The 144,179-nt window shown below is 36.2% G+C and overlaps 3 protein-coding genes across 3 annotated transcripts in view; 2 read left to right on the top strand and 1 right to left on the bottom strand.

The window, feature by feature from the left end:
- LOC120634407 overlaps window positions 1-6,074 on the top strand; it is a 17,189-nt gene extending 11,115 nt beyond the window's left edge. The window contains exon 4 of the mRNA XM_039904941.1: window positions 6,000-6,074. Within this exon, the coding sequence (XP_039760875.1) occupies window positions 6,000-6,031 (32 nt within the window). The 3' untranslated portion in view covers window positions 6,032-6,074. The remainder of the gene's footprint in view (window positions 1-5,999) is intronic.
- Window positions 6,075-23,704: 17,630 nt separating this feature from the next.
- On the top strand, window positions 23,705-138,174 carry LOC120634329 (neuropeptide F receptor). Its single transcript, XM_039904839.1, has 4 exons — window positions 23,705-24,048; window positions 128,797-129,006; window positions 130,905-131,138; window positions 137,200-138,174. Exons 1-4 carry the CDS (start codon window positions 24,028-24,030, stop codon window positions 137,881-137,883), a joined length of 1,149 nt encoding a protein of 382 aa, XP_039760773.1. The 5' UTR covers window positions 23,705-24,027; the 3' UTR covers window positions 137,884-138,174.
- A 2,215-nt stretch (window positions 138,175-140,389) lies between these two features.
- Window positions 140,390-143,573, bottom strand: LOC120634412. The gene is made up of 3 exons (XM_039904947.1): window positions 143,460-143,573; window positions 141,128-141,222; window positions 140,390-140,447 (listed from the first exon to the last, which is right to left on the bottom strand). The coding sequence occupies exons 1-3, from the start codon at window positions 143,570-143,572 to the stop codon at window positions 140,416-140,418; spliced, it is 240 nt and encodes a 79-aa protein (XP_039760881.1). The 5' UTR covers window position 143,573; the 3' UTR covers window positions 140,390-140,415.
- Window positions 143,574-144,179: the final 606 nt, after the last annotated feature.

Below are 144,179 nucleotides of genomic sequence, written 5' to 3'. Positions count from 1 at the left end.
ACTTAAGTACATTTTATACTTAAATACATTATTTATCTATTTACTTAAGTAAATTATTTACTTATGTACATTATATACTTAAGTACATTATATACTTTAATACATTATTTACCTATGTACACTATATACTTCAGTACATTATATACTTAAGTACATGATATATTTAAATACATTATATACTTAATAACATTATATACTAAATTACATTATATACTGAAATACATTATATACTTACTTGCATTTTTTACTGAATTACATGATATACATAAGTACATTATTTATTTCAGTACATTGTTTACTTAAATACATTATATACTTAAGCACATAAAATACTTAAATACATAATATACTTAAGTACATTATTTAATTAAATACATTATTTACTAATGTACATTATATACTTAAGTACGTGATATATTTAAATACATAATTTACTTATTTACGTTATATACTTTAATACATTATATACTTAAGTACATTATTTAATTAAATACATTATTAACTTATGTTCTTTATATACTTAAGAACATTAAATACTTAAATGCATTATATACTTAAGTACATTATATACTTAAATACATTATATACTTACATGCATTTTTTACTGAATTACATTATTTACTTTTGTACATTATATACTTAAATACATGATATACATAAGTACATTATTTACTTCAGTACATTATATACTTAAATACATTATTTACTTATTTACGTTATATACTTTAATACATTATATACTTAAGTACATTATATACTGAAATATATTATATACTTACTTACATTATTTACCTATTTACATTATATACTTTAATACATTATATACTTAAGAACATTATTTAATTAAATACATTTTTTACTTATGTACATAATATACTTAAGTACATTATATACTTAAGTACATTATTTTATTAAAAACATTATTTACTTATGTACATTATATACTTAAGTACATAATATACTGAAATACATTATATTCTTACTTACATTATTTACTGAAGTACATTATCTACTTAAATACATTTTATACATAATAACATTATTAACATAAGTACATTATATACTTAAGTATATTTTATACTTAAATGCATTATTTACCTATGTACATTATATACTTTAATACATTATATACTTAAGTACATTATATACTGAAATACATTATATACTTACTTACATTATATACTTAATTACATTATTTACTTAAATAAATTATATACTTAAGTACATTATATACTCAAATACATTATATACTTAAGTACATCATATACTTAAATACATTTTATACTTAAGTACATTATTTAATTAAATACCTTTTTTACTTATGTACATTATATACTTAAGTTCATTATATACTTAAATATATTATATACTTAAGTACATTATTTAATTAAATACATTATTTACTTACGTACATTATATACTTAAGTACATTATATACTTAAATACATTATGTAGTTAAGTACATTATATACTTAAATAAATTATAAACTTACATTATTTACTTAAGTACATTAATTTACTTATGTACTTTATATACTTTAGTACATTATATACTTAAGTACATTATATACTGAAATACATTATATACTTACTTACATTATTTACTGAAGTACATTATTTACTTAAATACATTATTTATATATTTACATAAGTACATTATTTAATTAAAACAATATTTACTTATGTACATTATAAACTTAAATACATTATATACTTAAGTACATTATTTACTTCAGTAAATTATTTACTTATATACAGTATATACTTAAGTACATTATCTACTTAAATACATTTTATACATAATAACATTATTAACATAAGTACATTTTATACTTAAATACATTATTTATCTATTTACTTAAGTATATTATTTACTTATGTACATTATATACTTTTATACATTATATACTTAAGAACATTATATACTTACTTACATTATATACTTAATTACATTATTAACTTATGTACATTATTTACTTAAATACATTATAAACTTAAGTACATTATATACTTAAATACTTTAAGTATAATGTACTTGAGTACATTATTTAATTAAATACATTATATACTTATGTACATTATACACTTAAGTACATTATATACTTAAATACATTATATACTTAAGTACATTATTTAATTTAATACATTATTTACTTATGTACATTATATACTTAAGTACATTATTTAATTTAATACATTATTTACTTATGTACATTACATACTTAAGTACATTATATACTTAAATACATTCTATACTTAAGTACATTATATACTTAAATACATTATTTACTTAAGTACATTATTTAATTAAATCCATTATTTACTTATGTACATTATATACTGAAATACATTATATACTTATGGACATAATATACTTAAGTACATTATATACTTAAATACATTCTTTACTTATGTACATTATATACTCAAGTACTTTATATACATAAATACATTGTTTGTCTATTTACTTAGGTATATTATGTACTTATGTACATTATATACTTAAGTACATTATATACTGAAATACATTATATACTTACTTGCATTTTTTACTGAATTACATTATTTACTTTTGTACATTATATACTTAAATACATTATATATCCGAATCCGGGACAAAACTCTTCACAGATAACAGCACGTCATTGCTGCCGTTTTATGCAATTTTCCTAGTGTATGCACACCCTGGTAAGAAACCCAGCGCACGCAACTGACTACGACAATACACACATCGCCATCTAGTCGCAAAGTAAGAGTAGCTTGTGTTATGGGTACTGTAATGCCTAGCGATCCTGGAATAGCTCATAGGCTTATTTTTTTTCCCGGAAAAGCCATCAGCCACAGCTCCTACAGGATAACATCGCTATTTTTTCCACATTTGTCGTTTTTCACATTTCAAAATCCGCGCAACGGAGTTTTAGATTGACGTGTTTTTTTTAGATAGGCATAGTTGAAGTCAAGCTTTTGAGTTTGTTTGGTTGACCGCGCTAATCTCAGAAAATGCTGTAACGATTTCGATTTTTTTTTTGTATTGGTAGGATCAATTAAGGCTATATAACATCACGCTACGACCAATGGCTACCATTATTAAAAAGTAAATCAAATAAAAGATATTGGCGTAATTATGGATAGTAAATTAAGTTTAATGCTACATATGGATAATATGATTAAAAAATCTCTGAAATTCTTGGGATTCATCATTAGAAATACATTACAAATACTTTAAAAAGTCTTCTACCAAGCTAGCACTATTTAATTCGATTGTACGAAGCAAACTTGAGTACTCTATTGCATGGAGCCAATCTTATCAAATACACATGAATAGGATACAGAGAGTCAAGACAAGGACATCATTTTAAAAAAGGTCAGTACCTACGCAGATCTACTGAATGTATACAAAACGTTGTCACTGTCTGATCGCAGGGACTTTAATGATCTCTCTTTCCTGAAAAGTAAACAGAAAAATAGACGGAGGGATCTATTGCCCAAATCTGATGAGCAGGGTGCGATTGGCTGTACCAAAGCTTAATGCAAGTTCGCATATTATGAATAAGCTAACGTTCAGACCTAGAATCGCTACATCAAATCTGGGCAGATCCGCTCAATTGTGTAGAATAGTTGTTACCTACAACAAATTGGTTCGAAGTGCTGGCTTGGATATTTTTCGACACTCCGCCCCGTGTTTCAAAAATTAAGTCAAAAAACTTTTAAAAGTACGGCAAAATTGTTAGTCATTTATTTATTTTTTAAGTTATTTTTTTTCTTGGTTATGTAAGTACCTATTTTAGGGTTTATTTTTTTTTCTCTATTTCATTTTAAATTTCTTTTGTTTAGCGGCTAAATATCACTAAAGTGGTATTTTGTGTTATGCTTGCTGAGTTAGCCTTTAAGTGGGGTGTACAGCATTATAAAACAATTGTTAAATGTGTCCATATATTAAGATAGGTTGGCTTCCTAATAAATAAATAATAATTTTTTATGAGAAATGTTGCAAAAACTGGAATAAATATCTTTTTTGAGAACGTGTGAACATACGACAACTTTTTGAAGTTGACTCATTCGCGTATGAAGTCGCGCGGGTCTGCTAGTTAATATATATAATTTCGTGTCATAAAATGTCAAGGACGGAACCTAGAACAACTTAAAGGGCACTGTTCGCGGGTGATCAGCGATTATATACGCGAAATTGCAGGAAACCGCCAGCCCGGATTTGCCGCCCACACACGTACAATCGGTCGATGTGATAAATCGCTATGCCTCGTTTACAAAAGGACGTTGCTAGTGCAAGTGGAATATCTCAGTTACACATTCAAATAGCTTGTACTTATTGCTTGCACCAGTAACTTGTAGAAGTAGCATTTAAATAAATAAAAAACAAATATAAGACGACAATACACAAATTGTGTGCGACTATTGCAAGTATCATATACATTTTTGTAAATTAAATTCGGAACCAACAGGATTTGAATCTGCGACTCTGGCAGTCGTTGTCTGAGCGCTCTTCCACTAAGCCGATGCCTAAATTAGTATATGCCTTCTTCATCAGTCTTATAGACACTGTATGACTTGAATGTGAATCAGAATGGTATAAAAGCTTAGTGGAAAAGCGCGCAGGTCGCGATTGCCACAGAGTCGCAGGTTCAAATCGTGACTTTACAGAAATTTTAAAATTTATAAAATATTTAGAATTTTATCTTTTGTTTGTTTGTTTTTTTTTTGCATGTGCAATAAAGAATCTATTAATAATGTCTCATTAAAGCGGTGAATCCAGTGTGTTTCAATTTTGATGACATATTATCGTCATATTAAAATAACTCAGCATAATGAGGCCTTCTAAATTCATACACCTATACAAATTACAATCCCTAGACTGCAGACATCATAAAGACAATAACGAACAATGTGCATTACATACTAAATCAGTTTGCGACATACACTAGAATATTATATAGTCTGTATTAACGTGAGCATTAGGATAGTATTGCGTAGATACCGCAAATAAACCAGTATACCGAAAAAATATTATTAACTGATTAAGGGTTTTTGTTATACCTGTAACATGTTAGCCCGCTACGATCTAAAACTGTCTTATCACTTACCTTCAGATAGATAGATATATAAAATCTTTATTGCACAAATTAATAGTGAAAACGAGAAATAACAAAAACAAAAAATATACATATATTAAATCGCAAAGGCGGTCTTATCGCTTTAAGCGATCTACTCCAGACAACCCTTAATGGTAGAATAAAGTTAGGGAAAACGGGATAGTGCAACAGGTTAATAATAACAGGTGATAAAATAAATAACATACACTTTTCAAACTAATCTATCTATCTTCTATATATATAAAAGAGAAAGTGTGTGGGTATGTTCCGTATAGGCTCCGAAACGGCTAGACCGAATTCAATGAAACTTTCAGGGAATCTCCGGATTGACCTGGCGAGTAATTCTGTAAAGTTTTGTGACGATCGAAGCACTCCTATTTTTGAACTGTCAAATACAGCTTTTATTTACTATGATGATATTCTATTGTTGGGTGTACATGGGTGTAGATAATGATCTTCACCCGCTCGAGAAGAGAATAGAAGAGAATGAATACGGAGAGAAATAAATGATTTAATATATTATGAGACTTAAATTAAAAATTTAATGACGTAAGTTTATTGCTTAAATAAAATAAAGCATAATCTAGCCCGGAGAAGCGGGCTGGGTACGCTAGTTATACATAAAACTAAATTAAATACCTATCAATATATATACATACAATCATACGTACGTAGATACAATGGGACATACATACACTATATCACATTAGATAAAGGGTTATTTATTAGGTGCTTCCTAGCGGCAGAAATAAGCATGGTTCGTCCCCGGACGAGCTCGGTTACAAAAAACTCTACTGCGACAAGAAACTGTTTGTAGTGACTCTACCAACGATCTGATCCTTATTATATAGTAAACAATATTGTTATACTCTTATTAATTTTCTTTCGCAGACTGGCGAGTGTACAAACGTGAGCGGTGCTGAGAAACGGGAAAGGTGTCTTCAATAAAATACAATTCTTACGATCATCGGGCTTTCGTTTGTTTATCTTTTAGTAAATAAGTTTTATAAGAAATATTTTTTTTTTATAATTTATATTTTACTATCTGCTTACCGCGTTCTTTGTCCGCGCTTAGTAAGGATTTTTACGAATCCTGTGGGAAGCATTTTATTCCAGAAAAAGGTATTATCTATTTTATGCTTGGGATAAAAAGTTTATCCCTACAAGTTACCAAAAATCAAGTTGATTGATTTATTATGAAAATTAAGCCTAATTCACTCGCACTCCGCAAAAAACAGAGGAGTCTGTGTGGTGTAATTTATAATTTTTTTCAATCCTTATACTCCACACCAAACAGATATTCGGCAATGTACGGCTCTACGCACGTTTCGCTCCGAAACTGGAGCATCCTCAGGAGATGTTGACTTTACAATGAATAATGGTATTTACTATTGACTATTATTTTATTTTTATAGACAATATACCTCAAACAAAAGGAAAGCTGAAGTGGCAATCGGCGGGGTACATAGTTTAGAGAACCGAGGAATGTTGGGGTATCAATGTGCTGAAAATGGCGCGCCTACACCGGTTAACCCAGCGCTGATCGACCCCCAACAAGGTGGACCAACAATATCAAACGGGCTGTTAGGGGCAAGCGGCCCAGGACCGTCGATTTTGAAATTTCCTACGAAACTCCTATGACCGGCAGTGGACTTCAACTCACGTGATGTTGTCAAAAGATTACTTTTAGACAACACTGAGAGGATACAAACACTAATCACAAAAATATAAACAATCTACACGTTAAAACTTGGTTATCGGCAAAGGATATTGATCAAATACAGTTTTAATTGGTATGTCAATCAATAGACGGGCTCTTAAATAAATTTATTACTTTATTAAGTAAGCAATGAGTCGGCTTGATTGATCTTCAATCAGAAAATAAACAACATTTTTTCTTTTAAATTGAAGCGTCTTTGACAAGTTAATAATCAAAAACATTTGATTTTTCTAACTAAAATCGTCTATGTTGTGTGATTCATCGATTTATTAGATCGCATTTTTACGACTGGAGACTAGCGTCCATTTTTTTATTCAATCTATCTTTAATCTGCAGATTTATTACTTAACAACGTTGTCATTGTCAAAATCCATAACAACTTGCCAACGATTAAAGATAGATTGAATATAGAAAACGGACGCTAGTCTCTGTTCGTTAAAATGCGATCCAATAATCGATGGACGTCGGGCAAAGTTTTCTTTAACGATAGGGCAGTGCATGTACAAGGTTGGGGCGAGGCTTTCTACTCAACCAGACTCTCTAGTCTGCAAAATTACTTATACTATTTCTTATTAATAAGATTTACTCGTGGGTATATGGACCCACGGACTTTTTTAAATCTACTGAAGAATAGTAATGTAAGAATATCGTCTGTCATAGTAGCACTTTTGTATTGTCACAAAGTAACATAATTAATGACACTCGAAGCGCAAAGAAGAAGCCAATGACACCTCATTTATCAAACTCGATCCACTAGGGGCGTTTCTACACTGGGAAATGTTTCAAGCCAATATTTGTGTTGATAGATCCACAAAAATATTGACTAAAAATATTATGCTTTCTTTCCTTCGATGTTTTAGGAAAAAAAATCAAAGAAGATTATTATCTTTCTGATTGATATTGAAACAAGATTTTTAGCGGAATCTGATTTGGATTTTTTATCTTATCGTAAATATTGTTTCAAATAGTGTCGTGGCTATATTGCCCATAAACAATCAAGATTAAATACCCAGAAAAACATATAACTCAACAATCTTTGAGGTAATCGGACTAAAAGATTTCATTAGATTCAGAGATAATAAATGTCTTGACATTAAAAACTATGTCACTGTTTTGTCTTTAATTAAGGTACATTTTAATGTTTGAAAAAGGTACCAATCTACCTGATACTCGTAGATAAAGCTGATATAATCACCATCGCTATCCAGACTATTAAAGTCCCGTTACTATGCGCAGGAGAGTGGGATAGTGTTCAGGCCCTTGACATAGCGGTAAACGAGTTACCAGGCTTAAAAAATAATTTTACCATGATATTTAATAGCCATCATCATTTCAACCTTAGTACGTGTTTTGCTCGGTATCATGGCGAGTGTATCTAGCGACTTCCACCTCATGGGGGGTAGACCAACGCTGCGCCTTCCAGTACGGGGGCGGCACTAATTGGGACGCCCCTAACGTTCATCGGTTCATTGAGCTATAAGCCCGGCCATAGCCATTTAAGCTACGAGATTCGTCGGTAACACTGGCACGAATCTCTTGATTTCTGAATAAAGATACTCCAAGCACAGCTCTGCTCACCCTGGCTGAGTGAAGTTTAAGCAAGACTTGTGATTGGTGGCACCAAATTGAACGCCACTAAGGGTAAGGACGCCTCTAAGCTGTTAAGGGGTATGGTTGTGATACCCCTAATTGGTTTCCACGCGACATCGCACCGGAACACTAAATCGCTTAGTGGCACGTCTTTGTCGTTAGGGTGGTAACTAGCCACGGCCAAAGATTTCCACCAAATTCAGAAATCATAAATTCCCGAATTGCCCCTGACCGGAATTGAATCCGGGACCTAATGCTTAAATTTACAGCGCTCACACGTTGCGCTAGGGAGGTCATCAAAAACAAAGAAACTTTAAAATGTATACTTATAACGGGGCTGTATTAAAATCGAAGTATCGAAGGTGCCTCGATTTTAATACAGCCCCGGTCATTCATACAATTGGACGGCAAATTGGCGTCGTAGAACCCAAGGCCGTGGGTTCGATTCCAACAACTGGACAATGTTTGCGTGATGAGCAGAATGTTTTTCAGTGTCTGGGTGTTTATATGTATATTATAAGTATTTATGTATATTATTCATAAAAATTTTCATCAGTCATCTCAGTACCCATATCACAAGCTACGCTTACTTTGGAGCTAGATGGCGAAGTGTGCGTTGTCGTAGTATATTATTTATTTATTTATTTAAACAATGGTTGTTGTAACAGATCGCTTGCAGCAATAAGGCTGCCTTTGCATACCTACATTTCTTTGTTATATTGCTATATCTGTATCTGGATGGAAGCAGGCGTTACTTTGCGGAACATTGATGATACACCATGAAAATCAAGCTTAATTTGATATACTCCGCGAAAAGATATGATAATAAAAAGCTCAAATTTGATATCTTTTCGCGGAGTATAGAAAATTAAGCTTGATTATCATGGTATATATTGTTTCATGATTTCCGGACAATAAAGAGTTTATTTGGCTTAAGACATTTTCCAAATACAAAAATTCGATTGCTATTGAACAAAAGGGTTAGGTTTCACTATAGAAACATTTCTTCGATGTCGAATTAAGCAAGGCCCCATAAATAATGGTTTTAATCTATGGTAGGACTTGAATCTGTTTTATCGATTGACTCGATAACGAACTGAGAGAACTAACAAGCGCGACCGAAGTTGGAGTTATGAGACCATCTCTTATATTGTACGACACAAATATAGAACCCTTTGTAATCTATACTTATAATAAAACTATAACGGATCAAATTCTGTATATCGAAGATATTTTTTTTTTTTTTTGGAGTGCACTCTCATCCCGATACTAAACCTAGAACTGTAATTTTGTTCATCCGTGTCTGTCTGCATCATGGCTGCGAATCACGCTGAAACCACTGAATGAATTCAAATAAAACTTTGCACTGCTCGAGTTCATACTTCAAGTCTCTTATGTCCTACGAGCGAGGACATAAGACACTTAGCTTAGGAAATTTAGCTCAGTTCCTTTTGGAGGGGGGATGAAAATGTTTGACGCCATCATGATCCGCAGCCTATTAACATACCAGTGCGGGGCACAGCCCTCGCCTCTTAAAGAAGAGACGGTTTTAGAGCATAGACCCACCACGCTGCTCCAATGCGTGACGGTGGGCTAATTTTACACTATAACTCAATCAAATGTTAACCGATTTAAATAATTATTTTTGAGCTGGATAGGTTATACTATCAGTTTAGTTTCGTCTAAATTTCGTTTAGACCCATGAAAGTCAGGAGAAAGAATAGAAAAATCAATTGTGGAAGTTACAATGTTGACAAAATCATTAGAATTATGATGTTTACTTCACTGTCATTGTACACTCATGTTTCAGATTTTAGACTTTGACAATTATTGAAAGTGAAAAGTGACAAGAAAAATATGGCGCGTAACGAAAAAATGTCACGCGTAACCGAAAAATGTTACACTAAATTTTTTTCCTACCCCGATAAAGAAGTTTCACTTCAATAATGGACATTATTAAAACAAAAAAGGGACAATTTTGAACAGTATTACATAGTTCTAAAATGTTCAACATTATTGAATATAAAAATGGACGCTATTACACTGTTCTAAAAGGCTCAACATTAAAATTAAACTTATCAACTATTCTCCGCCGATTTGTTACGAGCTCCTCAAACTAAATTCTATGTTACATATTTGTATTTATGCTCTCCTGTGAATACATTTAATAAATAACGTTTTAAATCAATACAAAGTGTGCTTTATTTTAAGTTTAAGTCAGGATTCCCTAAACAAGATAAAAGGTTCAAAAGTAACATCAATAAACTCAGTATATATTTATTTGAATTTCTGCAGACAGTACAATACAAAATATTCAATTTCGAAATACTTGAATTTATACTTAAGCCTCCAAAACGAATTTCGCAGTCTACGACAATATTGCTTTTTAAGTACCGACTTAAAAATTGGGGTGCTATAAGCTTGAAGATTTTGTCTGTTTGTATCAACATAACACCAAAAGGCGAAAACGATTTTAACAATTTTAACTTTACAATATTTAGCCTTTTTAGACTGAATCTGTTTTGCGGCAGCATGAAATTATTCGTAGACTTTTATTGTAATCCAAAGAACAAGATCAGAAATTATTAATACAAAAGAGCAAGTTGAATAAAGGTAGAAAATATTGGATAGAAGCAGGCGTTCTGTGTGGTGTAATTTATAATTTCTTCAATCCTTATACCCCACACTAAACAGATCTTCGGCGGAGTATAGCAAATTAAGCTTAATTTTGATAATAAAGGTAGAAAAAGTAGAATAAGTAGGTACAGAGTACAATTTGGTGGCCTTATAGCTACATAATAATAACTTCCCAACAACTAGCGAATGTGTAGGATTTTTTTTTGACCTAATTGTAATTTTTATTTTATTTTGGATAATATCATCATCATCACATCAACCGATAGACGTCCACTGCTGGACATAGGTCTTTTGTAGGGAGTTCCAAGTTCCACGATTCTGAGCCGCTTGGATCCAACGGCTACCTGCGACGCGCTTAATGTCGTCTGTCCACCTCGTTGGGGGTCGACCAACGCTGCGCTTACCAGTACGGGGCTGCCATTCCAGCACCTTGGGACCCCAACGTCCATCCTTTCTCCGAACTATGTGCCCGGCCCATTGCCACTTAAGCTTCGCGACTCGTTGAGCTATGTCGGTAACTTTGGTTCTTCTACGAATCTCCACATTTCTGATTCGATCGCGTAGAGATACTCCGAGCATAGCTCTCTCCATCGCCCGCTGAGTGACTCTAAGCCTTCTTATGAGGCCCACAGTTAACGACCATGTTTCAGAGCCATAGGTCATCACTGGCAACACGCACTGTTCGAAGACTTTCGTCTTCAGGCACTGAGGGATTTTTGACGAAAAGATGGCACGAAGTTTCCCGAACGCTGCCCATCCGAGTTGGATTCGGCGGTTCACCTCCTTCTCGAAATTGGACCTACCTAACTGGATCGTGTGTCCTAGGTATACGTATTCGTCAACAATTTCGAGTGCAGTGTTCTCAACGATTACTGGTTGAAGCGGAACATGAGCATTAGACATAATCTTCGTCTTGCTCATGTCCATTCGTAGGCCAACCTGTTGAGAAGCTCTGCTGAGGCCATTGAGCATCGTATTTAGGTCTCCCAGAGTCTCTGCCATTATAACTACATCGTCGGCAAACCGAAGTTGAGTGATGTACTCGCCGTTAATGTTGATGCCAAGTCCGTTCCAATCCAGAAGCTTAAAGACGTCCTCCAACGCAGCGGTAAATAGTTTCGGGGAGATAACATCTCCCTGTCGCACGCCTCGCTGCAATTGGATTGGTCTCGTAGTCTGATCCTGTATACGAACAGACATAGTGGCGTTTTTGTACAAACACTGCAACACTTGGATATACCGGTAGTCAATTCGGCATCTCTGCAGTGACCTAAACACAGCCCAAGTTTCCACCGAATCAAAGGCTTTTTCATAGTCCACAAACGCTAAGCAAAGTGGCCGGTTATACTCTTCAGTCTTCTGTATAACCTGCCGCAGCGTATGAATGTGGTCTATATGGTACTAAAGCCCTTACGGAAACCGGCTTGTTCGGGAGGCTGGAAGTCATCAAACCTACGAGCGAGACGATTCGTAATGACTCTCGAAAACAGCTTGTAGACATGACTCAGCAGCGAGATGGGTCTGTAATTCTTCAACAAGGTATTATCACCTTTTTTGAAGAACAGAACCACCACACTCCTGTGCCATGCCTCTGGCGTTGTGCCTTGGTGAATAACGGAATCAAACAATCGCTGAAGGACTTTCAGTATCGGTTTTCCACCTGCCTTCAGGAGTTCTGCCGTTATTCCGTCATCACCCGGCGCTTTGCCATTTTTAAGCTGCTTGAGAGCCACACTAATCTCGTATAGGCTGACGTCTGGGATATCTTCGGTATAGTGTCGAGTTAAGTTGGCTCTAGGATCCTTAGCCAAATCTTCAACAGGCGTCTGTACTGTGGTGTACAACTGTCCATAAAAGTTCTCAACCTCACCCAAGATCTCAGGTTTGGAAGAGACAAGACTACCATTATTGGTCTTCAGTCGCATCAACTGGCTCTGACCGATAGACAGATCTCTAGCGAACACTTTAGAGCCTCTGTTTTGCTCGATGGCATTTTTAATACGCTCTGTATTGAAGTGCCGCATATCACGAGTCTGTGATTTAGAGATCTGCCTATTAATCCGCCGGTAAGCGGACGCGTCTGCTGTAGACTGTAGTCTCATCTCTTGCCTCTCCGTCATAAGCTTGAGTGTATTGGTTGAGAACCTATTGGCCTGTGATTTAGAGATCTGCCTATTAATCCGCCGGTAAGCGGACGCGTCTGCTGTAGACTGTAGTCTCATCTCTTGCCTCTCCGTCATAAGCTTGAGTGTATTGGTTGAGAACCTATTGGCCTTGTTTCTACGGTGGGTCTTGTAGAATTTGGACCCGACTGTTTGGACAGTTTCCACCAGCCTGTTGTTCAAATCTTCCACAGTGTCGCAATCTGCTAGGCAACCGGACCGGTTCTGTAGTTCTAGTTGAAAGCTCTCGGGGTTTTGAATATGGGCACGAGTAGGCCGGAGTGTAGACTTCACCAGCCTGACTCTTTCAAGTTGAACGTTTATACTCAATGTGCCTCTTACCATACGGTGATCATTTCCGGTTTTAACCCTGTTGATCACAGAGACATCATTGAATACATGCCGTTTGGTCGACATGATGCAGTCGATCTCGTTTCTCGTGGAACCATCGGGGCTTATCCAGGTCCATTTCCTGTGTGGCCGCTTCTTGAAGAAGGAGTTCATCATATAGAGGCCCTCCTTCTCCATGAAGTCAACCAACATTTGACCCCTGTGGTTCCGTTGCCCATACCCAAATTGCCCCACCCTCAACTCTGAACCAGTTCGCTCGCCAAGCTTCGCGTTGAAATCCCCCATCACAATATTGTAGTAGGTGTTCGAGGCATGTATGGCTTTTGAAATGTCCTCATACAAAACCTCTACATCCTCGTCTGGGTGTGCCGAAGTCGGCGCGTATACCTGTATGACCTTCAACGAATATCGTTTGGTGATTCTGAGTATAAGGTATGCTACCCTGCTCGACACACTTTCGACTTTTACAACATTGTTGACGAGAGACTTGTGGACGATAAACCCGACACCACCCTGTGACTGTTGGTCACCCTCCCGGTAGTAAAACAAGTTGCCGGATTCCAAGATTATCGAGTCCTCCCCCTCTCGCCGGACTTCAGACAATCCTATAATATCCCAGCGCAACTTGCTCACCACTTCTTCCAGCTCAATCACCTTTCCATCGGTCCTCAACGTGCGTGCGTTGTACGTTGCCAGGTCAAGTCGTCGGGGTTGGCAGCGGAATCTCTGCCGGAGATTCTTAACACCCCTTGCCCCGCCGTTACCATAACCGCTGCCAGAGCCAGGAATAGCGGGGCCGCCGGGAACTAGGGGCTGTGGTTTTTTTCTCCTTCCCATTAAAGATATGCCCGATAATGACCACGCTGGGCAGGCGGGTTGGTCATCGCAGGGCTAGACTGATCGCCCCGGCGTCGCTGCTGCCACTTGGATAATATACAACATTATATTATAAATAAATTAAAGACAATGTTTTATTCTGACCATATCATTATCATATCAACCCATACCCGGTGGAAGGGCTCACGTAGTACACGACGCTGCCCCAGTGCGGATTGGTAGACTCTACACATCTTTGGAAAGATTATAAAGTACTCTCAGGCATGCATCTCCTCACCGTTGAAGCGTTGTGTTGCTTAAAACGCACATAACTTGTGTTACAGTAATTTTATTAAGTTGGTAAATATCAACCTTTTGATAACTATAAATTCATATTTGCCAGATATTTTTTTTAATTGATTAGGATTTTACAAATACCCCAATAATTATTAATTAATTCATAGATAGTTTTCAAGAAACAGCCAAAATTATGTCTGATTAATAAACAATGTTCATGACATTGAATTGGTGGGTATTTTAATATAAATACGGGTGCATTTTCGATATACTCCAGTCCTACAAGTACTCGAACGATGCAAAAATACCTCCCGGTGTCTTAGTCGTATATTCGTACTCCGCCCCCGAAAGTCAAAGTCACACTAAGTTTGTCACCCGACTATTGACAGGCCTGAGAAGGCGGCGTGCCGTGTAGCATGCGACTACCTGGAGGACTCTGCAGTGACCAGGCTATCGACGATGTGACCCGACATGCATTGATTGCCAATACCTTGGCGAAAGTGCGGTGAACCCACAAGTGAATCCCATACTCTCAATTATAGGTCTCTCGAGGAACATACAGAGTTTTTAGTGGGTGCAAGTCCCACATAGCTGATCAGTTTTCCCCTGGCGGAGTCGCATGCTTCAGGCATTTTCCCTGTATACAAAAAAAGGCTAACCCACTGGGCTATCACCACATCTAAGTTATAAGCTCAGTCTCTCACAAGTCACGCAGGAATCATAGATTTGTGTGGGATAAAAATTAGCCTAGGGTTTCTCTATTATCTATTTAATCTATCTCCATTCCAAATTTCAGTCATATCCGTCCAGCAGTTTCTACGTCAATCAGTGGCGGTACTACCATACAAGTCGAAAAGCCGGGCTTGCGTTACAATAAATATATCTTTTAAATTTTTCTCGACTATTCCGAAATGAAATTAACAAAATAATTAAAACTTGAAAGCAATGAGGATATAAATACAATGTTCTAACTTTTGCTTAATAATGTATATACTCTTTGTCTGCTTTACTGCAAGCACTACGTTACTCTGGCAGGTAGACTCTGTGGTAGCAACCAGCCAAACGGCGCGGCGCCGCGCCGAACTATCACTATCGCGCTCTTCGCGTGTCTTCGTAAGCGATCGGAGGCCTGCTTTGTCTCGCTCACACTCATTTGCTTATACGGGGCTTTTATTTTACTGCTCTCTCTCATAGAAATTTCAATGTATTTAGCAGAGACAATCTAGATTATTTAATAATTTAGTATGGAGATCAAATGCCAGATTGCGAGTTGAAGTTAGTGAAGATGACCAGCGAGCGAATTGAAACAACTTCACGCGTGTTATTATTTACGTTACAACTAGTTGACACTTGACAGATTCATTATTATTGATTAGTAACTAGTTAGGAGTTTATTATTGTTTTTTTGAGTTGAATAGTGCAATTTACTGGTTTGTTTTTTTTACAAATTATAGTAAATATTGTTAAATATGAGCTCAATTTGTGTGCAAATTGTTTCTGTGGCGAAATCAAAAAATAATTGGCGAACAACAGGTAATTTTTTGCATATTTTGTTTCTAATGAAAAGAATGGTTGGAACGCGGCTGGTTACGACATAAAGTACCAGGCATCATAAGAATTAAAGAGAGCATTACTTTTTAATTTTGGAAAACATTGCATAGAAACTTCTTTATCATAATTCGCGTGCTGACCCTAACCGTAGTGTTTTTCAAAGATTTGTTGATATTATTTGCCATTTAGCACAACAAGAATGGTGACTTAGATATCATGACGAGTTAAATTTGTCCTTTAGGTAACTGGGCTTGCTCAAATTCAAAACCCTAGGAACGCCACTGACGTCAATGGGTAACAAACGTCCATATATCCTCACAAACTTTCACGTTTATAATATTTTCTGGAATGTAGTGAAATAATTCAATTTTGCATTCATAAAAATTCATTCTTCGAATTTGCCAGCGAGTAGTTTCCATTATGGATATAAAAATCTTTCCACGTTCCTACTTGAAATATTTCGAGGCCGACATTATAATCAAATTCTCTAGACAATTGACAAATTGCTTTAGAAAATTAAATTAAATTGTACCTATAGAAGACAAGGGCTGAGATGTTATTCCGGTAATTAGTTTCATTCTTATACTTTAATGAATTTAACTACATACTTTATTGATGGGCTGAAAGATTTTCAATAGTTTTGGAATTGGTAATTGGTGTTGATTTTAAACTAAATTGGAAGATGTACATAAAAATATAACAAATTTTAAAAAGAAAGTGGACTGTAACAGTATTAATATTAGAAGTAAAAATAAACATGTAGTGCAGTTTACTAGGCTGCATAAAATTAGAAATTCATTTAAGGGTAATTGTATATCTTTTTATAACATATTACCAGATGAAATCCTTGAGATGTCTCTCAATAAGTTCAAAGTTTACATAAAACGTAAGCTTATAGAAAATTCTATTATAATATTAAGGATTACATGTATGATAATAAAGCTTGGGTATGAATTGCTCTAACTTCATAGCTCAACATTAACTAGACTGTGAGATGGTGATAACAAAAAAAAAACCTGGCTTAGTTTGTTGTGGGCTCTTCTTAGACCAGGGCGCGTTTGGAACCCTCCTAGCTTTAGTTTAAAGTTAACGAATACAGTTATCACCATCACTAACATTAGTGTAACATACTAATTGTATGGACACTTCATAAGTGCCTGTAATAAAGTCTACATGAATAAAATATTTTTGAATTTGAATTTGAATTTTATGGTAGTAATCAGTTTGAGCGTGCTAAGTGTACCTACGCTTAAACTATTCATCAAACTTTAGGAAATCAATGAGCCAGAAAAATGCCGTCTAGTTAATGATATTCGTTATTTTATTTCCAATATCCGAAAATATACGTAATTGAAAAGTTAAATAATCGCACTCACTCACTTGAAGCGGTGATAGCGCATTGGGTAGGAGCTCGTCTTAACTTTGCGGGGCCGAGTTCGAATCCCAGCACACCGCTAACTTTTCTAAGTTACGTGCGTTTTAAGTAATTAAAATATCACTTGCTTTAACGGTGAAGGAAAACATCGTGAGGTTACCTGCATGCCTGAGAGTTCTATATAATGTTCTCAAAGTTGTGTGGGCTCCACCGATCCGCACTGAGCCAGCGTGGTGGACTAAGGCCTCAAGCCCTTCTCATTGTGGAAGGGTTGATGTTATGATGATGATGAAAATGTTTTTTCACAAACTATTTCTAGAAACACTACCATAAGTTACTATCCTGGAGGATATTGACTTTAATATAATTAAAACTGAACTGTCAAGTGCACACTTTTGCATGGGGTGGTTTTTTTGAAAGCATAAGACTTTGTTTTTACACGCTTTTTATTAGCTTCACCTGTATGTTTGTATGTTTGTTTGTAACCGACTTCTTTGGGCGCGATTTTGACCCACTTTGAACAATCAGATTTGATTCAAACTTTGTAGACATATCGAGGATCGATGACAATACACTAATCTGAGAAGATTATTCCAATTTTCAATATAACAAATTAGATTTTTTAGTTTTTTCGAACTATTAATTACAATTACTACAGCGCCATCTAGACCCAAATGTAAAAAACCCTATACCCAAATGTAAAAAACCTATGGCGTTTCCAACAGATAGCGTTCGCGTACCTAACAAATACCACAGAAAACATTAAGCTACTAGATGGTAGAGGGCGTTAGCTGTTACTTTTTAATGGGCTGTTTTAAATAAGTTATCACGGAATTGATAGTAGATTAGATCAAATAACAGTTTAAAATAAACCAAACTAAAAAGTAGAAAATAAATAATAGTTTAAAAAAAACTAAAAAACACGCTTTTTATAGAAAACCGAACTAAAAAATAGAAAATAAATTCTAATAAATTTAAATTAAGAATAGTGTTAAAAATTTCAATAAATATAAATTAATAATAGTGTGAATAAAAAATATATTTTATTTAATAAGCGTGTTTTTTAGTTTTTTTTTTAATATTATTTATTTCATTAGCTTATGCTTCGGCTGTGATTGCGAGGTAATACTTTATATTCGTGAAAGAACTTCTCAATTTTCCGAGATAAATTAATGAGGCAGGTTGCGGGCTATATGCTTTCTAAATTTTAGCCTTATCGATTATTTCATTGTAGTGTGAAGGAGTAATAAACATTGTAACACACAGACGTACACAAATATAGAACTAATTGCAGATCAATAGCTTTTTTCCTCATTAAAAGGTTGATAAGAATGAGCTTAAATATCGCGTAGTAAATAAATAATAAATAAATATACTACGACAATATTCACATCGCCATTAAGCTCCCAAGTATTTTTTAACACAAGCCGCGCTGCGCTGGCTTGTCTTATAAAATGAATAATTTACATAAATATCTTAAGATACCTTTAGACACCGAGATACCGGAAAACACTCGTGTCCATCACACAAACATTTTCAAGTTGTGGGAATCGAACCCACAATCGACTCAGAAAGCAGGGTCGCTGCCCACTGCGCCAATCCGCCGTCAAAATCGGTAATAAGATGATGAAGTATAGATAAAATTGGAAGTTATGATTTTAATTACAGTTTATTTAAGGAGTATAAGTTTCATTACGCGTATGGTGCATTTTTTAATTATTTTTTTAAGGTACTGTGCTACTTTTAGTAGTTTCCTCACCTAGCACTAATCACAATATTATTAAAACGTCAGGATTAGGATGAGGTAGCCTTGACGTTAGCCAAAATAGGTTATATAATGTTTGGCTTTAAAATTATGAAGTGTTTGCAACTCGGATTATCGTCTGTGAATAATTTGCTACATATTTTTTTTACCGATAAAACAAATTTAGTGATTCCTTAGCCTGTTAATGTCACACTTCTGGACACAAGCCTCCTCTCCCATTGGAGGGAGGGAGGTGATCGAGCAAAGACCCACCACTCGGTTTCAATGTCGGTTCGAGGGCTTTAACTTCCAGCATGACATTTAAGTTATATTAAAAGGCTTAAGAAATATCACATGCTTCAATCGTTAAGGAAAAAGTCGTGAGGTAACCTGCATGCATGAGAGTTCTCAAAGTCGTGTGAAGTCTAGCTATCCGCATTGAACTAGCGTGGTATGTGCATGGAACTACGGCCTCAACCCTTGTCATTGTGGGAGGAGACCCGAGCCCGGTATTTGATGTTGATATGATGATGATGATTAGGCTTAACGTGCCTTCTGAAGCAAGGAAGTGGACCGTGCCAAATCCCTCCAGACTGGTATTGCAAGTTTCTTGAAAGGAATTTGGGAAACCCGGAGCTCGTGATCATACCAACGAAATATATTCGTGTTGTAATTATAGCTGGTTTTTGACGACCTCCCTGGCTCAACGGTGAGTGCTATGGATTTAAGTAGGAGGCCCCGGGTTCATTCCCGGCAGGGGCGATTTTGGAATTTATAATTTCATAATTTTCTATGGTCTGGTCTGGTGGAAGGCTTTGGCCGCTTTAACACCCTAACGACAAAGACGTGCCGCTAAGCAATTTAGTGTGCCGGTGCAGCGGTTCCGGTGAGTAGAAACCAATTAGGGGTATGACTACCAGGTTAGCCCGTCAATCTTAGGCTGCATCATCAAATACCTATAGCCAAGTGAGATTGCAATCAAGGGCTAATTTGTATTAGAATAATATATATATATATATATATATAACTAGGTAAGTATGAGTAAGTGGTAAGAAGTAAGCGGTGAGAACCTAGTGGTTTCGACTTCGGCAATCCTTTCAGAGTGAGTGAATGTCCGAGTTAGATTACCAGCACGCACACTAACTTGTGCGAATGATGTGTTTTTTTTTAAATATTTTGGCTTCAACGATGCAGGCCGAGATAAACATTCTTGAAGGAAAGACTTAGATAGATAGTTCTTGTTGAAATACGTTCTCCATATGTTCTCAAAGGCGTGCGAAGTCTATCAATCCGCTTGTTCAGCATGGTGGACTAAAGCGTAAACCCTGCTCATTCTGAGTAAACCCATGTCCTGCGGTGCACTGATAATGGGTTAAATATAATGAAGTGTAGATGTATAAAATAAAATAAAATCTGACAAGCAAAACTTCCTTAACAAAAATAAAACAAAAAATTCCTTAATAAACCAAAAAACATTCATATATGTCGAAGGTATGGTTCTTACGAATATCAATAAAACACTCTCTACTTTTGCTTATAAAACGACACCTTTTGTGAATAAATCGGTCTATTTCATAAATAAATAGGCACTTTCTATAAAAACCTGTATAGGGTGTAAGTATTTCCGAACAGCTGATGCTGAGTGTGTACTATGTAACATATCCCTTTCAGTATAACCACAGATTTATCATCCAAGCAACATAAGTAATAAGGTTGACCAATGTGATAAACATTCGTTACAAAAAAGTTTGTTCGTTTAAAAAAAAAAAGATAACGGTGCGTTAGCGTGTCCGCTAACGTACCATTATCTTTTTTTTTCACTTTGCTTGAGAGACATTCTTGAAGTCTCGTAGTTTCACATTAAATCTAGAGCTTGCACACGACTCTATGTCATCAATTGAACTAAATAGTATTCAGTACAGCGTCAGCAAACGCGCGAAACCTTTACGATCTTTATCAAATAGAGAAATAAACTAATAAAGTAAAAGTTCAGAAACTGAAAACCGACTAGATATCTACACCTGGGTTACGAAGAAGCTGATAACTGTATTAGCTGTAGGTGCTTATAAGAAGCTTTTGACCCTGATTAAATTAAATTTGAATTTAACAAAAAGGCGTATTCCAACACTACAATACAGTGTTTGCATTCTCACTGTTGTCGCAAACATGTGAATGAAAAAAAGGACAAGTTCTAAACTGGAAACTTATGAAACGTTCTAGACATTTTCGATTAAACTTTACCTGGAAATTCACTCAAAACTTGTGTCTAGGCAGAAATTGGAAGCAGTAGCTAAATGTACCATTCATTATCATTATTAAATAGATAAATATACAAATAAAGTAAACCTAGGCAACCTAAAGGCCGAAAATAAGTAGGTAAATATAGAAAGGAAATTCTTGACCTACCAATGCATACATTTAAAAAATGTGTAAAAATCATCTAGTACAGCGAGGAAGAATGGAAGCAGCCAGCCTCGCTCTCATCTCCCGCAAGATAGCAAAATGATTGTAAATGTTGATGTTGGAAAAGAGCAACTACTGAATTTCTTGCCGGCTCTTCTCGGTAGAATCTGCTTTCCGAACCGGTGTTAGAGTCACACAAACATACATACTTGACGTTTCAAAAGTGCTTATAAAGTAGGCCTACATGAAATAAATGAATTTGAATTTGAATGTTTTAAAACCTGATTTAGTAACACAGATCACATATTGAACAAAAAGGCGTAGTCTAATACTAGAATGCAGTGTTTGTATTCTCACTGATTGTCCCTGTCTAGCATTGCCTATGGCCACCATTGAGTATATAAACTTCGCAAAGTTGTCAACGGAAAAAAAGGACGTTCAGCTAAACTTCAAATTTATAGTACGTTCTAGATATTTTTCTATTAAATTTTATCAAGAACTTCACTTAAATCTTATGTCTGGGTAGTAATTGCAAGATGTAGCTAAATTTACCATGCTCGGTCACGAACGTCGGATTTACAGCAATTTCATAAATGCCACTATTAAATATTTCTATATTTTCTGTTGGGATTGAATACTTAAGAAATATTTTATATACTTGATATAAAACGAACGTTGGTTTTATATTACAAGTAAAGCCTAAAAGCGAAATACATAATTTTATTGCGATCACAGTTTATACATTAAAAATATCTAAATGATAATAGTAAGAACAGTGAGTTACTATGCAACAGTAACTTTCTGCCCTGCTAAGAAGAAAGAAAATTTATTAAGTTAATGGATTGATAAGTTACGGTTATGTAATGACGGTTTTTGCAGAAATAATAAATAATAATAAATATACTACGACAATACACACATCGCCACCTAGCCCCAAAGTAAGCGTAGCTTGTGTTATGGGTACTAAGGTCACTGAATTATATTATATTTTATGAATTATATAATACTTAGAAAATACATATAAACACACAGACACTGAAAAACACTTATGCTCATCACACAAACATTTTCCAGTTGTGGGAATCGAACCCACGGCCTTGGACTCAGAAAGCAGGGTCGCTGCCCACTGCGCCAGTCGGCCGTCAAAAAAAAAATGTTTCAATTATAATAAAAAATGGGTTAGTTAGTTTTTCCAAACCTTTCCGAAGGTGTCGTATCAGGCGACTAAGGGAATATAAAAGTGAACGCGCAGCAGCTTCCTTTGTGCTAATACTACCATCTACTGAGATCACCAACCCCAGCAGTGGATTGCTATACGCTATTGATGACTTACGGATCAGAGACATGGTCGCTAACTATGGGCCTCATAAGTAGGCTCAGAGTCACTCAGCGGGCAATGGAGAGAGCTATGTTAGGAGTATCTCTACGTGATCAAATCAGAAATAAGGAGATCCGTAGAAGAACTAGAGCTAGAAAGAGAACTAGAGCAATGGGCGGGGCACATAGCTCGGAGAACTGATGGACGTTGGGGTCTTAAGGTGCTGGAATGGCGACCCCGCACCGGTAAACGCAGCGTAGGTCGGCCCCCAACGAGATGGACAGATGACATCAGGCGAGTTGCTTGGAGCCGTTGGAGGCAAGCGGCCCAGGAACGTGCATTGTGGAACTTACTACAAAAGACCTATGTCCAGCAGTGGACGTCAATTGGTTGAGATGATGATGATTGATGAAGTAAGTTTTTATAACGGTTTGTCATCAACAGAACGCAATCACAGATTCAGTACCAAAAAACTAAATTTCTTTTCATCTACGAGGAGTTAATTTATCTGCATTCAAAATTTTAGCACTCTATTTAGTTTAAGACAAAACGGATGAAATCGTTGAAACAGAGCGATACTACACGCTTATATGTTCAGCGATATTCCTTCAGTCGAGTTTCAGACGTTACCGAGTAAACACGTCTACGCCCGAACGAAAGCTATTACGAAACTTAAACCGTACCGTACGCGTTTAATTCATAACGTGCACTGAATTTTTATTTTGAATTTAGAAAGATTATAAATATAAATTCGTATGCTCTGACTGTGCGGAAGTGTTTTTTTGTTGTTCACTTTTTTATAAAGTTTTTTTTCATAAAGTGATCAGACAAAATAGGTGATATAAGAAACATATACAATAATTATGGAAAGTGGTCGAAGAAGCCGATTTGTAGTGGTGAAAATATAAACTGGACGTTATGCTACTACCATATAAAGCGGATTGTAGCCATCCAAATGCCGTTTTATGATGATATGGTAAGTTTATTTTAATATACCTACTGCTAGATTTTTTTTTCATGCATAGTCATAAAATACCTTTTCCCATCGGGACTTTTCACTTAAAGAGGGATCAAGGAAAATTTAAGAAAATTCAATATGTGTTTTGCACTTCCTATTCTTATTCTTTATTTAAATCGGGTGATCCTGCGAGGTTCGGCAAGTAATCAAAGTTGCACATGAGCTGATAAAAATGTACATTCCGACTTCAGACAGGATTTTTTTGCCTGGTGAAAGGCTTTGGCCGTGGCTAGTTACCACTCTGCCAATAAAGACGTGCCGCCAACTATTAAACGTTTCAATATGTAGCTGTGTTGAAAGGCGAGTTCGTAACCCAGCACCCTCTAACTTTTCTACGTTATGTGCGTTTCAAGTAATTAAAATATAATTCGTGAGGAAACCTGCATGCCTGAGAGTTCTACATTATGTTCTCAAAGCGTGGTGGACAACGGTCTTAAACCCTTCTCATTGTGCGAGGAGACCCGTACCCTGTATTGGGCCGGCAATAGGCAGTGACGTGCACAGGGTTTTTGACTAGGGTATGCATAAAGAAGGTAGATGCCAGGAAATGGAAAAATCCTTTACATTTATGAGTTATACGCAAATTTTAGGGTAGGCAGAGCCTTTGTGCATATATGAAGTGCACGCCACTGGCAATGTGTTGATATGATGATGATGATTATAATTTTATTAACTATTATATTATTTATGTTATTCCAACCAACCATCTGCCGAAATTAAAGTTGTTGGTTAGTCGTACGTTTAATATTAGTTAGCATTTGTTTAATACGTAGCCCTTAAAGGAATATTCAGGTCAATGCTTTTTTTTTGTTGAGTTGACTACCCTTGATAATTAATTCACGCCCACTTATCCCAGAGATACTCAAAGGCCCTTAATTTTCATCCCCAGTCGGAAGTGACTCTCTGACCCTTCAAGAACACACATTTTCAGCGATCTCATAAAAGAAAGATTCGCAATCATAATTTTGAATCTGCACGATCCGCAATTTGAGAATGCAGCCTACGTAAGTTTTTATGTAAACTAACGCTAAACCCGCTAACTATGGGCCTCATAAGAAGGCTCAGAGTCACTCAGCGGGCGATGGAGAGAGCTATGCAAGGACTATCTCTACGTGATCAAATCAGAAATGAGGAGATCCGTAGAAGAACTTGAGTTACCGACATAGCTCAGCGAGTCGCGAAGCTGAAGTGGCAATGGGCAGGGCACATGGACCGATGGACGTTGGGGTCTTAAGGTGCTGGAATGGCGACCCCGCAACGGTAACCGCAGCGTAGGTCGGCCCCCAATGAGGTGGACGGATGACATCAGGCGACTCGCTGGGAGCCGCTGGAGGCAAGCGGCCCAGGACCGTGCATTGTGGAACTCACTACAAAAGACCTTGTCCAGCAGTGGACGTCGACATGATGATGATGATGAATGAACGCTAAACCGCGTTAACGTTACTCTGTAGTATATAATGAAAGTAGCTTTATTTTATGTTAGTTATAATAATATCTATACTTCGACAATACACATATCGCTATCTAGCCCCATAGTAAGCGTAGCTTGTGTTATTGGTACTAAGATGACTAATGAATATTTTTATAAATAGTATACATAAATACTTATAAAATACATAGAAGCACCCAGAGACTGAAAAACATTGTAGTTCATTACACAAAGATTTTCCAGTTGTGAGAATCGTAGCCACGGCCATGGAATTACAATGCAGGGTAGCTGCCTACTGCGCCAAAAAAATATATACTTTAATGGATTCAAAATGAAATTTTTGTTTACATACACGCAAGGACTATCAATATAACATTATAATATCTAAGAATACTAACAAATATAGCAATGATTGATGGGCAGAGTGGTAGTTGGAAAACCATCGCTTATGTAAAGAACAAAATTTCTCAGAGCATGCAAATTTAAATTCAAAAATGTTTTATTCATGTAGACCTTATTACAGGCACTTATGATGCGTTTGCTAAAAACATATAAAAAAATGGAAGGCCCAGGTATTCACTTATTCACTATAATACCCACAATGTTCAGGATGGCACTTAGATCTTTCATTAATTAACAGTATTATTGAAGGTAAATACCTAGTTTCTCATATTAAAGTATTAATTTTATAAAAGACATCATTAAAGCCCACCAACCTGCTTTAGAGCAGTGTTGTGGGTCTATACTCTATAAACCTGACTTCCCAAGGAGTGAAATAAAACAACTAGACTGACTCTAATACTGTATATTAGGCTTCTCTATAATTCATATTACTTATTACCTTCAAATGACTCTACTACCAGTTCGGAATGCTGTCTTCGGCAGAGAAGACCACTGGCAAGAAACTCTACCGTTGCTCTTTTATTCAATCAATTAAAACAAGACTTATAAACACAATTACAACATTATCATATGTTATAACGCTAGGCCCTTTGATACATGACATATAAGACAGGTCAAACATAACTACTATTATCACTAATAACATCAGGACTTTTGAAACAAATTGTTTGTATAGAGCAACGTATGCTACATAAGCTATCTGTATGAAATAATGCTAGGGCTCCATATATGATACCTGAATAACCCAAAGGATATAAGAGATATACTTATCTGATGCTACATCAGGTACAACCATAGTACCAACAACTTTTAACAACTTATCTCAACTCCATCACTAGTATATACGACTCTTGTTTTGCCACAACTATATTTTGTTAAGTATGTCGTTTCCATTATAAATCATCTATTCCCAATTTGTAACGTTCTATCCACAATACTTTACTTAATCTTCTATTCTCAATTCATTAATTTAAATCCGTCCTCACTTTTCTTTGCCGCCAATCTATCTTGTCAAACTCGCGTCTCCCGCCATAGATCCTATACTTTTATTTGACAGTTTACTAAAGTCCATTATTCTATTTTCAATACATTATCAATGAGTATACAAACTATTATTTGTTGATATATTTAATATAATCATCGGGTTTATCATAGATAAAGTGCTGTAATTCCCTATTTCCTAACACGTTCATAAATTTAACATGTTACACTAATGTTAGTGATGGTAATAGCTGCATTCGTTTACTAAAAACTCAAGCTAGGAGGGTTCCAAACGCGCCCTGGTCTAAGAAGAGCCCACAACAAACTTAGCCGGGTTTTTTTTTGTGATTACCATCTCACAGTCTAGTTAATGTTGAGCTATGAAGTTAGAGCAATTCATATCCAAGCTTTTTTATCATACATGTAATCCTAAATATTATGAATGAATGAATGAATGAATACACTTTTATTGTACACCACATAAACATATTATAGTAAAATTTTAAATAAAAATTTAAAAAAAAGTATACAATTTGGCGACCTTATCGCTACATAGCGATCTTTTCCAGGCAACCAAAGGCGTTAAACACAGCTCAAGAAGAGAGGTAGGTGGTGCATATAAATAAACATATATATGGGCATATATACCTATATATCCCTACTCCCCACTACTATTATGTCAATGTAAGTTTGTTTGTTACGTTTACGCTTTCACGCAAAGCTACTCAACCCATCCTCATGAAACTTTGTACACATATTCTTGGAAGTGTTAAAATTAATATAGGATACTTTTTATCCCGACATTAAGCTTAGTTCCTTTGGGAAAGGGGATGAAAGTGTTTGACGATAACTCCGACAAATTATCACCGATTCAAATAATTATTTTTGTACTATAATGTATGTTTTGTTTAATTTTGCCCAAACTTTGTGAAGATCTGATGGATGTGGTTGGAGATAGAGGACAAACTCCACAGTGGACAGTAGCAAACCCCTCATTTAAGGCTTAGCTTTACTGAATACTATAATTTTTTTTAGAACACATTTAAATTGAATGCCACATCAAAAAATAAAATCAAACGCAGACGAAGTCGCGGGCAACAGCTAGTATATAATATATACATATCATAAACTTACAATATAATTATAATATATATTATAATAGGAAAGGAGCGGTTCTTACCAAGTGAAAACCTGTATCCTCGGATCGTGTAGGTGTTAAGCCTCACGCGCCTGAAACTACAACGGCAACCGTGTCCTTCAGATCGGAACCGCAATGCTGCTTAGCGGCAGATATAATCATGGTGGTAGTAGCGGCCGATGAGCCTTATCACAAAATGCTTTGCCACAAGTAAAATTATATTTTTAAATTAGACGAAATCAATTTATATTAGACTCTTAGTTACTGAAATTAGCGCTGACAAGCATGTAATTTTTTATCTTCTTATGCAAAAGCTTAACTAATTTGAATTCATTATTGCACACACAAAAACAAATACAAAAAGAAACACAATAGATAAAATAAAAATAAAAACTAGTTTTGGTGTGCAAAGGCGGTCTTATCGGTAAAGCGATCTCTCCCAGACAACCTTTAGCGAAAGTAGTTCTAATAAGGAACGGGTTGGTGCGCCATTAAAAATGTATACCTACCTAAATAAAAATATTGTAAACCAAGCTACATGTTATAAACTCTAATACGCGTTTAATAATAATACTACATACTAAATTTCTTCATAGACATAGTCCCGGATAACACACACATATTTTTGTACATATTGGATTCGCATGGGATCCAACCTAATTTCAAGCTGAAAAACATGCCAACTGTTATGCCCGTAATTTTAAGCTACAAAACTTGGAAATTATTTTACGGTAGGTAATTGAAGTTAATTTTTATATTTGATGCACATAATATGCATGTTTTGCTTATTATTTATCATATCTTGTGCATCAATTAAAATAATTTGTACCGGTTTATTTGGAAGGTAATAATCGAAAATCACTATTTTTTATTATGAGTGCATTCAAAAAAAGAATCGCGCTAATCGGCCAAGAACCACCAGAGAAAAAAAGTTATCTCGCATTTGATTAAGGAACTCCAACGTGAAATTAGATGGGTTAAGGGCTAGGATGTAGTCTATATGGTCAAGGTCAAGTGTCGTCTTAGATACACACTCCTTTGAGAACATTCTGGAGAACTCTTTGGCATGCATGGCTTCACGATGTTTTCCTTAGCGAGTGAAATTTAATTCCGGGAAACGAAGTTGATATCTCCGAAAGGTATACCGAAGTCTTACCGCTAGATCATTTGCAACACCAAATTGATTAGGAATAAAGGAGATAAAAATTCTTGTTTATACCTCTAAATACGATTCCATACCTGGCTTATCTTAAGAATTCCCTCAATAGCTTTGATTAGATAACATTAAGACAATCGAGATTATTAAAACTGTGATACATAGTTTTCGGTATGAAGTTTCTCAACGCTGTTCGCGGTAAGAGGTTAACTGGGATAAATCGTCACGTAAGAAAAAAGCGTTATGCCATGCTTTGCGGTCGATTGGCGCAGTGGACCCTGCGTTCTGGGTATAAGGCCGTGGGTTCGATTCCCACAACTGGAAAATGTTTGTGTAATGAACATGAATGTTTTTCAGTGTCTGGGTGTATTATAAGTATTTATGTATATTATTCATTAAAATATTGATCAGTCATCTTAGTACCCATAACACAAGCTACGCTTATTTTGGTGCTAGATTTTTTTTTTTTTTTTTTTTTTTTTTTTTTTTTTTTTTTTTTTTATTTATAGACGAGCGCTTGACTGCAATCACACCTGATGGTAAGCGATGATGCAGCCTAAGGTGGAGCGCGCTTGCCTAGAAGATGCCTATTCACTCTTGATTTGAAGGTACTAATGTTGTAAGAACTGGGGAAAATGGAAGCTGGAAGAGCATTCCAGATCCCAGCGGTGCGAATTAGAAACGAAGATGCGAAGCGCTTCGTACGCGTCCGCGGTATATCGACCACGTAGGGATGCAGATCCTTCCGGTGCCTCGCGGTTCGATGGTAAAAAGGCGAGGGGGGAACTAGATCAAATAGTTCTTGAGCACACTCTCCGAAATATATCCTATAGAACACCGAAAGGCAGGCAACCTTGCGACGATGTTCCAAACTCTTAAGTTTTTTATTGGCTAGGTCACCGATGAGCCTTCTAGCACGGCGATCAACCGAATCCAGGGCATCAAGCTGATACTACAAGATGGCGATGTGTGTATTGTCGTAGTATATTTATTTATTATTATTATTGTTATGCTAGTCATTCGGATTCCAGCGTAGTTCGAATATTAAATCCAAGCGGATGTGAAATGTAACTCTTTCGGAAAATTAGAGTTTACTGTTGTTAAATGTAATTGTTTTACAATTGACTTCGTTACTGATGGGTGTCCCCCAACCGTTTAAGCTCTTTTGTTTTTATTTGTTCGATGTTATTTTATCTCATAAAACAGTGAGTCAATAAACTGAAATACCACCAAATGGCACTGACTCATGATGAAAGTGGGAAGATGTCAATTTTTTTATAGTATTATATTATTTGACGGAGCAAGCATATGGTTAACCCTGAGTCATAAACCATCGCTTATAAACAAAGCAACACTTCGCTGGGCATGCCAGGAACAAATCTTGAAACCCAGAGGCGTGCACTTCATACATGCACAAAAACACTGCATACCCTAAAATTTAAATATAGCCCGTATAAGAGGAGGTTAGGTTAGGTATAGGAGGAGGAGGAAATTTTCCTGCTGTATGCATACTCTGGTAAGAAACCCAGTGCACGCCGCTGGTGAAACCTGAGGCGTAGGTCGTAAGCCCCATGTGACTGTTATTACACAGGAAACCACGCCTTTCAGGCCGACAGGGTGATTACGTATGTCGCGACAAGCTTGCGACAGGCGTAAATCTTGCAATCACTGCTGTCAAACGTCACTTTCCCATGCAATAAATAACCAATAGTGACGTTTGACAGCAGTGATTGCAAGATTTACGCCCGCCACAGAGCACAGAACACAGCATCGCAACAATGCTGTTTTGCGGCCGAAATAAGCATGGCGTTAATACTTCAACGGTCAACCGTGTCATGTTAACAACATATTAATGAATGTAATTCCTAAACTATACTAGTGGGACACGCAGGAATTGCAACTTGACATTTGAAACAGAACAATTACAAACTATTAGTAAAAACGGCGAGCGATATAGACGGCAGATCTAAATATAGGAATCTAACATACAATGGGCAGCCAGCCTCCGCTGTGCTACTACTACCAATAATAGGAATTTCGGAGGTCCCGGCTTCCATTCCCGTCAGGGGCAATTTAGGGATTTATTATTTTTGAATCCTCTCTGGTATGGTCTTTGGAGGCTTTGGCTGCAGCTAGTTTATTTATTTATTTATAATGGACAATAGATACATTAAAAATTGCTCTTTTTTGGAATGAGTCACATAGTAAATGTTCAACTATTTACAGGTTATCACAGCATGCATTAAAATGTAAAAAGTTATTCCTATAAATTATTTATAGATAATTATTAGTCTGTTAATATAAATATTTAAAAGTATAAATCTTTAAAGCTAAGTTACAATGAATAATTTAACTTAATCAATTATTAGGAAACAAAACAAAAATGAATTAAATCGGATTAAAATTTACAGACGAAGACGTTCCGCTGATCGATTTAGTGTTCCGGTGCGATGTCGCGTAGAAACCGATTAGGGGTATGACCAGTGGCGTGCACTTCATACATGCACGAAAGCACTGCATACCCAAATTATTTTATCTAACTCGTATTGGAGGGGAATTTTTCCTTTTCATGCCATGTAACGGCTTTATGCATACCCTGGTCGAGAACCCTGTGCACGCCACTGGGTATGACTACCATAGTCTCTAACAGGTTAGCCCGCTACCATCGTAGACTGTATCGTCACTTACCACCATGTGAGATTGCAGTCAAGGGCTAACTTATAGTGGAATGATAAAACACTTCTGCGATCACCATCTCATATGCCCAGCGTGGTGATTATGTGCAAGCTTTCCTGTTGGGAGAGGTTTTTAGACCAGCAGTTGACGTTTAAAGACTATTGGTGAAATTGTTAGTTACCACGTCTTTGATAGTTTCATCAGTACCTATGTACGGACACATGGGCGCATAATAAAAGTGCCAGTGCTTTGTTTTGCTTTGCAGCTTTGTTTTGTTAGCCACATAGAGTGAATAATTTCATAAATCCGACCACAAAGGCCTTACTGGTAAAGTAACAAAATTTAGTTTTACATTCGTATTTTCATAACGCGCAACGTTTCTTATATCCGCCCCGAATTTTAAATATTTTAAAATATGACCTGTGGCTTATGGTTCGTACTATACAAGCGGTCCATCGCGACTTCATCAAAAAATCAAAAAATTCAAAATTCAAAATTCTTTTCTTACAAATAGGCCTAGTTTATAAGCACTTTTGAAACGTCATCCGCATATAAGTTAACCTTAAAGGATAGACCAATGGTGTTGCGATTTTGTTTTAGAACATTTATACGGGAACAACTTAGGCTATTGACGCTTATGGAGCAAAAACTACGCTCATAAAAATTTCATTTTTTTTATTATTATGAGTTATTATAACGGATGAGTCTGATTCCTTATCGAGAATGTGAATTATTAATTTAGATTCAACGTCAAAAATCATTACCATTATTCAGTAACGATAGTATTATATGTTATATGATAATATGTATTTTAGTGTTGTGTAAGTTTATTATATTTATATTGTTTAATTAGTTTATTAATATCATAATTTATTGGTTTAGTTTATTTACTTATTCGCATGTATTTTTATTGTATACACCACCTACCTGTCAAAAAAAAAGAAGTCTGTCTAAAAGTTGTCTGGAAAAGATAGCTCTTTAGCGATAAGACCGCCTTTTTGTGCGAACCCAGATTTAATTGTAATATTATTTGTGTGTCATAATTATAAGTTTCTGTGGTGTACAATAAACGATTTACGTAATATTAAACAAATTTTATAGTTGAATTAGAATCAATATTATACCAGGTTATTTTCTTAATTAGCACCTCCCAATTTCAATCAGTATGCAAATCAATAAGGCAATAACAGTAAAAGGTATTTACGTAGAAATTACGTAGGCATACGATTATTATACCTACGAGTACGTACTTGGAACTGTTACATCGCATTGCAGATGGTCTTAAAATTTTATTGCTTGCGACATTAAAATGATAACGGAGTGAAATTTATATCAATATTTCTGATAGACTGATGACTCGAGCTATCAGCTTTATTCCTTAGTGATGAAATAATTTTGCTTTTTTTGAAGTGAGACTTTTTTAGGCACGACTTGGGAATATCTCCCATCTTTTTTCTGACGGAAGTAACGATTACGTCAGACGTCTTCGTAGTTTCCGCTATTTAAAAATAATAATTTGGTCGTAAGTATACGTCATATACCCCACGCTTCTTGACTTATACGCCAGCTAGTGGCAAATATAATAATCAATTAGGATTATGTATTTCCAATTTTTTCAAACGGATCAATTGTGTGTGTGTAGCAAAGTGAATAAAAATTTAACAGTTAAAAAAAATTTATACTTGTTAATTTATTCAAAATTCAAAAAAAAATCAAAATTCAAAATTCATTTATTTCAAGTAGGCCTAATACAAGCACTTTTGAAACGTCAAGTCTGTCCGTGTGTAGTGACTCTACCACCGGTTCGGAAGGCAGATTCTACCGAGAAGAAGCCGGCAAGAAACTCAGCAGTTGCTCTTTTCCAACATCAAAAATTTACATTTTACATTTTAACATTCATTTATCTATCTTTTGAGATTAAAGCGGAGCCGGATGCTTCCAAGCAACCTTGTCATTAAGAAACTCATCAATTGTGTAATAACCTCGCTGTAATAAATGTGTTTTAACACATTCTTTAAACTTATGAATTGGTAGGTCCAAAATTACCTTAGGAATCATATTATAAAAGCGTATACTCAATCCCACAAATGACTTCTGCACCTTTCGCAGACGATATACAGATGTCACTAATTAATGACCATTTCTTGTAAGTCGACTGTTTATATCCACTTTTTGTTTATAAATACTAATATGTTGTCTTACAAATACTATATTGTTATAAATATATTGTGAGGCTACCGTAAGTATACCTATTTCTTTAAATTTTTCACGGAGGGATTCACGTGATTTAAGTTTATATATTGACCGTACAGCTCTTTTCTGCAATATGAATATTGAATATAGTTTCAATATCAGCAGCTTTGCCCCATAATAAGATCCCGTAAGACATCACACTATGAAAGTACGCGAAGTAAACAAGTCTTGTTGTTTCTACGTCAGTAATCTGTCTAATTTTCCTGACGGCGTAGGCAGCCGAGCTTAGTTTACCTGCTAGTGTATCTATATGGGTACCCCACTGAAGCTTACAATCCAAGGACATGCCCAGAAAAACTGTGGAATCTTCCATTTTTAGTGATTCTCCATTTATTATTATATTTTTATTAACTTTCTTTACTTTTGGTAAAATAAATTTCACACACTTAGTTTTTTTTGCATTTAAAAGTAAATTATTGACAGTAAACCAGTGCGACACATGCGACATAGCACGGCTTACATCGTTAGAGTTGTCTCTATCAGTTTTAAAAATTAGAGATGTATCATCTGCAAACAGTAAAATGTCACAGGTTTCACTAACATGGTGTGGTAGCGCTATTTTTTTCTAATGGAACGCTAATGTTGTGTGGTTGAATGCACCCGGGAGTTCCCACTTTTTTATATTTTATTAAAGTTGTATGGAATATTTGTATAGTATTAAAGTTCTAAACACTGAAAGTAAGAATGCACGTATGCCACTTACCGGTCGATGCAGGGTTCTCCTATTTGGGGTACCCCGCTCCTGGCTCTATAGGTCTCATCGGCGGTTTCAAGTATAGATGCTGGCAGCGATAGTCGAAGATAGTGGTTGATAACAAAGTGTTGAAGTCCCGAATTAACAAGGACGTGCGCGCCGCGCCGCGTTGAACGCTAGCGAGAATAGTCCGAAAGCGAAAGACATTCGAAAGTTGAGGTAGGTGGCACTAGCGAACGTTTGGAATCGTGACATTTACATTCCTTTTCAGTGTTAGATAATAAGATAGAAAATAATAAATTAATATAAATAAAAATAAAAATAAAGTATTTATGCTTTCACTTTGGAAACGTTTGATATACGGAACAAAAGTAAAAAAATATTATCGGGATTTTTATAAATTTAAAACGCATATACAAATTTTCAGAACCGACAGGATTTGAACGTGCGACTTTCTTTCAATCGCGGCCTGAGCGCTTTATCCAAGGAACCTACGGCTCTCCTACCGTCGATGCCGAAATTAGTATATGCCTTTCACATCAGTCTTATAGCGACTGAGAAAATTGATAATTAGTGTAGGTAAAACACTAATAAAAATAATAAAAATCATCGGGATTGTATACTCTTGTAGGTCACAGCTATAAAATATATATGAAAACCTTGCCAAGAAGCGACGTTTACGTAACGCATAAACCCGCATTATATTCAGCACTGTAGATTTTCAGGAAAATGGAAACAAACAAACGTGTTTCCATATTACTTAATACAAAGACAACCTCTCGAAAATTACATAATACCGTCTTCGTTTCGCTGAGGGAAAATAAATAAACAGACTTCAATGGTAAATAATGGTACCACACAACCTACTAATGGTTGGCACTTAAAACAAACAAGTAAACAGTTTATTTGAATTATTGCACTGGTGGTTTCTTTTTGTACAATGACAACTCTCTTCTGGTCCAAGTCATTACACGCACGCGGGGACGGCACGACAAATAATTATATTCTTCTTCCACTCTTTTTCACGACTTGACTGACTAACTGATTGACTGACTGACTGACTAACTGATAGACTGATAGACTGATAGACTGACTGACTGGCCGATTGACTGACTGGCTGACTGACTGACTGACTGACTGACTGGCTGACGACTGACTGACTGACTGACTGACTGACACATCATATAAAAGTCTTCTTACTATTCATTATTTCTGCCACAGGCGCTTCTTATAAACTGCTACTCATTTGTAAAATCATTCCTTATTTTATCCAATCTTGTCATATCACACATCCGTCTCATAATTTATATTTTTTTCCATCCATCTGGCACCCATTTTGTACAATTGACAAACTGTTGTCTAGAATATGCATTTCGAACATAAGTTACGTTATTTAGGCAATTTCAACAGTTCATCATAATTCAGAAGATGCGCCGTTGTCGCATTTGTCGTCCTTGTTTGGAACAACTGAGTTAAGGAAAACTACATTGACTATTTATTTGTTTTATACCTGTAGGTTTATTTCGGTTTTTACTAAGGGCAAATTTAATTTAAAAACATTAATAATAAACTAAAAATTACACATTCAAATAATTACAATGTTACAAATAAACTGAAGAATATGCTGAGTCATCTAAATTATCAAGATACCGAAAATATAATCCGTTCGTTAAGGTAATTTACTATGTATCATATTATATCGAATATTAATTTGAATAAATAAAAATATGGTAGAGACACACATACACCCACACACGCACACACACACCCACACACACGCACACACACACCCTCACACACGCACGCATGCTCGCACACACTTATACACATAATAAATTGTATCTTAATAATGTAAACTTCTAAATATGTATTCTTTCAGTTTTTATTTTCTCTAATCTCGATGCACATATGGGCAGGCACTGACCCCCACGGGATATCCTAGTTTTGGGATCGAGGATAGTTTTACAAAAAACATTGCACTTTTAAGCAAATAAAAACTATTATTATCCCTCTGTCTTTCAAGCTGCCCAAGTGCAGTGGTGGACTATAGCTAACTTCTCCCAGCATTCTATTACTACGGGAATGTTAACCCCGTTTTTTTTTTTTTAGTAGCGTCTTGTATCCGCGAACCGGCAATGTATTAGAGATCAGTATCTAATATATTATCCGCGATACTATTCTCGTTGTATGTCTCAATAATAAGTAAATATTGTTTATCTTAAAAATTTGCACTGCCACTTGAAATACATTCGCAAACACCATATCAGCTGTTCTAATAAGCCAAAATCTGCTTTCGTGATCTCCTTAAACCGTCATCGTTAAAACCCTTAAATCCGGTATTTGAAAAGCGTTAAGGGTTTTATTTATTTTTTATCCGCTAGAAAAGACCCTTATGCCCAGCAGTGGTAAATCAAATAGATTGATAATTATACTGTTTTTTTTTTTAATTCTAGATATAAGTACAAGTTTTGTATAATTTTTATTCCTGTACAAGTTAGCCCCTGACTGCAATCTCACCTGGTGGTAAGTGATGATGCAGTTTAAGATGGTAGGGCTAACCTGTTAGGGAGTTTGGTAGTCATACCCCCAATCGGTTTCAATGCGACATCGCACCAGAACACTAAATCGCTTAGCGGCACGTCTTTGTTGGTAAGGTGGTAACTAACCAAGGCCGAAGCCAGCAGACCATACCAAAGAAAATTCAGAAATTGTAATTTCCAAATTGCCCCAGTCGGGAATCGAAACCGGGACGTCCTACTTAAATTCACGGCGGTCACCGTTGCGCCAGGGAGGCCGTCAACTACTATCCTTATATGCTTACGGAAAATATAGAAAAGATAAATAAATCGTAGTACATTAATTTAACATATATCGTAAGGTTTCGTCAGTGCTTACAATGTTAGCGCACAAAATATGTCTGTTACGACATCACATTACAAATCTCGAATTTCTTTGCTTTTCTCCGCTATAATATGCACGTTTACTACATATGAACCTACTTCGTTAATAACTTTAACTATAACTGAAAACTGCATTAAAATCCGTTGTGAAGTTTAAAAGACAAGATAGGCTTTTAGCTTTCAGATTATTTTAATAAGCATGCTGTGGTAATTTCTAGAAGGTTTCAATCTCCTGTCTTTTTTTCTATTTATGTTATTCTCATGATAATGTCATTGATTGTTACCAGTTTAATGATCCAAAAAAAAAGATACAAGCATACATCGGGAGCGACTTTGTTTTATACCATGTAAAGATATTGCTTTGAGCCGTAGTAGTAAGCCTACATGTCTGTATATAGAGACCTGGCATAGCTGTTAATAATAGCTCGATCTATGCATACAATTGTCAATTGAACAATTAATACGAGGACGTTATATTGAAGTAGCCAAGTAGGCGCCTGTTATAAGGAGCATGATAACGGTGTATACAATGACAACTCTCTTCTGGTCCAAGTCATTACACGCACGCGGGGACGGCACGACAAATAATTATATTCTTCTTCCACTCTTTTTCACGACTTGACTGACTAACTGATTGACTGACTGACTGACTAACTGATAGACTGATAGACTGATAGACTGACTGACTGGCCGATTGACTGACTGGCTGACTGACTGACTGACTGACTGACTGGCTGACGACTGACTGACTGACTGACTGACTGACACATCATATAAAAGTCTTCTTACTATTCATTATTTCTGCCACAGGCGCTTCTTATAAACTGCTACTCATTTGTAAAATCATTCCTTATTTTATCCAATCTTGTCATATCACACATCCGTCTCATAATTTATATTTTTTTCCATCCATCTGGCACCCATTTTGTACAATTGACAAACTGTTGTCTAGAATATGCATTTCGAACATAAGTTACGTTATTTAGGCAATTTCAACAGTTCATCATAATTCAGAAGATGCGCCGTTGTCGCATTTGTCGTCCTTGTTTGGAACAACTGAGTTAAGGAAAACTACATTGACTATTTATTTGTTTTATACCTGTAGGTTTATTTCGGTTTTTACTAAGGGCAAATTTAATTTAAAAACATTAATAATAAACTAAAAATTACACATTCAAATAATTACAATGTTACAAATAAACTGAAGAATATGCTGAGTCATCTAAATTATCAAGATACCGAAAATATAATCCGTTCGTTAAGGTAATTTACTATGTATCATATTATATCGAATATTAATTTGAATAAATAAAAATATGGTAGAGACACACATACACCCACACACGCACACACACACCCACACACACGCACACACACACCCTCACACACGCACGCATGCTCGCACACACTTATACACATAATAAATTGTATCTTAATAATGTAAACTTCTAAATATGTATTCTTTCAGTTTTTATTTTCTCTAATCTCGATGCACATATGGGCAGGCACTGACCCCCACGGGATATCCTAGTTTTGGGATCGAGGATAGTTTTACAAAAAACATTGCACTTTTAAGCAAATAAAAACTATTATTATCCCTCTGTCTTTCAAGCTGCCCAAGTGCAGTGGTGGACTATAGCTAACTTCTCCCAGCATTCTATTACTACGGGAATGTTAACCCCGTTTTTTTTTTTTTAGTAGCGTCTTGTATCCGCGAACCGGCAATGTATTAGAGATCAGTATCTAATATATTATCCGCGATACTATTCTCGTTGTATGTCTCAATAATAAGTAAATATTGTTTATCTTAAAAATTTGCACTGCCACTTGAAATACATTCGCAAACACCATATCAGCTGTTCTAATAAGCCAAAATCTGCTTTCGTGATCTCCTTAAACCGTCATCGTTAAAACCCTTAAATCCGGTATTTGAAAAGCGTTAAGGGTTTTATTTATTTTTTATCCGCTAGAAAAGACCCTTATGCCCAGCAGTGGTAAATCAAATAGATTGATAATTATACTGTTTTTTTTTTTAATTCTAGATATAAGTACAAGTTTTGTATAATTTTTATTCCTGTACAAGTTAGCCCCTGACTGCAATCTCACCTGGTGGTAAGTGATGATGCAGTTTAAGATGGTAGGGCTAACCTGTTAGGGAGTTTGGTAGTCATACCCCCAATCGGTTTCAATGCGTCATCGCACCAGAACACTAAATCGCTTAGCGGCACGTCTTTGTTGGTAAGGTGGTAACTAACCAAGGCCGAAGCCAGCAGACCATACCAAAGAAAATTCAGAAATTGTAATTTCCAAATTGCCCCAGTCGGGAATCGAAACCGGGACGTCCTACTTAAATTCACGGCGGTCACCGTTGCGCCAGGGAGGCCGTCAACTACTATCCTTATATGCTTACGGAAAATATAGAAAAGATAAATAAATCGTAGTACATTAATTTAACATATATCGTAAGGTTTCGTCAGTGCTTACAATGTTAGCGCACAAAATATGTCTGTTACGACATCACATTACAAATCTCGAATTTCTTTGCTTTTCTCCGCTATAATATGCACGTTTACTACATATGAACCTACTTCGTTAATAACTTTATCTATAACTGAAAACTGCATTAAAATCCGTTGTGAAGTTTAAAAGACAAGATAGGCTTTTAGCTTTCAGATTATTTTAATAAGCATGCTGTGGTAATTTCTAGAAGGTTTCAATCTCCTGTCTTTTTTTCTATTTATGTTATTCTCATGATAATGTCATTGATTGTTACCAGTTTAATGATCCAAAAAAAAAGATACAAGCATACATCGGGAGCGACTTTGTTTTATACCATGTAAAGATATTGCTTTGAGCCGTAGTAGTAAGCCTACATGTCTGTATATAGAGACCTGGCATAGCTGTTAATAATAGCTCGATCTATGCATACAATTGTCAATTGAACAATTAATACGAGGACGTTATATTGAAGTAGCCAAGTAGGCGCCTGTTATAAGGAGCATGATAACGGTGTATGATGCCAAACACTTGTATTAACGCGTCCACACTTGTCCGCTGTGACGCATGAATAGTAACAAAGCAAGCGCAAAACTACACACATATTAGTACATTATGCATCAATTAAAGTTACATTGCAATTTTAGTAGAGGCAGTAAGTTTTAGGCACGCGAAGTGTAAGCGAGTGCGATAAGGTAGCCGAGTGAGTAATAAGTAATGTACCATACACGTTTCATTCGATTTTCATCACACTTGCCACTTGCAAGGAAAAAAACAGGCTAAACTTTGAAGAAGTATTTTGGTAGAACAGGTTTTTCACTCTCGATTCGTGCCTCGATTATTAGTCCCGCCGGGTAAAATTTACTATGTTTCTGCTCTACAAGTTACACTTGACATGCAATTATTATTAGTAATCAACCACAAAGCGAAAATATTAACAAAATAGTAATTATGTTAGTAAAAATATTTTTTTATCGTGCGCCAAGGTAAGCCGACATACAGCCAACATCTTTCGCTGCTTCATTGCTTATCGTAAAAGGCTTTTACATATAGTTGGTACTATAAGAGGTTCTGAACTAACAACGATAAATAAGGAGTCCGGTTATTATTTAAATTTAAGCTATTTAAATTTTTTGGAGGTATTGTTACACAAAATATGTTAATTTGAGTTTAATTCAATTTCCAGCGTCAGACTTAAAAGGGGTTGATGGCTTGTAAATGTTATTCAAGCAAAAAGTCATTTCGGCGTCAAAGTGAGATATTTAATTGGCTATTTTCTTAACAATGTTATTTTCAGTTAAATGGATGGTGACATCTCATGGAAATAAATTGAGAACTTAAAGTTTTGTGTCAAAAATAATATTTATGTAGCCCTATTAATTACATTTCTTTACATTTTACCTTCAAGGCTAGAGTGAATAGAGCATTCACATGCTGATGAACAACAACCTGGAAGTCATCATTACTTTTTAATATGCATGATTGTCGTCAATCAGTTTCATAATACAAAATTTTCATAGAATGCTAAGACCAGACTTGGAGTTGGGAAATGAACTATTGTTATTACTAGAGTAATATTTTAATAATCTTTGCACGCCAACTCTTATTGCAGTAGAATGTTGGGTCCTTACTCTATTTTTTTTTGCTTCTACAAGATTACGCACTCGCCTTCACCATCCGTCAATTATAACTAAAATACTAAAGGCAATAAGAGGCATCTTTGCTCTATTTAAACCTTCTACAAGAATCTTGTAGAAAGTTTTAAATGGAGTATTTCTTTGAATAGTTCATGACTTACTTTATTGGGTGCTCTCTCGGTAGTTAAATTTGCCAAAGGGCTTTTAAACATAGCATAAAGAAGTAAAATTTTGATATTGTTGACGTTTGTGTTTGAGAATTAGGTAGGTATAGCCCTTATTTTAGAGCGTCAATATTTGTCATATTAAACTGTAGTTTTAAAAGGGAACATTTTAAGGGAAAGGCAGTTAGCCTTGAGTGTTGTTGACTGTATAACTAGTATTTTTCCCCACTAGTTTTGCTACTTTTCTTCTACTATCGAATTTGTTGACTATTGGGCATACATTTTTCAATCATTCTGTGATACAGACAAACAAAGTATCTGACCCTGCCTACTTTAATTTATAGGATAAAAGCTTTCGTTGAAGCGATTATAGCCTAGCGGTGAAGACCTAAGAGTCATTTTCTTTCTTCTAGTTCTAATCCCAGCACGCATCTCTAAGTTATGTGCGTTTTTTATTTAAGTTATGAAAATGTCACTTTTTTTTTTATTAATTTATTTATTTAAAATTAGGAGGGGAAAATCTTCATGGACATCCCTATGGATAGTGCCGGACTCCCGATGACTAAAAAACCCCTCCTGCCTCCTAAACGTTGGTGTACCTGCCGTTTGGCCTACCACTAACGTCGTTGTCCTTTTACCTTCCCTCTCTTTCGTCCCTTTCCTTTACTTTTATTATCTCTTCCATGTATATTAAAATATCACTTGCATTAACAGTTAACGAAAACATCGTGAGGAAACCTAAGAGTTCTCCATAATTCGCAAAAGACGTGTGAATTCCAACAAACTGCACTGGACCAGCATGGTGAATGGCTGAACCCTTCTCATGATCCCCAGACCCGTGCCCTGTAGTGAGCTGGTAATAGGTTGAAGATGATCAAAGCTTTGTCAGTAGGATTGAAACTAGCGACGGCTTAAGATTCCCATGAAACCATGATAGAGTAAAATTGACCTCTGCCGAGAAACGAACTCGGGAATTTATCACCTTTGACCCAAAAAAGTCTACAAAATGACAAATCGAATGGACATTATTATCTGTTTTGTTTACGAAAAAGTAATCTCGACTTTTCACGACTGATCGATGAAATCATAACTTAGATATCGTAATCAATGATATCTAACAGCACAAAGGAATCACGAAGCTGAGTTATCGTGATAAAATTGCAACAGTGATTAAACCACATAGCAGATTAGAATAGTTCAATAAATGTTTTTAGTCTAACGACAATAATAAATAATTTTGCACGCCAATCTTGGCAGGATATGTGATACTTATAAAATTTCATTAACACCTCTGTAAACACGTTGCATGTACCATATTCAAGCAAAATAATAAATTGATTGATTGATTGAATATTTTTAACCTGGCTGTAAATCACTTGTTATAACGGTGTAGGAAAACATCGTGAGGTAACCTGAATGCCTTAGAGTTCTCCTTAATGTTAACAAAGGCGTGTAAATCCGTACTTGGTCAGAATAGTGAATGTCAACACATAACCACACAATTACGAGTGAATTATATTCCTAAATTTAAATTTCAAATATATGAATTTCAATTGAATTATATTCCTAAAATCAAAATTCTAAATTGAATTCATTTTGAATTTGAATTATTTGAATTTGAATCTGCACTAGGAAAGCATGGTGTATGACAACCCATAAAAGTGAAATTACGTGTGAATTATATTCCTAAAGAATAGTAAAGTTGCATTATTGATACTCATATTTTCCTATATTATATATGTGAATGTAAGTTTGTTTGTTACGCTTTCCCGCGAACCTACTTAACCGATCATTATGAAACTTTGTACACGTATTCTTGGAGGTCTCAGAAGTAACATAGGATACTTTTAATTTAAAAAAAAATATATATTTTTTTAAGAACGGTACAAAAATGTTTGTCAAAAAACTAATGTATGACTATAGGTGTAAACTATGTAGCAGTACGCTGCGTTCCGAAATTTACGCGGACGAAGCCGCATGGCATTTCTAGTATTATTATAAATGTGAAAGTGTTGATGTTTGTTACTCAATCACGCAAAAACGTCCGAACGGATTTGGATGACATTTGGCATGCATGTAGCCTTTGATATGGATATATCATATCCATATCAAAGCATAGCATATATAGCATAGCATAGGGTACCTGTTATCCCGAGAAAGTTCCCGTGGGAATAAAAAACCTTAATTCACGCTAACGCAGTGAGTGTCAGCTAGTTATATAAGTTATTTTCATCATACCAACCAATAAGAAGCCCACTACTGGGCACTGGTCTCATATAATGATTTGACGGCCGATTGGCGCAGTTTGCAGCGACCCTGCTTTCTGTGTCCAAGGCCGTGGGTTCGATTCCCACAACTGGAAAATTTTTGTGTGATGAGCATGAATGTTTTTCAGTGTCTGGGTGTTTATATGTATATTATAAGTATTTATGTATATTATTAATAAAAAATATTACATAACACAAGCTACGCTTACTTTGGGGCTAGATGGCGATGTGTGTATTGTCGTAGTATATTTATTTATTTATTTATTATTTATATGGGTTCAGGCCGTAGCCCACTCGCCTTTGAGATTTCTATGAAGAACTTCAAAACCAAAGTTAGTCCTTCACATTCTGAGAGGAGGCGCATGGCATTCTGTTAATGAGTTGACCATGATCTATACTTATAATAAAACTGTAACTGGAAGATTTCTGAACAATTAATATATTTTGAAAATTTTGACCGGGGGATGCTTTATAATCGATACTGAGTCCAAAACAAATTTTTATTTAATTTTCGTCTGTCTTCTCGTTCTATCTGGCATCTCTCGGGCATCACGTGAAAACTACTGAACGTATTTAAGTAAAATTTGGTATAGTGGTAGCTGATATCCCGGGTCAACATATAGGATACTTTTTATCCCGATAAACAATAAGTTTCCTCCGGGATATAGGATGAAAATGTTAATCAATTTTACTTCATATCTCCGTTAAATTTGCACCGATTTTAATCATTCTTTTTTAATTTGACAGTGTGTACTACCAAGCATGTATTGTCTTATTTTAAGGTAGATCTGATAAATATTGTTGGAGATCAAGGACATAATTCTTCACAGATAACAGCAAGTCGCAAGGCATATGGGACAACGATCCAATGCATGCGTACCATCCTACTAATATTATATTTGCGAAAGTTTGTGAGAATAAATGGATGGATGGATGGATGGATGTATAAATGGATGTATGTATGGATGGATATTTGTTACGCTTTAACGCCACAACGAATGAACCGATTTGGCTGAAATTTGGCAGAGATACCTACATTATAGTCTGGAATAGCTCATAGGCTTCTTTTTATCCCGGAAAAGCAATCAGCTTCTACAGGATAGCATCGCTATTTTTTTCCAATTTGTCTTTCAAAATCGGTTTTTTGGATAGGCATAATTGACGTGGTTTTTTTTAAGTCGACTTATTCGCGGACTAAGTCACGCAGGTCTACTAGTTAAAGAATAATTTTGAAACAAATGCTACTAGATTTTAACGGTATTATTCGAGACTACTACTAGAGGACTTCATATCATATTATTACCTACTATTGCCTCACTAAGCGTAAAATCGATTTCCATCATTACGCTAAGTGAACTCAATACTGTTTTCAAGATTTGCCGCAAACTGCAACATAAGTGCCAACATGACAGTTTGTATTCCTAGTGCTGGAAATGGCCCGGTGGGACGTAAGGTAACATTTCAGGCTATCAAAGTTTAATCACAACTTGAGATTCCTCATCGTGGGAATACACATGTGATTAGAAAGTTAGACCGTGCTATACCTTTTATCGATTGATTGTATTAGGGATCAAAGAGATTCCCTTCCCCTAACAGTTAAATTATATTGCAATTACTAGACAATGTAATCAAGGGCTAACGTGTGGTGAAAAATTTAAAATAGAATACTGGTTTTGCCAAATACGAGTATATAACGCTTATGCTTATCAAATTAATTAAAGCTATAAAAATGACTGTTGTGATATCAATATTTGTATTTTATAATTGAAACGACAAAAACAATGTGTGCAGCCCGATAACCCGAGCCGTTATAGATAACTTATAGCCATAAACGCCCACCTCAACGAAATCTGTTTCCATTGTTTATAGCATATATAATTTTTTTTATTAACATACCTACTTATACACTTACCTATTAAAAAAAAATATAAATTACAAATTTAAAAAAGGAACAAGTCAAACCTTTCATTTATGCACGCACGCACAACAAACACACGCACACACACGCACTCTAGAAAGCAAAGACGGGCTCTAGAAACAAAAAACTAACTTTTGGAAAACCCAAAATGATTGGCGAAACCTACATATACGCTCAGAATACGAATGTAAAAAATCTTTTTCGCTTATAAAAATCGGCAGAGAGTGCACTAAGCTTTTTTAAATATTAGTATGAATTTCAAAAAAAACTAAAAATCTGTAATTTATTATGTTGTTTAATTTATCATAGAAACTCAATTTCTTTTATCCAAACCTCTAAAAAGAGGTGAAACGTTTATTATTTCGATCCTTGGCATGCATGGAATTTGAAAATTTTCTCCGTTGTCGAGTTATAATGTTTGGGATTTAGGAAAATACTTTATGAAATTCAGTTTCCTTATAACTCAGTTGTCAAAATAGCCTTTGAGAAATATCTATTTCATTTTAAAACAAAATTATTTCATGTTTATTTCAAGCCCCATTCGCTGTCGCCGTTTGAAATTAAATCAGATTCTGTCTCAAGTGAGATTCTTCAACGGCTAAACTCATCGTTGATAACATCCTTTGTTTGAGAGTACCTTCTCAAGACAATACAGAAGTATTGTAATAATGGGGACGCTCCTTACATTCAAAGAGCAAGATCAACTCTCCCTGAAATTGCGTGCATTCATCCCTGAAGTCTCTTCTCTGTATACAATTTTGTTTTTAGAAACTAAGATTAATCAAAATAGACTGGAAATGTTCCACATTTTCGGAAGTCAGTTATAAAAGAGATGGCTCTGAATTCACTAGGAATGCTTTTATTAAAAGTTTTTATTAAAACCCGGTACTTTATATTTGTTTGACTTAAAACAAACGCATTTTTAACTCTCGTAGCTTTTGTTTTTAATTAACGAATTTAGTTATTAAAATCATCTCACTGTTATCTCCGTTACCCAATTCCCCGTCACTATTTCGTGTCACTGCTACCCGATTGGCTCAATTTGCAGCGACCCTGCTTTCTGAGTCCAAGGCCGTGGGTTCATTCCATGTTGCTATTTATTTATGTATATTATTCATAAAAATATTCACCACCTCCAGCGCGTTCCACCTTAGGCTGCATCATCGCTTACCATCAGGCAGTGGCGTGCATAGAGGGTATGCACAAGGTATGCAGATGATATAAAATGAAGAAAATCTCCAGTACGAGTTATAAAAACTTAAGGATAGGCCATTGTAAGAGTTATAAAAAGCCTACACTTAAGTATTTATAACTCGTACTGGAGATTTTCTTCATTTTATATCATCTGCATACCCTGTGCATACCCTCTGTGCACGCCACTGCCATCAGGTGATTGCAGTCAAGCGCTCGTCTATGAACATAAAAAAAAAATTTCATTAGTCAACTTAGTAACCATAACACAAGCTACGCTTACTTTGGGGCTAGGTGGCGATGTGTGTATTGCCGAAGTATATTCATTTATTTATTTATTATTATTATTTATCTATAAAATACACGGATACCATAGACTTTTTTTGTGCCGCATTTATTTACTAAGAAAACTATTAACTAACACATCTCACATCTCATCATCATCATCATCATCATATCACCCCATATAGGGCACGGGTTTCCTCCCACAACGAGAAGGGGCTATAGCTGTAGTCCACCACGCTGGCCTAGTGCGGATTGGTGGACACTAACAATAAAATAAAAAATAAAAAAAACTTTATTCATGTAGGCCTATCACAGGCACTTATGAAGCGTTCACACATATATGTTTACATAATTGTAAGGGGATGGTGATAACTTCGTTCGCCATCTTAAACCTAAAGCTACGATCGTTCCTAACGCGCCCTGGAGCCCACAACAAACTTAGCCAGGTAATTTTTTTTTTTTTGTTATTACCAACTCACAGTACATTAATATTTACCCAAAAAAATCCATGATTACCGCGCAATTTGTGGGAAACTGAATTTCACGTCAATGAATACGGGGCGCATCTAGTATAGGTATAAATAGAGCGATATGCTATTTTACTAAGGCAATGTTTACCTTACGTTCTAATAAGAATTTCCCAGAATCGTCCTCATAAAGCGGTAAACCGAGCCACTATATTCAAAGTAAATATTACCCGTCTCATGTTCTTCAAAGGTTTTCGTAAATATTTTTTCCGTTGGTTCGGATAAATTATGGTATAAAGGGAAATATATAATTAAAAAGAAGATTCTTTCAGCTGTGAAATTCTCTGAAATGCCAACTTTATCATGGTTTCGACGTAGAAACATGACCTTTTGTGACTTTTATCATCAGTTGAGATCTAGGGCCTAAGAGTGCCCAGTGTAAGGTTTTTATACCTACAAAGTAAGTAGCGCCATCTAGTTAAAATACTGGGAAACAGCACTGTCACTAGATGGCGCTCTTTCATTGTCATATAAATCGTAATTAACATTCACGTGATCGAATAAGTTAACGTAGGTAGAAAAAACTTATACTTGGCACTCTGATTGCCTTAGCTCTCGATGTATATATCGGTGTGTATATACAAAACACCGATATATATATATCGGTGTTTGGTCTACAGTTACGAAGTAGGTATTTGGAAAGAATTTAATTTAAACGGCAATCTTTTTTTTTAACTTTACAAAACATCATGACGCCAATATGATCCGTCGTTTTAAAAAAATGATAATAGTTCTGAAACAATATAGGAATAATACTGCTAGAAGCAAATGCCTTTAAGGCAATTTAAAATATCACTTGCTTCAACAGTGAAGGAAAACATCGTGAGGAAACCACCTGGGAGTTTTTCATAGAGTTCTCAATAGTGGGTCGGTAATGGTTCTATAATATGATGAATGAATGAATGAGTTATGAATGTAAAATTCAAATAAGTAGAAATCGAAAGCCATCTGTACTCATATTAATTTAAAACCATACCTACCAAGTCAATCCTTACCTACTGATTGAAACACATTTCCACGCATAAGTGGTCGTTACGTTGAGATCAAAGAACCTACGCGGTTGAAAATATTCACACAGTTTCACGAAGGGTTTCGCTGAAGTTACGCTAGCTTTTAGGTTTCCATGTATTTATGTACGGGCAAAGCAAATAAACGTTCTGGTTTACCCAGTCGCTTATCGGTCAGATTGGATCGATTTGAAGGATTGACGTATAAAGGATGATTTATGTTACGCGGTGGTGGAACGTGCCGCGCCCCGTGCGAGATACAGACGAGACAGGGTTCCTAAACATTTTATATGAAGCAGTTTATGCTACACTGTGTGGCGTTCGTGCTCTTTTTATTGTGTTATGTTTATATTATATTTGTAATTGCATGACGTGTTCCTTGTATACTCTGTTAAGTGTTGCTCTGTTTAGTTAGAATGGTTTTATACTAACCATGGTGGGCCATATGCTTGGTCCATTTAATATTAATATAAAAAAAAAAATTGAATTATTTAAAAGGATCGATGACTGATGTGCCTTTCACATCCGTCTTATAGCGACTGTAGCGTCATCTAGTAGGAAACGTTACAGTTTCGATCTACTTTTCAAAGGTCCATATTACAATGAGACGCGTTTGAAACAAGAGATGACACATTGCTTTTTTTGTTTATAATTTTTACATATTGCTACAGTCGCTATAAGACTGATGTGTAAGGCATATACTAATTTCGGCATCGACGGTAGGAGAGCCGTAGCTTAATTGGAGAAAGCGCTCAGGCCGCGATTGCCAGAGAGTCGCAGGTTCAAATCCTGTCGGTTCCGAAATTTTTTTGATGCATTTAAAAATTTTTAAATTGATAACTCCTCCAAGTGTAGGTAAAAACTAATAAAAATTATAATTTAATAATACCTGGCTTTTAACTTGCATACCTGCGAGATCTCCATAATTATCCTCAAAGACGTATGAAGTCTATATCTACAGAGGGTCGCAGGTTCAAATCCTGTTCAAATTTTTTATATGCATTTTAAATTTATAAAACAGGTATTAGTAGTAGAGCTTTTTTGTGACAAAGCTCTTCCGGGGAAGTACTGTAACCTTGCATTTTTCTGCCGCTAAGCAGCATTGTTGCTGTGTTCTGGTCTCAAGAGCGTGGTTGCCGGTGTAATTACAGGGACATGAGGTTAACACCTACGCCTCAAATTGATGGTCACAGGGCGACATGTTGCAAGACGTTCTCCTTGCATGACCTGTGAAATGTTGCTCAGTTTATAGGTTTTTCGCTTACCATCAAGCACACTTCATACATTCACAAAAGCACTGCCTACCCTAAAATTTATATATAACTCTTGTACGAGGAGGATTTTTGCCGTTTTATGCTATTTTCCTGCTGTTTGCATACCCTGGTAAGAAACCCAGTGCACGCCACTGCCATGTAGGCCATCTGCTCGGTCCATCAATTATGACTATAAAAAAAGAGTTTCCTCGCGTTGTTTTCTTGCATCTTTCAAGCATGGGATATTTGATCGCGTGAAGCACACATAGCTTCGAAAATTTAGAGGTGAGTGCCGGTAGCCGGCTACCCGTCACTACACAAACCTCTCAACGATCTGAGGGGGGGTTCAAGCTGTCCTGATCCCCTCCTCGCTAACGTTCGGGAGGTATACAACGGGTTCTCCGGGCGTCTAACAGTCCAACAAGAGGGACATGCCGTGGTGGTTTTTAGTTCGGGTATACCCCGTTTAGAGGGAGGAGTCCCACATAACCTCCGTAGTGCCCAAGGGTCGTAGGTAGCAATAAAGATTTTCAAAAACGCCAAAAAAAGAGATAGATAGAGAAATTCTTTATTGCACACAATTAAGGTATAAAGATGATATAAATTGAAAACATAAATACAAGGAGAATAAAAATGCGCAAAGGCGGTCTTATCACTTTAAGCGATCTCCAGACAACCTTTAATGAAAGAAGAAAATGATTATGGAAACGGGATGGTGCAATTTTAAAAATATGTCATAACATAAATTAGATTAACTATATATAACAACTAGCTGTTGCCCGCGACTTCGTCTGCGTTTGATTTTGTTTTTAAAGTATTCAGTATCGCTAAGCCTTAAATGAGCATAGTTGTATATATATATATATATATATATATATATAACATGTGACTGTCAATTAATTCTAGACAAATAATTTGCAATAAAATAAAATTGATATAGATCTAAGCTATCCTATCTCTTAAGTTGGACCAGACTGCTCACGGTTTGCCTATTTAATTTAAAATCGGTTCAGTAGTTTAGGAGTCCATCGCGGACAAACATCGTGACAGGAGATTTATATATATTAAGATAATACATAAATAGCTAATACAAATACAAATACTATAGAAATAAATATATACAAAAAGAGAAGAAGAAGAAGAAGAAGAAAAAGTCTTGATTGCACATACAAATATAAAATCAGGTTAACAAAAAAATAAAAAATAAAAACTATACATATGCACAAAGGCGGTCTTATCGCTTGAAGCGATCTCCTCCAGACAAACTTTGGTTGAAGAAACATATTAGAGAAAACGGGATAGTGCAATAATTAAATTGTACTAATTATAAACATCACATACTAATACTACATATATATAGTAAAACATATATATTAATATATTTGTATATAAATATCAATATATATATATCAATATATAAACTTAAATACATATTACTATTTAAACATACACATAAAATACATAGATATTTTGCTACATACTAGACAGGAAATAGTCTTTTAACCGTGACTAAAGAGGTGCTTGCCGAAGATTGAACTCGGCTGCCTTGAAAGGTAAGCAAAAACCTTACGCAATAAACTATTACGGCTTCTAATAAGGTAAATTTATCATTTTATAAAATGAGGATTTTTGCTTTTTTTTTTGCAACAGAAATTAAAGGATTTGTGTATGTTTTATTTTATTCTGTTTCCCCTTTCATTTCGGGCGTTGGTAATTGAACGGGTAATTAAACCCTTTTAGGACTTATCAACGCTCGAGCCTACAAAATGCGGACTGAAATATGTTGAAATTAAAATACATTTCAATTAAAACATGAAACATTATTTATATCAAAAGAAGTAAGATGTAAGTATGAAATGTCGGTTCATTTTGTTACGTATAACGAATACTCGCGATAAAAATGAAATTTAAAAGAGATAGTATATAAGCGTATCCCGTTTTAGCCATAATATATAACACTGTCATTTTTTTATTCCTCTACTAGCCCTTTACTGCAATCTTACCAGTGGTGATGCATTTTGAGATGGTAGCGGGCTAACCTGTTTGGGATACGGAACGCTAAATCGCTTATGTCGCTAATCGCGTAATAAATGCTTAATCGCACATGTTTGTCGGTACGCCGAATGATGATGATGATGATGTTCTTCCTTAACACCCCAACTAAGTAAGCAATTAACTTGATTTTTGGCATAGAGTTAGTTGAAAGAGCTAAGAGTAACATAGGCTACTTTTTTTTTATTCCACTACAAGTTAGCCCTTGACTGCAATCTCACCTGGTAAGCTGGTAAGTAATGCAAATTTTGGTATAAGAATCAAGTCAATGTCGTGCGATGGTCCGAGACATATTCGAAGCCGTATAGGTTGGAGTGCGGAGTTCGAGCAGGGGGGTTTGACCTGCCCAAAGCTCTTCAACCTTTATATTAATGCAATAATAGTGGAACTCAGCAGCGCTCGTCTCGGATGTCATATCCATGGAATATGTTTCAACAACATTAGTTACGCAGATGACATGGCACTGCTGAGTGCGTGTCTGTGGATTGACAAAACTGTAGGTATTTGTGAAAACTATGCCAGCAGTCATGGCTTATACTATAACGTTAAGAAAAGCGAATGCATGGTTTTTGAGGCCAAAGGAAAAGCACTGCCTGCCAGTGTACCTGCTATCAAAATGTACGGTACACCGTTAAAGAGAGTGACGCAGTTTAAATACCTGGGGCATGTGATATCCTTTGACCTCAAAGATGATGCAGATATAGAGAGAGAGCGCAAGGCATTGTCTATGAGCCAATATGATCGCGCGCAGGTTTGCAGGTGTACAACAGTTCCTGTTAAAGTCACTCTTTTCAGAGCATACTGTTTATCCTTTTTCACGAGCACCTTGTGGATTAATTATACGCATAAACAGTACAGTGTCCTCCGCGTACATTATAATAATGCGATCAGGATGCTGATGGGATTGCCCGAGGGCAATCCCATCAGCATCCTGAACCGAAGACCGAGGGTCTTGCAGTCCGTCAGGGATGTTTGCCGTAGCGCATATAGATTGTTTCTACACGATCATGCGAATGCAAACGGTGTACATCCTTGGTGCGCAGGGTTCGGGCTAGTTCCAGCGGCCTTCTTGGGGCACTTGCTGGCAGGATTGATTGTCAGTACCTGTGCTATTGCTGCATGGTACACGTGCTTTCTTATACTACTTCTAAGTTTACTAATATTTAACTTTGTATTTTACTAACCATTTATGATCCAAATAGGTCGAAATAAATGATTTTTTTTTAATTATTTTAATGCAGTCTAAGATGGTAGATGGGCTAACCTGTAAGGATGTATAATAGTCATACCCCTTATAGGTTTCTACGCGACATCGCACCCGAACACTAAATCGCTTAGCGGCACGTCTTTGTCGGTAGGATGATAACTAGCCACGGCCACGGCCAAAGCCTCCTACCAGACAAATACTTTATTAATTTATATTGTCCAGTAACGTACAAAATAAACTGAACCATGTCCATGGACGTAAATTTGTAATGCTATAGAGGTTTGGACGGAAACCGAATACCGAATATCCGACGAGGCCTTACACCGGATAGCCCAATATTAAACCGGACATTCGATCGCAGTCGCGGCCTTTGGTTGGTCAACTAATTCAAACGTAACCTCAAATGCGACGCTATTGCTAGAATGTTCCTTTCAATTTAATGTACCTCGATGATTTTTGAAGCTGAACCAGTTTAATAAATTTTACGCAATATCTTCAAACGAGTATCATTCAATTATAATTTAATTTCATTAACCATTGCCCAAAAATATGTACTTTCCGCAGTGCTGAAGTAAAATACGATCTAGATTGGATAATATTTTGGGTTTGGCGATACAAATCGTATTTTGAGATTACCAAGAATTTCTTATTGTTAGCTAGGTTAGAGGAGTGGAGACGTAGAAGTAAGTGGTTGGGTCCTGGGGACTTCTTCAACTTCTCTTTCAAAATTTTTTTTTTCAAAAACTATTTGTTTCTGCCTCTTAATTTCAGCCCCTTCCCCCTTTCCCTTCCTCACGCCTGTGGGTTAGGTTGGAGGAGTGTAGGAGGTTTGGGTGGGTCAAGGGGATTTCCCTTGACCTTCTACAACCCCTCTTTCCCCCCCACCTTTATAAGTAGACTTAAGTTCAATTTTGTTTAGAAATAAACTCAGTACTTTCACATTTTTTCACTCTTCACACAAAACTATTTGCGTCCGTAAAATTTCAACCCCCCTCCCCCTTTTCCCTCCCTCACTCCCAACCTGATCCGTGGCATAAGCATAAGGAAAACTGTACTAACACGCATATACGTATCAAAACAAAAAATCCAACTTCCCGACTATTATTTACAATCGCGAGTGAAAAATTTATCGTAACCCTAGAATACTGATTGCAACATTGAAATCGTCGGAAAACATTTCCACGTATCCCGACAACGTACATTAACGTTCAACACATACATTATTACAAACACATTCAACACAATTTATAGCACTTTTTCGGAAACCAGAACGCGTACCGTGGGATGTAGTGCTAATGTGTTATTCAGTCGAATCAAAGTATAACTCTTTGTATGAAAACGCGTACACGAGGTGCGGGAAACAGCGCACAATCACTGTGAACTTTAAAAATGTTTTCATACAAACTGACTGATTCACACCAACTCAGTTTTCAGTTAGTTAGTAAGTCAGTATAGCCGTGGAAGTTGTGTCGTGTTTATACTGTTAATCTTAAATCATTAACATTGACAATCCATTCAATTAAATCTTAGGGTTAAATGCCGCAGTCACCAATTGCGGATAAGTGGACTTCTAACGTATTTCATTAAAAGAGAAAGAGCCCTCAACACAGGTTTCCATAGAGACTATACATCCTATCTGGTATCATTCGCTGTTGAGTGAAACCTAAGCGTTATTGAGTTGGATCGGAGTATAGAATTTTAAATCAAAAAGCGGATTTTCATACAAAATGCTCATATACACTACTCTATAAATTGGAACTAACTGAGTTGAGAAGCTGTGAACTATTTTAATATCCGTGCACGCCGCCGACTCCAGAACAAGTCTCAGTAAATAAATTAATTTACAGATCTGTATTATTCAATAATTTTGCTTTCAGATGCGTGTCATTATATAATGTTATCTAATGATTAATGCTAATGCGTATTTTATAAATTATACGGTGGGGGAAAGGGGGTTAAGAATCTCCAGAAAACGCAGTATTGGTCTTCCCAAAAGGTGGACAGAGCATGATGGTAATGTATGAATTGATGATTGAAAATAAAAGCGTAAATCACAGAATTAAGAACACGCAGAAACCGTGTACACGACTATAATTGAAGCATCAAAAACCACTCCACTTTAGTAGTGTTACTCGAACAGGCGTTTAGTCACTTCAGTCCATTTACCACAAAATGGGAAAAATTGAAACAGTTTGTGAGCTAGCAACATTACGTTTGCGTGAAGAGAAATATGCGCGGGGCGTTTTCATTGTTTTTGGACACAATGCACATTGCATGAGGGTTCTGTATATTCTAAATTCTGTAGCGTAAAGTCACTGAGAATACAAACTTATAATTAAGTGCCAAATCCATATAAGTGTTTCAATTTCGCTTTATTAACTTAAAGACAGACTTGTTGTTTTGGTTTTTGCTTATTTTTTACTTCTAACCGCCTGTCGGAGTAATCCCACTTTGAAAATGTTTTTATTCCTTGTATAACGGGGTCAAAGGGGTGAACGTGTTTTATTTAGTACTTTCAATATAATTATTACTCGTATTCTGAGCATTGTATCCTAACTTTTGTTAGTATCGTTTTAAGGTATTTTCATAACTTTTCTAGAAAAACCTCACGTTACTATTTTATAGGGTTCTAATTATACGAAAATATAAAACTTCAGAAATGATACTGAAAAAAACTATTGTAATTTCGTCCCAGTTTATCGGTTTTTTTTTTAAATATCCTTATATTTTGTTAATCCTATGGGAGATAAAAACCCTGCAGATCAAATGTAGCCTCGGCTCATTTCCTGGATGCAAATGCCAAATATTTAGATTTGAGATAGAGATAGATTTTGCCAATAATAAGAATTTGAAAAAGATCCGATAGTAGGTAACAAGTTATCAAGCTGGCATGCTTTTGTATTTATATTAGCACAAAAACAAAGGTCATGAAAAAAGCCTAAAAATTGTTTAAAAAGTGTTAAATTAGCTGAACTGGAAAGTTTGATAAAATGCTTGAATGTTTAAAAATATCCTGTTCATGGCTCAGATACTTTTAAGCTCTGGAATAAAAATGGTTCCCTTGGGACTTTTAAAAATCCGAAACAAACCCGTTTGTTTTTAATTATTTCCACCGTTTCTTTTCCATAACGTCTTTAATAAACACCCACCCGACGATCGATTGGTGCTGTGGATCCAGGGACGTGGGTTCGAGTCCCACTACAGAAAAAATGTTTTTGTGATGACCATGAATGTTTTAAAATAATAATAATAATAAAGCTTTTATATACAAAAAAATCTATAATTAAATGTAAACATTAAAACTTACATCTAACTGAAATAGTTAATAAACTTATTCCAGATGTCATAGGTTCTTATTTTATTTTTTGTTCCAGTCCCGATGAACAGACAGCCAATAGTCTGAAATAGGACTCGGCATCCCCTCACAGACGACCCTAAGTATTCCATTGTTAACCTAATCCTTTCCCAAAAGGATGCTACACGAGCTCTAACAATACAATAAAAGTCAGGCACTCCCGATTCGGCGAACATTGTCGAAGCGCTGCAATTTAATTAAAAGTATTTATGGATATTATTTATAAAAATATTCATCAGTCAACTTAGTCCCTATGACACCAGCTACTCTTACTTTGGGGCTAGATGGTGATGTGCGTATTGCTGTTGATTATTTATATTTTTATTTTTTTTAGACTTATTTATACAGCACAGTCTCTCGAGCGCTAAAAATAAATGAAAAAGTAACGTATAAGAATAAACAATAATATAAATTCTTGTTTCAACCAAGAGTTATGTCGAGACTGAAGCTGTGGCTTCAAAGAAAACAAACCTTTCTCATAACCTTTGACTTGGGGCTGGTAAATGTGAAATAAACTTGTGGCTCTTATTTAATTCCCGCTTAGAGGAAGAAAAGTATTACAGGAGTTGTAGAAATTCCTTGCCTTTTTAAATATTATTAGAATTTCACGATCTTTTTCGTGCTGCGGTGAGCTCTGCGAAATATGTTTGCGGTCCTAAATTCAGTTTCCAGTATTTAGAGGTCAGAGTCAGAATTTACGCTAAAAGAAAACAAATTTATAAAATAAAAAATAAAATAAATATACTACGACAATAGACGGCCGAGTGGCGCAGTGGGCAGCGACCCTGCTTTCTGAATCCAAGGGGTTCGATTCCAACAATTGAAACATGTTTGTGTGATGAACAACAACAAGCTACGCTTACTTTAGGGCTAGATGGTGATGTGTATATTGCCGTATTATATTTATTTATTTATTTAATTTAAACACCCAGACACTGAAAAACAATCATGCTCATCACACAAACATTTTCCAGTAGTGGGAATAGAACCCACGGCCTTGGGCTCAGAAAGCAGGGTCGCTGCAAACTGCGCCAATCGGCCGTCGAGTTGGAAAATAAATGGTTGGAAAATACGCTGCGATGTGTCGCAGTATATTTAAAAAAGCGCATGAAAGTTTGTATGGGAAAATATACTTGTTAGTGAGGCAAACAAGCCTAGTTAATTATTAATCAATAAAACATAACGTTTGATAAAATAAATAATGTGCAAAAACGGAACATAGGTGGCGGGTAAGCAAAACGTCATTCTGACAACACCGCGGCGCGGCGGTTCAAATATGAGACGTTGACCGCAATTGACCACGGCCGCAACATTTTTGAAAATTCGCCAACCGCTGCACACTTTCCCTCAGCCAAGTCATTAGGAAATCCTGGGTTTTCACTTGCCCTGACCCGTACAGTACTTTATAGTTTTTTTGCGGATTAAGTCGTGATCCGCCTTCGTGAGTCGTGATATGAAAAGTTGAATCGGCTTAAAACAGGGAACGGGTCTCCTGTAAGAATGAATAGTCTTAGGTTGTAGTCGACCACGCTGGCCAAGTGCTGATTGGTCAACTTAACACGCCGATGAGAACTTTCTGGAGAAAACTCAGCCGTGCAGGTTTCCTTTCGAAATTTTCCTTCACCGTTAATAAAAGTTATGTTTTTAATCGCTTAAAACGCACATAAAAGTTACATGTGCGGGATTCGAACTCGGCCTCCCGAAAGTGAAGTCGAAATCCTATCCACTGGGCTATAACCGCTTCCATGTTTCTAAGAACAAAATAACAATATTATTCTGATCAGGGCTCCATGAAAAATCATTATTTTAAGAGATGCGACAATCAGGTATCGTTTTTTTGCGAGGCGATTTTATTGTATAGGTAATAGTTGTCACTATAAAATCGAACAAAACATTACTTAAGCACTTACGTTGTGGGAGAAAATATTTGATACTTAATAATCAAAACCCCTTTTTTTATCAACAACAAGTTAGCCGTTAATCTCACCTGATGGTAAGTGATGATCAGTCTAAGATGGTAAAGCTAAACTGTTAGAAGTATGATAGGTATACACCCTTATCCCATAGTCGGTTTTCCCCCATGTGGAGTCACACAACACACTGACAATCGCTTTCCGGCATAGCTTTGTATGTATGGCGGTAACCACTACGGTAATCACACCAGAGTAGAAAAATTAAGCAATTATAATTCCCGATATTTTGATATCAGTATACTTCGTCGAACACCAGACAGTGTATGTGAAAAAATAACAAACAGAAAATAGAGGCTCTTTTTAACTTAGCTCCGGGTAAAATAGGTTATCTCTATATACATAAGGATTTCGTATGTATTTTACATGTTTTTAAATGTTCAAAGTATAACGGGGTCCGTGTGTTACACAGTAACTTATGCTTGTTTTTTATTTTTGTACTAATATTATAAATGTCAATGTAAGTTTCTTTGTTACGCTTTCACGCAAATACTACTTAACCGATCCTCATGAAACTTTGTACACATATTCTTGGAAGTGCTAGAAGTAATATACTACTTTTTATCCCGATATTAAGCTAGGTGCCTTTGGGAGAGGGGATGAGTGTTTGACGATTTTACACCATAAGGCCGACAAATTATAACCGATTTAAATAATTGTTTTTCTACTGTAGAGGTTATAATATGTGTTTAATTTTGCCCAAACTGTGGTTGGAGATAGAGGACATAACTGCTCAGCAGACAGTAGTAAACCCCTCATTTAAGGCTTAGCGATACTGAATACTTTAAATTTTTTTAGATCTTCGACTAAATTTAACGCCACATCAAAAAACAAAATCCAACGCAGACGAAGTCGCGGGCAACAGCTAGTTTTTGTAATAAATAATTGATGGGCCAAGCCGATATCCCACCTGATGATAAGTGGAAAAACGTCGACTATAAACAGAGCAACACTTTGCAGGGCATGCACGAAACACACCCTGTTAAGAGTTGCCCTCAACCTGAGGCGTATATGTAAAGACTCAAGTGTCTGTCGGTCCCTGCACGTCGAATCATAGTTTGTAACAATGCTGCTTAGCGACTGAAACTTAACTAAATTAAATATTAGAAATAGTAACATCATTCTCAGCCTATTAATTATTATTATAATTTTTATTATTTATTTTGTGCCAACTAGGCTCGTAACAAAAAAAAAACAAGCAAAAAATAAGAAACAATATAAACTATTCTAGATAAAAAGACAATCTTGACAATCTCATAAATACTGTTCAGAAATATAAATAGCAGATCAGAAGACAGTTGTCACCACCTCTCCTTTCCTCACGAGCGTCTGAAGGGCTTAACAGTCACGCTGCCATTTATCCAGCAACTAAACCTCATGTCAAAAGGCCTAACTAACAGACTTAAGATTGAGAACTTTCTTAATATACCTCATGTGGTCCTATTGAAGTAGTACAGTTAAAATAAATTTAATTTAAATTCCTTCCTTATTATAGTTGGTTGGATATTTGGTTTATTATTTATTGGTATATATAAAGATATAAATTCAATTATTCATTTTTCATAGACACTAAATAGTTATGTAGAATTTAAAACGTCAACTTGATGTGCTTATGGTGATATTTCTAACGACACAGTGTAATAGGTAGCCAGCAAAAGGTACAGATAAATTGAATGGGCCCAAATGTTTGATCGATATTTACCTATTTTTTCTAGAAGACCGCGAGACTCGGCTCGCGTCTTTTTAAGGCTCAAAAAAGAGTTTAAATAAATTTTTAGGGATTACAGTAAGATTATCATAGTATGCTATATATAGGATTTTTATTCTTTAAATCTTATACTTGTACTCAAAGGTCTTCTTTGCATAGCTAAAACAGTGGTTTATAGAAATAAAATTTTAATATAATATATTGACTCATATCGACTCATAATAGTTAGTGCCTTAATTTCAACTCGCAACCTTATTCTATGAAAGATTCAAACCTCTAAAGTATAGTAGTAATTATTCAAGTTTTTGGATTAAAGTTGATTTTCTTAAGTTTATTTAGATATAATTAATTATGATATCGAATTAGTAACTATTTATGATAATAACCAATACGTTGTTATTTAGAAATTAAAACTTTCTTATAAGTGTTTATGGGAATCTTTGAAAGTTCGGCGCGGTGTGATAAACGGCCAGCAGTAGGTACGGATTAATTCAACTGAACGTTTGCTCAATATCAACATATTGCCTTTTCTGAAAGACCGCGAGAAAAGAATCTCTTCTTGGGTCTTTTCAATGCTGAGTTTGATTAAATCTTAACTTTATTTCTCAGAGATTACAGTAAGATGTCGTACAATGTGTGTGTTAAGGGATTTATGTCGATCTAACTCTATTGAAAAGTTTCCTCTGCAAAGATTTCTATTACGGTGATATCTTGAGATGAAAAGCTTACACTTTTGTGTATGAAGAAAGTCATTTGCATGAGAGGACATAATAAAAATCTAAACTGTTTGGACGTATTATTTATCTACTGACGAGCAACAAAAAAAACTTTCTCGAACGTTTTAATACGAGGAATAACATTCGGCTGTTTAGTAATAAATATAAATTAAAACAAACCGCAAAATCCCCCTTTGCTGTATGCGCTAAAATCTACAATAAATTAGATGCAGGTCTAAGAAATAAACCTACGCGTTACTTTAAGAAAAATCTGGGGCATCGGCTGTGTACAAATTGTTTGTATACGTTTATATCCGAATATGTGACTTCGAATTAAATATTATATGATTATTATTTCATTTCATTTCATTTCAACAGCGTTAAGATTTTACAAATCTTGGTATACTAGTTGTAGTGCGACTTCGTTCGCGTAGTAATTTTGATGAACATGCCTGTGTTAAACTCTGAATCCTGAACTACACCTATGTAAAAACCAATCTATGACACGGAAATCATCATCATTTTCCGGATTTCATATAAAACCTATATGCTACTCCAGACTTAGAGGAGCTATAAATAGTCGATAAAGCACACCAACCTGTATTGGACTACTTAATGTCCTACCGATTGTCACAAGCATGGCATTTTGAGATTATGAGCTTGAATTATCACGCTAACTAACCTAAATAAATATGAAAAACCGGCCAAGTGCGTGTCGGGCTAACGTACGAAGGGTTCCGTAACTTATCTATAAAAACACTCGTATGGCAGCCCCCTTAAATTAGTAGTATTCAAGTATTGGATATTACAGCTGCAACCGAAATGCATCATCGGTGGAATTCTTAACTGTCTAATTGTCATGGTTCATGAGATACAGGCGATTTTTTGGCGTGGTGGAGAAGTTTTATTGCTACCTCCAACCTTTCCGGGACGGTTATGAGGGGATTCCTCCTCTAAAAGGGGTTTCCAAACTAAAACCACCACAGCATGCCCCTCTTGTTTGCTTTGTTAGACGCCCGGGGAATTCGTATACCTCCCGGAAATCTACTTCACCAACCGATTTCTTGGGTTCCGCACTAACGAGGAGTGGATCAGGGCAGCTTGGACCCCCCTCAGACCGTATAGAGGCTTGTGTAGTGACGGGTAGCTAGCACAATAGCTCCCACCCGCCGCCTCCCAAGAGACTGAGACTCTTCTTCCCACCCCTCTACGTCGGAGCGCATGGTCCGGATGGGCGTCTGGAGTCTCTTCACGCTCCGCGGCCTTCTCCTGTTAAACTCTAAAAATATACATTAAAAATCGCAATCAGAAACAATTTTCCATCCATAATGTCTTTCCAATGAAATTCTAAACCCAAATATATGTTTAAATATTTAAAAGTCCCCGACCATAATGTGGGATCAAAATAAAAATAGCATAAAGAAAAAAGCTTTGTATAATGACAACTTAAAGTAATGACACAGCTTTATTTTCTTGTCATTTCCACTCATATCATAATGTGAAAATGCGACCCCATTAACTAGACGAGACGTACTCTGAACTCACATCGCATGGTACCTAGGTCATAATTTATTTTGGAAGCCAGTTTTCAATTTCTGATTTTTTTTTATTTCACTAGAAGTGATGGAACATCCTATCATCTTATACTGACGGGGGTTAGGGAGTATGGTAGTCATACCCCCAATCGGTTTCTACGCGACATCGCACGGCACGTCTTCGTCGGTAGGGTGGTAACTAGCCACGGCAAAAGCCTCACACCAGACAAAACCTATATGGAATAAGAAAATTTTAAATACTTACAGCCTGAAATTGTTACTGATCTGTAAGAAATGTATGCAGCGATACATAAAATATTTATTAAAATTTCAAGTAGGTAATGAAGGCTTGTTGCGATTATCTGGTTACGATATGTTAATAGCTGAAAACTAGCTATAGTACATAATTATTAATCATATAGATATAACTATATAGTATGTTATATTATATAAACATATGTAATAAGGGGTCCGTTTATCCAAACACTACATCTAATTTGAATTGCACCTACAGTAACCTTGGCCAAAGAATTAGTTTGGCCTAATTAGGAACTGTGCCTCGCTGCGGTGGTTTCGAAGACGTTTAAGATTTTATTTAGTTTTACATAGTTTATTTAAGGTTATATTTATAAAACAAATGTGAAAGTGATATTATTAAAAAACATAATGTACCTACAGTTATCTAATTAATATAATCATACTTTTAAAGTCGTAATAATGAACTTGCTATCCTTACATCAAACTTTTTTGCTTCCAAAGAGAGCGCATAGTGTTTTGTATATAACTAGACCGCCTTTGATTAATAAAGTATAATGTTACGATTTTGAATTTATTTTTATTGATTTTGAATTATCCTCTGACAATAACCAGCTAGAACAGGGAACCATATAAATCAGAACCTGTAAAGAAGGCAGATTTTATCTGTGTGTGATCAAATTGAAGAAATGAGAAAACCCTCATGGTGAGAAACAGAGTTACTCAGTGTAATTTTCAATACATGAAAATAAGAGGAACTATGTAAAGCAACTAAGGCTGTTAACCTATTTTTTTTAACCAGCAGAGAAACCTTTTCTTAATTTTTATAAAATAAATCCAACCTTAGGGGTTGGATTTATTTGTTGGATTGTTGGAGTGGGAAATTAGGAGAAAAGCACATTATTAAACTTTCGTTCAAAAAATCATAAGAGCTTTAATAATATGCTGCAATTACTTCGAGTACACAGACATAAACTTCTACCTTATTTATTTATTCATATTTTGAAGTGGAAAGAGGACGAAATTACTGTAATTATGACAAGAAATTACCTCGACGGTTTGATATTTCAGTTTGAATAATTAGGGAGGCTGTGTTCCAAAGAAACAAACATATATCTCATAATGTGACCATGATTAACGACGTGACCCTGTTGGCTACGTGAGGACCCTTTTCACAGACAACTTGTGTATGTTATTTTAACTCGTTTGTGGAATAATATACGATGATTTGCAGAAATTGAAATATTTAAAGCTTATATCGCCTAAACTACAAATTTACTGTTAGAAGTAACCTAAATACTAGCAACGTACAGTTCATAATCGCACGTGAATGTAAAGTATATGTGTCGAATAAATAGGCATAATTCGAAACGTTTCTAGATCGTTCTCCTTTTTGACAAGTTCCGAGTAAAGAAGATTCTAGGCCTCCAAAGTGTTATAAAACCGGGCGACCAACGCGAACGAGGCAGTTTTCTCTGAGAGCGAAATGTAATTACATCTAAGCGATCGTTTAGTGATGCAAGTGATAAGTGTGAATTCTGCTGACCTACTAGACTAGACTTTAGGAGTAACTTTGTACTGAAGAGAGGTTTAGGATCTTACAAGAGTCATCAGCTATTATCCTGTATTCCAAATCTTCGAAACCTTGCACGTAACAGTACCTACTACAATACAAGTATTATATATCGATTTTCTTGTCAAAGTCATGTAGTATATGACATGGAAGTGAGTTGATGGCGATAACTAAATTCATCAACTTAAAACTAAAGCTACAAGGGTTTCAAACGCGCCCCGGTCTAAGAAGAAGCCCACAACAAACTTAGCCGGTTGCATGCCATTAAATCTGATCAATACCGGTCGTTAAACAGTATAACAAAAATGTTGTTAGGTTTCAATAACGATGCTTAAAAACGTATTAAAAACATTGTTTTTTCTGCACAGAAAATGCAACAGTAATAAAATATGCTCCCTGTAATTTTATTGTTAATTTATTTCATACTGCTTGACAACCCTGTCAAGCAAAATGTCATGTGAATGAAATTTGATCTAATGACAGTAAGGTGTGATATAGAATGTACGCAGTACGCATTAGGCTTATTAAACGATAGAATTCTCCCTAGATAAATAGAGGGCTTCTGTATGTTAGTACATTATCTATTCTGTTTGAGTACCGCCACTGTGCCGGCGAAAACCGCATCTATGAGGCATGTACGTAAATGTGGCCTGGTAGAAGTAAATCGTCGTCATTATTAACCCGTTACCAGTTCACTGTAGAGCACGGGTCTCCTTTTTCCGGTTTCCTCAGAATGAGAAGAGTTCAGGCCGTAGTCCACCAAGCTGGCATTGAGATTGGTAGATTTCCCACGCCTTTGAGAATATTGTAGAGAACTCTCAGGCGTGTAGGTTTCCTCAATATGTTTTCTGTCACCGTTCAAGCAAATCATATTGAAATTGCAGATAACTCTGAGAAGTAAGAGGTTAAAACCCTAAGCTATCACCGCTTTAGAATTTATAAGGAGAAGCAAGAAGTAAGTGAATGGGGGTCGTAAATCATTTCAGACAAGCGTGTTTCTATCCAAATGGGAGTTTGCATTAACTTTTGAGCTCCCTTTTTTTTTAAATAAGGAAGAGAAAATCCTCATAGACATCCCTATGGATAGTGCCGGAGTGCAACTTGTGAGCTCCTGGCAACAGCCATAGATAATATGAGAGCCATAGATGTCCACAACTATGCATTAAAAATCAATCGTCTAAGTGCGTGTGTCGAATGTGAAGACATTGTCGCAAGATGTATTTGAGCAAGCTTTTAGTCGTATGTTGTGCTTATTTTTAGAGCGCGTTTGGAACCCTCGTAGATTCAGTTTGGAGTTTGCGAATATTTTTTATTCCACAAGGCAGCCCTTGACTGCAATCTCACCTGGTTGTGAGTGATGATGCTGTCTGGTAGCGGGATAAGCTGTTAGGGAGTATGGTAGTCATACCCCAAATCGGTTTCCAGGCGGTTTTCAACAGGTGATTATTAAACTAAACGTGGTTTATGCATATTTCGTCTACATAATACAACACATATATATTCTTTAGGTAAATAACAAAAATACAATAAAATAATAATCGCGCCGGAAAACTAAATCGTTTAGCGGCACGTCTTTGTCGGTAGGATGGTAACCACGGCCAAACCCTCCCACCAGACCAGATCAGAGAAAATTCAGAAATGAGAAATTCCTTAATTATCCCTGCCAAGAATTTAACTCACTTTATAATAACAACCCGGATCAACGGTAACATAAAATTTTATTACAAGCAGATGGTTTTCGTTTTTGTATTTGGACAGCAGGTACCCTGCTGCGTAAATAATTTCAGTAGGTAAGTAGAAAATATATTTTGTTTGTTCGCGAACCTTTTTTGAGACGGTCCAGTCACTCTGATGACCACCAGCAGGGCTAAAAATTATATCCCCAATTATATCCCGTGCACGGCTAGCATGGGCAGGAGACAATAACCCTGGGAAAGGATATAAATTTGTCTTCTCCCACAGCTTTATTAACTCAAAGAGCACTGGCGCACAAGTGGAAATAATATCTAAATAATATATGTGTATTAATAAACATGTTCCAGTGATTTAGAAGGTGGGCACGTTAAATATATCCCTCGTCAGAGGATATAATCGGGGTATATAATTTTTATCTCCCGCCCGTGCTAGCCTTGCTGGGGATATAATTAACGTTGTCCACCTACTTAAACACGGGAACATGGAATAGGAGAAGTTTACCCACGTTTATTATTACACATATATTATTAAGATATTATTTCCATTTGTGCGCCAGTGCTCTGAGAGTTGATAAATCTGTGGGAGAAGAAGATACATTTATATATTTTTCCAAGGAGATAATTTTCAATATATTTTTTTTTAATTTTTATCTTTTGTGTTGTATTTTGTTTTTGTGTGTGCAATAAAGAATTTAATAATAATAATAGTCTCCTACCCATGCTAGCCCGTGCAGATTTCAAAGATCATGTAAAAAGAGTTTAGTAAAAAGTTCACCTGTCAGTTCATTACCACCAGCAGTCATTACATACGACAATCCGACTTCAAAATGTGTAAAAACCTTTAAGGGCGAGGTAAACCAAGGCACCAGCACTGTCCATACGTCCGTACGTTATAAAAACCCTTTCACCACCAATAATTTTTAATAACCAAACAAATTTTCTAAATTGTGTGTGTGTGAAATTTGTGTGTCGCAGTTAAGGAACAAGTAACCTTGATATAGTCTTCACTAGATGGAATGGATGGATTTCCACCAGACTGTATGTTTGTCCATCTCTCTATTTGCATATTGAACCAAGTTATCTAAAAAGTATTATAAATCTGTCTCAGATTATGAAAACAGTTATACAGCTATAGTAAATGAAGGTACTTTTATAGTAACATCTACTCCATCTGTCCGTTTGTATGAACAATCTATAGATATGATTGATATAGATTGATTGATCCTAGAAAAAAATATTATTTAAAATGTTTCATAAATACTCCTGGCCGCAAATACATTTAAGGTATTAAAACACGCCCAAATTATATTATCACCTCTTAAACCGATAATGACCTAACATATCATAGAGTGTCTCCTTAATTACAAATTTATCACCGATGGGGTCAATTACTCCGGTTAATTTACCCGTAAAACTCATTATTCTGCGAACCCTAAATAATATCGTTATTTACGATTAACGAGTAGTTAATAATAGACAATGTACCTATCTTACAGGATTACAAAAATTAGTGCAAGTTTTGATAACGTGCACCGTAGACTGTGCATCGTTTTTACTAAATAGTCCTTCTTCCTTTAACGGCATTGGACAGCAAATACGAACATATTGTAAGTGTTATACTGTTGAGAAAATCGTTCAGAATACTTAGATAGCGGGTCACCCGTTTTATTTGCTGTTCAGTGTAGGTAACAATAATTAAGACGTTTGACTACCAAAAATTATTTTGCCTGTATCTGCACTTCCGGGCTGACATTAAATAGTATCAGCAGCGTCCTAAACATTGCCTCGCACAATAAAAGTATATTCTTACATTAATTTGTTGCGAGTATAAGCTGTAAGATATAGTACTAAGGTAGAATTTGACTTGGACTAGTGCAGAGAAAGCAAATTTAATGAGACTGTAATTTACAGATGACTGTTTGCCGAGTCTGTAGCTTAGACAAGAAGCACATAATTAATAATTTTGTGTAGACAATGTATAATCCCTGAAACCTATTTGGGTAAGACTTGCGCGTGTCAAAGACAATCGAACCAATATTACGTAAAGCACACAGGCGATGTTGCAAGCAAATATCAACTTATCGTCGCAACGTCAGAGTTGCTATTTGAATAACTGGTTGACAAACTGAATCTACAGTGAGATACTGTTAAGATCTATAACCTAAAACAAAGTTGTTAACTATGGCATTGATAAGAACGTTAACAGCGTATAGACATCTCTCCAAAAGACCTATGTCTAAAAAAGCTCGTCCGTAATTCCCATCTTGTGCTCTTTAACTCTAATCGGTTCCGATCTGAATTCGCATTATTTTGCATAAATCTCTTGGCGGCACGTCTGTGTTGCTAGGGAATAAGAGACCACTAATCAACAGCCTAAAAACGCGCCACCACACACGGTCCTCCGCCTTTCTCATCCAGCCACCTTTTTAAGGTCATCTGTCCGGCGGGCTGCAGGTCGTCCCATACTGCGCTTACCGATTCGCGGTCTCCACTCTAGAACACGTCTGCCACAACGGCCATCGGTTCGACGACAAACATGACCCGCCCACTGCCACTTAAACTTGCTTATACTTTGGGCTAACTCGGTGACCTCGGTTCGTCTACGGATTTCGTCGTTGCGAATTCTATCCCGAAGAGAGACTCCCAACATAGCTCGCTCCATAGCGCGTTGCGCGTCTTTAAATTTGTGGATCAGGTCGACTGTCAGTCCAACAAAGTAAGGGACCACTGACTTGTAATAATGATGACAATGATGTTAAAAAGTGTCACATATCATGCAAAGTTATATTACCAGATATTTGCCAAACTTAAACAGTATTGGTTCGTTATCAACCATTTAGCAGTCCTCTAGAGGTCTTCTCTCTAAATTCGAAGGCTTTAGGATGTTTCTTCTAGGACCTCGCGATGTTTTTTCTTCACCGTTAAAGTAAGTGATATTTTAATTGATGATAAATAAAAGGAAAAATGATGAATATTAGTTATCGATATCAATTAAGCATAGATATTGGATAGAAAGAGGCGTTACTTTTCGAAATTTCATGATATATTATGAAAATGAAGCTTAATTTGCTATACTCCGCGGAAAGCAGGAGTCTCTGTATGGTGTAATTTATAATTTCACCAAACAGATCTTCGGCAAGGTATCTACCCTCTACGCAAGTTTCGCTCCGAAACCGGAGCATCCTCAGGAGATGGTAACTTCACAATGAATAATTGTTAAGACTTTATTATCTTAACAATTATTCATAAGGTTTGGTGTGGAGTATAAGGATTGGAGAAATTATAAATTACACCACACTCCTGCTTTTCGCGGAGTTTAGCTAATTAAGCTTAATTTTCATAATTCCACTAAAAGTTAACTGCAATCTCACCTGCTGGTAAATCATGATGCAGTCTAAGATGGAAACGGGCTAACCTGTGAGGAGTATGGCACGTATACCTTTAATTGGTTTACAAGTACTTTTAGCACTTAGCACGTCTTTGTTAGTAGTGAGTTATGGATCAAATTACTGAGACTGAAAATGGTGATGATGATGATGATGATGATGATGATGATGATGATTATGAAAATGATGATGATGATGATGATGATGTTTCGTTAAGAAAGTTCAACAGATGCGCAGTTATTTAACTACATGTTTACAATACACTATAGACGTTGATACTTACAGAAAACTGGTTGATAACACACATAAAGCATGACATACATACATAATATGTTGCTTGTCTAGGTAATCTGTCTCAGAGACGTAAGGAGACGAGAAGAAAAACATGATGACTTTTTAATTGATAATAACAAAGAGGAACGTTAACTTAAACATTTGTTTTTAATTTCAAAACAATCTGTGATGTTATCCAACCCGCCTCTAAAGAAAAACAGATTCCGACGTTGCCCAGATTGCTCCAACAATTTGGCTTTTTTTAAACGAACTAATATAGCACATCGCTCGATCATCGACGTGTGTTGATATACTAGCACCCGTCCAGCCAAATACATTAATATAGATGTCGATAGTAAATTCAAAATTCGAATTCAAAATTTCTTTCATGTAGGCCTATCACAGGCACTTATGAAGCGTTCATACATATATGGGTACATAATTGTAAGGGGATGGTGATAACTTCGTTCGCCAACTTAAACCTAAAGCTACGAGGGTTCCAAACGCGCCTAAGAAGAGCCCACAAGAAACTTATCCGGGTAATTTAATTTTTATATCACCATCTCATAGTAAACTAATTTTAAGCTATAAAATTAGAGCAATTCATATCCAAACTTTTTTATCGTTTAGGTAATCCTTAACATTAGATACTTCATCTGGATTATACATCATTAGCAGTTTTCATCTTCTTTGTCCGCGTAAAAGTGTATAAATACTTAAAACTAATGGAACTAATTTATACTAACTATAAGTAAATTAGTAGGTAAGTATAAAAATATTTTGACGAAAAAGAACAATAGTATTACCTACCACTGAAAAGCTAAAATAATTTCTGCAACATTTCTAAGTCAGTGTAAGAGGTAGTAAGGGAAAACTATCTAGTAATTCTTTACATTTTACTTGGCACCAACTTAAAAATTTTGCAGAAATTAAATAGTTCATACTTATTAGTTGTTTTACGAAGTTGGTTCTTTTTTTTTTAATTTTTTCTCACGCTCGTTGGTGGGTAGGTTTCTAATTATATCTCAGTTATATTAGCCAAATGTCAACTACTCTTATGCCTATAAAAAATTTTGCTTTTCACGAAGTCATGTTGCGTTCATGGTTGAGGAGCTCTCCCGGCACTTCACCATCGGGCTTTATTTCAACGAGCTTAAAGTGCGGTATACTATATGCCATAATCGAAGCGCAACTAATGTTATAATTATGAAAATTAAGCTATCTCTGTTCGCGGAGTATAGCAAATTAAGCTTAATTTTCATAATATATTACGGATTTCCGCAAAGTAACGCCTGATTCTATCCAATATTTAATGTTATAATTGTTTTTGCATGATTTTGGTGGCCATCTTTGGTCTTGATCATCAGTTTGACGAGACTAAATGGTCCTTTTCGAAAAAGGAATGAGGCATAAATAAGGATCTATTGGAGTATATTACTTAAAAAATTCCTCACTTTTTTGCCATTGTTATGTGGCATGTTCTAAATATAATCTAACGGGTTAATCTATATCTGCCACTGCAGACAACTCTATTTACGAAATCACATAGTTTTATCGCGCGTAAAATGCTTTACGTCCATCAAATGAAAAGAGCAATCATTCATCACTTAAAAAAACAAACACGGATAGTAAAAACGCATTATGAAGATAAGATAAAGTAGTGTAACGTCTTTGATCTCTTAATAGATAACTGCCTCATTGGTTTAGGGATGAGCAAGTTTGACTGCAAAGTCTTGGGTCACCTGTACAATAGCATTGGTTTTTTTTTGTTGTGAAACATCTATAGGCTGAGGATAAACCTGATGGTCGACGTGTCGATACAGGCAGTGGCGTGCATAGAGGGTATGCACAGGGTATGCAGATGATATAAAATGAAGAAAATCTTCAGTACAAGTTATAAAAAACTTAGGGATAGGCATTGTAAGAGTAATAAAAACCACCCTGTGCATACCCTCTATGCACGCCACTGGATACCAGCCGTAGTGAAACTTCGCCACACTATATAATGGAATATGTACTATACGAAGTCTATTGGTAATAATTTTTTTAAACCGATAAACATAAGTTAACATAAATTGGGGCGGAATATTTTAATGTTAATTTTGGTAAAAATGAACCAATAGTACCAGTCATTTCATTCCTACAAGAAGAATTTCAACTGGAAATTAATAACAATCCAGGAGAAAGTTCGACAAGGTATGGGAATAGATAGATATGGTGTGTGCGCGCATTGTAAAAAGTAAGCTGGCGGACGATGTATTCCACTCTCACTCAGTTTCGCAACTACCTTCATCCTGTTAAAATCGTGTAACCATGTATGTGCGCGCGCATTTCGTTTCATCGTTAATTTCACTCCTATGATTCCTTCCTAACGCCGCTAAAGAAGTATAACTTCAAAAAGCCGGTGAGTAACGTAGGTTACTTTTTATCCCCGAAAAACAAACGGTGTCCACGGGATTTGTAAGAAAGTCAGACTGCTAGTGTAATAATAAATTATAAATAAATAAATATCACAGGTTGTAGTCAGTGGCGGTACTACCATACAAGCCGAAAAGCCGGGCTTGCGTTACAATAAATATCTCTTTTAAATTTTTCTCGACTATTCCAAAATGAAATTAACAAAATAATTAAAACTTGATAGCAATGAGGATATAAATACATGTTTTAACTTTTCCTTAATAATTTATATACTCTTTGTCTACTTTACTGCAAGCACTACGTTACTCTGGCAGGTAGACTCTGTGGTAGCAACCAGCCGAACGGCGCGGCGCCGCGCCGAACTATCACTATCGCGCTCTTCGCGTGTCTTCGTACACACATTTGCTTATATGGGGCTTTTATTTTACTGCTCTCTCTCATAGAAATTTCAATGTATTTAGCAGAGACAATCTAGATTATTTAATAATTTAGTATGGAGATCAAATGCCAGATTGCGAGTTGAAGTTAGTGAAGATGACCAGCGAGCGAATTGAAACAACTTCACGCGTGTTATTGTTTGCGTTACAACTAGTTGACACTTGACAGATTCATTATTATTGATTAGTAACTAGTTAGGAGTTTATTATTGTTTTTTGAGTTCAATTGTGCATTTTACTGGTTTGTTTTCTTACAAATTATAGTAAATATTGTTAAATATGAGGTCAATTTGTGTGCAAATTGTTTCTGTGGCGAAATCAAAAATTATTGGCGAACAACAGGTAAATTTTAGCATATTTTTTTTCTAATGAAAAGAATGGTTGGAACGCGGCTGGTTATGATATAAATTACCAGGCATCATAAGAATTACAGAGAGCAGAACTCAAAGAAACACTTGGGATTACTTTTTAATTTTGGCAAACATTGCATAGAAACTTCTGTATCATAATTCGCGTGCTGTCCCTAACCGTAGTGTTTTTCAAAGATTTGTTGATATTGTTCTAAGTCACCATTCTTGTTGTGTAATTTAGCACAACAAGAATGGTGACTTAGAGATCATGACTAGTTCAATTTGTCCTTTAGGTAACTGGGCTTGCTCAAATTCAAAACCCTAGGAACGCCACTGGTTGTAGTATCCACAATAACCTAAAAAGAAAGCCATTCCATCCATCCATCGACATCCTCTAAACGCAATAACGTTGTGGAACGATCCTTTATCAAACTTATTGATGTCAATAACTCGCAACATATTGGCCGCTATAAACTTTAATCTCACGCATATATTGCGTACCGCTCTGGTTATTACAATACACCGGCATTCTCCTCCTATACGTTATTGTAGGTAGGTATAGAGTATAAAGGGTGTGGCTTTTTTTTTTTTGCTTACGTGGGGAAGGAAAACTCAGCATCAGCAAACTCTGTTACAAGGTGGACAGACGATCAAATATTAACGCAAGGAATATTTTTTTCGTTTTTACATTCCACTACAAGGGTGCCGAGTTCGATTCCCAGCATGCACCTCTAACTTTTCTAAGCAATGTGCGTTTTAAGAAATCAAAATATCACTTGCGTCACCGGTAAAAGAAAACATCGTGAGGAAACCTGCATGCCTTAGAGTTCTCTAAAGCGTGTGGAGTCCACCAATCCACACTGGGCCAGCGTGGTGGACTACGGCCTAAATCTCTCTCCTCCTTGTGGGAGGCGACCCATGCCCTGTAGTGGGTCAGTAATAGGTTGATATGATACGATGATGATGACATACGTTAGTGGGCTCTTATTTTACATAATAAATGGGACTTATGGGTTAACATACAAGGCAAGGAGTTTGATACAGCCACTTTCCTAACTCCGGAATGGTACTGCAAAAAAATCCAATACCTAACAAGACAAACAAGTATCACACAAACACAAAAAGTACATCTTATATTAATGCAGAAAGATAATGTCTATCTGTACAACTTGACTGAAAGCGCTGTCTTTTTATGCGCCAAAAAAAACGCAGATCTTCCAGAATTCGCACTTGAAACCTGATCATCCTTTTTTTCTTTTTTGTATTAAATAAAAACTTCCCGATTTTGAAACATTCTTCATTGATGCTATGCTTTTTTCGTCTCAGAAAATATCCTCGATAAATGGGCTATCCGACACGGAAATATTTTTTCAAATCGGCCCAGTAGTTCCTGAGATCGCGTTCAAGTAAACAAACAAACATACTCTTCAGCTTTATACATATATTGTTATAAGATTGACTGATCCACCCAATCTAATGGTCGAATCATCGCAAGACATCGCAGAGCATGCAAGGAAACCGTTCTGCACCGTGCCGACCGTTGCCCATGAACCTGAAGTTTCCTCATAAATAATAAAAGCCCGTGAGCCTGTTCAACGCCTTTCAGACCGACAGTAATGCGACAATGCTGCTTGGCAGCAGAAATAAGGCGGAATTCCCCGGACGAGCTCTGTCAAAGCTCTACCATTACTCAATCCGTCACAAATCAGGAGATGTTGGCCTCAAAACGCACAAAAGCAAATTAAGTTTATTGTTCATTGTATAATAGACTTCCGCGAGGTAACTCCTTTTTATTCGATATTTAAATTGATAGCATCACCCTTTGTGGTAAAAGTACGTGACTGTACTGAATAAAATGATTAATGAATATGAATAAAAACACGGCCATTTTAGGGTGGGCGTTACCAATTAAATGTTCGTTTTAACAATTGCTTAATTGCTTTGTTAATACGAGAATGCATTTTGACTGAGCGATGTAGTCAATGCAAGCGGGATAGCCTGTCAGAGGTGTGGCATGTATATTATTTTTGGGCGGCTCTTAGTTCGCGGCAAGTTACCACCATACCGATAAAGACCTTTCAGCAAATTAACGTTCTAAATAAGTATTACAAAAAAATAACATTTTATTTCAGGTCGGGGACCCATATAAAGAATAGAGAGATTAAAATAAAATAAATATAAAAAACACCCAGATTTTAAAAATAGGAACTAAAAACAATAATGATTATTGAAAATTTAAAATTAGAATAAATTTAAAATTAAACTGTTTCATATTATTTAAACCATTTCATATTAGTATTCAGGTACGGAATCTGGTGTTCTTTTTGCCAATGTTTATAAAACACGTTGTCAGGGACGATTCTAATGAGCTTCTTATTAGAATTTTGGGTGGTTTCCCAGAAACTCAATTCTTTTACAAAGCACAGCGTAGAAGTTGGGGACTCTGGCATCGTAGTAAAATACCTCGCCTTTTTTAACAAAATGGAAAAATAAATATGCTTCTTTCTTTTTGGTTTCATATTTTTACAGGGTGATTCCTTAGGAAATATACTTATGTACCCTTCAATATTGTTTCGTAATTCTGTTACACGTTGTATACGTCTCTAGAATGCGAGGATGTACGAGGATTTCAAAGACCGGTCAAGTGCGAGTCGGACTCGCGCAAGAAGGTTCCGTGTCATTCTATAAAAATGGCAAAACAATCATTTCGGTTGTATTTCCCCACAACAGTCCCCTTACATCTCCATTCTGTATGTTTAGTATTTGTTGTTACAGCTGTAGCAGAAATATATTATGTCTGAGAATTTCAACTGCTTTATTGTCACGGTTTATGAGATACAATCTAGTGACAGACGGACAGACACCGGAGTCTTAGTAATAGGGTCTCCGTGTACCCTTTGCATACGCAACCCTAATACTATCACGTATTACTTATGCATTACATGTGATTTTTAAATTCCACTAGAACGGTTTCCGTTTGCTTTTACGAGAGTAGAAAGTACCTTATGCCATTCTCCGGAATGGCCTGCATTATACAAATGTTATACCCATGTATACCATCCGAGTGCGATAAATGTAATTGTATGTCTTAGCTTATTCCTGATCACGTATTAACCATACTTGTAATCATCATAATTTTTCTTTTTTTGTGTATATAGTTTTAGTTTTCTAATGTGCTTAGTAGGAGCAGCCCAGTCGATGTATCGAATCGTAGAAGCAATGCTATAATTTTTTAAAAATTGACATAAAATCATATAAAAATGTGAGAATGCCAAATTTTATATAAAAATAACATCATCTTAATTTGAGAACTCCATAGAGATCTGTACCGTATGGTGATGGAGATTCTTCTTATTCCATCGATCTTTTCCGGAGGATATTATGGAAAACTCGGGCATACAGGTTTACTCACAATGTTTTTCTTCACCGTTAAAGTAAATAATATTTAATTGCTTATAATTTATTTATTTATTAAGAGCACTAACAAGATGCATATTACAGGTTTTTAATACAGCACACAGACAAAAACATCGACGGATATAATATATAATATATAAATTAAAAATTTAAAAAATCCCTGAATTTATTTTTCATCATTGTACTAGTCTATTGACTAGGAAAAGGATTATTCTTATTTGATACCCATACCCATGCGTGACTGTGGTGGCGGCCATCTTAGATTTGGAATTTGTCACGGTATACCACTATTCGAGCCCTTTCTATTTGTGGTTTTATTTTTAAAGAATTCACAATACTGGAGTTAGGTAATTGGTGGTCTCAACTCCTCGGTGCCTTGGATAGCACCTTAAGCCGTCGGTATTACAAGTAACTAGTGATAATTGTGGTTAAAGCCCACCAACCCAGATTAGAGTACGTTGGTTGGGTGTATGCCCTAGAAACCCTCTCTACTATGTGAGAGGAGGCCTGTATCCAGTACTGGCACTAAGGCCTAATAAACTAATTATCTGGCGTTCGCTTTTGTGAACATTAAATTCTGTGTCTAAAATATATATCGCAATTAATTTCAACATACAAAAAATGTAAACAATCGTGTTTGTCTGAAACTGGCTTTATTGGAGTTGGATAAGGGAGGCGGCCGAGCAAAAAATTATTTTTGTGGCCTGCGAAATGAGCGCTGGGCCCCGGATTGGCCTGGGGCTGTTTGTTACATTATTTTACTGTCACTGACATATTACGACAAAACATGAAGGGAATTCTTTGAAATAAGTAAATTGTGTTTATATTTTAACTAGACTTTGGAAGTAGATTATTTATTTTATTCGTATTGTTTTGGAAATGTTTCTCCAAATTTTATGGAATTGTTTTTCGTTTTTGTTGAGGATCTGTTGAAGATGAAGTATTTTACTCAAATATCGATCATAACTTTTGGTTAGAGCAATAGCTTAGTAGTTTCTAGTGGATAACAAATTAGAGGAGTCTGTATTACTTGTCTTTTCTGGTATGGTCGTAACTAGCATCGTCGGAAGCCTCCCAGCGACTAGAATTGACAACATATGGAAATTATAAGTTCTCCTATTGCCCCGGGACCACCCAATCATAAAACCATCGTGATCATTTTCACGATTGGGAGGTCGTCAAAAGCACTCGTTTTGATTGGTGTTAAGATAAGATTTACAGTTTGTCAGAAAATAACATTTTTTTTTTGTTCTTGTTCTCCTTTCTGCTTTCACGAGACCGTGGATTATGGAAATCCCTAAAAAAAGCATGTGTCCAGCAGATGACCAGTATCTGCGAGAAATAAAAAAAAAAGACTTGTGCACGAAATGTTCGGTACCAGATTGCATTAAGTAAAACATAGTGCATCGTATTAACATTACATATATGCTAGGGAAAAATAACAATACCTTTTTCTTGTATAGAGTGTTTACATTTTCCATTTTCCTGTTATATCGACAAGTGAAATGTACATTCTGTATAAAATTCAACTCTCGGTTGAGCTCGTTCTTGAGATACAGTGTACGGTTTGACGGATGAAAGGATACACAGACAGCGTAGGTTTATTAATAGAGTCCCGTTAGCCCCCAATAATTCACATTACGGTTAAAATTTTTTCAAGACATTTGACACATTCACTGAAGCACTGGGCCAGCGTGGTGGACTACGGCCTTAACCCCATCTCATTGTGGGAGGAGACCCATGTACTCTTAGTGTGCCGATAATGGGTTCATATGATGATGACTATGATGCAAAAAAGACAACAGCAGGCGATCGTTCACTGTCGTATGGCCGCCATGTTTGAACGAAACTATTATACATAGTGCTATTAGAAACACATATCGATCTTGTTAAGAAAATAGGCGGACTTCAATATGTCTCCACCACACTAATGTTACCGACCTACCTACCTAATTTCGGTGTCCCTAAGCTCGAATAAATTATTTTAAAACTAGAAAGTTTTAAAATATTTTGAAACATTTACTATCAAAATTTTTACGCAGAACTAGTCCGTTGGCAGCGAAAGTTAATAAAAATTCTTATGCAAGACTGACTACAAAAGCCAAGACACTGTTAACCAAGTCGTATAGAACTTGGACGGAGTTACCCTACGAATATTTTTACAATACTTTCCTCTTTAAGTTTATAAAAACGAACGGGCAAGAAAATTAACTTACAAACTAGCACTAAGAGTTTATAGAGTTAGAACAACATTAGAGCACTATAACCGCTATAGCACTCTTGCTCAGTATGAAACGCTATAAGAGCTGCATATATCTATAAGCTCAGAATTAAGAACATACAGAAAACGTGTACACGTCCAATATTGAAGTATTCAAAACCACTCCACTCTAGTAGTGTTTCCCAAACGAGCAGGTCAAACTCCACTCGTGTTAGCAATTGACAGTAATTATTTTACCTCTGATATTCTACACGTTTACCATACAATGGGGAAAACGGTAAAGTTTGTGAGCTAGCAACATTACACGAGTGTGAAGTGAGACGTGCGCGGGGAGTTTTCACTGTTTTTGCACACAGTGCACTGCACGCAATAATGGTGAATGAGGGTTCCTACACCTGCCTATCGAGTTTTATGTCATACTATCTTTTCTGGTATAGGTTACTAGCTAAGGTTCAATCTAGAAGCACCGTAATTAAGCAAATATTACGATCAAACGTACGAAACCGCATACTCATACAGATGCACGCACCGACGAGACGAGTGTACCTTTACGAAAATTTGTTAATATCTTGACTGTGCTAGAAGTTTGTATGAAAAAATAATATTATCTTTCGTTGTATCCGTTATTTTAATCAGCCTTTAAAAAACTTGAAGGTAGCTTATAATAATTAATTGACAAGAAAATATTATGTTAGTAAAGAATCTTGTTTTAAAGAGCTTTTATAAATTGACTCCGCCTGTCTGTTAGTATCTGGAGAATGTTGTTCTATAATATTGTAATTATAAACTAAAGAAAAAATGTGCGGCGTGCGTCAATACGTTACTTACTTTAACAAATATATTGCTCACGTATAATATACAATTCCTACTATGTTCGAGAGAAGCGAGTACTGATAGCCTAGTAGTTAGGACTTTGGCTTCACATTCAGGGGCCCGCGTTTGAATGCCAGCCGCCTTTAACATTTCTGAGTTATGTGATTATGTGATGTCGATCATATAAGTGCTTTAATAATATGTTTAAAAAACTAAAATTTCTCTTATCATATCATAAGTAGGTACTACAAAATATCTGTAAAAACAAAATTCTCAATACCTCTTTGTAACACTGTTTATGATTTTTAATTATTTTGTATGTATACACATCTAATAACAAGTTTAATATGATTGCTAAACAAACATTATTGGATAAATATGATTTCTCTGTCAAATTATTCTTTAAGAGAAATAAATTATTCTTTAAATAGTTCATTACAAAATTATAATAAAACATTTTTTATGTGTTTTATTTTTTGTCTTTTTATAGTTGTGCTTATTTTATTAACATCTATTCAGACATACAATAAGATAGCCTCTACTGTGGTCGACCTCTTTGGCGCAATAGTTGTATGGTCTAATGAGTAGGTATAAGATACCAGGTTCGATCGAACGAAGCTGAAGTTTATACTATGTTTAAATTTTTGACGGCCGATTGGCGCAGTGGGCAACGCCCCTGCTTTCTGAGTCCAAGGCCGTCCAATGAACATTAATGTTTTTCAGTGGGTGTTCATCTATATATTATAAGTATTTATGAATATTATTCATAAAAAATATTCATCAGTTATCTTAGTACCCATAACACAAGATACGCTTACTGTGGGACTAGATGGCTATATGTGGAATTGTCGTAGTATATTTATTATTTATTTATTTATTATACTTAAAAATGTGATATGTTGAAAAATTTGGATTGCATAGTAATTATAATCCTATTAATACTTCTGCTAATTGCTATTTCAATAAATATTCGCAAACTTGAAAACAATAATTACGTTACTGTTATTAGTTACACTTTAAAAGCCAAATGTTTCATTGATTCGACATCAGTTGGTAACTGCAATTGTTCTGAACACATCCTCATCCATAAATATCAAACAAGATGAAACTGGTGAGTACTGCAAATTTATTAGTACTATTTTCAATTAATTAGTTTGAAATCGTTTCTCTCTTTTGGTCCAAGTTTCCTGGAGCCCTTTTTTCAATTTTGTCCCATTCTGCTCTGTTTGTCCCATACACGTTATGTTCGATGTTACAATCTCATAATTTATTTCTGCTTCTAAAAGAAGTTAATAGTTTAAGTCCTTTCATATACCCAGTGGTATGCATACAGGATTCAAAAATAAAATTCAAAATTCAAAATTTATTTATTTCAAGTAGGCCCAGTCTATAAGCACTTTTGAAAAGTGAAGTCAGTCACAGTTCGGAAGCAGATTCCACCGAGAAGAGCCGGCGAGAAACTCAGCAGATTGCTCTTTTTCAACATCATTTTACAGTTTAAAATGAAAAAATGTGAGAGATGAGAGCGGAGCCTGCTTCCAACCAGCCTTGTCGTTGAGAAATTCATCAATCGTATAGTAACAAAGATTTATTAAATGTGTTTTAACACATAGTTTAAACTTATGCATTGGCAGATCCTAAATTGCCTTGGGAATCAGTTTACTGGGTATGCACTAAGCAGGAAGATCAAAAAAAAAAGCTCCAGTAGGTACGAGTTATAAAAAACTTAAGGATAAGACATTCAATAACTCGAACTGGAAATTTTCTGCACTTTATATCATCTGCATATTTGTACGCCACTACGAATACCTACGGTTCCTTGTTCACTAAAATACTATTTATTTCATTTATCACCACAACGACTTTAGAATCTGCTCAATGAATACCAACGCATTATATTTCTATACCCTAGTCATCCCCATCATTTGGGGCAGCTCTTCTCGTGCTTTAACGCTAATACTCTCTGTCTTGGATTATAAGTTCCAGTTTGCGTTTTTAACATCTCTGGCCTCCATAGCTTCAGTAGGGCGTCCTCCACTACTTTTACTTTTAGGGTTCTTGCCAAGGTTCTTTGAATGGTGCGGTCGCGCCGCATAACAAAAGCAAAAACCTTTGAACTTAACTTTTTTTTTCAGTTTTTGGTAAGCTTTTGCTTAATCGCTGCAGTATCAGCTGCCCCATCCGAAAGCAGTGATAAATTAGCTGCGGTTCGTGCTTTACCAGCTCTTGAGCATGAGGAAGTTCACGATGAAGTCGGGCAGTACTCGTTACGGTACGTGACAGCGGAGGGTACCATCGTTTCGGAACGCGGCCGTCTCGTACCCACACCGGACGGCTCTGGACGAGTCCTTGTCACTGAAGGTGAAGTTTCATACGTGAGCGACGACGGCAAGACCTATGTCACCAAGTATAGCGCTGGATTAGATGGCAGCAAAATGGAGGGAACACACCTTCCGACCCCCGTTGAGGTGCCTGCTGCCCCCGTTGAGATCCCTGCTGCCCCCGTTGAGATCCCTGCTGCCCCCGTTGAGATCCCTGCTGCCCCCGTTGAGATCCCTGCTGCCCCCGTTGAAAACCTTTCTATCCCCGCTGTAGTTACTGCGAGCGCTTAAAATAAAATAATAACAAACTAAAATATTTTTTATTTATTTAATTTAGTTGATTCGTCATCATTATATCAACCCATTACCGGCCCACTACAGGGCATAGATCTCTCTCTGCAATTAAAAAGGTTTTAGGGCGTAGTCTACCTACCCAAGTGGACTTCACACGCCTTTAAGAACGTTATGGAGAACTGCAAAGTTCTCCAGTTCTCCATTAACATCCTGATCATTTTTTCCCAGGATGTTTTCCTTCACTGTTAAAGCACGTAATATTTAATATAACGTGCATAATTTAGAAAAGTTAGATGCGTGCGTGCCGGAGAACTCGACCTTCTCCGAAAGTGAAGCCGAAGTTAGGTTATTCGTGGACTATGATAGTAATATGATTTATTTATCTTTACTTACAACGCGAGGTTTTGTTCGTGAATAAGCAATCTTGTACTCTTTTCGCGTGGTTAACAATAAAAAGAAGGTAGTAACGAATAAAGAATGGTTCATTAGCACAATCAAAACATATACCAAACTTTTTTACCACAAAATTCAATTCATTTCAATCAGTAATTTTGACTAGCAGAGGTGGAGAGGTTTGGAAATACTTTTTTCGGTGTAGGTATGATACGGATTTAGATTTAACACTGAAGTTGTCACCAATCCGCACTGGGCCAGCGTGGTGGACTACGGCCTTAACCCCTTTTCATTGTGGGAGGAGACCCATGTACTTTTAGTGTGCCGATAATAGGCGGACTTCAATATGTCCCCACCACACTAATATTACCGACCTACCTACCTAATTTCGGTGTCTCTAACCTCGAATAAAATATTTTAAAACTAGGAAGTTTTAAAATATTTTGAAACATTTACTATCAAAAATTTTACGCGGAACTACTCGTTGGCAGCGAAAGTTAATAAAAATTCTTATGCAAGAGTGACTACAAAAGTGGACTCATACCGGAACAATGGACCAAAGTTAAGGTCATCTTTATACCCAAAACGGGGAAAAAGGATTACGCACTGCCAAAATTCTTTAGACCCATAAGCCTATCCTCGTTCTTACTAAAAACGATGGAGAAAGTGCTTGATAGGTATATCAGAGATGCGTTTCTCATTGAGAGACCCATCCATGCTACCCAGCACGCATATTGCAAGGGCAGGTCCACTGAAACTGCTCTGCTCAGCCTTGTTGACAAGGTTGAAAAGGCGCTGGAGGATAAGGAGATCGCACTCTCTGCTTTTCTGGACATTGAGGGAACATTTGACAACACTCCGATACGCACACTGGTGGGCGGTCTTGTCAATAAGCAGGCTGATCATACAACCATCAGGTGGGTAGAGGCGATGCTCTCCAACCGGAATGTAAAAATCGAATTAAACAGTTTCTCGGTTGAGGTGCTCACCACTAGGGGATGTCCGCAGGGCGGGGTTCTCTCGCCCCTGCTTTGGACCCTTGCGGTGGACAATCTATTGCACAAGATGGCTAACTTGCACTTTGATGTCCAAGGATACGCCGATGACTTGGTGGTCACTGTGCGAGGAGCATGTCAGGCCACCCTCTCCCATCGCATGCAAAGAGCACTCAACACTATTGAAAAATGGTGCATAGAGAACGAACTTACAGTTAACGCTGACAAAACTGTAATAATACCGTTCACTAGGAAGCGTAAGATTGACAATCTTAAGCCACCCAAGCTGAACAACATAAGTATCCCATTCTCGGAAGAGGTCAAATACCTGGGAGTTACACTTGACAAGAAAATGACCTGGAACTCCCACATAGATGGCGTACTTAAAAAAGCAAAATCAGCACTGGGGATCTGCGGTCGGCTGGCGGGGAACAGATGGGGCATGAAACCCAAGATAACCCTCTGGCTCTACACAGCCATTGTGAGACCTATTGTGTCTTACGCATCCGTGGTTTGGAGTAGTAAGACGATGCAGGTAAAAACCCAGAACAAGCTAAGCAGTCTACAACGCTCAGCCTGCTTGCTCATAACAGGAGCCATGAGCACCACCCCTGGGGCTGGCACCTACGTGTTAGGAAGGAGGCGAAGGCTTGCATGTACAGGCTCACCAGCCAGGGTGTGGTAAACTGGCTCTCACGTGAACTGAGGCATCTTCATAACTCAGTTCTTGGGATACCTGTTTTGGGGATGCCAACAGACTCAATAACTCCAAAACTTAATTTCCTCAGGCAATATACTGTGGAAATTCCAAACCGTATTGACTGGCTTGAAAACCGGATCACCTGGAAACCGGGGAGCCTTAAGTGGTACACAGACGGCTCCAAGTCGGGTAGTAACGTAGGATGCGGAATATTTGAAGAGACCACCAGGGTAGGGCTTCAACGTAACCTGGGTGTCTACGCCTCCATATTCCAAGCAGAGGTCTTCGCAATAATTGAATGTGCGGAAACCTGTCTGCTAAAGAACTACAAAAACAAAACTATTTATATCCATTCGGATAGTCAGGCAGCACTTTCTGCTCTATCTTCTGAGGTTCTAAACTCAAAGCTGGTAGAAAACTGCAGACAATTACTGAATACTCTGGCGCTAACAAACAGGGTCATTCTACGCTGGGTTCCTGGCCATAAGGGGATCATCGGTAACGAAATGGCCGATGAACTTGCAAAGTCAGGCGCTTTGGAGAAGCAAATTGGCCCTGAGCCGGTCTGCGGAATACCCAAAAGCCTGGCGCATCTCACCCTACAAACCTATTGTAATTACCACACACTCATTCGCTGGAGACAACTCCAAGGAATGAACCATTCACGAGCGCTAATAAGACCATTCAACAAAAGGGCCGCCTCTGAGGCATTAGCACTCAACAGAAAAAACCTATGCATACTAGTGCGAGCGCTTACGGGGCACTGTGGGCTTAATAGACACATGTTCAACCTAAAGCTGCAGGACACAGATCTATGTAGACTCTGTAAGGAGGCTGCGGAGACGCCGCTGCATTTGATCTGTTCCTGCCCCGCGCTGATGCATAAACGCAGCACTCTTTTGGGGAAACACATAATGCAACCAGAGGATGCTAAATTTCTTCCAGCAAGGAAAGTGCTGCTTTTCCTGAAGGCGACCAACGCTTGCTGGGAGATCTAGACAGCGGCGTCACAATAGATCTTAGCCGGTCGACGTGACACCAGGGACCAGACGAACCTGAGCCGCAAGCAGAAGAAGAAGAAGACTACAAAAGTCAAGACACTGTTAACCAAGTCGTATAGAACTTGGACGGAGTTAACCTACGAATATTTTTACAATACTTTCCTCTTTAAGTTTATAAAAACGAACGAGCAAGAAAATTAACTTATAAACTAGCGCGAAGAATTTATAGAGTTAGAACAACATTAGAGCACTCTAACTGCTATAGCACTCTTGCTCAGTATAAAACGCTATAAGAGCTGCATATATCTATAAGCTCAGAATTAAGAACATACAGAAACCGTGTACACGTCCAATATTGAAGTATTAACTCCAATATTAAATAATCCACTCTACTCTAGAAGTGTTTCCCAAACACGCAGTTCAAACTCCACTCGTGTTAGCAGTTGACAATAATTATTTTACCTCTGATATTCTTCACGTTTACCATTAAATGGGGAAAACGGTAAAGTTTGCGAGCTAGCAACATTACACGAGTGTGAAGTGAGACGTGCGCGGGGAGTTTTCACTGTTTTTGGACACAGTGCACTGCACACAATAATGGTGAATGAGGGTTCTGTATATTCTTAGTTCTGTGTCTATAAGTTATACTGTATATAAGTTTTACATGTAATGCATGTAATTCATGCTGTAGCTACCTACACCTACCTATCGGGTTTTATGTCATACTATCTATTCTGGTATAGGTTACTAGCTAGCTAAGGTTCAATCTAGAAGCACCGTAATTAAGCAGATATTACGATCAAACGTACGAAACGGCATATTCATACAGATGCACGCACCGACGAGACCCTGAAGCTATTTTCGCAGGATTTTAGTCGGGGTTACTAGCTTTAGGGCCTCGTCGGTGCGTGCATCTGTATGAGTGTACCTTTACTAAAATATGTTAATATCTTGACTGTGCTAGAAGTTTGTATAAAAAAATAATATTATCTTTCGTTGTATCCGTTATTTTAATCGGCCTTTAAAAAACTTGAAGGTAGCTTATAATAATTAATTAACAAGAAAATATTATGTTACTTAAGAATCTTGTTTTTAAGAGCTTTTATAAATTGACTCCGCCTGTCTGTTAGTATCTGGAGAAAGTTATTCTATAATAATTATAAACTAAAGAAAAAATGTGCGGCGTGCGTCAATACGTTACTTACTTTAACAAATATATTGCTCACTTATAATATACAATTCTTACTATGTTCGAGAGAAGCGAGTACTGATAGCCTAGTAGTGACTTTGGCTTCACTTTCAGGGGCCCGCGTTTGAATGCCAGCCACCTTTAACATTTCTGAGTTATGTGCGTTTAAAGCAATTAAAATATCACTCGCTTTAAATGGTAAACCTTTTTCTGTTAAAGCCACGAGCTTTACAAGTCCGAAGGGTGCGGTTGCTGCTGTAATTACAATACATGAGGCTTAACACCCATGTTGCAGGTTGATGGACACTTGACGGCATGTTGCTGGACGTGTTCTGTACATGCCCTGCACAGTGTTGCCCTAAAGGTTTAGAGGTCTGTCTCTTAAAAAGTTCAAAGTTTATATTAAACGTAAGCTTATAGAAAACTCCTATTATAGTATAAAGGACTTCGTATCGATAAAAAAGCTTGGGTGTGAATGATTGCTCTAACCAGGTTGCTCTTTTAATAATTTTAAATGCCAATGTGAGATGGTGATATCAAAAAAAAAAAACACCCGGCTAAGTTTATTGTGGGCTTCTTAGACCAGGACGCGTTTGGAACCCTCGCAGCTTTAGTTTTAAGCTTACGAATATCGTTATCATCTCACTACCGTGTAATTCTCATGTAATGGACGAATTTTTAATTTTAAGGTCAGCGTTACAAGAATATTTTATGACATAACAGCCCTTGTGTTTCTCGTTAAATAATCCACAAAATTACTTTCATCTCTAATCTCTCTAGTCGATCATATAAGTGCTTTAATAATATGTTTAAAAAACTAAAATTTCTCTTATCATATCATACGTAGGTACTACAAAATATCTGTAAAAACAAAATTCTCAATACCTCTTTGTAATATTGTTTATGATTTTTAATTATTTTGTATGTATACACATCTAATAACAAGTTTAATATGATTGCTAAACAAACATTATTGGATAAATATGATTTTTCTGTCAAATTATTCTTTAAGAGAAATAAATTATTCTTTAAATAGTTCATTACAAAATTATAATAAAACATTTTTTGTGTGTTTTATTTTTTGTTTTTTTATTGTTGTGCTTATTTTATTAACATCTATTCAGACATACAATAAGATAGCCTCTACTGTGGTCGACCTCTTTGGCGCAATAGTTGTATGGTCTTATGAGTAAGTATAAGATACCAGGTTCGATCGAACGAAACTGAAGTTTATACTATGTTTACATTTTTGACGGCCGATTGGCGCAGTGGGCAAAGACCCTGCTTTCTGAGTCCAAGGCCGTGGGTTCGATTCCCACAACTGGACAGTATTTGTGTAATGAACATTAATGTTTTTCAGTGTTGGTATTCATCTATATAAGTATTTATGAATATTATTCATAAAAAATATCCATCAGTTATCTTAGTACCAATAACACAAGATACGCTTACTGTGGGACTAGATGGCTATGTGTGTAATTGTCGTAGTATATTTATTATTTATTTATTTATTCTACATAAAAATGTGGAATGTTGAAAAATTTGGATTGCATAATAATTATAATCCTATAAATACTTCTGCTAATTGCTATTTCAATAAATATTCGCAAACTTGAAATCAATAATTACGTTACTGTTATTAGTTACACTTTAAAAGCCAAATGTTCCATTGATTCGATATCAGTTGGTAACTGCAATTGTTCTGAACACATCCTCATCCATAAACATCACACAAGATGAAACTGGTGAGTACTGCAAATTTATTAGTACTATTTTCAATTAATTCGTTTGAAATCGTTTCTCTCTTTTGGTCCAAGTTTCCTGGAGCCCTTTTTTCAATTTTGTCTCATTCTGCTCTGTTTGTCCCATACACGTTATGTTCGATGTTACGATCTCATAACTTATTTCTGCTTCTAAAAGAAGTCAATAGTTTAAGTACTTTCATATACCCAGTGGTATGCATACAGGATTCAAAAATAAAATTCAAAATTTATTTATTTCAAGTAGGCCCAGTCTATAAGCACTTTTGAAAAGTGAAGTCAGTCACAGTTCGGAAGCAGATTCCACCGAGAAGAGCCGGCCAGAAACTCAGCAGATTGCTCTTTTTCAACATCATTTTACAGTTTAAAATTAAAAAATGTGAGAGATGAGAGCGGAGCCTGCTTGCCAACCAGCCTTGTCGTTGAGAAATTCATCAATCGTATAGTAACAAAGATTTATTAAATGTGTTTTAACACATAGTTTAAACTTATGCATTGGCAGATCTAAAATTACCTTGGGAATCAGTTTATAAGCGTATGCACTGGGTATGCACTAAGCAGGCAGATAAAAAAAAAAAGCTCCAGTAGGTACGAGTAATACAAAACTTAATGATAAGACATTTAATAACTCGTACTGGAAATTTTCTGCACTTTATATCATCTGCATATTTGTACGCCACTACGAATACCTACGGTTCCTTGTTCACTAAAATACTATTTATTTCATTTATCACCATAACGACTTTAGAATCTGCTCAATGAATACCAACGCATTATATTTCTTTACCCTAGTCATCCCCATCATTTGGGGTAGCTCTTCTCGTGCTTTAACGCTAATACTCTCTGTCTTGGATTATAAGTTCCAGTTTGCGTTTTTAACATCTCTGTCCTCCATAGCTGTAGTAGGGCGACCTCTACTACTTTTACTTTTAGGGTTCTTGCCAAGGTTCTTTGAATGGTGCGGTCGCGCCGCATAACAAAAGCAAAAACCTTTGAACTTAACTTTTTTTTTCAGTTTTTGGTAAGCTTTTGCTTAATCGCTGCAGTATCAGCTGCCCCATCCGAAAGCAGTGATAAATTAGCTGCGATTCGTGCTTTACCAGCTCTTGAGCATGAGGAAGTTCACGATGAAGTCGGGCAGTACTCGTTACGGTACGTGACAGCGGAGGGTACCATTGTTTCGGAACGCGGCCGTCTCGTACCCACACCGGACGGTTCTGGACGAGTCCTTGTCACTGAAGGTGAAGTTTCATACGTGAGCGACGACGGCAAGACCTACGTCACCAAGTACAGCGCTGGATTAGATGGCAGCAAAATGGAAGGAACACACCTTCCGACCCCCGTTGAGGTGCCTGCTGCCCCCGTTGAGATCCCTGCTGCCCCCGTTGCGATCCCTGCTGCCCCCGTTGCGATCCCTGCTGCCCCCGTTGAAATCCCTGCTACCCCCGTTGAGATCCCTGCTGCCCCCGTTGAAAACCTTTCTATCCCCGCTGTAGTTACTGCGAGCGCTTAAAATAAAATAATAACAAACTAAAATATATTTTATTTATTTAATTTAGTTGATTCGTCATCATTATATCAACCCATTACCGGCCCACTACAGGCAAAATCTCTCTCTGCAATTAAAAAGGTTTAAGGCCGTAGTCTACCTAGCCAAGTGGACTTCACACGCCTTTAAGAACGTTATGGAGAACTGCAGAGTTCTCCAGTTCTCCATTAACATCCTGATAATTTTTTCTCAGGATGTTTTCCTTCACTGTTAAAGCACGTAATATTTAATATAGCGTGCATAATTAAAAAAAGTTAGATGCGTGCGTGCCGGAGAACTCGACCTTCTCCGAAAGTGAAGCCGAAGTTAGCTTATTCGTTGACTATGATAGTAATATGATTTATTTATTTTTACTTACAACGCGAGGTTTTGTTCATAAATAAGCAATCTTGTACTCTTTTAGCGTGTTTAACAATAAAAGGAAGGGAGAAACGAACAACGAATGGTTCATTTGCACAATCATAACAGATACCAAACTTTTTTACCACAAAATTCAATTCATTTCAATCAGTAATTTTGACTAGCAGAGGTTGGTGGCAGTGGCATTCCTAGGGTTTTGAATTTGAGAAAGCCCAGTTACCTAAAGGACAAATTTAACTATCTCTAAGTCACCATTCTTGTTGTGCTAAATGACAAACGATATCAACAAATCTTTGAATAGCACGATTAAGGTCAGGACGCGAATTATGCTTGGAAATTTCGATTGATAAATAGTTGGTTAAAGAAATTTCTATACGCTGTGTGCCAACATTTAAAAAGTACCTAATCATAGAACTCCAAGTGTTTCTGTGAGTTCTGCTCTCTTTAATTTTTATGATGCCTGGTAATTTATGTCATAACCAGCCGCGTTCCAACAATTCTTTTCATTAGAAAAAAAATATGCAATACCAACAAACAATTTATTAGAATGGGAGCATCAAACCGAGTTCAACAGATCCAATAGGATGTCTTTTATGGGCTTAGTATGAGAAATACGCAAGTCTAGCGTAGGTTTCGGTAAAGAAAAGAGATGTATTTTTTTTAAGAAATTAAAAAAATGTACCTGTTGTTCACCAATTATTTTTTGATTTCGCCACAGAAACAATTTGCACACAATTTGAGCTCATATTTAACAATATTTACATTAATTTATAAGAAAACAAACCAGTAAAATGCACTATTCAATTTAAAAAAAACAATAATAAACTCCTAACTAGTTACTAATCAATAATTAATCTGTCAAGTGTCAACTAGTTGTAACACAAATAATAACACGCGTGAAGTTGTTTCAATTCGCTCGCTGGTCATCTTCACAAACCTCAACTCGCAATCTGGCATTTGATCTCCATACTAAATTATTAAATAATCTAGATTGTCTCTGCTAAATACATTGAAATTTCTATGAGAAAGAGCAGTAAAATAAAAGCCCCATATAAGCAACTGAGTGTGAGCGAGACAAATCGTGACCTCCGATCGCGTACGAAGACACGCCAAGAGCGCGATAGTGATAGTTCGCGCCGTTCGGCCGGTTGCACAGAGTCTACCTGCCAGAGTAACGTAGTGCTTGCAGTAACGTAGAGTAAAGAGTATTTACATTATTGATCAAAAGTTAAAACATTGTATTTTCGGCTTGTATGGTAGTACCTCCACTGACTTGGTGCTAAGGTTTGGAAATACTTTTTTCGGTGTAGGTATGATACGAATTTAGATTTGACACTGAAGTTGCCACCAATCCGCACTGGGCCAGCGTGGTGGACTACGGCATTAACCCCTTCTCATTGTGGGAGGAGACCCATGTGCTTTTAGTGTGCCGATAATGGGTTCAAATGATGATGACTATGATGCAAAAAAGACAACAGCAGGCGATCGTTCACTGTCGTATGGCGGCCATATTTGAACGAAACTATTAGGTAAACATAGTGCTATTAGAAACACATATCGATCTTGTTAAGAAAATAGGCGGACTTCAATATGTCTCCACCACACTAATATTACCGACCTACCTACCTAATTTCGGTGTCTCTAACCTCGAATACAATATTTTAAAACTAGAAAGTTTTAAAATATTTTATTAACTTTATTATTATTTAATAATTTGAAACATTTACTATCAAAAATTTTACGCAGAACTAGTCCGTTGGCAGCGAAAGTTAATAAAAATTCTTATGCATGAGTGACTACAAAAGCCAAGACACTGTTAACCAAGTCGTATAGAACTTGGACGGAGTTACCCTACGAATATTTTTACAATACTTTCCTCTTTAAGTTTATAAAAACGAACGGGCAAGAAAATTAACTTACAAACTAGCACTAAGAGTTTATAGAGTTGGAACAACATTAGAGCACTATAACTGCTATAGCACTCTTGCTCAGTATTAAACGCTATAAGAGCTGAATATATCTATAAGCTCAGAATTAAGAACATACAGAAACCGTGTACACGTCCAATATTGAAGTATTAACTCCAATATTAAGTAAACCACTCCACTCTTGAAGTGTTTCCCAAACACGCAGTTCAAACTCCACACGTGTTAGCAGTTGACAGTAATTATTTTACCTCTGATATTCTACACGTTTACCATAAAATGGGGAAAACGGTAAAGTTTGCGAGCTAGCAACATTACACGAGTGTGAAGTAAGACGTGCGCGGGGAGTTTTCACTGTTTTTGGACACAGTGCACTGTGTTCTGTGTCTATAAGTTATAATCTTGTAAAGCATGTAATTCATGCTGTAGCTACCTACACCTACCTATCGAGTTTTATGTCATACTATCTATTCTGGTATAGGTTACTAGCTAAGGTTCAATCTAGAAGCACCGAAATTAAGCAGATATTACGATCAAACGTACGAAACGGCATACTCATACAGATGCACGCACCGACGAGACCCCGAAGCTATTTTTGCAGGATTTTAGTCGGGGTTACTAGCTTTGGGGCCTCGTCGGTGCGTGCATCTATTTGAGTGTACCTTTACGAAAATTTGTTAATATCTTGACTGTGCGAGAAGTTTGTATAAAAAAATAATATTATCTTTCGTTGTATCCGTTATTTTAATCGGCCTTTAAAAAACTTGAAGGTAGCTTATAATAATTAATTGACAAGAAAATATTATTTTAGTTAAGAATCTTGTTTTTAAGAGCTTTTATAAATTGACTCCGCCTGTCTGTTAGTATCTGCAGAATGTTATTCTATAATAATCATAAACTAAAGAAAAAATGTGCGGCGTGCGTCAATACGTTACTTACTTTAATAAATATATTGCTCACGTATAATATACAATTCCTACTATGTTCGAGAGAAGCGAGTACTGATGGCCTAGTAGTTAGGACTTTGGCTTCACTTTCAGGGGCCCGCGTTTGAATGCCAGCCACCTTTAACATTTCTGAGTTATGTGCGTTTTAAGCAATTAAAATATCCCTCGATTTAACTGGAAAACCTTTTTCTGTTAGAGCTCGTGACACAAGTCCGAAGGGTGCGGTTGCTGGTGTTATTACGATACATGAGGCTTAACACCCATGTTGCAGGTTGATGGACACTTGACGGCATGTTGCTGGACGTGTTCTGTACATGCCCTGCAAAGTGTTGCCCTAGAGGTTTAGAGTTCTGTCTCTTAAAAAGTTCAAAGTTTATATTAAACGTAAGCTTATAGAAAACTCCTATTATATATAGTACTAGCCGTTTCCAGCCCGCTTCGCTGAGCGAATTGAAAAAGGAAATAAATTACATTTTATGTTTCATTTTTATTTATTTTTTTCATATTTTTATTCCTCCGTCTCCTTTTTTTTATTTTTGTATGAACATAAATAGGCCCCGCGGATAGAACTGTAAGCATCGATATTGTTTAGACTTACTCAAATTCCAAATTCCATCGATTTAGCCTTTATCTTTCATCCAGGTGATTTTTCTCACTAATATTCATTGTAACTTTCAATGTGCAATCATTATAACATTTCCGTGCCTTTCTTCCAAAAATTAATAATAATTGACATGAAGAAAAAAATTTGAAATGAGCATTGAAAGTTTAAGTTAAAGTCATTGCAAGTCTCATATGTGAAGTTAGGTCTGTCTAGGTTCAAGTGCGACGAATTTTCTGTTAACTAAAATTTTCTCCGTGACATCAATTTTTTATAGAAAATTAATTGTGCATGTTTTTTATGAATTCTATTGGAATAAGTAACTAAATTTCTTTTCCACATCTCATGTGCTTGGAAAATGCATTCATTTTAATCTGTTACATTTCCGCGATCCCGCAATAAAAGAATTCGTCGGTTATGTAGTCTGCAAAAGTAAAATGAATGTAAATTCTTAGTCCGTTGATTGGATAGCTACATGTAAAGTTAAGTTTTTGAAACCTCTCAATGACTTTTTCTCCGCTGCCAAAAAGACGATTGTTGTAAGGAAATACACGAATATCCCTACATACACGAAGATCCCCACCAAATTTGGAGTCTGTAGAACTTACAGGTTAGAAATAAAAATTTTAGATTTTAACACCCACCCCCGCAATTCCTGTCGGAAGTAGACTTTATTGAAATCCATTTTGAGATGTTCTTTATGTGAATAATAAAAGATTCCTACCATATTTAGAATTTTTAGAAGCTATATTTCGAAATTGAAATTTTTTATTGTTAACACCCACCCCCGCGAACCTTATTGGAGGTGATTCATTGTAAAATCCGCTCGAAGATCATTTTTATATTACATATAGAACACTCTCACTAAATTTGGAGTCTATAGGAGCTATCGCTTGGAAATTGAAAATTTTCATTGTTAACGCCCCCGCAATCTTCTTTGGGGTGGGATATCGTAAAATTTGTTCATAAATCATTTTTACATCACTTATAGAAAATTCCTACAAAATTTGGAGCTTGTAAGAGCTTTAGCTGGAAAATTAAAAATATTAATTGTTAATACCCACCCCCGCAACCCCCTGTGGGGTGAGCTATCGTAAAATTCGTTCATAGCCTATTTCTACACCTCTTACAGAAGATTCCTACCAAATTTGAAGTCTATAGGAGCTATAGTTTAAAAACGGGAATTGTTCATTGTTAACGCCCCCGCAATCCCCTTTGGGGAATGAATTTCTTAAAATCTATTCATAGCTGACCTCTACATAACAAAAGTAATATTCCTACCAAGTTTCACGTTTCTAAGTCTTATGGTTCCCGAGATTTCGTAGTGAGTGACTATATAGATGGAAATTCTTCGATTATCATCGAAATTATTATTTTTTATCGGGCTTTTTTAAAATTTTCTTACATACAAAACTTTCTCCTGACAATTCTGAAGATAAAAAAAAGCCCAATTGGTCCAGCCGTTCTCCACTACCGTGAGTAGATTCTTAGCTGAATGTAAAAAACCATAATCCGTTTAATACACTCTGTTGAAATCCATGAAAACAAAAGAATCAAGAGAAAATGCTTATCTTTTGTTTTTATTAGCGGGATAAATGTTCATAAAAGTAAAACAGCAATAAAAAAATGAAGGAATGTTGGAATTCAAAAAATAGATAGCCACAAACAATCTAGGAAAAATTTCGCATCGAATGGTGGTAGTTTCATGTCGATACGATCAGTGGTTTAGGCGTGATTGAGCCTCAAACGAAGACCATTTTCATTATATATATATAGATAGAAGAAGATAAAGGACTTCGTATCGATAAAAAAGCTTGGGTGTGAATGATTGCTCTAACCAGGTTGCTCTTTTAATAATTTAAAATGCCAATGTGAGATGGTGATAACAAAAAAAAAACACCCGACTAAGTTTATTGTGGGCTTCTTAGACCGACCGCGTTTGGAACCCTCGCAGCTTTAGGTTTAAGCTTACGAATATCTTTATCATCTCACTACCGTGTAATTCTCATGTTATGGACGAATCAAAAGTGCCAACTATGGGCTTACTTGAATAAAGATATTTTTGACTTTGACTTTGACTTTGACTTTGACTTTTGACTTCACTTATATCTGGTTGGTCGTCAATTATTACTATAAAAAATCCTTTGTGCCTATATATTGTGTTTTTACAGTAGGACAGTAATGGCCTGAGGATTATAAACAAACAACTCTCAAACATTGTTGCTGGCCTAGTCTATCATCAGTGGGCGTCACACGCCTATGAGTAAAATATGGAAAACTCTCAGGCATGCAGGTTCCCTCACGATGTTTTCCTTCACCGTTTAAAGCAAGGACTATTTAAATTGCTTAAATTAAAAACGCACATAACTCGTAAATATTCAGTGGTGTGTGTCGGGGCTCGAACTCGGTATCCATTAAAATAGTTTTGTTTGGTGTTACGTAAAAATCACAAATTTACGCTTTGGATTTCCACAGGCAGGTAAAAAAAATCTGATGGATTTTTGTTTCGAGGCCACGTATTTCGGTGTTGAATTTTTCGTTGGTATTTGTTATTTCGTGATCACATGCTTTCGTTGTTTCCCATTTCCCTCACTATATTATTCGTTACATTACTTTTCATATGTGATTCGTTTTTAATAACCTTCAGTGCTGTGATCGACGTAGGTTTTTAATTTTAAAGTCAGCGTTACAAGAATATTTTATGACATAACAGCCCTCGTGTTTCTCTGAATAAGTACACAACATGACTTTCATCTCTAGTTACTCTAGTCGATCACATAACTCCTTTAATAATATGTTTAAAAATCAAAAAAAATCTTATCATATCATAAGTCTACCTACTACAAAATATATGTAAAAACAAAATTCTCAATACCTATTTGTTATTCTGTTTATACTCGCAACCTTTGGATATCGAAAATTCTGAGGATAGATTTTTAATAATTCATATGTATACACATCTAAAAACAAGTTTAATATGATTGCTAAACAAACTATATTAGATCAATATGATTTCTCTGTAAGTGAATATGTAAAATTATTCTTTAAATAGTTGATTACAAAATTATAACAAAACATTTTTTTATTTGTGTTATTTTTTTGTTTTATTATTGTTGCGCGTATTTTTTTAACATCTATTCAGACAAACAATAAGATAGCCTCTGTCGACCTATTTGGCGCAGTAGTTGTATGGTCTTATGAGTAGGTATAAGATACCAGGTTCGATCAAAAGAAGCTGAAGTTTATACTATGTTTAAATTTTTGACTGCCGATTAGCGCAGTGGGCAACGACCCCGCTTTCTGAGTCCAAGGCCGTGGGTTCGATTCCCACAACTGGACAATATTTGTGTAATGAACATTAATGTTATTCAGTGTTGGTGTTCATCTATATATTAAAAGTGTTTATGAATATTATTCATAAGAAATATTCATCAGTTATCTTAGTACCCATAAAACAAGATACGCTTACTGTGGGACTAGATGGCTCTGTGTGTAATTGACGTAGTATATTTACAATCTCATAATTAATTTCTGCTTCTAAAAGAAGTTAATAGTTTAAGTCCTTTCATATACCCAGTGGTATGCATACAGGATTCAAAAATAAAATTCAAAATTCAAAATTTATTTATTTCAAGTAGGCCCAGTCTATAAGCACTTTTGAAAAGTGAAGTCAGTCACAGTTCGGAAGCAGATTCCACCGAGAAGAGCCGGCCAGAAACTCAGCAGATTGCTCTTTTTCAACATCATTTTACAGTTTAAAATGAAAAAATGTGAGAGATGAGAGCGGAGCCTGCTTCCAACCAGCCTTGTCGTTGAGAAATTCATCAATCGTATAGTAACAAAGATTTATTAAATGTGTTTTAGCACATAGTTTAAACTTATGCATTGGCAGATCCAAAATTACCTTGGGAATCAGTTTATAAGCGTATGCACTGGGTACGCACTAAGCAGGCAGATCAAAAAAAAAAGCTCCAGTAGGTACGAGTTATACAAAACTTAATGATAAGACATTTAATAACTCGTACTGGAAATTTTCTGCACTTTATATCATCTGCATATTTGTACGCCACTACGAATACCTACGGTTCCTTGTTCACTAAAATACTATTTATTTCATTTATCACCATAACGACTTTAGAATCTGCTCAATGAATACCAACGCATTATATTTCTATACCCTAGTCATCCCCATCATTTGGAACAGCTCTTCTCGTGCTTTAACGCTAATACTCTCTGTCTTAAATTATAAGTTTCAGTTTGCGTTTTTAACATCTCTGGCCTCCATAGCTGCAGTAGGGCGTCCTCTACTACTTTTACTTTTAGGGTTCTTGCCAAGGTTCTTTGAATGGTGCGGTCGCGCCGCATAACAAAAGCAAAAACCTTTGAACTTGATTTTTTTTTCAGTTTTTGGTAAGCTTTTGCTTAATCGCTGCAGTATCAGCTGCCCCATCCGAAAGCAGTGACAAATTAGCTGCGATTCGTGCTTTACCAGCTCTTGAGCATGAGGAAGTTCACGATGAAGTCGGGCAGTACTCGTTACGGTACGTGACAGCAGAGGGTACCATTGTTTCGGAACGCGGCCGTCTCGTACCCACACCGGACGGCTCTGGACGAGTCCTTGTCACTGAAGGTGAAGTTTCATACGTGAGCGACGACGGCAAGACCTACGTCACCAAGTACAGCGCTGGATTAGATGGCAGCAAAATGGAGGGAACACACCTTCCGACCCCCGTTGAGGTGCCTGCTGCCCCCGTTGAGATCCCTGCTGCCCCCGTTGAGATCCCTGCTGCCCCCGTTGAGATCCCTGCTGCCCCCGTTGAGATCCCTGCTGCCCCCATTGAAAACCTTTCTATCCCCGCTGTAGTTACTGCGAGCGCTTAAAATAAAATAATAACAAACTAAAATATTTTTTATTTATTTAATTTAGTTGATTCGTCATCATTATATCAACCCATTACCGGCCCACTACAGGGCATAGATCTCTCTCTGCAATTAAAAAGGTTTTAGGGCGTAGTCTACCTAGCCAAGTGGACTTCACACGCCTTTAAGAACGTTATGGAGAACTGCAAAGTTCTCCAGTTCTCCATTAACATCCTGATCATTTTTTCCCAGGATGTTTTCCTTCACTGTTAAAGCACGTAATATTTAATATAACGTGCATAATTTAGAAAAGTTAGATGCGTGCGTGCCGGAGAACTCGACCTTCTCCGAAAGTAAAGCCGAAGTTAGGTTATTCGTTGACTATGATAGTAATATGATTTATTTATTTTTACTTACAACGCGAGGTTTTGTTCGTGAATAAGCAATCTTGTACTCTTTTAGCGTGGTTAACAATAAAAGGAAGGTAGAAACGAATAAAGAATGGTTCATTAGCACAATCAAAACATATACCAAACTTTTTTACCACAAAATTCAATTCATTTCAATCAGTAATTTTGACTAGCAGAGGTTGGTGGAGAGGTTTGGAAATACTTTTTTCGGTGTAGGTATGATACGGATTTAGATTTGACACTGAAGTTGCCACCAATCCGCACTGGGCCAGCGTGGTGGACTACGGCCTTAACCCCTTCTCATTGTGGGAGGAGACCCATGTACTTTTAGTGTACCGATAATGGGTTCATATGATGATGACTATGATGCAAAAAAGACGCGAAGACAGCAGGCGATCGTTCACTGTCGTATGGCCGCCATGTTAGAACGAAACTATAATACATAGTGCTATTAGAAACACATATCGATCTTGTTAAGAAAATAGGCGGACTTCAATATGTCTCCACCACACTAATATTACCGACCTATCTACCTAATGACCTACACCCTACCTACCTACATAACGCTGACGACTTGCAGGTTTATGTATCTGCGTCCGTTGATGACCTTGCCGTTGCAATTGAACCTCTCAATACAGATTTGAATAAAATAAGCGCTTGGTGCCGATCTTTTGGACTTCGGGTTAATCCTAGTAAGTCCCAAGTGACTGTTATATGCAGCGCTTACTTTCTTTCCTCTCTTTCCTATATAAGTTTGCCACCTGTTCTTTTCGATGGTACTACTATACAACTGAAAACGTCAGTCAAGAATCTTGGACCAAGTCCAAGTCAGACTCTTCAGTCAAGAGACCTGTGGTATCCAAAAGAAGTATTTTGGATACCACAGGTCTCTGAATTAAGTCGTAAGATTTTTGCCACAGTTGGGTGCTTGAGGAGGTGGGAGAACTTTTTGCCCATAAAATCTAAAATTCTCCTAGCAAGTACCCTATTATTACCTATTTTAGACAACGCAGACATTTGTTACTTAGATTTGTCAGAAACCATGCTTGAGAAGTTGGAGAGGCTGCAGAACGTATGCATACGGTTCATCTTTGGCCTGCGAAAGTTTGATCATGTGTCATACTATCGTGCTCAGTTGAAGTGGCTACCAATAAGATCCCGTTGAAACTTGCACGCTCTTTCACTTTTGTTCACCATTTTATATTATTCTCAAACTCCACCGTATTTAAAAGAGCGATTCAACTTTCTTGGTGGCAACGTTCAGAGCTTTTAACGGGCTAAAGATGATAACAGGTTGAACGTTCCTGCCAGTCGTACGATGGCGTATGGTAACTCATTTACTGTAAAAGTGCCACCAATCCGCACTGGGCCAGCGTGGTGGACTATGGCCTTAACCCCTTTTCATTGTGGGAGGAGACCCATGTACTTTTAGTGTGTCGATAATGGGTTCATATGAACTATGATGCAAAAAAGACAACAGCAGGCGATCGTTAGCTAAGGTTCAATCTAGAAGCACCGTAATTAAGCAGATATTACGATCAAACGTACGAAACGGCATACTCATACAGATGCACGCACCGACGAGACCCCGAAGCTATTTTTGCAGGATTGTAGTCGGGGTTACTAGCTTTGGGGCCTCGTCGGTGCGTGCATCTATTTGAGTGTACCTTTACGAAAATTTGTTAATATCTTGACTGTGCTAGAAGTTTGTATAAAAAAAAAATATTATCTTTCGTTGTATCCGTTATTTTAATCAGCCTTTAAAAAACTTGAAGGTAGCTTATAATAATTAATTGACAAGAAAATATTATGTTAGTTAAGAATCTTGTTTTTAAGAGCTTTTATTAATTGACTCCGCCTGTCTGTTAGTATCTGGAGAATGTTATTCTATAATAATTATAAACTAAAGAAAAAATGTGCGGCGTGCGTCAATACGTTACTTACTTTAACAAATTTATTGCTCACTTATAATATACAATTCCTACTATGTTCGAGAGAAGCGAGTACTGATAGCCTAGTAGTTAGGACTTTGGCTTCACTTTCAGGGGCCCGCGTTTGAATGCCAGCCACCTTTAACATTTCTGAGTTATGTGCGTTTTAAGCAATTAAAAAATCACTCGCTTTAACTAGAAAACCTTTTTCTGTTAGAGCTCGTGACACAAGCCCGAAGGGTGCGGTTGCTGCTGTAATTACGATACATGAGGCTTAACACCCACGTTGCAGGTTGATGGATACTTGACGGCATGTTGCTGGACGTGTTCTGTACATGCCCTGCAAAGTGTTGCCCTATTTATAGGCCTGATTGATATACCTCATACAATCAGATGGACTGGTTCTTCTGGGCCTCAGTTATAACTATAAAAAAGATTATAGGGGATACTAACACGCTATTTCTTTCAGGCTAAAGAAGAAGTTTTGCTCTGTTTAGTGGTCTGTCTCTTAAAATGTTCAAAGTTTGTATTAAACGTAAGCTTATAGAAAGGGTGCGGTTGCTGCTGTAATTACGATACATGAGGCTTTACACCCACGTTGCAGGTTGATGGATACTTGACGGCATGTTGCTGGACGTGTTCTGTACATGCCCTGCAAAGTGTTGCCCTATTTATAGGCCTGATTGATATACCTCATACAATCAGATGGACTGGTTCTTCTGGGCCTCAGTTATAACTATAAAAAAGATTATAGGGGATACTAACACGCTATTTCTTTCAGGCTAAAGAAGAAGTTTTGCTCTGTTTAGTGGTCTGTCTCTTAAAATGTTCAAAGTTTGTATTAAACGTAAGCTTATAGAAAACTCCTATTATAGTATAAAGGACTTCGTATCGATAAAAAGGCTTGGGTGTGTATGATTGATCTAACCAGGTTGCTCTTTTAATAATTTTAAATGCCAATGTGAGATGGTGATATAAAAAAAAACACCCGGCTAAGTTTATTGTGGGCTTCTTAGACCAGGACGCGTTTGGAACCCTCACAGCTTTAGTTTTAAGCTTACGAATATCGTTATCATCTCACTACCGTGTAATTCTCATGTAATGGACGAATTTTTAATTTTAAGGTCAGCGTTACAAGAATATTTTATGACATAACAGCCATTGTGTTTCTCGTTAAATAATCCACAAAATGACTTTCATCTCTAATCTCTCTGGTCGATCATATAAGTGCTTTAATAATATGTTTAAAAAACTAAAATTACTCTTATCATATCATAAGTAGGTACTACAAAATATCTGTAAAATCAAAATTCTCAATACCTCTTTGTAATACTGTTATATGATTTTTGATTATTTTGTATGTATACACATCCAATAACAAGTTTAATATGATTGGTAAACAAACATTGTTGGATAAATATGATTTCTCTGTCAAATTATTCTTTAAGAGAAAGAAATTATTCTTTAAATAGTTGATTACAAAATTATAATAAAACATTTTTTATGTGTTTTATTTTTTGTTTTTTTATTGTTGTGCTTATTTTAATAACATCTATTCGACATACAATAAGATAGCCTTTGTCGACCTCTTTGGCGCAGTAGTTGTATGGTCTTATGAGTAGGTATAAGATACCAGGTTCGATCAAAAGAAGCTGAAGTTTATACTATGTTTAAATTTTTGACTGCCGATTAGCGCAGTGGGCAACGACCCCGCTTTCTGAGTCCAAGGCCGTGGGTTCGATTCCCACAACTGGACAGTATTTTTCTAATGAACATTAATGTTTTTCAGTGTTGTGTTCATCTATCTTAATATATATAAATCTCCTGTCACGATGTTTGTCCGCGATGGACTCCTTAACTACTTAACCGATTTTAAATTAAATTGGCACACCGTGAGCAGTCTGGTCCAACTTAAGAGATAGGATAGCTTAGGTCTTTAATTATAGTCGCAATTTTATTTTATTGTAAATTATTTGTCTATGATTAATTGACAGTCACAACTCACATGTTATATATATATATATATATACTACTATACTCATTTAAGGCTTAGCGATACTGAATACTTTAAAAACAAAATCAAACGCAGACGAAGTCGCGGGCAACAGCTAGTATATTATAAGTATTTATGAATATTATTCATAAAAAATATTCATCAGTTATCTTAGTACCAATAACACAAGATGCGCTTACTGTGGGACTAGATGGCTCTGTGTGTAATGGTCGTAGTATATTTATTATTTATTTATATATTATACTTAAAAATGTAGAATGTTGAAAAATTTGGATTGCATAATAATTATAATCCTATATATACTTCTGCTAATTGCTATTTCAATAAATATTCGCAAACTTGAAATCAATAATTACGTTACTGTTATTAATTACACTTTAAAAGCCAAATGTTCCATTGATTCGACATCAGTTGGTAACTGCTATTGTTCTGAACACATCCTCATCCATAAACGTCAAACAAGATGAAACTGGTGAGTACTGCAAATTTATAAGTACTATTTTCAATTAATTCGTTTGTAATCGTGTCTCTCTTTTGGTCCAAGTTTCCTGGGCCCTTTTTTCAATTTTGTCCTATTCTGCTCTGTTTGTCCAATACAGGTTATGTTCAATGTTACGATCTCTTAACTTATTTCTGCTTCTAAAAGAAGTTGATAGTTTAAGTACTTTCATATACCCAGTAGTATGCATATAGGATTCAAAAATAAAGTTCAAAATTCATTTATTTCAAGTAGGCCCAGTCTATAAGCACTTTTGAAAAGTCAATCAATCACAGTTCGGAAGGCAGATTCCACCGAGAAGAGCCGGCCAGAAACTCAGCAGATTGCTCTTTTACAACATCATTTTACAGTTTACAATGAAAAAATACATATATCATAAATTTTCTATCTTGTGAGAGATGAGAGCGGAGCCTGCCTTCAAGCAGACTTGTCGTTAAGAAATTCATCAATCCTATAGTAACCACGATTTATTAAATGTGTTTTAACAGATTGTTAAAACTTATGCATGGGCAGCTCTTCTCGTGCTTTAACGCTAATACTCTCTGTCTTGGGTTATAAGGTCCAAGTTGCGTTTGAGAGATGTTACTCTGGCCTCCATAGCTGCAGTAGGGCGTTCTCTACCACTTTTACTTTTAGGGTTCTTGCCAAGGTTCTTCGATTGGTGCGGTCGCGCCGCATAACAAAAGCAAAAACCTTTGAACTTAACTTTTTTTTCAGTTTATGGTAAGCTTTTGCTTAATCGCTGCAGTATCAGCTGCCCCATCCGAAAGCAGTGATAAATTAGCTGCAGTTCGTGCTTTACCAGCTCTTGAGCATGAGGAAGTTCACGATGAAGTCGGGCAGTACTCGTTACGGTACGTAACAGCAGAGGGTACCATCGTTTCGGAACGCGGCCGTCTCGTACCCACACCGGACGGCTCTGGACGAGTCCTTGTCACTGAAGGTGAAGTTTCATACGTGAGCGACGACGGCAAGACCTACGTCACCAAGTACAGCGCTGGATTAGATGGCAGCAAAATGGAGGGAACACACCTTCCGACCCCCGTTGAGGTGCCTGCTGCCCCCGTTGAGATCCCTGCTGCCCCCGTTGAGATCCCTGCTGCCCCCGTTGAGATCCCTGCTGCCCCCGTTGAAAACCTTTCTATCCCCGCTGTAGTTACTGCGAGCGCTTAAAATAAAATAATAACAAACTAAAATATATTTTATTTATTTAATTTAGTTGATTCGTCATCATTATATCAACCCATTACCGGCCCACTACAGGCAAAATCTCTCTCTGCAATTAAAAAGGTTTAAGGCCGTAGTCTACCTAGCCAAGTGGACTTCACACGCCTTTAAGAACGTTATGGCGAACTGCAGAGTTCTCCAGTTCTCCATTAACATCCTGATAATGTTTTCTCAGGATGTTTTCCTTCACTGTTAAAGCACGTAATATTTAATATAACGTGCATAATTTAGAAAAGTTAGATGCATGCGTGCCGGAGAACTCGACCTTCTCCGAAAGTGAAGCCGAAGTTAGGTTATTTGTTGACTATGATAGTAATATGATTTATTTATTTTTACTTACAACGCGAGGGTTTGTTCGTGATAAGCAATCTTGTACTCTTTTAGCGTGGTTAACAATAAAAGGAAGGGAGAAACGAACAACGAATGGTTCATTAGCACAATCATAACAGATACCAAACTTTTTTACCACAAAATTCAATTCATTTCAATCAGTAATTTTGACTAGCAGAGGTTGGTGGCAGTGGCATTCCTAGGGTTTTGAATTTGAGAAAGCCCAGTTACCTAAAGGACAAATTTAACTATCTCTAAGTCACCATTCTTGTTGTGCTAAATGACAAACGATATCAACAAATCTTTGAATAGCACGATTAAGGTCAGGACGCGAATTATGCTTGGAAATTTCGATTGATAAATAGTTGGATTAAGAAATTTCTATACGCTGTTTGCCAACATTTAAAAAGTACCTAATCATAGAACTCCAAGTGTTTCTGTGAGTTCTGCTCTCTTTAATTTTTATGATGCCTGGTAATTTATGTCCTAACCAGCCGCGTTCCAACCATTCTTTTCATTAGAAAAAAAATATGCAATACCAACAAACAATTTATTAGAATGGGAGCATCAAACAGAATTCAACAGATCCATTAGGATGTCTTTTATGGGCTAAGTATGAGAAATACACAAGTCTGGCGTAGGTTTCGGTAAAGAAAAGAGATGTATTTTTTTTAAGAAATTAAAAAAATGTACCTGTTGTTCACCAATTATTTTTTGATTTCGCCACAGAAACAATTTGCACACAATTTGAGCTCATATTTAACAATATTTACATTAATTTATAAGAAAACAAACCAGTAAAATGCACTATTCAATTTAAAAAAAACAATAATAAACTCCTAACTAGTTACTAATCAATAATTAATCTGTCAAGTGTCAACTAGTTGTAACACAAATAATAACACGCGTGTTTTTTTCTTCGGCGGGAAACTTCGTACATGGCGGACGCGGTTTTCTCAAATTTTTCTTTGATTTTACTGTAAACTCGTCTTGAAAAGGATTTGGTGTTGTTTATATTGAACTGTAACTTGGCCTGTCAATTTGTGCACACGTGTTAGTGAGATTCCGGTGTAATTTCGGTGTTTTATGTGAATTTACACAGCAGCAGAAATAGTTGTTATTGGTGATATTCGTATAAATCTAACCGTATTTGGTGTTGGTTAAATATTTATTATGTGTCTGTAGTTATAGTGTTTCCAGTAAAATGGATCTAGATACACCTCCTGAGCCGCCCGACCCGGGGGCATCAGCCTCGTCTCGCAAACGACAAGGAGAGGATACCAACGTATATGCGGCCAAAAAAACTATAACTGATCCTACTCTGGTAAACCCATCCGTTCAAAGCCTTTACATACATCCTTCCTTCACCGAAGGCGCCAAGTCATACTCTGACGATGATAATGGGCCTTTTATCGTCCAAGTCTCACGGGAAGTGGAGGACCCATCCTCTGGAGCGTCATTACGGGCTATAAATTTCGGTCAATTCTTGCACAAACACAAAATTGGTTCAATTATCCACGACGGCGTCAAAAATATAGGCCGCAACAAAATTACTGTAGAGTTTACTTCTGCCCAAGCTGCCAACAACTTTCTGGTTAGTCCAGTTTTGAAGTTATGCAAATATAGAGCTATAATTCCCACATACAACATAACCAGAATGGGGCTGGTGAAAGGAGTTCCCGTGGACTGGTCGATGGACGAGCTTGTTGATTCGCTAGAGCTCCCGCCTGGCTGTGGTGAGGTTCTGAAATCAAGGCGACTGAACAGAAAATCTGTCACAGAGGGTGTCATCACTTGGGTGCCTACCCAATCTGTTGTCCTAACCTTCAGGGGGCAAATGCTTCCTGCTAAGGTATATTCATACCACACCTCACTGCCAGTTGAAACATATAAACTTCCAACAATACAGTGCCAGAACTGCTGCCGTTTTGGCCACATTAAAACAATCTGCAGATCTAAGCCCAGATGCTACAGATGTGCTCAGCCCCATACAGGTGACTCATGTTTGGTCATCAAGGAATTATCTACATGTTTACACTGCTCTGGTAGTCATTTTGCTACTGATAAAGACTGCCCAGAATTCTCCAGGCAGCAATCTATTAAAATGGTCATGTCTCAGAATAATAAATCTTACATTGAAGCATCATCTCAGTTTCCTCCTGTCCGCAGGTCCTATGCTGAGATAACAAAAGAAATGTTTACTCCTACTAATGTAACTTCCTCCAAAACCTCCTACCGGCAAACAGTTTTCCGCTCTCCTCGTCCCCGAGCTCCTCTAGCAAAGGGCTACGATAAAAAAGCTGTTCAGACTATTGTCGGTGATTACTCCTCATCCCTTCCTAATGGATGCGCTCTCAACAACAATGTTGAGAACCCTCCCTCCCAAGGTAAAATGCTTGAGTTTATCTCTGAATTTCTACTTAGTATTGTCGCTCCATGTAGTGAAATTCCCTTACCGCCCAACGTTGCCAAAAACTTAAGCCAACTTTTTAAACTACTCCAAAATGGGCCCAATAACCCTGCTACAGTGGAACTGTAAAAGTTTACGTCCCAAGAAACATGAGTTAACCTTCATAATCCCACCATTCTTCCTCCCAAAGTCCCCCGTCCTTTGAGTGTTAAATGTTTTTTAATGTTTGTTTTCAGTCCTTATTGTAGATTTTTATGTAAATATATAGTAAGTAATAAAATTAAAGTATAATGTACAAAAAATATCCGTGTAAGATATATATGCATATGTTGTCTGTGTCCTTAGGTTAAAGAGCTAACTAGCTAATAACAACTATTTCTTGGTACAAATTCAAAATTAACTTTTCATTAGTTTCACCGATCAATCTCCTTCGTGCCTTCTTCATCTACAAGACATTGGCGAAATACCTTGTGCCCAGTTGGCGCAGACAAAAGCCATAAACAAGAATTGAATTGAATAACACGCGTGAAGTTGTTTCAATTCGCTCGCTGGTCATCTTCACAAACCTCAACTCGCAATCTGGCATTTGATCTCCATACTAAATTATTAAATAATCTAGATTGTCTCTGCTAAATACATTGAAATTTCTATGAGAGAGAGCAGTAAAATAAAAGCCCCATATAAGCAACTGAGTGTGAGCGAGACAAATCGTGACCTCCGATCGCGTACGAAGACACGCCAAGAGCGCGATAGTGATAGTTCGCGCCGTTCGGCCGGTTGCACAGAGTCTACCTGCCAGAGTAACGTAGTGCTTGCAGTAACGTAGAGTAAAAAGTATTTACATTATTGATCAAAAGTTAAAACATTGTATTTTCGGCTTGTATGGTAGTACCTCCACTGACTTGGTGCTAAGGTTTGGAAATACTTTTTTCGGTGTAGGTATGATACGAATTTAGATTTGACACTGAAGTTGCCACCAATCCGCACTGGGCCAGCGTGGTGGACTACGGCATTAACCCCTTCTCATTGTGGGAGGAGACCCATGTGCTTTTAGTGTGCCGATAATGGGTTCAAATGATGATGACTATGATGCAAAAAAGACAACAGCAGGCGATCGTTCACTGTCGTATGGCGGCCATATTTGAACGAAACTATTAGGTAAACATAGTGCTATTAGAAACACATATCGATCTTGTTAAGAAAATAGGCGGACTTCAATATGTCTCCACCACACTAATATTACCGACCTACCTACCTAATTTCGGTGTCTCTAACCTCGAATAAAATATTTTAAAACTAGAAAGTTTTAAAATATTTTATTAACTTTATTATTATTTAATAATTTGAAACATTTACTATCAAAAATTTTACGCAGAACTAGTCCGTTGGCAGCGAAAGTTAATAAAAATTCTTATGCAAGAGTGACTACAAAAGCCAAGACACTGTTAACCAAGTCGTATAGAACTTGGACGGAGTTACCATACGAATATTTTTACAATACTTTCCTCTTTAAGTTTATAAAAACGAACGGGCAAGAAAATTAACTTACAAACTAGCACTAAGAGTTTATTGAGTTAGAACAACATTAGAGCACTATAACTGCTATAGCACTCTTGCTCAGTATTAAACGCTATAAGAGCTGAATATATCTATAAGCTCAGAATTAAGAACATACAGAAACCGTGTACACGTCCAATATTGAAGTATTAACTCCAATATTAAGTAAACCACTCCACTCTTGAAGTGTTTCCCAAACACGCAGTTCAAACTCCACACGTGTTAGCAGTTGACAGTAATTATTTTACCTCTGATATTCTACACGTTTACCATAAAATGGGGAAAACGGTAAAGTTTGCGAGCTAGCAACATTACACGAGTGTGAAGTAAGACGTGCGCGGGGAGTTTTCACTGTTTTAGGACACAGTGCACTGTGTTCTGTGTCTATAAGTTATAATCTTGTAAAGCATGTAATTCATGCTGTAGCTACCTACACCTACCTATCGAGTTTTATGTCATACTATCGAGTTTGACGGCCGAGTGGCGCAGTGGGCAGCGACCCTGCTTTCCGAGTCCAAGGCCGTGGGTTCGATTCCCACAACTGGAGAGTGTTTATGTGATGAACATGAATGTTTTTCAGTGTCTGGGTGTTTATCTGTATATTATAAGTATTTATGTGTATTATATTCATAAAAAAATATTCATCAGCTATCTCAGTACCCATAACACAAGCTACGCTTAATTTGGGGCTAGATGGCGATGTGTGTATTGTCGTAGTATATTTATTTATTTATTTATTCTGGTATAGGTTACTAGCTAAGGTTCAATCTAGAAGCACCGTAATTAAGCAGATATTACGATCAAACGTACGAAACGGCATACTCATACAGATGCACGCACCGACGAGACCCCGAAGCTATTTTTGCAGGATTTTAGTCGGGGTTACTAGCTTTGGGGCCTCGTCGGTGCGTGCATCTATTTGAGTGTACCTTTACAAAAATTTGTTAATATTTTAGAAGTTTGTATAAAAAAATAATATTATCTTTCGTTGTATCCGTTATTTTAATCGGCCTTTAAAAAACTTGAAGGTAGCTTATAATAATTAATTGACAAGAAAATATTATGTTAGTTAAGAATCTTGTTTTTAAGAGCTTTTATAAATTGACTCCGCCTGTCTGTTAGTATCTGCAGTATGTTATTCTATAATAATCATGAACTAAAGAAAAAATGTGCGGCGTGCGTCAATACGTTACTTACTTTAATAAATATATTGCTCACGTATAATATACAATTCTACTATGTTCGAGAGAAGCGAGTACTGATAGCCTAGTAGTTAGGACTTTGGCTTCACTTTCAGGGGCCCGCGTTTGAATGCCAGCCACCTTTAACATTTCTGAGTTATGTGCGTTTAAAGCAATTAAAATATCACTCGCTTTAACTGGAAAACCTTTTTCTGTTAGAGCTCATGACACAAGTCCGAAGGGTGCGGTTGCTGGTGTAATTACGATACGTGAGGCTTAACACCCATGTTGCAGGTTGATGGACACTTGACGGCATGTTGCTGGACGTGTTCTGTACATGCCCTGCAAAGTGTTGCCCTAGAGGTTTAGAGGTCTGTCTCTTAAAAAGTTCAAAGTTTATATTAAACGTAAGCTTATAGAAAACTCCTATTATATATAGTATAAAGGACTTCGTATCGATAAAAAAGCTTGGGTGTGAATGATTGCTCTAACCAGGTTGCTCTTTTAATAATTTAAAATGCCAATGTGAGATGGTGATATCAAAAAAAAAAACACCCGGCTAAGTTTATTGTGGGCTTCTTAGACCGACCGCGTTTGGAACCCTCGCAGCTTTAGGTTTAAGCTTACGAATATCTTTATCATCTCACTACCGTGTAATTCTCATGTTATGGACGAATCAAAAGTGCCAACTATGGGCCTACTTGAATAAAGATATTTTGGACTTTGACTTTGACTTTGACTTTGACTTTTGACTTCACTTATATCTGGTTGGTCGTCAATTATTACTATAAAAAATCCTTTGTGCCTATATATTGTGTGTTTACAGTAGGACAGTAATGGCCTGAGGATTATAAACAAACAACTCTCAAACATTGTTGCTGGCCTAGTCTATCATCAGTGGGCGTCACACGCCTATGAGTTAAATATGGAAAACTCTCAGGCATGCAGGTTCCCTCACGATGTTTTCCTTCACCGTTTAAAGCAAGGAATATTTAAATTGCTTAAAAGAAAAACGCACATAACTCGTAAAAATTCAGTGGTGTGTGTCGGGGCTCGAACTCGGTATCCATTAAAATAGTTTTGTTTGGCGTTACGTAAAAAACACAAATTTACGCTTAGGATTTCCACAGGCAGGTAAAAAAAATCTGATGGATTTTTGTTTCGAGGCCACGTATTTCGGTGTTGAATTTTTCGTTGGTATTTGTTATTTCGTGATCACATGCTTTCGTTGTTTCCCATTTCCCTCACCATATTATTCGTTACATTACTTTTCATATGTGATTCGTTTTTAATAACCTTCAGTGCTGTTTTCGACGTAGGTTTTTAATTTTAAAGTCAGCGTTACAAGAATATTTTATGACATAACAGCCCTCGTGTTTCTCTGAATAAGTACACAACATGACTTTCATCTCTAGTCACTCTAGTCGATCACATAACTCTTTTAATAATATGTTGAAAAATCAAAAAAAATCTTATCATATCATAAGTCTACCTACTACAAAATATATGTAAAAACAAAATTCTCAATACCTATTTGTAATTCTGTTTATAGTCGCAACCTTTGGATATCGAAGATTCTGAGGGTAGATTTTTAATAATTCATATGTATACACATCTAAAAACAAGTTTAATATGATTGCTAAACAAACTATATTAGATCAATATGATTTCTCTGTAAGTGAATATGTAAAATTATTCTTTATATAGTTGATTACAAAATTATAACAAAACATTTTTTTATTTGTGTTTTTTTTTGTTTTATTATTGTTGCGCGTATTTTTTTAACATCTATTCAGACAAACAATAAGACAGCCTCTGTCGACCTCTTTGGCGCAGTAGTTGTATGGTCTTATGAGTAGGTATAAGATACCAGGTTCGATCAAAAGAAGCTGAAGTTTATACTATGTTTAAATTTTTGACGGCTGATTGGCGCAGTGGGCAACGACCCCGCTTTCTGAGTCCAAGGCCGTGGGTTCGATTCCCACAACTGGACAATATTTGTGTAATGAACATTAATGTTATTCAGTGTTGGTTCATCTATATATTATAAGTGTTTATGAATATTATTCATAAGAAATATTCATCAGTTATCTTAGTACCCATAACACAAGATACGCTTACTGTGGGACTAGATGGCTTTGTGTGTAATTGACGTAGTATATTTATTATTTATTTATTTATTATACTTAAAAATGTGGAATGTTGAAAAATTTGGATTGCATAATAATTATAATCCTATAAATACTTCTGCTAATTGCTATTTCAATAAATATTCGCAAACTTGAAATCAACAATTACATTAATGTTATTAGTTACACTTTAAAAGCCAAATGTTCCATTGATTCGATATCAGTTGGTAACTGCAATTGTTCTGAACACATCCTCATCCATAAACATCACACAAGATGAAACTGGCGAGTACTGCAAATTTATTAGTACTATTTTCAATTAATTCGTTTGTAATCGTGTCTCCCTTTTGGTCCAAGTTTCCTGGAGCCCTTTTTTCAATTTTGTTCCATTCTGCTCTGTTTGTCCCATACACGTTATGTTCGATGTTACGATCTCTTAACTTATTTCTGCTTCTAAAAGAAGTTAATAGTTTAAGTACTTTCATATACCCAGTGGTATGCATACAGGATTTAAAATTAAATTCAAACATCAAAATTCATTTATTTCAAGTAGGCCCAGTCTATCAGCACTTTTGAAAATTTAACTCAGTCACAGTTTGGAAGGCAGATTCCACCGAGAAGAGCCGGCCAGAAACTCAGCAGATTGCTCTTTTTCAACATCATTTTACAGTTTACAATGATCAAATCAAAAGCCGGTAAGCTTTAGATTTTATAACTCGTACTGGAAATTTTCTTCACTTAATATCATCTGCATACCCTGTGCATACCCTCTTGGTACGCCACTACAAATACCTACGGTTCCTTGTTCACTAAAATACTATTTATTTCTTTTATCACCATACTTTAGAATCAATGAAAATCAACGCATTATATTTCTATACCTTAGCCATCTCCATCATTTGGGGCTGCTCTTCTCGTGCTTTAACGCTAATACTCTCTTTCTTGGGTTATAAGGTCCAGTTTGCGTTTTTGACATCTCTGGCCTCCATAGCTGCAGTAGGGCGTCCTCTACCACTTTTACTTTCAGGGTTCTTGCCAAGGTTCTTCGAATGGTGCGGTCGCGCCGCATAACAAAAGCAAAAACCTTTGAACTTAATTTTTTTTTCAGTTTTTGGTAAGCTTTTGCTTAATCGCTGCAGTATCAGCTGCCCCATCCGAAAGCAGTGACAAATTAGCTGCGATTCGTGCTTTACCAGCTCTTGAGCATGAGGAAGTTCACGATGAAGTCGGGCAGTACTCGTTACGGTACGTGACAGCGGAGGGTACCATTGTTTCGGAACGCGGCCGTCTCGTACCCACACCGGACGGCTCTGGACGAGTCCTTGTCACTGAAGGTGAAGTTTCATACGTGAGCGACGACGGCAAGACCTACGTCACCAAGTACAGCGCTGGATTAGATGGCAGCAAAATGGAGGGAACACACCTTCCTACCCCTGTTGAGGTGCCTGCTGCCCCCGTTGAGATCCTTGCTGCCCCCGTTGAGATCCCTGCTGGCCCCGTTGAAAACCTTTCTATCCCCGCTGTAGTTACTGCGAGCGCTTAAAATAAAATAATAACAAACTAAAATATATTTTATTTATTTAATTTAGTTGATTCGTCATCATCATATCAACCCATTACCGGCCCACTACAGGGCATAAATCTCTCTCTGCAATTAAAAAGGTTTAAGGCCGTAGTCTACCTAGCCAAGTGGACTTCACACGCCTTTAAGAACGTTATGGAGAACTGCAGAGTTCTCCAGTTCTTCATTAACATCCTGATAATGTTTTCACAGGATGTTTTCCTTCACTGTTAAAGCACGTAATATTTAATAACACGTGCCTAATTTAGAAAAGTTAGACGTGCGTGCCGGAGAACTCGAACTTCTCCGAAAGTGATGCCGAAGTTAGGTTATTCGTTTACAACGCGAGGTTTTGTTCGTGAATAAGCAATCTTGTACTCTTTATCGTGGCTTACAATAAAAAAAAGGTAGAAACGAATAAAGAATGGTTCAGTAGCACAATCAAAACAGATACCAAACTTTTTTACCACAAAATTCAATTCATTTCAATCAGTAATTTTGACTAGCAGAGGTTGGTGGAGAGGTTTGAAAATACTTTTTTCGGTGTAGGAATGATACGGATTTAGATTTGACACTGAAGTTGCCACCAATCCGCACTGGGTCAGCGTGGTGGACTATGGCCTTAACCCCATCTCATTGTGGGAGGAGACCCATGTACTTTTAGTGTGTCGATAATGGGTTCCTATGATGATGATAGATGATGCAAAAAAGACGCGAAGACAGCAGGCGATCGTTCACTGTCGTATGGCCGCCATGTTTGAATGAAACTATAATACATAGTGCTATTAGAAACACATATCGATCTTGTTAAGAAAATAGGCGGACTTCAATATGTCTCCACCACACTAATATTACCGACCTACCTACCTAATGACCTACACCCTACCTACCTACATAACGCTGACGACTTGCAGGTTTATGTATCTGCGTCCGTTGATGACCTTGCTGTTGCAATTGCAACTCTTAATACAGATTTGAATAAAATAAGTGCTTGGTGCCGATCTTTTGGACTTCGGGTTAATCCTAGTAAGTCCCAAGTGACTGTTATAGGCAGCGCTTACTTTCTTTCCTCTCTTTCCTATAATAGTTTGCCACCTGTTCTTTTCGATGGTACTACTATACAACTGAAAACGACAGTCAAGAATCTTGGACTTCTTTTGGATACCACAGGTCTCTGAATTAAGTCGTAAGATTTTTGCCACATTTGGTCTTGAGGAGGTGGGAGAACTTTTTGCCTATAAAAACTAAAACTCTCCTATTATTACCTATTTCAGACAACGCAGACATTTGTTACTTAGATTTATCAGAAACCATGCTTGGAGAGGCTGCAGAACGTATGCATACGGTTCATCTTTGGGCTGCGAAAGTTTGATCATGTGTCATACTATCGTGCTCAGTTGAAGTGGCTACCAATAAGATCCCGTTGAAACTTGCACGCTCTTTCACTTTTGTTCACCATTTTATATTATCCTCAAACTCCACCGTATTTAAAAGAGCGATTCAACTTTCTTGGTGGCAACGTTCAGAGCTTTTTACGGGCTAAAGATGATAACAGGTTTCATGTTCCTGCCAGTCGTACGATGGCGTATGGTCAGTGGCGGTACTACCATACAAGCCGGGCTTGCGTTACAATAAATATCTCTTTTAAATTGTTCTTGACTATTCCGAAATGAAATTAACAAAATAATTAAAACTTGATAGCAATGAGGATATAAATACAATGTTTTAACTTTTGCTCAATAATGTATTTACTCTTTGTCTACTTTACTGCAAGCACTACGTTACTCTGCCAGGTAGACTCTGTGGTAGCATCCAGCCGAACGGCGCGGCGCCGCGCCGAACTATCACTATCGCGCTCTTCGCGTGTCTTCGTACGCGATCGGAGGACCCGCTTTGTCTCGCTCACACTCATTTGCTTATATGGGGCGTTTATTTTACTGCTCTCTCTCATAGAAATTTCAATGTATTTAGCAGAGACAATCTAGATTATTTAATAATTTAGTATTGAGATCAAATGCCAGATTGCGAGTTGAAGTTAGTGAAGATGACCAGCGAGTTAATTGAAACAACTTCATGCGTGTTGTTATTTGCGTTACAACTAGTTGACACTTGACAGATTCATAATTATTGATTAGTAACTACTTAGGAGTTTATTATTGTTTTTTTTGAGTTGAATAGTGAATTTTACTGGTTTGTTATTTTACAAATTATAGTAAATATTGTTAAATATGAGCTCAAATTGTGTTCAAATTGTTTCTGTGGCGAAATCAAAAAAATAATTGGCGAACAACAGGTAAATTTTTTTAATTTAAAAATTGTTTGTTGGCTTTGCATATTTTTTTTCTAATTAAAAGAATGGTTGGAACGCGGCTGGTTACGACATAAATTAAAAGATAATTAAAGAGAGCAGAACTCAAAGAAACACTTGGGATTTCTATGATTACTTTTTAATTTTGGCAAACATTGCATAGAAACTTCTTTATCTAATTCGCGTGCTGACCGTGTAGTATTTTTCAAAGATTTGTTGATATTGTTTGTCATTTAGCCCAACAAGAATGGTGACTTAAAGATCATGACGAGTTAAATTTGTCCTTTAGGTAACTGGGCTTGCTCAAACCCAAAACCCTAGGCACGCCACTGCGTATGGTAACTCATTTACTGTAAAAGTGCCACCAATCCGCACTGGGCCAGCGTGGTGGACTATGGCCTTAACCCCTTTTCATTGTGGGAGAAGACCCATGTACTTTTAGTGTGTCGATAATGGGTTCATATGAACTATGATGCAAAAAAGACAACAGCAGGCAATCGTTAGCTAAGGTTCAATCTAGAAGCACCGTAATTAAGCAGATATTACGAGCAAACGTACGAAACGGCATACTCATACAGATGCACGCACCAACGAGACCCCGAAGCTATTTTTGCAGGATTTTAGTCGGGGTTACTAGCTTTGGGGCCTCGTCGGTGCGTGCATCTATTTGAGTGTACCTTTACAAAAATTTGTTAATATCTTGACTGTGCTAGAAGTTTGTATAAAAAAATAATATTATCTTTCGTTGTATCCGTTATTTTAATCAGCCTTTAAAAAACTTGAAGGTAGCTTATTATAATTAATTGACAAGAAAATATTATGTTAGTAAAAAATCTTGTTTTAAGAGCTTTTATAAATTGACTCCGCCTGTCTGTTAGTATCTAGAGAATGTTATTCTATAATAATTATAAACTAAAGAAAAAATGTGCGGCGTGCGTCAATACGTTACTTACTTTAACAAATGTATTGCTCACGTATAATATACAATTCCTACTATGTTCGAGAGAAGCGAGTACTGATAGCCTAGTAGTTTGGACTTTGGCTTCACTTTCAGGGGCCCGCGTATGAATGCCAGCCACCTTTAACATTTCTGAGTTATGTGCGTTTAAAGCAATTAAAATATCACTCGCTTTAACTGGAAAACCTTTTTCTGTTAGAGCTCGTGACACAAGTCCGAAGGGTGCGGTTGCTGGTGTAATTACGATACATGAGGCTTAACACCCACGTTGCAGGTTGATGGACACTTGACGGCATGTTGCTGGATGTGTTCTGTACATGCCCTGCAAAGTGTTGCCCTAGAGGTTTAGAGGTCTGTCTCTTAAAAAGTTCAAAGTTTATATTAAACGTAAGCTTATAGAAAACTCCTATTATAGTATAAAGGACTTCGTATCGATAAAAAAGCTTGGGTGTGAATTATTGCTCTAACCAGGTTGCTCTTTTAATAATTTTAAATGCCAATGTGAGATGGTGATATCAAAAAAAAGAAACACCCGGCTAAGTTTATTGTGGGCTTCTTAGACCAGGACGCGTTTGGAACCCTCGCAGCTTTAGTTTTAAGCTTACGAATATCGTTATCATCTCACTACCGTGTAATTCTCATGTAATGGACGAATTTTTAATTTTAAGGTCAGCGTTACAAGAATATTTTATGACATAACAGCCCTTGTGTTTCTCGTTAAATAATCCACAAAATGACTTTCATCTCTAATCTCTCTAGTTGATCATATAAGTGCTTTAATAATATGTTTAAAAAACTAAAATTTCTCTTATCATATCATAAGTAGGTACTACAAAATATCTGCAAAAACAAAATTCTCAATACCTATTTGTAACACTGTTTATGATTTTTAATTATTTCGTATGTATACACATCTAATAACAAGTTTAATATGATTGCTAAAAAACATTATTGGATAAATATGATTTCTCTGTCAAATTATTCTTTAAGAGAAATAAATTATTCTTTAAATAGTTGATTACAAAATTATAATAAAACATTTTTTATGTGTTTTATTTTTTGTTTTTTTATAGTTGTGCTTATTTTATTACAATAAGATAGCCTCTACTGTGGTCGACCTCTTTGGCACAATAGTTGTATGGTCTTATGAGTAGGTATAAGATACCAGGTTCGATCGAACGAAGCTGAAGTTTATACTATGTTTAAATTTTTGACAGCCGATTGGCGCAGTGGGCAACGACCCTGCTTTCTGAGTCCAAGGCCGTGGGTTCGATTCCCACAACTGGACAGTATTTGTGTAATGAACAGTATTAGTTTTTCAGTGTCTGGGTGTTCATCTATATATTATAAGTATTTATGAATATTATTCATAAAAAATATTCATCAGTTATCTTAGTACCCATAACACAAGATACGCTTACTGTGGGACTAGATGGCTCTGTGTGTAATTGTCGTAGTACATTTATTATTTATTTATTTATTATTCTTAAAAATGTGGAATGTTGAAAAATTTGGATTGCATAATAATTATAATCCTATAAATACTTCTGCTAATTGCTATTTCAATAAATATTCGCAAACTTGAAATCAATAATTACATTAATGTTATTAGTTACACTTTAAAAGCCAAATGTTCCATTGATTCGACATCAGTTGGTAACTGCTATTGTTCTGAACACATCCTCTTCCATAAACATCAAACAAGATGAAACTGGTGAGTACTGCAAATTTATTAGTACTATTTTCAATTAATTCGTTTGTAATCGTGTCTCCCTTTTGGTCCAAGTTTCCTGGAGCCCTTTTTAAAATTTTGTCCCATTCTGATCTGTTTGTCCCATACACGTTATGTCCGATGTTACGATCTCTTAACTTATTTCTGCTTCTAAAAGAAGTTAATAGTTTAAGTACTTTCATATACCCAGTGGTATGCATACAGGATTCAAAAATAAAACTAAAAATTCATTTATTTCAAGTAGGCCCAGTCTATAAGCACTTTTGAAAAGTCAATCAATCACAGTTCGGAAGGCAGATTCCACCGAGAAGAGCCGGCCAGAAACTCAGCAGATTGCTCTTTTACAACATCATTTTACAGTTTACAATGAAAAATACATATAACATAAATTTTCTATCTTGTGATCATGAGAGCGGAGCCTGCTTCCAAGAAGCCTTGTCGTTAAGAAATTCATCAATCGTATAGTAACCACGATTTATTAAATGTGTTTTAACAGATTGTTAAAACTTATGCATTGGCAGGTCCAAAATTACCTTGCGTTTTTTCAGATTATAAGCGTAAGCACAGGGTAGTGAATAGTGATACACTAAGTAGGCAAAAAATGAAAAAAATCTCTCGGTCGAGATATAAAAAACTTAAATATGGACATTGTAACAGTTATCAAAAGCCGGTAAGCTTTAGATTTTATAACTCTTACTGGAAATTTTCTTCACTTTATATCATCTGCATAGCATGTGCATACCATCTTGGTACGCCACTACAAATACCTACGGTTCCTTGTTCACTAAAATACTATTTATTTCTTTTATCACCATACTTTAGAATCAATGAAAATCAACGCATTATATTTCTATACCTTAGCCATCCCCATCATTTGGGGCAGCTCTTCTCGTGCTTTAACGCTAATACTCTCTTTCTTGGGTTATAAGGTCCAGTTTGCCTTTTTAACATCTCTGGCCTCCATAGCCACAGAAGGGCGTCCTCTACTACTTTTTCTTTCAGGGTTCTTGCCAAGGTTCTTCGAATGGTGCGGTCGCGCCGCATAACAAAAGCAAAAACCTTTGAACTTAATTTTTTTTTCAGTTTTTGGTAAGCTTTTGCTTAATCGCTGCAGTATCAGCTGCCCCATCCGAAAGCAGTGACAAATTAGCTGCGATTCGTGCTTTACCAGCTCTTGAGCATGAGGAAGTTCACGATGAAGTCGGGCAGTACTCGTTACGGTACGTGACAGCGGAGGGTACCATCGTTTCGGAACGCGGCCGTCTCGTACCCACACCGGACGGCTCTGGACGAGTCCTTGTCACTGAAGGTGAAGTTTCATACGTGAGCGACGACGGCAAGACCTACGTCACCAAGTACAGCGCTGGATTAGATGGCAGCAAAATGGAGGGAACACACCTTCCGACCCCAGTTGAGGTGCCTGCTGCCCCCGTTGAGGTGCCTGCTGCCCCCGTTGAGATCCCTGCTGCCCCCGTTGAGATCCCTGCTGGCCTCGTTAGCGCTTAAAATAAAATAATAACAAACTAAAATATATTTTATTTATTTAATTTAGTTGATTCGTCATCATCATATCAACCCATTACCGGCCCACTAAAATAAATCTCTCTCTGCAATTAAAAAGGTTTAGGGCCGTAGTCTACCTAGCCAAGTGGACTTCACACGCCTTTAAGAACGTTATGGAGAACTGCAGAGTTCTCCAGTTCTCCATCAACATCCTGATAATGTTTTTTCAAGATGTTTTCCTTCATTGTTAAAGCACGTAATATTCAATAAAACGTGCATAATTTAGAAAAGTTAGAGGTGCGTGCCGGAGAACTCGAACTTCTCCGAAAGTGAAGCCGAAGTATTCGTTGACTATGATAGTAATATGATTTCTTTTTTTACTTGCAACGCGAGGTTTTGTTCGTGAATAAGCAATCTTGTTCTCTTTATCGTGGTTTACAGTAAAAGTTGTAAACCAAGAAGTTTGTATGAAAAAATAATATTATCTTTCGTTGTATTCGTTATTTTAATCAGCCTTTAAAAAACTTGAAGGTAGCTTATAATAATTAATTGAAAAGAAAATATTATGTTAGTAAAGAATCTTGTTTTAAAGAGCTTTTATAAATTGACTCCGCCTGTCTGTTAGTATCTGGAGAATGTTATTCTACAATAATTATAAACTAAAGAAAAAATGTGCGGCGTGCGTCAATAGGACATTCTTTAACAAATATATTGCTCACGTATACTTTTCCTACTATGTTCGAGAGAAGCGAGTACTAATAGCCTGGTGGACTTCGGCTTCACTTTCAGGGGCCCGCGTTTGAATGCCAGCCACCTCTAACTTTTCTTAGTTATGTGCGTTTTAAGCATTTAAAATATCACTCGCTTTAACTGGAAAACCTTTTTCTGTTGGAGCTCGTGACACAAGCCCGAAGGGTGCGGTTGCTGGTATCATTACGATACATGAGGCTTAACACCCATGTTGCAGGTTGATGGACATTTGACGGCATGTTGCTGGACGTGTTCTGTACATGCCCTGCAAAGTGTTGCCCTATTTATAGGCGATGATATACCTCATACCATCAGGTGGACTGGTTCTTCTGGGTCTCAGTTATAACTATAAAAAAGATTATAGAGGATACTAACACACTATTTCTTTCATGCTAAAGAAGAAGTTTTGCTCTGTTTAGAGGTCTGTCTCTTAAAAAGTTCAAAGTTTGTATTAAACGTAAGCTTATAGAAAACTCCTATTATAGTATAAAGGACTTGGGTATGAATGATTGCTCTAACCAGGTTGCTCTTTTAATAATTTTAAATGCCAATGTGAGATGGTGAAATCAAAAAAAAAAAAATTACACCCGGCTAAGTTTATTGTGGGCTTCTTAGACCAGGACGCGTTTGGAACCCTCGCAGCTTTAGTTTTAAGCTTACGAATATCGTTATCATCTCACTACCGTGTAATTCTCATCTAATGGACGAATCTAAAGTGCCACCTATGGGCCTACTTGAATAAAGATATTTTTGACTTTGACTTTGACTTTTGACTTCACTTAAATCTGGTTGGTCGTCAATAATTACTATAAAAAAATCCTTTGTGCCTGTTTATTGTGTTTTTACAGTAGGACAGTAATGGCCTGAGGATTATAAACAAACAACTCTCGAACATTGTTGCTGGCCTAGTCTATCATCAGTGGGCGTCACACGCCTATGAGTAAAATATGGAAAACTCTCAGGCATACAGGTTCCCTCACGATGTTTTCCTTCACCGTTTAAAGCAAGGAATATTTAAATTGCTTAAAATAAAAACGCACATAACTCTGAAAGTCAGTGGTGTGTGTCGGGGCTCGAACTCGGTCTCCACGAAAGAAAAGGAATAACGAACCCTAAAAACAGCCAAGTAAACATAGAACTATAGACGTTTGCATTAAAATAGTTTTGTTTGGTGTTACGTAAAAAACACAAATTTACGCTTAGGATTTCCACAGGCAGGTAACAAAAATCTGATGGATTTTTGTTTCGAGGCCACGTATTTCGGTGTTGAATTTTTCGTTGGTATTTGTTATTTCGTGATCACATGCTTCCGTTGTTTCCCATTTCCCTCATCAGATTATTCGTTACATTACTTTTCATATGTGATTCGTTTTTGAAAACCTTCAAGTGCTGTGTTCGACGTAGGGTTTTAATTTTAAGGTCAGCGTTACAAGAATATTTTATGACATAACAGCCCTTGTGTTTCTCGTTAAATAATCCACAAAATGACTTTCATCTCTAACCTCTCTGGTCGATCATATAAGTGCTTTAATAATATGTTTAAAAAACTAAAATTTCTCTCATCATATCATAAGTAGATACTACAAAATATCTGTAAAAACAAAATTCTCAATACCTATTTGTAACACTGTTTATGATTTTTAATTATTTCGTATGTATACACATCTAATAACAAGTTTAATATGATTGCTAAAAAAACATTATTGGATAAATATGATTTCTCTGTCAAATTATTCTTTAAGAGAAATAAATTATTCTTTAAATAGTTGATTACAAAATTATAATAAACCATTTTTTGTTTTTTTTTTATTTTTGTTTTTTTTATGGTTGTGCTTATTTTATTAACATCTATTCAGACATACAATAAGATAGCCTCTGTCGACCTCTTTGGCGCAGTAGTTGTATGGTCTTATGAGTAGGTATAAGATACCAGGTTCGATCGAACGAAGCTGAAGTTTATACTATGTTTAACTTTTTGACGGCCGATTGGCGCAGTGGGCAACGACCCTGCTTTCTGAGTCGAAGGCCGTGGGTTCGATTCCCACAACTGGACAGTATTTGTGTAATGAACATTAATGTTTTTCAGTGTCTGTTCAGTGGGTGTTCATCTATATATTATAAGTATTTATGAATATTATACATAAGAAATATTCATCACTTATCTTAGTACGCATAACACAAGATACGCTTACTGTGGGACTAGATGGCTCTAGTGTGTAATTGTCGTAGTATATTTATTATTTATTTATTTATTATACTTAAAAAATGTGGAATGTTGAAAAATTTGGATTGCATAGTAATTATAATCCTATTAATACTTCTGCTAATTGCTATTTCAATAAATATTCGCAAACTTGAAATCAATAATTACATTTATGTTATTAGTTACACTTTAAAAGCCAAATGTTCCATTGATTCGACATCAGTTGGTAACTGCAATTGTTCTGAACACATCCTCATCCATAAACATCAAACAAGATGAAACTGGTGAGTACTGCAAATTTATTAGTACTTTTTGTGTTATACACGTTATGTTCGATGTTACGATCTCTTAACTTATTTGTGCTTCTAAAAGAAGTTAATAGTTTAAGTACTTTCTTATACCCAGTGGTATGATTACAGGATTTAAAATTCATTTATTTCAAGTAGGCCCAGTCTATAAGCACTTTTGAAAAGTCAATCAGTCACAGTTTGGAAGGCAGATTCCACCGAGAAGAGCCAGCCAGAAACTCAGCAGATTGCTCTTTTTCAACATCATTTTACAGTTTACAATGAAAAAATTAAAAAAAATTCTTTTGTGAGAGATGACAGCGGAGCCTGCTTCCAAGCAGCCTTGTCGTTAAGAAATTCATCAAGCGTATAGTAACCAAGATTTATTAAATGTGTTTTAACACATTGTTAAAACTTATGCATTGGCAGGTCCGAAATTACCTTGCGATTTTTCAGATTATAAGCGTAAGCAAAGGGTAGGGATACACTAAGTAAGCAGAACATATGAAATGACAAAAATCTCTCGTTCGAGTTATAAAAAACTTAAATAAAATAAAATATATAACAGTTATCAAAAGCCGGTAAGCTTTAGATTTTATAACTCGTACTGGAAATTTTCTTCACTTTATATCATCTGCATACCCCGTGCTTACCCTCTTTGTACGCCACTACAAATACCTACGGTTCCTTGTTCACTAAAATACAATTTATTTCTTTTATCACCATAACGACTTTAGAATCTGCTCAATGAATACCAATTGGGGCAGCTCTTCTCGTGCTTTAACGCTAATACTCTCTGTCTTGGGTTATAAGTTCCAGTTTGCGTTTTTAACATCTCTGGCCTCCATAGCTGCAGTAGAGCGTCCTCTACCACTTTTACTTTCAGGGTTCTTGACAAGGTTCTTCGCATGGTGTGGTCACCACGCCGCATAACAAAAGCAAAAAACCTTTGAACTTCGTATCTTTTTTTTTTCAGTTTTTGGTAAGCTTTTGCTTAATCGCTGCAGTATCAGCTGCCCCATCCGAAAGCAGTGACAAATTAGCTGCGATTCGTGCTTTACCAGCTCTTGAGCATGAGGAAGTTCACGATGAAGTCGGGCAGTACTCGTTACGGTACGTGACAGCGGAGGGTACCATCGTTTCGGAACGCGGCCGTCTCGTACCCACACCGGATGGCTCTGGACGAGTCCTTATCACTGAAGGTGAAGTTTCATACGTGAGCGACGACGGCAAGACCTACGTCACCAAGTACAGCGCTGGATTAGATGGCAGTAAAATGGAGGGAACACACCTTCCGACCCCCGTTGAGGTGCCTGCTGCCCCCGTTGAGATCCCTGCTGGCCCCGTTGAGATCCCTGCTGCCCCCGTTGAGATCCCTGCTGGCCCCGTTAGCGCTTAAAATAAAATAATAACAAACTAAAATATATTTTATTTATTTAATTTAGTTGATTCGTCATCATCATAATATGAACCCATTACCGGCCCACTACAGGGCATAAATCTCTCTCTGCAATTAGGTAAAAAGGTGTTAGGGCGTAGTCTACCTAGCCAAGTGGACTTCACACGCTTTTGAGAACATTATGGAGAACTGCAGATATGCTTGAGAGTTCTCCAGTACTCCATTACCGTCCTGATAATGTTCTTCAGGATGTTTACCTTCACTGTTAAAGAAACCTTAAAGAGGTGCGTGCCGGAGAACTCGATCTTCTCCGAAAGTGAAGTCGAATTTCTAACCAGACAGACTTGACGTTTCAAAACTGAACTTTGAATTTTGCACTGTCATAAAGAAACAGCATCCATATACCTACAGAGCATCAGGTATGCCATTTACTAGGTCGGTCAATTATAACAATAAAAAGGATCATAGAGGATACAAATATGGACATATTTAATATCGGAATGTCAGCTTCCAAAATTAAAGTGGTTCATTATCTGAAAATAAACCTAGAAGTAAATATGTACTGTATCTGCCTTAAATCTATCTTCCTTAATAAAATAAATTTATCTCTTCAGTCCCGCCATCTCTTCAAAAATCGTAATACATACAGATACCGTTAAAACAATTAATTGTAGAACTATGATTAAAAAAGTATTCATATCTGATATTCCCTCACATTATTTTCATCAAACTTAGTATAAAGTTTGTGTCAGCTGTGTTGTTCCGAGATATATAACTGTTATTAAAAAACTTTTCAAGCTGCTTGTTCGAAGAGGATATGAACATAATTCCGCTTTCCAATATCCAATATGAAAATGTAAAATATTTAATTGCATAGGCATACAGATTAAAAATAATAAAAAAGAGGTCAGAAAGATAAGCCGTGTAAAATTTTTAAATTTAAATGAATATTCTAGAATATCATTAAAATCATCATCATCGTCATTATCAACCCATTACTGGCCCACTACGGGGCATGGGTTTCCTCCCACAAAGGGTTTCGGCTGCCACCACGCTGGCCCAGTTCGAATTGGTGGACTTCACACACCTTTTAGAACAACATTATGGAGAATTCTAAGGTTTCCTCACGATGTTTTTCGTCGCAAGTGATGTTTTAATTACTTAAAATACACATAACTTAGAAAAGTTAGTGGTGACTGCTGGGATGCGAACTCGGCAGCCCGAAAGTGAAGCCGAAGTTCTGGCCAGCGGGCTATCACCAAAAGACCCCAATGATTTTTTTTTTATGGGGGTCCCATCACGCCTTTTCCAAGTAATTTCGCACGCTTTGAAAACGACCTGTAGTAAAAGCGCTCTGACTTGTATACGATTAAAACAGACTTTGACTGTATCGCGTTTGCAGCTGATTTTAGTTCATCTGACGCGCTTTAACTGCGCGTAAAACCGAAATCATATGCCAAGGAAAATCATAAGTTATTCTCTGCCATTCAAAAGAACAGGTGGTATGGACTTTATACCAATTTTTCCCAGTTTGTTTAATATACTGGATCATCAATGTCTATCATATTGTAAGAAAACATGCATACGACTTCATACGTTACTTTAATATAAATACAGTTTATATTTATCTGGTAGAACCGTATCATTTCCAGAGCTTTTCAACGCGGGTAGCTTTAAAAATGTCAACCTTTAGATAAAATTCCGTGAAAACATCGTCGCTTTTATGCTTTGCGGAGTGGTTTGCCGTAAATATATCTGATGGGACGTTTGATAGGTATGTTTGTACGGTTTATATTTAGATATATCGGTACAAAAACAACAGATAAAAAGGGATTTATCTTTGTTTTTCTCCTGTCATTTTTCATTTTATGAAAAAAAAACTAAATTGATGCCAATATAGAGCTTTTGAATACGCAAAAGTGTTGAATACGTTGGAAGCGTGGAATATTACATGTTAGGCTTTTTCATTTTAGGATGGAGGCGCAGCCTAGAATTATTTCTAGGTCATGTTCAAAATGTGTTACTGCTTTATTATTATAATATTAAAACATTTTGAATTATAAATAAATATGAATTAGCTGTGAGATGGTGTTAGAAAAAAAATTACCCTGCTATGTTGGTTGTTTGCTCTTGTTAGACCAGGGCGCGTTTGGAACCCTTGTAGCTTTAGGTTTAATTTGGCGAACGTGGTTATCACCTTATGGTGATAATCTCACAATTATGTAAACATATATGTATGTTACATAACAGTAAAAGTAACAGTTCATAAGTGACTGGGATAGGCTTACGTTTATAAAGAATTTTTGAATTTGAAATAGCTTATTGAATTAAATAACTCTGTTTTGACATATTTTTCGCTTCCAGCCGGTTTTTCAGCACCGCATTGCAATTCAGTTTTCGAAATATTCGTCAAATACGTATTGAAGGTTTCTTAATTTTTATTTCCAATGAATAGTTATAAGGGGCCTTCATTATTCATGAATAAACTCAATCCTTAAGTACATTTTGATCTAACGATTTAGTGTTATTAAAAACTCGTTCCTAGAGCTAAGATTGGCAAGATACAGCCGAACTTTTGAAGTAAAACTCTTTTAGAATCCTTGTGTTTCAAAACTCGATGAATTAAGTTAGTTTAGGATTAAGGGGCGTTGATGATGAAACTGAAGCTTTAAGACATTTTGATCTAACGATTTAGTGTTATTCAAAACACGTTCCCAGAGCTAAGATTGGCAAGATAGAGGCGAGTTTTTGAAGTAAAACTCCTTTAGAATCGTTGTGATTTGAGACTCAATGAATTAAGAAAGTTTAGGATTAAGAAGCGTTCATGATGAAACTGAATCTTTAAGACATTCTGATCTAACGATTTAGTGTTATTAAAACTTGTTCCTAGAGCTCTAGACTTGCAAGATAGAGGCGAGTTTTTGAAGTAAAACTCCTTTAGAATCGTTGTGATTTTAAATTATATGACTCGAAAATGCGTCACGATAAAGAAACATACACAAAAATTTATGGACTTAAGTTAGCGATAGAATGACTAAAATAATAAATTAAACATTTTGGGTCACGGTCTTCTGCCACAATGAGAAGGGTTTCGGATTGGTGGACTTCACGTGCTTTAGGGAACATTATGGAGAGTTCTCGGGCATGCAGGTCTCCTCACGATGTTTTCCTCCACCATTGAAGCAAGTAATATTTTAATTGCTTAAAACGCACATAACTTAGAAACCGTAAATCCCCGGGTATAAAGCAGAAGTCCTAACTACTAGGCTATCGACTCTTCGACATAATAATTTAATTATTGTTTTATTATTTATTTATGTTTTTTAATCTTAGTGTATTTTATAGTCATTTTATTTTAATCTCTCAATTTTGGATATAGGTCAGCGACCTGAAATAAAATGTTTTTTTTAAATTTATTTTACTACTTATAATATATAAGCTTGGTAAAAAATAATAAACCTTACATTTATCAATTATTCCTGATACTCTATATCCATCTCAAATCTCTCATTGGCTACTTTTCAGAAGTTTCACTTCTGCCGTGTGTGAAGTGTACATTAATATTTAATAAGCCTATGATTAAAGAGTATTTCATCAATAGTTGTTAAAAACGAAAAAGTCACCATGTATATAATTAAATTGACGTCTTTTTCTCTCGTTTGTTTCAGGGGGAGGACCCCAGTTTAAACTTCACCTTCAATGTTAACCTAACATCGGCGCTGATCGAGGCGTCACGAGGGGTGCAAAACCCTAATGTGCTGTTACAAAAATTCTCACAAAACAGGAAGGTTGATGACCCCACTAGAGCTTTACTCCTCACCTTTTATGGAATCCTGGTAGTTATCGGCGCAGTTGGAAATGCACTCGTAGTTATATCCGTAAGTGTGTTTTCGTTATTGGTCTCATGTGTTAGAATACTGGAATAAAGTTTTTATAGCACAACATACTGAAAGTTGTACGCGGAAGAAGACTCAATGGACCAAATCTGATAACATTTATTCATAAATATACATTTTTTCTTAGGTAAGAATGAATGAATGAATACACTTTTATTATACACCACATAAACATAACAAATTATAAGTAAAAATTTAACAAAAAGTATACAATTTGGCGGCCTTATCGCTACATAGCGATCTCTTCCAGGCAACCAAAGGCGTTAAAAACAGCTCAAGAAGAGAGGTAGGTGGTGCATTTAAATAAACATGCATAAACCTATATATACAAATAAAAAAAAGAATCTATTAGCTCGTGTGTATTATAAAGAATCGGCCGGGTTTTTGACCAGCAGGTAAATGGCATAAAATGGAAAAAATCCCCGAGCTATATAAAATAATTTGGGTATGTAGTCCTTGAATGCATGTAGGAAGTGCACGCCATTGCTATTTCGAAACCCTAATATAGGATTTACAGCCTGCAAACAAGGAGTCACTTTCGCGTTTCGAAAAAAAATAACGTCATTCCAAAATGGATGAATTCTGTTTTTTTAAAAAACTTTTTTCCAAGTGCGGAATAGCGGACGAATTTGATCTTTAAATCGCTTGAAATAAGTTTCGTTTTACTCTGGCATTCCAGCGTTCCGCACCTCAAAAACGTCTTCACGATTGCGGGCGTACTAATCTCGCACTTAGGGCACAGAACAACATTAGTTAAATCATCAAGATTGTTACAAGCGATTAATTAATTTCTTGCATAATTAAACGGTAAGCCTGTCGTTAGCAGACGAGTCACAAATTCAAATACGTTATTTATTTGATACTATAGGACTTGTGGTAAATTAAATAATCTGGTTTATTTAATGTATACAATTAATAAAAATGCGAAAGTTAATGTCTGTTAGTCAACGCCAGAACGACTGAAATCACAAAGAGCTAGATTATCTGGACTGGCAAATAATATAATAAGTAAATCAATCGAAACAGAAATAAATAAAACTGAACAAAAATACAAGTAGTTTAAATTTGTGTAACAAAGGTGGCCTTATCACTTATAGGGATTTCTTCCAGGCAACCATGATTATAAAATATAAATATGAATTATTATAGCGGTGCGTTATTAATAATTACAAAAACGGTACATATATGAAATAAATAAAATACACTTTTGTCCCGGGAAAATTGGCTTTTGTAATTTTGAAAATTGGTAGTTCAGGAGTCACAGAATAACACAGGCAAAACAAAATTTCCTACGCGACTGAAGTCACGGTTAATAACTAGTTATAATATTAGGTTTTTTCTAATATTATAACTATGTAATGTCCATGGAAATAAAACACCTGGAATCTGATACCCGCATCACCAACCGGGGAAATTGGTCAAAAAAGTGTCTTGGTCACACAAAAGTGTGGGCCCTTGTTTGTTAAAGTTTAAGTACATAAGTTCAAGGGTTAAGAACGTAAACAGAAGTTAAAACTAAAATTATGTAGGTACTTGTATCACATTTTTTACAAGACCTACTTCACCAGCACTCAACAACTACGAAGTTATTTTGATATCCGTTTAGATTATAATTTTAATGACTTCGCGTCTCAATAGCTTTTTATCTACGTACCGGAAAAAACGTATAGGTTATCCCGACACCATCTCAGACTGTAACATCATTGAACACTTGGGATTGTCAAAAGGCTAATTTTTTAAATTTATAGTGGAAAAGAAAAAACTTTTTACTGTAACATTTTTTGTTAAGGTATTTACCTACGCCATTTTGAATAAAAACTATTAGTTTTCACTTGCCATATCCAGGTTAAAATAATTAATCACGTTATTCTCTCTTACAGGTAGTCAGGAAGCCAGCAATGAGAACTGCAAGGAACATGTTTATCGTCAACCTTGCTGTTTCTGATGCCCTGGTCTGCTGCGTTGGCACGCCACTCACATTGATGGAGCTTTTGACCAAACATTGGCCATTGCCAGATTGGCCAAGCCTCTGCAAAGCCTGCGGCGCGATCCAAGCTATATCGATATTCGTGTCAACTATTTCCATCACAGCAATTGCCTTGGATCGATACCAGGTAGAATATTGTTTTGCGTTACTTTTAGATCGCGGTCGAATTAGCTGCAATGTGTCACTCGAAACAGCTTAGTTTGATAAAACCTAAAAGTCTTCCCATTCTCATATTTAAATAACTCTTGTCACGGGGTCCTCTGAAACGCACTCCTCCGAAACTCAACGGACTTTTGCGATTTTTGAATGTACTCATTTGATAGAAATGGGAATACGTAAGTAAGTAAATTTGTCGTATTTCAAAGGAACTGGTAAAATCAGGAATGCAGTCCTGTTTTGTACGGTACCAAGTTATATATATTTTTATATATTTATATAATTTTCTTAATTTTTCTTCATCTCTGATTTTTATCTTATAACACAGTTTAAATTTTGTAATATAATTCACTCATATATTATAAAGGGATGGAATCCCTATTTGATACGTTGGCCATACGATCCCCAATTTTTACCATTTATGTCACTTAATATAAAATGAAATACATACATACTGAAATTCAACAAATAATACAAAGACTGGACCTCCTTAGTTTGCATAAAATTACCATTGGATGTTACAGCGGACAAGTCACAGATATATTTTGTTGTGGAAAAGCTTTTTTATGACAGAACTTGTAGGGTAGTACTACCTGGCCTATTTCTGCTGCCAAGCAGCATTGTTGCAATGCTGTGTTCCAGTTTGAAAAGCGTGCTTGCCAGTGTATTTACAAGCTTATGTGGCTTCCTTTAGAAAGAAAAAGAAAGAAAAATAGTATTTATTGTCACACATTTGTGTAAAATGTTACATTTGTGTCATAAAATTGTTAAAGTATATTATGTTTGTTATATATTTATATATATTATGTATATTTTCTATTCATGTAGGTATATTTTATATATTACGTATATTTATTTAAATTATATATGTATTTGTATCTTTACATTTTGGTATTTATGTATATCTATCAACACTCTTGGCACTATCCCGTCCTCTTGCTGTAAGTCCTATCTACAAAGGTTGCCTGTAAGAGATTACTTGCAGCAATAAGGCCGCCTTTGCATGTCTACATTGTGTACTGTATACTCCTTACTGTTTCTTTTCCTGTATGTTATACGTGCAATAAAGTGTTTCTTCTTCTTTCTTAAAGTATAAATAAAAAAAAATGTGTGACAAAGAAGCTGGCTCAGTATAGCTGCATACTTAAACGCGCAGCACTGGTTTTCAGCCAGCCCCATATTCTTAACACTAGGTTGATGGACGCTGGTCGACACGTAGCTGGTATCTGCTTATATCTGCTACGTATCTGCTTGGCCCGCCAGTTAATACTTTAAGAAAATGTTCTATGAGTAAGTCTATAATAATATGACCGGAGTGGTTAGTTCATAACAAATTAGCTCATCTCAATATTCGACTAAAGTCTAAACTGTTTATATCTGCTCAGATGTTTACGCTTATAGTTTGTAATATTGCTGCAAATAGCGATGTTCTACTTAACTTTGCAATCATCGATTTTCTCTATCGAATTTAGTCGAAGTTAGACAACTGAGTTTTTTACGAGACCCGACAAACTTACATATTCTTTTAATTATCTGTACTTTACATATTCTTTTTTAAATGACACTTTGGCCGTGGCTAGTTACCACCTAGTTATCGACAAAGACGTGCCGATAAAAATTTAGTGTTGCGGTGCTATGGCGCGTGGAAACCGATTAGGGGTATGACTACCATACTCACTAACAGGTTAGCCCGCTATCATCTAAGACTGCATAATCATTTACCACCGCTTGAGATTGCAGTCAAGGGCTACTAACTTGTAGTGGAATAAAATAAAAAAATTCATCGTTCATTGACGGCCTCTTTACTCTATCTAGTAAAAAATTACTGACATGTAAATTTTCAAAATTAGTTTAGTTTTGTAGTGAAATTACAGTTTTTATACAGCCGATAGCATTAATTTTCTTTCTTTCTCTTCTATCTTTTTATCCGAATATTTTTAGCTTTTGTGAGGGAATAATATCCACCGCTAACACTTCGTAGAGTCGCTAATATTATGCCTTCGCACACCATATCGGCTTAGAGCCGATTAGACTCAAATGAATACATTAGAATCCGATCTTTATTGAACTTGACATAAAATTCAAATTTAAATGCTTTATTTTAGTCTAGTTGATTTTTTGTTGAGTTGATGAAATGTGCAAACGAAACGTAAATTAAATTGCAGCTTTTTGAAAATTTCTAAATATACTTGTTTATTTATTACTTTTGTATAAAATTAATTATTAATGTTATTTTTCGCTGTCACTAATCTCATCCGTTAGTTGATTTTTTAGAACAAAAATTTGATCTATCTATGAATTTTTCTCGACTTCAATCAACAACACGTTTCGGTACAACGAATGATGCTGTATTTTCAAGAAAAGTAGCAACTTAAGGGAGTAAAATTTATGTTAAGCATTATAGTTACCACAAACCTATATAATAATAATAATTTCACACATAAAACGTTGCCATTCAAGTACCTATTTCAAATGAATAATATTAATATATATATATAAAGCACATGAATAATAAATATAATAGAATTATAATATGATATTTATTATTTTAGTTTAAATTTTATCATTTAAGTGTTATATGCCGTCAACGCCAAAGAAGTTGTACTTTAATCGCGCGTAAATGTTATACGCACACACTTTTTTTTTGTTTTAGACAATAAATCTAGTATTTCGTAACGTAAAATTGACTACTTTTTTCAAAATAAGTTCTAAATAAGTCGTAGATGTAGACATAGCTTTATTTTTATTTGAATTACGGACGGACCAAGAAACATGTGATTCTTTGCCTTTTTGCACCCTGAAAAGCAACAATTCCGAACATATCCTAGATCGGTTAAGGTGCTTGGCTACCTGAACTCAATACCAATCGAGATGGAATTGAGATCAAATACGTCTTACTTAGCATGACACTGAAATATGTCAAGTTCGCACTGAATGAGTATTTATTTAAATAAATTGAATTCGAGATTTATGTGCGTCTAGGCTGAGAGTCAATTACTTATCTCGTTTATCTTCCCACTTCTGAACATGGTGCAATTAATCTTTCTGCGATTTAATTTATTGTTGTATTATTTCACGTTTAAAGGTATAATATATTCGGTGCATGACGTTAGGTTATCTGATGACGTAATTTTAGTAAATATTTCTCTATCTTTATCAAGGATGGAGTACTGTAGATATTTTTTTTTTTTATTCTACGACAATACACACATCGCCATCTAGCCCCAAAGTAAGCGTAGCTTGTGTTATGGGTACTAAGATGACTGATGAATAATTATATGAATAATATACGTAAATACTTATAATATATAGATAAACACCCAGACACTGAAAAACATTCATGTTCATCACACAAACATTGTCCAGTAGTGGGAATCAAACCCACGGCGTTGGCTAAGAAAGCAGGGTCGCTACCCACTGCGCCAATCGGCCGTCTAAACTTTTGGGATAACTCTGTAAAGTACCAGCTCAACACTTTAGATGCCTCGCTTAAAAAACCAACGACAACGACTCGCTTAGGCTTTAATCTCGAGAGAACGATTTTTATTACAGTTTCTAATGCAATTCACTTAGCAGCGAAACATCCTCCCATCATTTGTGATACTTCAGTACCTTTAATAAGAGTTAATAGACATTTTCTGTGTTTCACAAATGTGTGCAAAATGATCTTATAACTAAGAGATCAAAGGTTTCATTACCGGCGGGGCTATTATTTTTGTCTACTAATACCTACCTGCCAGTATACCATCCAACAGCGGTGCATCGAAAAGAACTGCACTTATTGATATCCCACAGAGACGTTTTGCTTCTTCGTTTCTAATAAGCAAATCAAAATTCTGGATTTCCATTCTAAATTCCATTTACCCATCAATAACATAGGTTTCTCTTAACGCATGAATCATTCTTCATCAGTGAGGATTAAAAACTGAATGGGCATCTTCTAGATTAGCGTTTTGATTTGGTCTACCTCATTACTTATCAGCAATATTCAATTGAAATTGAAACTCAATGCTAATCTGAGCATTAAAAAATTATCCATAAAGTGCAATTTATGTAACCAAATGCTCTCTGTAATGGTACCCCTAGTTAACGATCTTAATTATGAAACATCTATGAACACAAAACACAATTCAATAAGCTGTTTGACAAATCAAACAATACGTTTTCAACTGCCAAATAAATAAATAACCTCCCCCCTCAGATCGCACTGAGAAACGGATTAACATATCTATTGTCTACGTACATATTGATTTTGTACGAACTCCATTATTTATCAGTTTATCATTCAAGAGTTCGCGTAATGAACCGAATACCCAAACACTAGAGAATTGATAACGCCACTCAATGAGGCTGATAGCACGGTGGTCTATTAAACATGGAAAAAATGTTGTGTAAACTATGACACATTGCGGTAAATTGAATTTATTATCGCTTATATATAAAATATACAAATATGATGTTTAAAAAAAAATATTGCTGGAGGCCTCTTATCAAAAACATTCATATCTAATTTATCTAATTTAGTCTACAGCTGTTCAAAATTTAAGTTTGTTTAGGCTTTCATAGAAATTGTAGGTGCATTGGTACAAATGGATCTGTAACATTTCTTGACCTTGAGTACCATATTTCGAGATGAATAGACGAATGAGTGCAATTAACATATTGGTTTTATCATTGATATTGCTACACAAATTTATTTATTTTACCAAGGGAGTTATATTTATCCGAATAGCTAAGAGCAACAATGAGTACGATCAATGATTTGAATTTGAATTTGTTATCTGTTTAAGCGACACGCAGCACAGATTATCTAAAATCGTTCATACGCCATACCACCCCTCCTTTGCGGCTACTAATTTGTTGCCTATATAAAGTAACCTTGGGCATATAAACAATAGTAAATTTCACTTTTATTTTCATTCAAATTCAAATTCTTTATTTTGCAGAAATATATTACATAAGGTGTTTCAGAGATTTAGTAGTAGGTATAGATATTGTTTCGCCTTAACAATAGGCATGCAAAACTGTTTGAATATCAAATACAAGATCTCATTATGAAACCAAAGTATACAATTACAATCTAAATAACAGTTAAATTAAGCCAATTTATATTGGTTTTTTATGTCACATGTATTTCCTATTTTTTAATATTATGTAATCAATTATAAATTTATTATTGTTACAAATTATATTAATCTACTATGTATTAATTTCAGGAATACTAATATTTATGAATTAGAAATTTATCAAGTTTTTGCTTTGGCTTCAATAAACTAAGTGTTCTATCTGCTAGTCTTCCGGTAACTGATTATATATATTATATATATACCGGCCCTCTACAGGGCTCGGGTCTCTGCTCAAAATGAGAAGGCCTTGTTCCGTATTCCACCACGCTGGCCAAGAGCGGATTGGTAGACTTCACACACCGTTGAGAACATTATAGAGAACTCTCAGGCTTGCTGGTTTGCTCACAATTTTCCCTTCACCGTTTCAAGCAAGCTATATTTAAATGGCTTACATTGTAAACGCATATAACCCTGAAAAATCAGTGGTGCGTGCCGGGGCTCGAACCCGGTTTCCACGAAAAAAAAAACGTCGCCTTACCCACTACGCTATCACCGCTTCACATATTATATATGCTATTATTATTTAAACTAACAATAATATCCACAATAATTTTATAAATGGAAAAATATAACTGTTTATTGGTTTTCTATGTCCGGTGTAATCAGTACACCGATCTAGGCAAAATTTGGCACACGTATCCTAATGTAGTTCTGACTTTTATCTTGAAAAACAAACAATTTCCTCACATTTTTTTTCAAAAACTATAACAAGCGAGTCGCGGGCATTAGCTTAATATTTTAGCGATCTATTTCTATTGCGTTAAGATAAGAATGGTAAAAAGATATAGTAATCAACATAAATATATTTTAACATTTTACAGGGACCTAAAATCATAATTATTGACATGAGAAGATATCGAAATTTAACCTTATTGCAAAGTCAGTAACAATTATTTTTGTTTACAGTTGATCGTGTACCCAACGCGCCCTGGATTGCAAACAATGGGTGCTCTCATCACAATGTTCTTCATATGGGTCACAGCATTCGCCCTTGCGTCACCCCTCTACACATTTAGAACTCTAAAAACCCATAGAGTCGGCATATTAGGGTTCGAATTTATACATTTCTGTATTGAAGACTGGCCTTACGAGAAAGGTCGAGCCAGCTACTCAGTTTTTAGCTTAATATTCCAATACCTTGTACCAGTCTTAGTGGTCGTGATTGCGCATGTCCAAATCCACAGGAGACTTCGTGGAAGGAGAAGGACAACCAGAAAAACTCCTGCAATCCTAATAGCTATAGCTGTTACGTATGTTATAAGTTGGTTGCCATTGAACGTGTTTAACATGGTTGCCGATTTTAGTTCACAACCTATTCTTGAAGAGCAACCGCTGACAATAACGTATGCGGTTTGTCACATGTTCGGCATGTCAAGCGCTGTATCCAATCCTTTACTCTATGGATGGCTGAATGACAATTTTAGGAAGGAGTTCGAGGAGATCCTTTGCTGCTGCAGGAAAAAAAGGCCAACGAAGAACAACATAAGGGCTAATAATAGGAAAATGGACACGGAACTAACCGCTCTAGCCCAGTTGGAGCACACAGTGACTACGAACACAAAAACCTCACAATGTTCGCAAATTTTCTGACTAAAGTCTTGTTTCAAATAGCATGAAACCATTGAAATGCAAAGCATCTGAACTTTTTATTTTATAGCCCGAACATTTGAGTACCATTAGATTAGTTTTTGTACAGTGTAATGGTGTAAAAAGTTCCTCAGTTATTTCGTTGTTTGTTAATAACCTGTTTAATATTTAAGATGTAAATATAGATCTTCTTTAAATATAAGTCTAGGAATAAGGTCTGGACAAGAAAATAACGGCGATTTACGTTTTATTGAGCCCAGAACGTACATCGCCAGTTATACTATGAGAATGTGATTTAGGTGACATAGTTATAATTTTTTTAATAAAATTAATTATCTCAATATTTGATCGTTTTTCTTAAGGTCCTGACTCTGAAACTAAATGTTTTTCTGCTAAATGGTAACTAAATGACCTAAGGCTTGTACATGTTTTAGAAATCCATGCTAAAAACCAACTTTTACCTGACCGATCTTTAGGTATCAGCTACCTTATACTTTACCTTATACCGAGAGACCATACATAAGACGTTTTATTATTAAACGTTTTATACAAAACGTTAAATAATAATTTATCCGTTTATGAGAAACTTTTACCTATCAGGTACCTAGTTATCAGGTTTCTGCTAACGAATCCCGTTAGTAGGCTAACTAGAGAAATAGCCCGAAAATCTTTGTTAGGGCTGAAACGACTATAGGGAGTAATTTATTACGATATCATTATGTACATATGTTTATTTTCTATCTACCTAAATAGTCAAAGTACTTAAAATGGACGCTCAAGAAGACGTAGATCCGGTGAAACGACGCATACAGGGTTTAACAGATATGGAGATCATAACTGAAAACAAAACCTCGTCGGAACAGATGTTGGAGGAATGTATGGCAGATTATGTCAAATGTCTTAGTTTTAACAGGTAAGGTTACTGATAGATTACATAAATGAAGAGTCCAAAAAACAGAAAGAATTGCGATGCTTCATCACCAACAGACATCAAGTAGATGATGTAAGCGAGCCTTAACAATTATGATCGAAATATGTTTTTATATAATAATTATTGACTGACCGCCACGGCAAAAGCGAGGGGCTTTTTCCGTGGCTGGTACTAGATGAGACCAGGGAATATTTAGAAATTCCCAAATTCCCTGCCGGGGATTGAACCTGAGACCTCCCCCTTGAATCCGCACTCACCGCTGCGCTAGGAAGGTCGTCTAAGGCACCTGATGGTGTGTAATAAACCATCGCCTATAAGCAGAGTGGCACTTTGCAGGGTAAGTTTGTCCTGCAACATGCCACCCTGTGCCCCTCGAGTTGTAGCGAATACAGCATTGCAATAATGCTGCTTTTCGGCCGAAACAAGTATGGCAGTAGTACTAAAGCTCTACTCAAAGTGAGGTCGTGATTATAACCGAGAACTGATGTCTGAATGTGCGCTCCACTGATGAGAACAAGATAATTTAACTAACTTTATTAATTTGTGCGAACCGGAATATGAGAATTGCAAGAACTTTTAGGTTAGTAAGTATTAACTTGATCACCATCATCAGCAGCGTGATGTCCCTATCCCTACTAATATTATAAATGTGAATGTAAGTTTGTTTGTTACGCTTTCACGCAAACACTACTAAACTGATCATCACGAAACTTTGTACACATATTCCTGAAGGTATGAGAAGTAATATAGGATGCTTTTTATCCCGAAATTAATCTCTGTTTGACGATTTTACACCAGGCTTAGCTATCCTAAATACATAAAGTGCTGCCACATTTATGAGGCACATGTTTTTCGAAAAACAAAAACAAAAGCGGACGAAGTCGCGGGCAACAGCTAGTAAACTATATTACAAAAGCGAGCATAAGTGTGTAAAGCCTATTTTCTCTTAATAGTCTTTTAAATAATCTTTTCGTTATTTCTTATTGAAAAGTCTTTTTAAAAAATAATAAAAAAGAATATATTTTAAACTATTTTTAACAATTTAAAAAGTTTATTTTTAATTTACCGCACTTTGTTTTATGTTTGATAATGAATACTTTAAACTGAAAAAGGTTGGATACATTTTAATACATGTTAGAAAAATGGGAGCGTATGTTTGCATGTTTTTTACCCTTGATCGCCTCAACCAGGGCACCGATTTTGACGAAATTTGGCACTCAGATAACTTAGTTCTGAAGGAAGGAAAAAACATGCACAAACAAACAAACCGGTTTTATCACTGGGAAGCTAAACGTGGTTTACTTACTAAGATACCATGCCAATTTTATTGCTTTAGCATAACACGTTGACATAATATAGAAAAGAGTTTGCCAAATGGTTGTTTTTCATGGACCCTTTTTAATCACTGAGCGCTTGGCTTGTTCGAAGCATCATTGACTTCAGCCATAAAGTCTCCTTAGTTTGTTTTCAGAAAACTTCCATTGTCTCAAAGACGGCGAGTGTTAAAGAAACCGAATTTACTCTAAACCTATTTAAAATGTTCTTAATATATCAAAATTTTTCTTTCCGATTGACACCCGGCTCCTGTCTATTACGAATAGCAATCAACACCTTTCGCGTTTCACCATGCTCCATTCTGTAAACGATAATAACGCTATAATATAATCGAAACTTATAATCATTTGTCATTATAAATGTTATATTCGATTTAAGATCACTTAAGCTAAATGTGGCAAAAATATTGACATTAGTTAAGTTGAACTATTCCCAGCCGACTCTAGAAGTGGAGCTCTAGATTCTTGAAGTAATATATTCTCACTGCAATCAGTTTAAAAGTACCAGGATCACAGATTAGCCAGAGAGGTCACCTTTCTAAAAAAAAAATGGATGGATGGATGATACTACAATATGGATCTTAAAACCCCCTTGCGTGTTGTTTAAATAGCTCTTAGTGTTTAATGAGCTCTTATTTTTTATTGTATCATTAATTTGTGACGTGGAACATAGAAGTCGTTGTAAGTTTATCGTTGAAATTTACATCATTCTGAATTAGATGAGCAGTTAACGATTTCTGCCTTATAAGTATAATCAGAATCAAAATGTTAGCTATTATTGAATTGACCTGACGGGTTAATAATAACTTATTAAATCAATGGGTTCATGCTTGTACCAATTATCCTAGTGAAAAAGGATAGGTAATGGAATTAGTCGGTTACCCTTCTAGATACCGACTTATGTAACTAATTACATGAGTCAGTTTTTTCTATAAATATCATTTTATCTCTAAAGTTTTATGTTAACCTAGTAGATACTCACTCCTCCATCCATTGCAGTTTTCGTACTCCAGTTCACAGTAGTTGTTGAAAGTTTTATAGAAGCCATCGTAGTGTCGTGCGCACACTATATCTCGCCTGAATACGAGGAAGTATTTAATTATTTTTCTCTTATTGTTTTAACACTCACTCTTCAGCCACCTTTGCAAGGTTTAAAAAGGCAACAATAATTACGGGCTAAAAAGTGTCCTATAGCTTGAATTCCGGGCATAGTCATAATACTTTGTATCCGCGGAATGTTCCCACAGGATGTTAAAAACTAAACTCAGTTACCTATGTTCGATATTACAGCACAATCAATGTTCTTAATATTCTTGAAAGGGAAATAATTTGTATTTAATTTCATTTGCTGTATCCTCTTTCTAGGAAACTGCCCGCTAACAGATAGACAGTACGAGATAGATGAACAGTACGGGTTTAGGTGCCTTCCTAAAAGTCCAGGCAGTAATTTCAAAAGTTATATATTTAAAGAAATACTAGCACTATTAATATGATGCAATTTTCTACAGACATTTTACATACCAAGAGTCAGACATAGTACTTTTTAAGTCAAAAAACTTAATGGTTTCAACTATGGTCGAATCGCGCACACAACAATAATTAGTATGATATTATGGCGATAACTACTGCGGTAACCTAACTAACTCTCTTTATCATAACATATTTTACTTCATATCTCTATAGAGTAAGTGACATTCAGTTTAACTCACAAAAATACGATATGGTAGATATTTCAAGAATGTTGCGGGTGAGATATGTTTAACATCAAATAGTTACTGTACTACGGTAGGTATATCCCCGACTGAGATAACCTTCAATACTTTAGTTAAGTTATATCGATGTTCTATTTAAAGATTCATTAAATAGTAATTTCTACCTACTAGGATCGAAGAAATATAAAAATTAATTTTCTCTGTTGTGTATAGTGAAAGTGAACTTATTCATTCCTTCATAATAACGTCAAAGTAAAATGTATTTTATGTACCTTTATTTAAAGTCCCTGATTCTGTACTACTGATTTTTACCTTACAAATATTCAGCTGGTTGTAAAAGTGTAACGGAATTAAATATTCAAATTTATGATTTTTCATTTTAATTCATCCATGTAATTATGGTATTCATTCTATAAAATACGTGGGCAGAGGCTATCTTCGCCATCTGTGTCAATTAATACTTAAACAAGTTCGTAGCACGAGATGTAAAAGGGGTTGGTACGAGAGTGGCCATTACGGTCAGTTAAATTTTAATTAGAACCACGTGACACTATAATTAACGTCACAGAATAATATTTACGTAATAGCATCTAGAGTTCTTCAATACAGTGCAGTACCTGGGTCAACTTTACTTAGCCAGCCAAATTAAATAGTTTATAACTCGCTATATCACTCTAACCGAATCTGAAAAAATCAACACTTAGTCTACAGACTAAAAAAGTTTGGGAAGTTCTAAACTAATTTACTCTGTATAACAAAGTAACCTCAAACTGTTTAGTACTGGTTGGATGTTGTTCCAGATGTTTTAACCGCATACCATTTGTTTTTAGACACAAATGTTTTGTGCAAACAAGTTTCAGAACGTGTAGTAAGCTCGTTAATCAAGTGGCATAATTGTAATTTAATTATTAAATATTTACTGTGCTTTTTTTTACTATAAAGTAAGGTTTAGCGTGGTCCAGCGATTTTTCATCTACAGAGTGCCTTGTGGTGACGGCAGATCAGAATATATTTGTCATTAGGTATCCCGTCTCTCCCAAGGGGGTTTGTACGGAACAACTAAAGGATTGAATGAACAAATGAATGAACGTATGTATGAGTGAATGAATGAACGTATTAATGAAAGAATGTGTGTACGTATGAATGAATGAATGAATGAATGAACTTAAGAAAGAAAGAACGAACGAATGATTGAATAAATTAACTAATAAACGAATGAATGAATGAATGTATGAATGAATGAATGATTAAACGAATGAATGAATGTATGAAACTTTCCTCGTGCTACTCCTACCATTTACTGCAATTACCAACCCGTCTGCCGACACGCGGATCGTAACCAAGACCACGTGATCTGCAAACGAACTTGGTAACCAAAAGAACAACGACAATTTTTTTTTTTTTTTCATTATCTTCATCATCATCATGTCAACCAATCGACGTCCACTGCTGGACATAGGTCTTTTGTAGGGAGTTCCACAATACACGGTCCTGGGCCGCTTGCCTCCAGCGGCTCCCAGAAACTCGCCTGATGTCATCCGTCCACCTCGTTGGGGTTTTTTTTTAATACCGTGTTATAAGTTCAGTGGGCAAAGGACTAACTTGTAAGCAGCAGGACAGTCTTCAATGAACACCACGAGGCCCCGATCAATAAATTCTGATTTTCTAAAGATAGAGTTTTTTGGATAGAACCTCACTCTTCCCGGTTTAGTCATATTTATGTTAACATAACTCGCATTGCTTTTCAGTATCACTGCAAAAATAGTAACTTCCTTACAAATAAAAATATAAATAATAAATAAATCTCTCTCTCTTTAGTCGCTCCCTCATGACTGAGGATCGTGATCACTGGTATGGCGAGTAATCTTGTCATATAAGATCTCTCTCCATCGGGTCCTGTCTTTGGCCATTTGTATTGCGTTATAGAAGGTACGGGCACCAGTTTCTCTCAGTTGATCTGACCACCGGGTTGGAGATCTGCCACGGGGACGTTTGCCTTCTACATTTCCAACCACTATCAACTTTTCAATGCTCTCGTTTCCGCGGCGTGTGATATGTCCAAAATAACTAAGGATGGGGGGTAAGGGGAGAACGGTGACTAACATCTTGACCGGCCCAATTGTCAACCTCACCTGCACACGTCAGTGGTACGAATGAATAGCTGATGGCGATGCGCAGCATCGTGGTGCCCCCTGCTGGATAACGGACGAGGCTCTGGCGACCGAACAACGGCGGTATAACTGTAAGCCCAGCTGGGAAACCAGATGGAAGAGGCTTCAGAGGCCTTGGGTTTCAAATACACCCTAAAAGACTGGTGCAGAA

This window comes from Pararge aegeria, chromosome 23, assembly GCF_905163445.1.
Source record: "Pararge aegeria chromosome 23, ilParAegt1.1, whole genome shotgun sequence".
Classification (NCBI taxonomy): domain Eukaryota; kingdom Metazoa; phylum Arthropoda; class Insecta; order Lepidoptera; family Nymphalidae; genus Pararge; species Pararge aegeria.
This window is presented reverse-complemented; position numbering and strand designations above follow the sequence as displayed.

Coding starts and splice junctions, on each gene's coding strand:
- LOC120634329 (XM_039904839.1), top strand. CDS start 24,028: ATGCCGTTTTATGATGATATG. Junction 129,007..130,904: donor ATGCACTCGTAGTTATATCC/GTAAGTGTGTTT, acceptor TCTCTCTTACAG/GTAGTCAGGAAGCCAGCAAT. Junction 131,139..137,199: donor TTGCCTTGGATCGATACCAG/GTAGAATATTGT, acceptor TTTTGTTTACAG/TTGATCGTGTACCCAACGCG.
- LOC120634412 (XM_039904947.1), bottom strand. CDS start 143,572: ATGACTAAACCGGGAAGAGTGAGGTTCTATCCAAAAAACTCTATCTTT. Junction 141,223..143,459: donor GACTGTCCTGCTGCTTACAA/GTTAGTCCTTTG, acceptor CCTCGTATTCAG/GCGAGATATAGTGTGCGCAC. Junction 140,448..141,127: donor AAACTGCAATGGATGGAGGA/GTGAGTATCTAC, acceptor TATCGTTTACAG/AATGGAGCATGGTGAAACGC.